General features: G+C 34.9%; 1 protein-coding gene and 1 long non-coding RNA gene across 6 annotated transcripts; one reads left to right on the top strand and one right to left on the bottom strand.

Moving 5' to 3' along the window:
• Positions 1-184: 184 nt before the first annotated feature.
• Positions 185-4,386, top strand: LOC111026373 (POU domain protein CF1A). Its single transcript, XM_022304451.1, has one exon. It carries the CDS (start codon positions 848-850, stop codon positions 2,165-2,167), a length of 1,320 nt encoding a protein of 439 aa, XP_022160143.1. The 5' UTR covers positions 185-847; the 3' UTR covers positions 2,168-4,386.
• A 10,918-nt stretch (positions 4,387-15,304) lies between these two features.
• Positions 15,305-80,618, bottom strand: LOC111026454. Of its 5 annotated transcripts, XR_002603702.1 has the most exons (8): positions 80,379-80,618; positions 64,756-64,893; positions 54,556-54,833; positions 37,737-37,805; positions 29,693-29,843; positions 23,585-23,792; positions 23,433-23,529; positions 15,305-18,206 (listed from the first exon to the last, which is right to left on the bottom strand). It is a non-coding gene; the product is annotated as an uncharacterized LOC111026454 (long non-coding RNA). The 5 variants fall into 5 exon arrangements; XR_002603699.1 differs by lacking the exons at positions 23,433-23,529; positions 23,585-23,792; XR_002603700.1 differs by lacking the exons at positions 23,433-23,529; positions 23,585-23,792 and having other exon boundaries at positions 54,556-54,830.
• Between the last annotated feature and the right edge of the window lie 54,917 nt (positions 80,619-135,535).

Raw genomic sequence — 135,535 nt, 5'->3', positions numbered from 1 at the left:
CCTGGGCGTGCACGCTCGGCCGGCGGCGGGGGAAACACCGCGGCGCGCACCCCGCGGTCCCCGCCGCACGATGGGTCTCGCTCTCGCCGGTCGTGGTCTCTCGCTCGCGCCCCCAATCCCCACCACCTGCGTGCGGCCGTACAGCCGGAACGCCACCTCGCGCGCGCCGGCAGCCGCTCTCTGCGGACCTCCGCCGCCGATCAGTCCGTATACGTACTGCGCGCCGGCCGCTATGTGAACGGTTCACGCGCGTGTGTGTGACTTGTGTGATTTTTTTTTCTCCCAGAACGCTGCGACCGCCGCAGAACATTACCGCCGTAGTACACCTATGACACTACGCGTCGTCGGTACGATTATAATATATTTTATTCGTTCGCAAAGCATGCGCCACTACACGATACGACAATAATAATAGTTATATTTTAGTCGTGTTCGTTTGTCATTTTTTTTAGTTTTTTAAATTTTTTTTTTTACGTTTTTTCGCTTTTAACGCCGCGCGCGCTTGTCATATCCGAGAGAGTCGGCGCGACGCGTCGCGATAAGGATTTTTCTCGTCCCGGTTTCGTGGTGAGAACCGAACGATAAAATATAACAATAATAACAATTATTGTATATTTTTATTGTTTTTGCGGTGAAAAAAAATCGCAAGTTTCCGAGGACGTCGTCGTCGCGTGAAAAAAGTGCGCGCGCGCCGCGCGTACCCACCGCACACGCGTGCGGTGAAACAGTGAAATTTTTTTTTTCTTCATAGACCAGTGCACGAAAAACGTTCGCAATTACGGACCTAACGATCTACCCGCGCAGTGTTCGGGGCGCGTCGGTTGAATGTGATTGGAAAGCGCGGGTGATGGCCACCACGTACCTGCCGGTGGGCAGTGGCGGCGGCGGCGGTGGCAACGGCCCCGGCTCCGGTGACCTGGACGGCATGGGCGGCATGTCGGTGGTCAACCAGCCGGGCGGCCCGTACCAGCAGCCGTCACCGTCACCGCGTGGCGGCAACGGCCAAGACCACCCGGCCGGCGAGCTGAAGTACATGCCTCCCGGTCAGCACCACCATCACCACCACCATCACCATCAAGTTCCTACGTCCCCGTCGCCGGTGTCGCTGTCGGCCGCGGCCAGTTGGGTGGACCCGTGGGCCGCGTCCATGAGCATGCACCAACACCATCCACACCACCCGCACCACCCGCACCAGGGACTGGACATCAAACCGCCGCCAGACATGCGAGCCGTGACCGGCGGCGGTGGTGGAGGCGGTGGCGGCGGAGGCGGTGGCGGTGGAGGTGCGCAGTCCTGGCACACGGGACCGCCGCCGCCTGTCGTCTCGGCCGGCCACTATAACGGCAGCGGGTCCGGGTCGCCGCAACTCGGCCACCACGGCGCGTACCACGTGATGAACGGCATGCTTGGCCACACGCACCCGGCCGTCCAGATGCACGGCCACAGCCCGTCTTACCCGCAGCAGCACGATCCGCAATCGCCCGGCGGCGAGGAGGACGCGCCCACGTCCGACGACCTCGAGGCGTTCGCCAAGCAGTTCAAACAACGCCGGATTAAGCTGGGCTTCACGCAGGCTGACGTGGGCCTGGCGCTTGGCACGCTCTACGGGAACGTGTTCTCGCAGACCACCATATGCCGGTTCGAGGCGCTGCAGCTGTCGTTTAAGAACATGTGCAAGCTCAAGCCGCTGCTGCAAAAGTGGCTGGAGGAGGCGGACTCGACGACGGGCTCGCCGACCAGCATCGACAAGATCGCGGCGCAGGGTCGCAAGCGCAAGAAACGCACTAGCATCGAGGTGTCCGTCAAGGGGGCCCTGGAGCAGCACTTCCACAAGCAGCCCAAGCCGTCCGCGCAGGAGATCACATCGCTGGCCGACTCGTTGCAGCTGGAGAAGGAAGTGGTGCGCGTGTGGTTCTGCAACCGGCGGCAGAAGGAGAAACGCATGACGCCGCCGAACACCATGGGCGGCCCGCAAGACGGCAATGGTATGATGGACGGCGGCCTGGGCGGCGGCGGTGGTGGCCCGATGGGCCACGGCGGCCTGCACCAGGCCTACCATCATCAGGACCACGTTATGCACGGCTCGCCGATGGGACCGCACTCGCACTCTCACAGCCCGCCGATGCTCTCGCCGATCGGCAACCATCAGTCGCTTGCGGCCCATTAACGTTTCGCCCAGTGGGACGTTGAGTACTCACGGCACCTGGCTAAGATGCAGCAACATCAGCAGCAACACCAGGAATGCACGTAGTACTGTTGTTTACTGTTTCGAACAACGTCTCGCTGAGGGCGATTTAAAAAAAAATAATTATACGTGTGTACGTCGCGTAGCAGCAACAGCAACAGCAACGGCAACAGCACCAGCAGCATACGCACGAAAAGCGTGTGCGTGGTTTTCCCGGTATGTCATTATATCTTGGAAATCGCGTTCGACTGCGCGCTGTATGTGTCGCTGCACCGCGATGGCACATTATATATTATTTTTACCAATTCGACTATACATAAATATATATAAATAAAATATTAATATTAATTTACAAACGCGGATCGTATATATTATATTGATGATGATTATAATATTGTATGAAATATATGATATAATAATAATAATTATTATTATTATTTTAATAATATTATAATATTGTAAAAGTAGTGCTCGCCGTAAACTGCACTGCAAAAATCGCGTACGACGGCCGGAGCGCATAACAAACAACATTGCCTATATATAATACATTATATGAAAATATATTTTCCGTAAACATTATTATTTTTTTTTTTTTCCAATCGTTATTAAATATATAATATATGTGTATATAATAATTGTTATTATATTATATACGCGTACGGTATAACGATGATAAGACGATGTCGATGACGATGATGATAATAATAATGAATAACGAATGATGATAATGAAGATGATAACGAAGACCATCGGCACCTACCCTGCACAATATTATTTGTATAAAAATACAAAACGACGGCGAGATGAAGACTTACGACCGACGAGCGCAGAATCGTCTTCGGACGACGTCGTGGCGGCGAGACCCTATATTGTGTACCAGATTAGTCACCGAGTACGAGAACAGTCACCGAGTACGAAAAGTCACCGAGTACGGGAGAATTCACCGAGTACGAGAGAAGTCACCGAGCACGAGTAGTCATCGCCGGGCAAGTACCTACAGGACGGACCAGAGCCATCGATCGACACTGTCTTCTATCGCACTGTGATATATATCGATTAATTCTTTTAAGTTTGTTTTTTTCCGTCTTAATTATCTTCCCCGGACAATTAGTAGGTACATTATTATACCTAATAGTATATAACTTCTCAGACATGTATACGCACACACCCCCTCACACCCACACATACCGCGGTCCAGGTACTGTGGTTAGCCCATTATTGTTGTAGGCATTTTTTCCCGGTTTTCCGAAAAAATTCGGCACGACATCCGAGGCACCATGCCCTCCCCCCCTAAACCACTCGAGGTACTCTATACACCTAAAGTCAGACGCCTCAAACCGCACTGAAAAACAATCGATCTCATCACACATATACCTGCACAATATTATATTATATTAATAGGTGTAATATACATAAATAAACGCGGAATGAAAATTATATAAAACAACGGTAATGGCAGCCTCAAACTTTATTCCGTTTACAAGACATTTAATAAGCTTAATAATATAATATTTGCAGGGGTGCTGTTCCGTAAATTGGGTTTTTCGTGGGTCTTCCTTTGTATTACAAGTTCCTCGCCGGTTGTGCACGGCTGCCGCAGTTTTCCAAAACACTTGTTCGTCGCTCGTTTACCTCCATATACCTCTCGAGCATGATGTAATAAAAAATACACTTATATATACATGATATAGGCTCCCCAAAATTTCGTCATACCCACATATACCTGCAGAGGTACTTTTAGGTGGTACATCGCGTAAACTTACTAAAATATTACATCCTTTCGGTCCATCTGCAGCCGGCTCATACCTGTACCACACGCATATATCATAATATAATATATATATATATATATATGCTACATACCAAATATTATAAATAAAATATTATATTATATATATAAATTATTATCATGTGTATATATATATATATATGAGCCTAGCTATGTATACTCGACGTACATAGGTACCTATGTATACGATAGTAATAGTAATAATAATAATATTCGAAAACCGGTTCGTTTCGAACGATTCATAATTTTTGTCCATATTTTTTATTTTTCTCCCGCCGCACCGTTCGGTCGCTCTCGCTCACTCCTTTTTATTCGTGATTTATGTGACGGATGAAAAAAAAAACCGAAAAAGGTAATAATAAAATTACCCCGAAAATATAATAATAATAATAGTAATAATATATATACATAACCCGGCCGGCAGCATAGTATATAATATAATATAATATAATAAATATATATATATGTATGTACACACATACGTGTACATCATACCCGCCGACATATATTTCGTGTGTAATATATAATATAATATTATTATTATTATTATGTGTGTGCAAGTGCGTTCACGACGCTTTTTTTCCTATACATAATATTGTTATGTACACTTTTTCTTCGTCTTCTTCTCCTTCTTGTTCATTTTTTTACGATCACCCTCCAAATATATTATCGGTCCGCGTATATAGGTATATATAAACGTTATATTAATATAAAATAGCATATTATCCGAATAAATCAACCCGCCGCCGCCGCCGCCGCCGTACCTGCCTTTATATAGACAATAATAATAAATTTAAACTCTGAAGATAAATTTCTATTCCGTTACATTACACGGGTTACAAGACGTGTGTGTATGCATGTGTGCAGCAAGGTATATAACAATATAATATATAATACATGAATAGGTTTAATAATGAGTCTTAAGATAATAATTATAATATATATGTGTATAAGCACCGGCACAAGTTTTGGCGAAATGTCCAAATATGTGCAAGAAGTAAATATACCTATAAAGGTACATTATACATTTAATATAAATAATTAGGTATACAGAGTGTTTCGGTCGATATGCACATATATATTATGTTTTATACTATACACAATATATTATTATTGATGACCTATATATACGGGATATTATGTGTTTCCACCGTGCGCTTTTGTATTTTGTAACGAATTTATCGAAAAATATTATTATTATTACTATTATTATAAGTGTATATACTTACCTGTATGTACGTACGCGCATAATGTAATAATGTACAATATTATTGTGTCGTAGGTGTGTGTATACGCTGTTTATCTCATTTTTTGATTATAATTTATTATTATTATTTTATTTTTTTTTTTTGTTATTTTTAACGATTTATTTTTAGTTGTAATAATCGCATATATCTACAATATAATATATATATATAATACACCCTCAAGTGTTGATCGATAAATTTCAAAATTGTTATCCAATAGCGAAAATTTTTTTTTCTTTCAAAAAACACTCAATTAGTCGTTAATGTTCGAACATAATATAATTGATGCTATATTATTATTATTATTATTTATTTTTAAAAAGAAAAGGAAAGAAAAGACGGGAAAATAATAATCGTAATATTATAAAAATATACGCATACATGTATACATTTAGCCGATAACAAAAAAAAGTAAATTAAGGTACAAGATCTTTTTTGTAAATACGAAAATAGATGTGTAAATAAAACTGTGTAGTTAGATGAATATATTATCATTCACGAAATATATAGAGAAAATAATAAAATACACTTTTGGAACGTGTAATTTTTGTTTGTTCGTATATATAATATTATGTTTTTAATAAAAAATAAATTTAAAAAAAACAATTGTGGAATTAAGTCAAAAAAACATTATCTGTTGATGTTTTTTTTTATTTATTAAATTTATATGTGTTGTATAAAAAAAAAATGGGATATAAAAACGATTTGAAATAAAAATTTGAAAACAGAAAAACCAAAGGAATTTTTTATCAAAAGTTGTGCTTCTTACACAAGTGCCTATATATCATATTATTACAATTATTTATTGTGTGTATTTCAGCCATGCCTGCAATAGGTACTACACAATAAAACATTACTATATATTGTATACATTATAATAATATGCATTGATCGAAGTCGATCTACGGTCGTTCGTTCCCTGCTTTATATGGTCTTAAAAAAATAAGATTATATTATTGTACCGCAGCTACTATATACTAGGCATGTGGTTATTTGGTAAAATACGATGTGTTTCTTAGGTAAAGGTATTATGTGTAGATCGACACGTGGAATTGTACATATAATGGCATATAATTTATAATAACCTTCTTACACAGCAAAAATATATTAATTAATATTTAATAATTAATTTAATATGAATACATAGAGATACGACTTGAACGACTTGCGAGTTGCGACCAACAACAAAAGTTACGATGCACGATCATATTGATATAGGTATGTTGATCGATTGAACATGATTTAATACTGTTTATTGTTATTATTATTATTGTTGATCTGGAACTAGGTCAAGCGAGTTTGTCCTGACCCGCAGTAGTGATGGGCCGTCCACCGACTTAGGGGTTGTCACAAACGCCACGGGGTGCTCAAACCCCCTTCGACCAAAACAAATAAATTGGCGTTTTGTATATCAGTACAATAAATTATTGTATACCAATTAATTTATACTTACCATTAAACGGTCTTGTATTACACATAATATGATATAAAGCGAATTTAGGTAATAAGAACCAAGAAAAGGGTATAAATGATTTTTCCCTCGTGACAGTTCGTGGTTTGTTCGATAACAATATGTCTATTACTATATAAAGACTCTAAACCTTAGCCTTAGAATAATAACAATAGCATCCAATTATAACATGAGCATACAGTTTATTATTATTATTGGAAGTGACATAGATTCGGCTTAAGTAAACTTATAAATAATTCGAGCTAAACAAAGCAGAATAAATAGGTAGATAAATAAAAAAAAGTAACTAAAATCAAATATAAGAACAAAAAAAAAAACCATTACAATAAAATATACGACCAGTGAAAATAAATAACTAATTAACGAACACGAACCGAGTAACTAAATTTAGATTTGCATCTAGGGTGAGGGATGCGGTTTAAGAGTGATAAAGCGGTAAAACGAGCAATTTAAAATAATTATTGCGCTTCTAGCTTTTCCAACCGCGGGAACGTTTCCGGTACCTGCACTTTGGGGAGTTTTTCGATGGTAAATTTGGGTCTAGGTCAAACGTCTACGGCATGGAAAAGTGTTTGCAACTCGCCACGTTAGCTCAATCAGACTCATTCATGGCACATTTGAAAAGGTATACCGCCCATACATTCAGAATATATAGTGTTACTTAATAATAATAAAAAGGTTGATAATATTATTAAATACTTTTAGATTTAAAAACAATACAACACTCCAATACTATGCAGGCTATATATCGCTTGCATATCATTAGAGTCTATAATGTTCGATTGGAACCCGAGTCCTCCCTCTCGCCGCCCAAAATAAACAAATTCCGAGTACGTGTCCATAACATGTGCTTGGTGATGTGTTCAATTATATTCGCAGTCATTCGCGGGACTACTCTCGCCTGACCTATATATGAGAACGTTTTGCAGGGGCGACGACGACGGTGTTTGACCTACAACTTCAGATGTGGTGTATAACGCGGAAAACTCGTTTTCGCGACCACCCAAAGAAATCTATTGCTTTACACCCATGCAAACAGCACACTTCTCAGGATAGTTAAATTAGTTATATTATATAGGTACCGCTGCAGGGTTATTCTAAATGAATCATCCGATGCTTTGCACCTGGCTTTGTAGGTCACCCGCAGATCTTCCTTAACATTGGACTATCTTTATTTTCGCTATAAAGACACTGTTATCACTATTATCACAGTTATCATCGATTCATCAACCACTGCAGAATTGAGCCAATCACGGTCGCAAATATGCGTATTGTGGTATGCACTTGAGTTCTGACTATGGAGGTGTTGTTCCGAGGGAAATCGTAATTATAATATAATAACATCATAATAGTATAATAAAATATTATTTTTTTATTCAATGAACCATAAATATTATTATATTACTCTAAACTTAAAAAATTGAAATCGGATGGACCGTATTGAATAATCCAATTTAAATGTTAGTTGTTGACGTACAAATATCATTTTTATACAACAAACTAACAACTTTAGGATATTGTATAGGTACATATTTGCTTTATTGTAATATCGTGTCACTGATGAATCATAAATATTTATAGAATAATATTAGTTACTAACATGAAAAACATTTCATAAAACATTTTGTAAAACAATTAGGTATATAGAATAGTCGTGATTGATGTTAATTGGTAAATATAATGTCTTTTTCAGACCAAAATTCAACGTAGCATCAAAACATGTTTAGTAACTTTCATTGCACAATTCCCACTGTTGAAACTTCGCAGCTTTATTATTATTTATGATTTTGACTTGGCTATCACCGCATGAAATAATAATACTATATTTGATGTTCTAGGTAGCTATAAATATATACACAAATTATACTATTATCGTGATTACGTCTACTTCGTTGATATATTTTCAGATATACTTACCGACGAATAACATATTGAGTATTCGTTCTATATATTGATGTGCATTTCGCCCATTTTGGTGACGCGTTTGCGGTTACCTATACAAAAGTTTTGTTCGTCGGCTATGTATATAATATAATATATAGATGATAGATCCCCTCCGCTCGCTGCAGCTGTCGGTCCTATCGATTTATCATTGTCCGCTCACACCAATCGATCGCGTGATACACGCATTGTGTTTAAGTAAACGATTTAACGCCGCGATTTAGTCCGTTTCGAGTATTTTTATTTTTTGATCGATAGCCGTATCGCGGCGGCGTTTATACATCATTATAGGTTAGGAACCCACATAATATTCTTATATTATTGTAATACCGCATCGCACCGCAGCACCCGCAAAACTATGTGCCCACAACCCACTCGTCGTATGCAGCGCACGATGACACGTCGCATCGTTAAGGGCGTATAGGTACGTTTTCGCCACACTGCAACATAAATAAATATAACGATTGGGGTTTTGACACGTAAGCCGAAGATTCCGATCGATCCCGTATTTATGACAATATTATCCATTACTATGCCTACATCACAAGTGTGGGAGGGACGCGTCGCACTTATATGCCGCCACAGCCGATCCGACCTACATATGAAGCAGGTACCTAAACGCGCGATGGGAACGAAAGGCCGTTGCACAAAAGCGTACCTTTCTATGTACATATGTACTTAAGTACCCATCACGTGTGTCTGTTGCTGGTCGCAAAGAAATGCTGTACACGAAAACGATTAGGGAATGGGTGGGCATAAACTGTATAGGATCTATATTTAGGTATGCAACCCTTTCACCGCCCGCGAAGTGCGTCCGAAACCCGCTCACCCACATCTGGCGGACTGCAGTCTCTGACATAATTCTCATATTATATAGGCCAAAGGGCTATAAGATATTTCACACCGCTTCTCTTGATGGGCAATTTAAACTTTGATCGAAAATCATTTTTTAAATATAATATATGTATTATAATATATAGTCTAAAATAAACACTCTCCAGGGGTAAGGGGAACACAGCCTCCTTAACCCCTCCCCCTCTCTGACTTTCTATGATAATATTGTGTACAGGAAACTTTCTGTTTGCACACGATGCACTGAGCAAGGTAATAAAACAATACGATATTTACTTAGGTATTGGCTAATTATTACTAGTAGGTTGTAGGTATACAATATAATGTATTTGTTTTAAAAATTCATTTTAGTCGATAGTTTATAGATTTCATCAACCTACAGCTTAATGATTAGAATGTTCGGATAACAACTAAGAGATTAAAGTATGAAACAGATACACGTATTGCCATTTTCCAGAATATACTGAGTTACAGAATACATTTAAGGCTATATCAAAAAAATAGTGATAATAGATATTTATTAAGTATTGCGATTTCAACAACAATAAAAAAAATTACAATTTCTTTCATATTGATGATATTACTTTTTGAGAACCCGGCAGTTTGCGAGGACATTAATATATTATCATATCATGCTTTATTTAAACATTTGGTCATCATACCGATTAAATCTATCATAAATATAGTTTTTAATTCTTGCCGTTAAAAAAATCGTAAGTTCGTAAAATTATAAGTATAATTGTGATAGCATAACAATAGGTATAATAGTCTTACAAAATGTATAATATTATAATGTTCGTATCGTGAAAACATAAAGGTTCTAAATCCGAATGAAATCAACATATTGGAACCTATATTACAACTTCCAAATCAATACTTTGATTTTGATAAGCGCGGGAGAGGGGTATATTTTTGATTTGGGGTTAATGAATACAGCCAGTATGGCTTATAATGTACTATACATATATACAACCAGCTGATTCGACAAAGTTTTTAGTGCACAACAATCAGAAACTTATTGTGTTTTTGAATAAATTAATCCGGTCACACACAACTACTAGGTAGATATATTATCCGTAGGTACTTCATAGTTTATACCACTCCATTTTGAATTATATTTTATGGTTTCAATGAGTTTTCAACCAATCGCAAAAGCAGAACCATACGTATCCAACTTTACTATAACGTAACCGTTCGAAGTTACAAGCATTCCGATGGAACCGAACGACGCGACGCTGGCCAGCACTATCCGGCCCTGCAGATCGACCGCCGTTATACCGTGGTATAGGTACACATCGATTGTGTTATCGAATGTCATCGATCGATTTATGCGCATTATAATAATACACTCGCTGCAGCTTCGGATGACGACGGACGTGTGTCGGGAGATCGACGTTTTTATTTTCTCTCCACGACTTGTTAAAATGCATACCCATATAACGCGTGCATTATTATTATTATTGTCGTGCGTCTCTCCGCCCGAGGATTTATTATTTTTCTTTCGAAAATGTGTCGGATTATATTATACACACACACACACACACACGCCATGACATGACCGAGGTCCTTCGGGCGAGGTATTATTTAATACATATAAAGTATACCTTTATATTATATATATCGTGACCAAGGGTCGTCATCGCGCCGTACCACGTGCATGTATATACGTATATATATATATATGTATGTGCACAAGCGGCGGTGGAAATTGTAGGTCTCATGACATATATATTATATATGTATATACATATTATATATACTTGACAGGTCACAATAAATACGGTCGATCGTTCTTGTAATATACAGAAACGGTCTTTTCACGGACGAGTAAAGTGTATACATATTGTAATAATGAATATTATATTCCTTTATCCGTCTTCGTATAGCGACCAGCGCCGCCGCGTACGCACACAAAAAGGATTTTCGACCACTGACGAAGTGCAGCTGACGCATCATTATTATTATTACACGGATCGCCGGCGCGACACGTCGCTGCTTTATCTGTGAACCCGTTACCGTGGAAAATTTCACACGTACACAACAATAATGCGATATTATGCGATCATAATGCATTTATAATGGGCTCGGCGTCGTCCTTCGGAGTGCCGAATTCGGACCTAAAATAACAAGTGTGCGGATACTCGCTGTCAGTGCAGGTACCAGGTCCCGGGTAACAATACGTATAATATTATTATGGTCATAAACCTACCTATGTGACGGTGTACCAGTTCGCAGTATCGCAGACTCGCCTGCAGTGAGTCGACACGGGACTGCAATTATTACGACGTCAATATTCGATTCGTGGCTTGGTATCTGACTTCAGTCACAAAACGTGATCTGGGTGACACTATTTCCCAGATCGGTGATCACCCGGGTTCCTAGTGAAAAGTCCTTGCCACACATACACGTGTTCCGAAAAAATACAGTTTACCAAAACAGTCCAATGCTGAATTCACCCTGTATGGGTATATGCAAATGCAGCGCGGGAGTCGTGGCTCGTGGGGCACATTTTCTAGGTCATCCGCAAAGCATATCATAATATATTATAATAATATGCTTCATATAATCCATAAAACCAACTCAAGCTGGATATTGATATTAATCGTAATCCAAATTGTTTTTTTAAATTAATTTTTGTATCAATTTTTATTGTGTCATCAGAATAAAAAGTTGAAACAATATTGATCTCTACTCCGTCATCATCGTCGAGCACGATTTATCATATGCATTACGCCGTATTTCCATAATAACCCGCACAAGCAGAAGTATGATTTGTTCCGACGGACTGCAGTGGAGATGAACGTGTGGGCATAATAGGTAGGTACCTATAGGTCCTCGTAATATCACTAGGTACGTCATCGCTCAATGGTGGTGAAATCCAAAGTATTTCGTCTGTATAGACAGTGAACCGGACGAGGGACCGGACTAGGAAAAACCGTTAGTAATACGTATATTATATCATTATCTGTATAGAATAGTTCAATAGTGCTTGTGCGAACGTGACACTGTCCTGTAGCGCCGGGACGAGAGAGCCGACTGAGCAGCAGCTGCAGCCAGCGACGTCCGTTCGGCGATGATATATTGTCGTCGTCGAAAAAAACGATGTTTACTCTGCCGGGCGCGTTAAACGAAAACAATAATAATAATAATAATATGATGCTAGAAAAACGCGGAGAAAAAAAACACACATGCACACGGACGTACTGAATATACCAGCTACGGTATTTTATACGGGTTTTTAATGGGCTAATAACACGGTGGTTATAACACACACACACACACACACGATCTATAATATAATAGGGAGGTATGATGGGTATATATATACAATTATACAACGAACCGGAAAGAAAATATAAATTAATTCGGTGTCTTCTCCTCGTCTCATCCGCTCTCTATACCTACGACCGCCATCGCGTGCTGGTATATCTATATTACGATATTCATCAGCGCATATATATTACTAAGTATATCATTTTGCACAAATATTTCGATTGCGTTCGGACGTGTGGTGAAGACCGGAAACGCGACAATTTATTAAGAGTGGAGACCAACTTGAAAGATGGGAAGAGGACCACTGAGAAAGCGATATAGATGAGTTGGCTGGCAATTTAAGCGACGGGAGATCACTGGCAGTGTCGGTGGTAGAGTATAAGATTCTTGAAAAGTCATTGTGATTCTGAAAGGTGAAATTATAATATTAAAAGTTCGCTAGATTGTATTTTCGGGGGCGTTACGAGTCGTCGCTATCAGATACTTCTAATTTTTCGCTACCTATATATTAACTATATGCTGCAGGTAAGGTTCAGCGGTGAGCGGTGACCTGTATATGAAATATAATACACTCAAATCTCTTCCATTTAAGTACTTATAATATGTTCGTTTACTCGTATATGTGCACTCAATTTGTATTCGTTTCACCGTGCAGTCATTATACATTTTGTTTTTAAATTGATATCTATATTATATTACACGATAAAGCTAATCTGCAGTAAATAATATAATCATACTATTTATCATAAGACGTTAACACACGAATTATACATGTATCGCATGTTACAGTTGTTGAAGAGTACACCGTAGGTAATAATAACATGGTATACCATTCGGCTTCACGCCCCTCAAAACCGCGGTCACCACACACGCCACTTAGGTTATGGTCAATTTAGGTAGGCATCTACTTATAAGCGCAACGTTCTGAGGCCACGTCGAACAAAAAAAAATTGTACTTGTGCATTTCTTTCAAACTCACACGTCATACTCGTTTACATATTATTATATTACATAGTATAAACAATAAACGTAGGTATTCAAACAGCAGGGCGATTGCTATCTGCAGTCGTCGTGGAGGTACCTGCATCTGTGCAGTGTCTCGTGTGTGTCTGCTAGTGTGGGTACTGCTGCTGCACCTGCCCCCCCGAGGACGTTTATTACGAGATAATAATAACTTCAAGACATGTGCACCGAGATCTGTGCCGCTAACGTGCACTCGGGGCAAGGGGGCGGAGGGCATGAGATTCGGTTTTTTTCCCCTCAAAATGATTATAATATAAAACACAATAATTTATTATACAGCTAGCTAGGTATATAATAGGTACATTGTGAAAAGCCAAGCATGTTATGTGAACACAATATCATAGGATACCGCGACCAAAGTACATAACCGCGATCCGCGGTAGGTATACAAAAGTATAATACATAGTCTTTATTATTATTATTGTTATTGATGAGTCGCGATGTGAGAAATGTAATAATATAACCTTGCCTATAATTACCAAGGAAGATAAAAAACTTTAAAATTTCAACTTTTAATATTCTAGAACTAATCACCCTTTTTTAGGACCATAATGTTCGACAAGTATAATAAAATATAGTTCCGAGTATCGCCTCTTAAATAATGCTTGTAATAACGTACCTAGCTTTGATTTTTCTTTTGATTCACAACTCAAACTAAAAAAATTTGATAATTAACATATTAATATTAATGAAACTTAAACCTACATGAATTTATTGTATATTATATTGTATGGACGTATGGTAGTCTTTACCCCTTTAGGCCTGTAGGGTGTTCCAACTTTAAGTAAAAAATACAAATAAATAAATGAAATAATATTATATTATAATTTATAAAATGATGTGCATAATCCGAGTGTATCGAGAACCGCGAAATCGCATTAAATATCACAATATCGTTTACGAAACGCCGTTTTGCAGGACGTACCTCAACGTAGCTATATTCTTCGATTTCCTCTGCTTCTGCACTTGACCTGACCTAACCTAATCTAACTACAGCAGTCGTGCAGTGATGGCCTTATCAGCTTTTAATAATAGACATTATATACGAAGACGACCAACAACAAGTTTGAGTACGACTGTAGGAAAAAAAACATCGTAATCGATATATCGATATATTAATTGATATAGGTGTACTCGAACATCCCAGGCGTTTGGGGCGTAAGTACACCGCAAAATAATAATAATAATAATAATAATAATAATAATAATAGGTCTATAGAAACTGGTCGTCGATATATTATCCACCGTTTCTCGAGGATCGAATTATTAATATTGTTTTTTAATGTATTCCGAAAACGTTGTTTATTTATTCAGTCGCGTTTATATACATATATTTATATATATATACTCCACAGGCGCCAGTGTGAAGGTCGTTTGAATAAATCAACGGAATTACACATACGTCCAAATATTATTATTATTATTATAATTTTCATTACCATAATATATCGTTGACCTAATTAGTCGGAAAAAAAATGGAAACAAATAATACACACTGCTATAATAATAGTAATGGTAATAATAACAATAATATAATATATGTATATTTATACGACGGGGAGAGAGCGCAAGTCACCGCGAGACTACCGCCGCCGCCACCGCCGCATATAAAATATTACAATACCGCAGCACTGCAACCCCGCGCGGAATCAATTGTTTAACACTCGCATTCACACATCGTGGTTATAACAAACACACACACACACACACACACACACACACACACACACACACACACACACACACACACACACACACACACACACACACAAGTGTGCCAGACGAAGTATTATGTTCTAACGATTCCGCCGCGGTGACGTATTTATACAAAACACAAAAAAGCGTTATTCGATGTATCACGATTTTCGGGAATGTTCCACACTTCACTATGTTTTTCATCTACTAAGGTCTAAGAGTACCTAGGAATATAGATAATAATTATATACCTATGTGCTGCAATTAGGTATATATTTTTTTGTATGCTCGACAAAAGCTTCGACTGCGTACTGCATTATGGTTTTAGTTCACTTCAACTATTAACAGCACAGAATAATACTATTACATCCTTATAAAATAGAATATAATAACAAAATGTCCGGAAAGTTTAGAATTTTCGGCTTAGACTAACTGCACGTTATGTAAAAATGAACAGATTTCTAGGGCGCAGTTCTCTTCTCATCGAGGGTTTGCATACGTATATTGAATCCGATGGGCAGTTGATCGGTACTTATATGAGTCATGATTAGTTTTTAGCTATATAGTATTATACATTGCATGAATGACATAATATACTTATAGTTTAATCCGAGTTTGGAGTTTATGGTCTATTCTTGCTCTAGTGACAATTTCAACTGTGTAATAATCAATTTTAAATTTCCAAGTTTTATCAGGGAGAGGTAAATTTAGCCAATACAACTGCTTACCTTCCATAATTTTATATTGGATAATATTAATTGTATATCGTTAATAGTTACTAATATATTGAGTGTTTTTGCAGACGATATCGTTGTGTTGATTTTCGTGGAAACTAAAGATAAGATGGCTTCTTACTGTCTGTAGAGTAAGTTTTCTCATTTCCGGGTATCCCGACAGGTGAACAGAGCCGTTCGAGAATTATCTATTTATTTTTTGTGTGATCTGTGAAACCCTACATTTTTACTAACTGTTTTAAAGTTTTCAAATATCGTGCGTCGCTTAAATAAGAGGTTGGCGTGTAAGGGATCGAACAGGATATTTCTGCAGGATGATGTGGTTCATAACATTTTTAATTTTGGTTACATATTTTAGCATTTCACTTTGGCATCAGTGGTGGAAGCCCCCTCTCGTCCTGGAAAGCTCATGTGGCCAACCTTGGTATACCTTGACTGTGAATGGGTCCTGCCGAGTATTTTATTATTTGTCATTATAATATAATATATAGAATATATTACATATGTGGTACACGAATAATATTACCTGTATCGTTATTATAAAAGTAACGCCGCCTCATGTTTACGATTATTAAAGCAATTTTTTTTCTATACCGACGGTATAGGACGACGGTGGAAACAGGTTAAACAATATATGCAAACGTCCATTGTTTAATATCATAATTAACAAGTGCGCCGAAATGGCACCGACGCTGACACCGACACTCACACACACACACGAGTATATATACCTATGTATATACATCACTTATTATACTATATAGGTATATTCGTGTTACATTTATATACGCGCAGCATATATCGCGTATTACCGTGGATACCATTGTTTTGGTAACCTATACCTACTTCTAAATACATGTACAATATATAACACTTGAGCGGACGACGTGCGTATATATTAAATAAATATATATAACCTACGGGGTTATAGACATTACACGTATTATTAAATAGCTAAATGCGGCGCGAGCGCAGACCATAATAAACTGCAAATTGGAATGAAAATTCAATTTTCAGAAGTTTTTTTGAAATTATTTGTCTCATCGTGAAAAAAAAGGTACAAAATTTTACAGAACTATAGTTATAACTCAAAAGCTAGTATACGTTTTAATTATAAACACTTCCTGTTGTTACGAAACAATAAAAACCGATCAATCACAATATTGGTTGTGTGCGGTATAATATCATCGTGAGAACACGGACGACGACTGCGATTTTCGCGGGATAGAAAAAAAAAACTAGCAAATGCTTTTTAGTTTTTATTTTCAGGAACAAGTGACTAGTATGCTATTGGGCTAATATTTATTTATTATTAAATGTATCGATGTAATCTGTCGAAGCTTTTTCACTCCTATAATAGGGCGCACCTAAAACAATATTTTCTGGAAACCAATAGGATATACCTATCATATAGTTTTTTGAGTTTTCCAAATATTTCTCTGATCACTAGAGTAAACTATAACACATACATGAGATAAAAAAATATTTTAAACAAAACGATTTCAACTATGGCTGACAATGATCCGGCTCACACCGCAAAACACTGATAAAAGCAGACGGATTTTCATCAGACGGGATTGTTACCGACTGGCGACTACTGCACTCTTTAACAGGTACGTGTCAATATGTATACACAATAGCATATCAATGATTACCATTTGTTTGTCGTAGTAACCGTAACATAATATATAATATGTGTAAAGCATTATTTAATGTTTTCTCGGTCTGATTTATTTTGGCCGGAAACTATTGTAATAATAATATTGTATGAATTATTACCAACAATACCTATAACATAAAATATAATTATCACCCCAAACCATTTGTTTTTTGCTGAATTGTGATTCGCCGAGAACAACTACAGACTTGTCATTGACTTTTTTTTCCACGCCATGTGGTTCGTCGTCTGCGTACTTGGTGCAGTTCGGTGAACGTTTTGCGTTGACGGGTGCAGGTGTCGTGCACTGCGCAGGTCATCGTCGGAAATCGTAACGCTCTAAACACATTATATAGATAACAAATCAAATTAATGTTTTGATATTATTACAATCGCACAATAAAAATAATAATCACAATAGGTTTCGGTAGGGTAGGGCCTCGGGTACTAATATTCCATCCGTTCGCGTACAGCGATGATATCGATTGAAAACACCATAATACAGTGATTGAAAATATATTATATCGGCCGCCGATCACGAATTTGGGTCACTTAATTTTTCCTACGCCGCTGCACGTCTGCAGAGCACACCCATATGGTTCAGTATATGTATAAAATATAATAACCGACATCAGTTCAAACGGCGAGACGAATTGTTTCTACAAAACGCTATTGTCGCGGTCGTCGAACCCCCGCCGCCCTGCCGACAACCGTTTCGCCCGCGGCTTTTGAGCTTACCGATTATTAGACGACTGCTTCGATATATATACGACGACAAATCGATCGTTTGTACCAGTATTATATTATAGTTGTAGGAGGTACCTACTAATTATTTCACTACAGCTGCACAATCGCGGACGATATAATGTGTTTGTTGCGGTGTACAATAGGTAGGAGGTACTTATAGTATACCTATACCATGGTTATGCTGCAGCATTGAGGTGACAACGGTGTAACAGCATAATATTTTTTAGTGACGTATCTCGGATATTTTTAAGGTAGGGTGCCATCAAAATATAACTACACATATAAATAAAATAAAATAAATTAAATTAAATTGTAACACCATCGACCAATTATGACTTACCGCATATTATGTACCTGTGGAAAAAACAACATTTATCATAATAATTATATTTTTATTTTTTATACTCGATTACAAAATAACTTGAATTTAACACGTGCTTGTGGTGGGGGTGTCATGCCCCCCCTTGTATACCTCACTGGTATTGTGTGGGTAGGCGTCTGCGTACAACAGGTACTCAGGTCCGTGCGTACACCGGAATCGCAAAAAATCGTATGATATACCTGTGACGCGTGAATTACCGCGGACGTGAAAACGATATCAAGCGAGTTGTCCGTTTAAAGAAAAAAAAATATTAAAATTTTTTTTCCCTCTCTTCCTGTCTGATCGTCATCGTCGTCGTTTTCCAAACGATCCACGCCCACGCGCCCACGGTTTTCGAGAAGACATATATTATTATAATGCATTCGATCCGGCAATGACGCGACTACGATGACGACGACGACGATGACGCCATATAACCTATACGTTTCGCGGGCATGCACGACCGCGCTCATGCTATAAAAAGCGTATAAAACGGAAATGTATTTTATATTTTAATCGTCTTTCCGCAAACCGGGCACATTTGCAGGGATTGGCGATAAACGATGGCGATAATATGCATTGTGTATATATGTATATAGTTATTACTATACTTTTACATATACAAACAATCATATGTAGCGCTCAAACTGGTTTGTGTCTCCGGCGTACGCGCGCGAGGTGTTCAAAAAAATGTTTTTGTCCTTCTCAAATCAAGTACGGTTTTGAATTTATATATAAAAAAAATAATAATTGTGCTCATTATTTCCTCACCTCTTGAAGAGTACTGCTGCATATAGCTGTTGTAGTCGTACTCGTACATAATACAATAAAAAAAAAAAATACGATTTGTTAAAAGTATCATGTGTTGCAATTTTTTACGGTTTTTTTTTACTGTTTTTGTCCAGTTACGCTTGAAATTGCCATTATACACATGTGCCGTGCACATTGATATTTGTTGGACACTATAATAACATTCTGTTATAGGAAATTGTCGGTACGTACCCATCTTTTTGATTAACTCACTTTGAAATCACTATAATTATGTCAACTTCATGGCTAGCATATTGCAATCGTGTCGAAACCTTACAACTGTCCAATTTATGTATGTGTCTCGTGTGTGTTGATTTGTTGGATTGCACGTCGTACGCAGGCAGTAAACCAAGAAGACAATTTCAGCGTTACTTGTTGTAATTTTCATAATTTTATAAACGATAACCAAAAATTTACCACCGCACTAAAATAATCCGAGACAATAATAACTATTGGGGAATGAATATTTTAGTATTTTTTTTTTCAAATCTTTTCGTTTAAGAGTATCCAATATTTCACGCCGATCTATACCTGGGTGCTGCTATATGTGTGAAGAAGAGTAGGATATTATATTCGATAGCTGTCCATAGACAGTTTTCAAGGGTGGGGGGCAACCTATAAATTAAGATGTTGATCATTATTATTTTGTAGCCAATGAGAGTGATTGTATGCCTCAAATAATGTCCCTTCGACCCCCCCCCCCCTCTTGGAAATGCACATGAGTTACTGTCGCCGTACGGTCTGCCACAATAATATATACCATCATCACGTATTCATTATCGTCAAAGCTCTGAGCGAAGAAACGCGTTGAAAAAGATAGAGCACCTATAATATATTCTGTTACCGTGTCACACCGTAAAATCTCATAGATCGCACAATATCGTCAAACAGCGTGAAAGTGCACCGACGTGCACACTTTTACAGTTTACAGTTTTTTTTTTACTGAATAGCTAAAAAATCGTCTGTACTAAAAATAAAAATAAAATAATGTACAGTTAATATTATTATTTTGCTTGCGTAATTTTTTTACGGGATCTCGACAGTTGAAGCTCTCCATGATAATATATACTGTACTTACGATCACTGACCAACATCATCATTATTGTATCGTCAATCGGAGACTATTATTATAATGCATTATTGGATATATTATTATTATTATTACTACTATTATGATGTATACGAATTGGAATCTTATATGGAAGCGCGGTGGACCACTGGCTGGGGTGGCATATAACTATATTATGTGTGCGTGCATATGCGTATAGACATATAATATATTATAGGGTTCCCCGAAAACGAAAAATGTAAAAATCAACCCCCACACCTCGACGGGGGTACACACGCTCGTGCGTTGTAGAGACGGCCGGCGGCGGGACGAACACGAAATAATATAAAACGCTTTTATCCGTATAAAATACTATTACGCCGCGGCTGGTGTATAGGATAGGTACGCGCGCGTTTCATGCGTGCGCGAGTACATATAAAATAATAAATATAATTTTTTTCTTTTCACACACACACACACACACACACACACACACACACACACACACACACACAACCCCCGTATAAACTATACTACGCACGCCGTCCGATCGCGGCCCAGGGCTCGCCGTTCCTCTCCCGGTCGGTCCACCACGACGACGACGACGGCAGCTGATTTTTTCGAATCATTGTGTCGGGTATATGATGGTGCGTGTATATAATATAATGCGTTATATACGTATACAGTAATATACACGGGCCGCTGCCAAACGCTCGCGTATATCCCATTGTTACGGTCATGTCTCGACCATAACTCGGTCCACCCGAAAAATAAACGGACAAAAAAGAAAGGAAAAAAAAAACTAAAATACCGAAATCAAACACACACGCACACACGAGCTCATTGCGTATATTATGTGTGTAAAGCCGGTAAACCCGTATACACGTGTATAATATATTTATATAGAGGAGGTTCCTACCTATATATTACTATTATGTACATTATAACCGCGACACTCGAGCGTCGTGGGCCGCAAGGATTGCCGCGGCGGCTGCCGCACACAGAATGTGGAATTCGTGGATACCTGTTGCGCGTCATCCTATCATTTATATATTATTATGTGCATATATATATATATATATATATGAACAATAGCGCTCACGCACACCGCACACACCCGCGGGTACCCGCTATATATATATAATACATATACATAATAAACGTGTCGTGAATATTTGCACGAGTCGTATACCTATGTAATATAATGACGCGGTACGTACTCGAGGTATACCTGTACATATATACCTACGTCGCGGTATACGGAACGGAACACCGGTAGCCGGGACTCGAGCACACCGCGGCGGGGAGACGACTGTAGGGGGGTCATCGTGGTCATCGTCGGTCCGGTGGCGGGTAGAAAAATAGCTCGAAACAATATCGACGGTCCAGTAGAGATGCCCGGGTTAATATTAAAGTGGCTTACACGACGTATACGATTAACAGTACAGGTATTACACTTATTATACCTAGGCAGTGGGTATACGCATAGATGATATAATATGTAATAAGCTATGACGTATATGGGAGGTCCGATCGCGTCCGTCCGAGAGCCTTGTAAAAACGCCGTTGAAAATTTACACCTTCCTCCGTTCTATATATGTGTATGTATTAAACCGGCCGTATACCTTATATACCTACCTACGTATAGATATATGTCGTCGTGCACACGCATATAAAGCGCGTGAACACAATAACGCGGGTCTGCTAGGACGGGCGGCGGTCGAGAGACTGCTCGAGTGTGTGTTAGCGTACATACATACGTATTTATACATAGGTATATATTATGTATAAAATAAACATGATGTGTACACTCACGGTCCGAAATGTGTGCTGCGTAAACGTCCCCTCGGCACGACGTTATTATACATATATATATATATATATATGTATGTATTTGTGTGTACAGAGTGTTGAGCTAGTACCTATGTGCGTGCGTGTGTGTGAGTGTGTGTGTGCGTGTGTGTGTGTGTTAAAAGCCCTCCGCGTTCGTCGTTGTCGGTACAAGCCGGTCGTATATTATAATAATGTGTGCGTGCGTGTGCTCCGTGTGTGGTTTGCGTCCGGACCTGCTGCTGCAGCAGTGTCGTGTGTGTGGGTCATTCGCGCCAAAATGATGATGATAATAAATATTACACGAGAGCCCGGAAAACTCGACAGCTCGAGTAATAATATAATGGCATACCAACGTCATACGAGGTATACTGGGTATAGTAGTCGGTCGTCAACAATTGATTCGAGGACGCGCGGGAAGATTATTTCGTGCCGAGGTTAAAAATTCAAAATTTTTTCTTAATGAAAATACTCGTCATTCGTTTTCCAAAAATATAATTTAAATCAGTCCCCCTCCGACCTATCCCTCCCCCGCATGTAGCCACAACTGACAGAACTCGTGACATTGTAATGACATTTAAACGCATCGGGTCTTCCTGCAGTGCGCTGCTATTTTAGTATTTTACCATTTAATATATTGCATCCTATTACTTCAAGTTTATAATTATAAATTGTTTCTACGTGAAACGTTATTACAACACAAAGCATGTCGACATGTAGCCATGTAGGTATGTTATATAGTGTATAATATATAAGTGTGCTGTATTACCTGTTATTAACGATTTTCAGCTGCACATTTTCACCGGTATACGCAGCGAGTAATATAAAGAGTTTTCGGTCGACTCGTCTCCACATAATATACCGACCTTAAAGTAGCAATAATAAGAAAAAAGTAAACGATGAAAGAATAAATTAATATACCTATTTTATATTATTACCGCATACCGTGTTGACCCCTGTGGTTAATGTCTTCTCAGGCGGAAAAACCGTACAATATAATGTATAACAGCTGACCAACCCCGTCACCCCTCCCCCCCCATATTCTGGACAATAACAAGCGACGTCATCGGATGTCTCTCGAATCTTGAAATTTTGTAAACATCCAGCTCCAGAGAGCGATTGTTCGCGCCTGAGGGAAAAATAATCATCGTCACTAGAATTTGTTATTGCTTAATAATCGTTATGGTGACAGAGTTTCGTCAACGACATGGCGACGAGCGTGACAACATAATAGTAATAACAATAATAATAATAATCGCAATAACATATAACATTATTACGTCCACGACGAAAAGGACCGAACTATAAAGACACTTAAGTATTTAGGACGCGCGGGCGTTCACGACGTTTTCGATATTGGATTGAATTGTCTCCCCGTCTTATTTGTATATTATTACAATAATAGTATATATAGGACGACAACGAATACGCCAACGGGTTTTTAAAGTCGTCGAATTTCCCGACGAAAAGGAAAAAGGTTTCGTTTAAAAGTTTACGGTTTCCTCTCGCGACAATACAAACTGTGCTACAGAAACGAATAATAATTTAGAATGTATGTGTGTGTGTGTGTGTGTGTGTGTGTGTGTGTGTGTGTGTGTGTGCATGTGGCGCGTGTTAGCGAGTGTCCGACGAAATTATTCAAATGCGCTCGAGTACCTATATACTGCAGATAAACATATTATTATTAAACTCGTCGCAGTAAAAAAAAAACTTAGTAAAAAACTTCCCGGGACCGTCTCGTTAGCGGCGGCAAACGACTTTATCGACGGATTCGATCGCGACTGCGTAGGCACACCGCGCGATAGAGGTTCGCGTGCGGATCGATAAACGGCGCAGATATAGATCGCCGTCACACATGATATAATAGTATATATGATTATTATAGGTGTATATACGAAAACTATGTATTTTTTATTATATACATACACGTGGTGGATGTATATCTATATAATAAAAAGGTATAATATACAGTGCTCGTGGGATTGAGGGAGAACGCGGGGCGGGGGCGGAGTTCCTCTACTTTAAAAAAAAAATATATTTATGGGTGCCCTTTTAACTATATGAACCCATTGGGATTGTTGATTACAATAAGGCATATTTTAAATATATGCAAGGAGACAATTTCTTTTCACACTTTTGCACTACCCGTCCTTTTTATTTTTTCACAATTCAAACGCTGTGTAGGACAATACGTCGATCTATATCAGCTGTTGCGTTGTACCTATAAATAGACACAGGTATCATTTTTCTCTCAGACTAACATTCATTTACATCCACATATGCACCATGAATCAATCGCTTATTATATTATATATTACGACGCGGATCGCCAACGAGATTGCCAATCCATTTTTTGATGGTAAGTGCGTATATTTTATCATTATTATGTAATCACTTTATATATAATTATTATCAATGTATTATTCTTATTCAACCTACAGGTACGTTGTTAGTAGTAAGTTATTAATATTAATATTATCTATAGGCTATATTTGAATTATCTCATAAAACATGTATCAATAGGTTACTTATATATAATACTTGTTATAAAACTTTGGACTTTGGCCCATATTTAAGAAATTAAAATATCTATCGGCATGGGTGCCAAAACGACGTGACTTCGAGAGCTCTCCAGTCAAGATGTGTACCGTGGTTTTCCGGCATTCCACGATCCACCCTACCTGCAATCCCTTCAACCACGCATAATAATAAATATACCTATATGATATTATATATTATTGTATTATACTGCGGAGGGTGTCCCGCAAGGTTCATTGAGCTCGCACTCACACACACACATAAACACACACGCAGACACTCTGTCGGTTTCTTTCTTATTTTTTCGTATATGTAAATATAAATATATATATTAGGTATGTATATATAATACGCGCGTATGTGTGTCCTGCACATAGTCTTTGGCTCGGATGTGTGTGTGTGTGTGTGTTCATTATTGAATAGCCTCGGCGGCGGCCGGCTTTTTTTTTATACTTATTTTTTAAACCCGTCGTTGTAGTAGTCGTCTTCTTCGTCTTCGTCGTCGTCTTAGCCGTCGCCGTCGCCGTCGTGTAACCCACCGCGACGGACACTATGTGCTCGTGTGTGTATATATACATGCACATATATAGGTACACCTCTATCTATATAATAGTAATAATATATATAGGTACGGCCGTCGGATGATGCTGCGGGTACGGCGGCGGCGGCATCGGTGGGGGGGGGGGGGTGAAGTACGGCCGACGACTACCGCGACGCGGCGAGAGGCAGAGAGACGCGCGCGCACGCACGCACGCAAACAAACGAGCCGTAGATTCTCCTCCGTCGCCCGTTCTCGACTGGATTCTTTTACCTTTAGTGTATATGACACGTATTTTTTTTATTATTATTATTATTATTATTATTATTATTATTTTAAACGATGAGACGGTTTGCATCCGTCCGCGCGCGCGCGCTCGCCCGAGAGCCGTTCGACAAAAATGTTTGTATGCGCTAGAAAGTAGCTATTAAAAAAAAATAAAAAACGGGGAACGGCTTTCTTGGTCCATTGTGATCTTGTGTGAGCGTCTGTGTGTATGCGTGTGTGTGTACAATAAGTATAATAATATCATATATTGTATGCGTATACCGTATATCGCTGCCGCCTTCTCACAAAACCCGCGAGCACGCGTAACGTCCGCCGCCGCCGCAGCACTGATTTTTTTTTTTTTGTCACCGAAACGATATAATACTATATTATATTATTACAAGTTATATGTATTATATTGTATATTTGTTTTCGTTTCGTTTGGTTCCGATTTTCGATTGTTTTCACCGGGGGCGCACAATGCATGTACATACGGTGATGAGCGGCGGCGAGGGGGATGAGAAGGGTCTGTCGTCCGAAGCTGCGAACAATGGGGGCTTAACACACGCGCGCACACGTGGGTAAACGACGAAAAAAAAAATAATAAAATGCAATAATAACCGACGGACGGTGGACGGACCGACGGACGTGTGTATTGATAACAATAGTATAGCGCGAAATCGGATTTTTTTCCCTCCCCGCGATTCGAGACGGACCGATCGCTGCTCTAAATTCGAGGCCCGGGGGTGACGGCAAAAAACCGCGGGTCTTCCGAAAAACAGTACCAGACAAAAAAATATATAAACGAAATACTACAGAAAAAAAATGGAAAAGGGGTCGTCGAGGGCTGCTGCTGTGGCGGCGGAGAGATCCGACAAACGAGTTATATGCGCTCGCGAGATAAATGCTCGGCGATAATTTTCGCGGCGGCACCGACGTCCGGGCGTTGTAAAATCATTACGACAATAATAATTTTACTCCTCAGCGGCGGCCCCCTTTGCACACGGAAGTCTGTAGCAGTTGGGCCTCGCCAAGCCGGTGTGTTGTACAATTCCCCAAAGTCTTTAAAATAAAAAAAAAACCCACCACCACCACCACTGCCGCCATCACCATCACCTATATAATATATATACGTATGCAAAGGGCTTTTCCACCGCCGCCGCCCGTAAGAGCACACGTTCGGTTTAATTTATTCGAGGGTATGGGGAAAAATGAAAAAAAAGAAATGGAAAATTATATATAAGGGGAGAACCAAATTGCTATACGGTTAAAAGAAAACAGTTTTGTCGGCCTTTTCGTTATTTTATATATAATATATATAATGTACCTACAGAGAGAGAGAGAGAAAGAGGAGAGAGAGATATAGAGTGAGAGAGATCTGCAGGTGGGTATAGGCACCAACGCGGCGGCAGCGGAGTGGGCTTCTTTTTCTTTTAAATTATACTCGCGGCGGCAGAGAAATATATCGTCCGCTTTATTATCGGAGCGAAAGCAAGCAGTTTTCAACCTTCGAGTTTTTCCACTCTTCCTTGCTTCAACGCGATTCGCGAACGACCCGATACGGTATTATTCGTTGTCGAGCACACAATATTGCATATTATATATAATATCCGGTCCGGTCAGTGCAATGCGACAATAATAATGACATTATTATATAGGTATATGCGGTTGAATCGCGTCGTCGCCGAGGTCGATGGCGAGGGGAAAAAGATTTGAAAAAATTTACAAACCAACATCGATCAAAAATAGTAGATATTAGTATATAATATAATAATATTAATACCCTATAGATTTAAAAACCTAAACAATATACGACCAATAATTAGCTACCCTAAACACTACTCTGCAGACTTCACTTAAAAAAACACACCCTGTAACCTTTTATAATTTCCGAGTTCCGAGCTTGAAACGTCAACGGAGACCAGAGACTAATAAAAAACATAATGTGTGACAAAATAAAAATCAGAGTTGCAGAGTTCTATCAATGGACAGGCGCGAGGCGGTTTCCCTCGTGTCTTTCCATACTAAAAATGTTATTTATTATTATTTGCACAATGCACATTATCCAATTTACATAATTATTGTGTTTAAAATACAGATCGTAAGGTGCAGCTTTTAAGTGTGTGATTTTATTCATTTAATTGTTTTTGGTCATAAATTATCGTTCATCGATACATTTTTGTTCATTTCGCGGATGGGCCGACTGCAGTCGATTAAATTGTTAAGGTCTCGGTGTCGGTGAAAAAATCGTAAATATTGATAAAATTACTATCGTACGTCTTATGATATTATATTACGGCCGCAATAACCTTGTGCTCTGCTCTTCGCTGTGGCGGCGTACGCCAACTTGCGCGACCTACTGAACTAGTTGTGCTTTCCAAAAAATCGTGGGACGTTCGTACGTGTGTGTAGCCGACCGATACAGGCGCGGATCCAGCCCGAGATTAGGGGGGGGGGGGCGAATATTTTACATACAAAATAAAATATCTAATAAAATATAATATGTGGCCAAGCGCACATATTTGTGTTCAAAAATAACTTACATGAAACAGTTATGGTTAATACAACTTTATAATCAATTGATAAATTCCAAATAACGATTACTTGTTAAAAATGAACGAAAATAAAATCCGAATCCACCGTTGAAAAGAAGACGTTTCACTGAATAACCACGTATATAAACGGAAGAATTGATCTGATAACCGAGTAAATTATAAGGCCAAAAATAAGCCTATACAAATTGACAATTGTCTACTATCCGTCGACTGCGGCACTCAACGTATTAAAATTAGTTTTAAATCTTTTTACTGGGCATTTTTCCTAAACAAAACACAGTTTACGGGGGGGGGCGGCCGCCCCCTCCGCCCCCTACTGAATCCGCGCCTGGACCGATAGCTTTAATATAATAAAATATAATATCGGAAACCAGTTCTGACGTCGTGCGCAATCGCGCATTAACACACACACACACACACACACACACACACACACACACATTCGCGTGACATTCGCCTGTGTAATGATTTATTTTTTATTTTTATGTGAAATAAACGCGAACGGGTATCGATCGCTAGTTTGGAGTTTGTTTACAAAAATATTGGGGAAAAAAAACAATATCGAACCGAGCAACTCGTTTTTTTATGTGGAATCGATTTGGGTACTAGGATTTAGGATTTACTTTATGCAAATTACGTGCCTATGTATTACATAAATTACTATAAAATATAACAGCGTAGGATTTCGGATGTAAATAATAATGAGCTGCGCGCGCACATCTGACATCGGACATGATATCGTATTATACACCTATAATGATACAGGTACCTAATTATATTATAATATGACGTGTGCCCGTACACGTGGATACAATCAACGATTCGATTCGTATTTGCATATCATATTATATTATTATTATTGTTGTTGTTGTTTTATAATAATATTATGCAGTATATACCTATATAGTTGGTATCGCGGGAAGTGTTCCAACAAGACGCGAGGTAAAGGTACCAACTGGTATATACTTTATGCGCCTTGTAAAAAACGATACATAACAATATTATCATCTCGTGTGCTTTAGAGTTTAGATGAAAAATAAAAAAACAATAATACTCAATAGTACGTTTCGAAATAGAAACGTAACCCTACGTGCGTCATATAATTTATTGTCAAACATAATTTTATTATACCTTCGTATTTAAAGTACGGCCACGGTGGTATTTTCGAGGGCGATTCGCCAAACACGATCTGTGCTCAGTCGTAGCTATGGTATAATGTATTATGAACCAACACGATTTCCTTGTGGGATGACCTGCAGCGGACCTTTCGAATCGTCTAAATCTAAAACAAATAAAAAAAATTTAGCAAATAGCCAAATAGAGGTAGCTATAAGTAGGTAGGTAGCTAAGAAGTAGGTAGGTGTTCTGGTAACTATATATATATATATTTATAGGTAGGTCTTAAAAAGACAAATCTCGATATAACAATAATTGTGAATATTGCCCATATAATTATTGCACTTCGCAGATGATTGATGAATATATTAGATTTACAGAGATATTTATTTTAATAAATTAATATATCTACACTAAATTATTATTATTTTATTGTTATTATTATAGTTTCAATAACACATCATTATAAATTGTAACTTGTTGTTTACTGATTATTCAATTTGAATTTGTGTATAATGTTTATTTAATTAATATAGGAACAACTCGTTTTATATGGAACACTCTGCCATAGACACAAGTTATTGCATTCGACGTGGTAGATATTTATTGTGCAGTCAGTTTTTTTTTTTTTAATGATATCTGTTATCAATGTGTGGTCGTGTGGATTATGTTAAAGTAATAAGATAATTTAAAAAAATAGATATACCTTTACTTATACATGTTAATGCTTATTATCTTTACTGTTTACTGGGGTTAGGGGTCCCAATACACCTGCGATAATTTTAAATTGTTAACCTTTTGTTGGAAAAAAATTCTGTCCACCAAATTAAATCGCTTTTTGGTTCCAATGACGACCTAGTTAAGGCAGCCCTTTCAGGTTTAAAAACATGAGTACGCAGTTTCAGATTTCTGACGAAGTGTAGTGGGTATATTGCCAAGCGAGCAATATCTATATGCTGCAGATTTTATGTTATTATTAATATGTATAGGCTTATAATACAAACGTAGCAAGGAGGTTAGGTACACCTCTCGCTGCAGCATATTATATACAATTATTAACACAATACAATACTTTGATATGAAAATAAAAAAAATAGCATTTCTAAAGACCACCGCGGTCGATCATTTAGACATCGAAGTTAACCCATTGATGATTTTTCACGTGCTCGGACCAGCCGGGGCACCGGATATCCGCGTCCGAGGTCACCCGATGCAGCATACAGTGCAGGGAATTCCTAGACGCGTGTCCTCGCGCAGCGGATGTAAAAACCGCGTTATGTGTGCAAGTTGCGGGGGGGGGGGAGGGGGGGCGGGAGGCAAACCCACATATTTTTATTACTATTGTTGTTTTTATTTTTTTTAATTCCCCATAACGCTCGCTCGTGCGTTTATTGTTATAGGTTTAGAGTAACATAATATTATAATAATAATATGATACAATAAAATAATAACATTTCAAATTTATTTAACTTTAGGTACCTCTATACGTGGCTTCCCCGTCGGGCACACTAATCACATCTATATAGTGGGAAATCAAATCGAAGTAAATGCACATAATGCGTTGTAATTGACTCCTCTAATTGTGGCACCTCTTCTATAAATAAAAGGTGATTGATGCCAATGGCGGGGTGCAGGCGCTCACACTTTAGCATCTTCGACATCTCCAAAAGAAGTTTGGTCACGTGAGTAAGATCAGCTGATGATCTAGGTATGATGCAAGCATCGGATGCCATTGCCTATACCTAAACTGCACTCGTTAACAACTGTGTCAACAACATTATGAACTCTAAGTGTGCGGCTTGCCCGGACGGGGAGGGATCGAGCCGAGGTCTCGCGGCTTGCACTCGATGCCATCGCGGTTCGTCGTGATGACGTTGTCCAACAAAAAAGGACGACGAGAACCCATTACTTACCGAATCGTATTTTATATTTTTTTTTATTATTATTATTTTTTTTTTTTTGGCGGATGTGCCAGTCGCGGTTACGTGGCTCCGTTGTCGTTGTCGTCGTCGTCGCATAGTCGCAGAACAGTCACCGGTCGACGGAAAACAATGGGCGCACACACACACACACACACACACACACACACACACACACACACACACACACAGGTGGACACACAGACACGTCGTATACTTATGCTGAACGAGGGGGGGGGGGACCCGTTTAGAATGCACCGCATCGCGCGACGGTCGTTCCGCCCACGAGCGCCTCCAAAACGGACGTGGTGTAAGCTCGCGAACACAATCGAATCTCCGTTTTGTATTTAACGGCGCTCGCGCGCACACACGTATAATTTATTATTACGCGGGAATTTATAAATTTTTTTCCTCTCCATTCACTGCGTGCACAGTCTTTCGACGACGGCTTTTAATTATACCATTTATATGCATGCACGTTGATGTTATTATTATTATGTTTCGATCGACTCGGGCGTATATAATAAAACGCAGCAGTTTATTTCTATTCGTCTCCACACACGGCGGTCTACCCCCACACGCGTCCGCCATAACTTATCGTAACAATCGTTACTAATACAATAATATCGTAGTATTATTCAGGTAGGTAAACTGTACGTAGTATGGGGGGGGGGACACCGTGTCGGCGGGGTCATAATAAATATAACATTATACTAAACTACGATAGGTACTTTTTATTCGGCGTAAGCCCGTGCTATTTATATGAATATAGATGTAGGAGCAGCAGCAGCAGCAGCAGCAGGTGGATATTGTAGGACGGCACGAGAAATGACTGTATAACGTATATAAGTGCGATCGTAATGCGGTCCATCAGTTTTTAATTCAATATAGTGTATCAAACAATTTATTTTACGCAGACTAGATTAATTATACCACTCACATAACATTAGTATACTGCAGCAGTTGCAAAAAGAACGTCAGAGTGATGTCTGTTTTCTCACCGAAACCATGTTTATGCAAGCTTTATAATGTATAAATACGCTCTGAGCAAATCGATCTCAGCGGCATTTGTAAACTGAACGAGTAAGAGTGTAAGTGGTTATTTTTCTTTGAAACTGGCCAACTGATGAACATTAAAATTAAAAGAGATTTGTTGTGCATGAATGTATATTTTGTGCATTATTAATGTTATTTTATTAAAGTTTTATTAAAAATAGGAGACTTGACAGCGATGTAAAAATCTCTATATACTTTGATAGGCGGGCAGACTTTTTTGAGAGGAGGTCTGGCGGACCTTCGATTTTGGTTGGCTGTTTTATCCGAAATGCACTGAGAAGTTGTTATAATGTTTAGGTAGTGTTATTGTATGATGTATGTATATTTCATTAGTGCCCTAAACTTTTTCCATTTTAAATTGTTAAAGAAACTAACTATTACCTATAATCTTTATCATTTGGTTATAATTTATAACTATTTGTGTGGGACACTCGTCTTGTCACGTTCATAAGTAAATTTCGTAACAGGTCATGCTTGCCTACATTGAACAGCTTAGCTATAAACTGAGAAATTCGGAGAGTGATAAACTGATAATTAATAATAGCTATATTTATGCAGGATAATTATATCTACAATACGCAGATGAGCATTATAATGATGTGGATAATAATTAGAATACGGCAAAGACATCAATTGTTAATGTTATAGGCTATCGTCGTCTTGGGATATTTTTTTTTATATAAATAAAAAGTGATACCATGTAGCCCTTAAGTCCTAACCATATACAGGCAAAAGTATAATATACCGCTGATCGAAGTCGTATATTAATAGTCTATAACTACTATGTTATGCCTATGGTGTTAATAATACATTATATAAAATACCTATGTTGTAGCAGCATCAAGTTTATGGCCGTTAAAGAATGTGAGTATATTAAATAACACATTAAATTAACACGTCAGCGTATTGAAATCGTGGGGAGGGCGAGAGGGGAAATCATTTTAAAATTCACTTTTAATACGCGTCACTCTATGAAGAAAAGAAAAATATAATTTTACGTCTAGACGAATAGTAAATTATACATATATTATGTAAGGCATCGAGTGTTATTAACCATAAAACTATATACTATACACAGGTAGGTACACTCGTAAACCTATTAATTGTTTTACACGAAAACAATTAAAACACGATTAAATTATAATGACTGTTTTTTTTTTATTTTGCATACCATTTTATATATATTATACTGCAATATAGTGATGTCCGTCGATTAAACACAATATTTCAACACCTTCGCGTCTATAAATTATAATATTTAATATATTACAGCTATGGCTAATGGTGCGGTGAATATTAATGTTTTCGAATCGTAAACGAGATTTACATTTTACTTTCGAACTATGCCGATGCGTGTATAGTATTATGCTATTCAAATGTTTACCCCCATATCATTAATATTAGTGATATTTGATGAACCCTGATTTTTGAGAAGACGAACTCGACCCCGTGCGCCCCGCCATTCGCATTTATACATAGTCACCCATATCCATCATTAAAAAATTCTTGAACTTTAAAAAATGTATTATGTTAATAATTGATAAAGTGGCCTATAAAAACAATTTCATTTTATTTATTTTTGATCCATCATCATTACGTCTGTTACGAATTTGTACTAATTATTTCGATTTTTGAACCGAACCTAGTTACTAGGCATTTTCATAGAATATTTTGCAATGATCGGTCGATTTACACTCCAAGTTTGGTTAGGTTTTTCTAAATATCTTACAATTCTCAAAATCGTCAATAATTATTATACAGATATTATAGGTAGTCACATTGTATTTTCGTTTCGAGTGCGCACTGTATATTACAAGAAGAATTTTTTTAATCAATTTTTGCAGTTTAAATAATCAATATATATATATATCAAATCCAAATACCACTTAGTCACTGATCGCTGTAACTCAAAAACAACGCAACGTACGAACTTGAAATTTGGAATAGAGGTTCTTCTCATATTTTCACGGAGCCTTAAGAAATTATTTTCAAAGATGTTGCTTGTTAGTGGAGTAATTAACAATTATATTTGTACTGTGCGGCACGGCGGCCCGCGGTTATCTAGCTCCCTGCAACCTATCATTTTTGTCCTTCATGTAGATGAGAATTGTTCCGAGAAGTTATAGGGATATATATTGTAAGTATGAAAACAAAACAAAAACATACACGGGCGAAGCCGGGTAATTCTGCTATATTATATATAGTCAAAACATCGCGTAAATACCTATAGTATCGCAGGGTACATCAGACCTCTACCATGCCCATCGTGTGTTGACATTATTACGCAATCATTACAAAAAGAAGAATTTAATAACACGATTGTAACAATGTTTTTTTTTCCTCGTCACGCGTATGCGCAAGTCTTGGCAATGTACTGCAGCGCGTGTGTAATAATATTTAAAGATCTAGGTAATAATTACATTATTATTGTGTACACGGTTTGTGTATAGAGTGGTTTGCAAGAAAAAATAAATAATGATGGAATCTTCGTGGTTAGATATTTACCTACCTACCTATGTATATATAAAGATATGATAGTAATAAAAATGTATGAAAACGTTTCTTCATAAAAAAAAAACCCAGTCTACTGATGTTATTAAACTATTATTTTATATTATTATTTAGAAATAGTTTTATACTCATAACTCGATCTTGCGTACTTATCTGTCTGTAATAAATTGAGCATAGACCATAATATATTATTCGATTGAAATTGATATTTTTTTTCTCCGCCCGATTCCGACGCATTATAAACTTGACGCTTCGAAACATGACTTTTAATGCATCGCTCGTTTATCATTCATCGTGTATCTAAATAAGCTATATTACTGTATAATATTATGATGCCGATAACACGATATTGTCCTATAACAAGGTGGTCGTTTGTAATCTCCTATGTACAGAGTGTTTTATAAAGCGAAAGAGATGTTATTCGCAAGTTATAATTTTGCGTATAGTTTGATATTTGAATAATATTATAATAATTATTATAAGAGGTACAAGTATATTGTAGAAAAAATATTTGAATTCAACCAAAAAAAAAATCGAACGGGCTCGACGGTTGAGAGACAAAAAAATACACAATATGCAAGTGCTAGTGTAAATTTTAAGTATACCTGGCCAATTATAGGGCAACCTTAATTTTTTTGAATTGGGTCCTATCAAAAAATGAATTTCCATTGAACACAATTTTTTAATTTGTGACTACTTATCACCTTTATAGCTGGTCGATATAAAATAAAATGTGTGTATTATTTCAATCGTCTAGATATTATATAATATGATATAACACGTCACCACACTTAAAAAAGGCATTCTGGTAAAGAGTTGAAACAAACGTGAAAAAAAGAGTATATAATATACAGGTTTAGGTAGAATTATCGGGTCTATATAGCATTGCTGTAAAAATATTTCAAAACACAAAAAAAACGGTGCTCGACTGTAGATATATATTATATATAGGTACGCTAATCACGCGTATATATAGTTTTTGACATTACATAGATATATATAATAGCGGTATTATACTCGTACATATGGCGTACAATAATAATTCAAACATTGTATTCTTATATGATATTATATATAATATATATAATTGACATAAATTGCCGACGAACAGTTTACACTTTGTAGTTTTACAAATTTACTATAAACGAGAACGCATATAACGAGTTTTTCTACAATTTATATTTTATACATGACTTTAGTAGGATATAATATAATATTATGTTGGCTCGATAAATTTAATAGTTTCAAGGTACCCGACTTAACCTACGTCTAAACCTACCGAACTATATCGTGAATTCATCGTACAGATGGTTTATATTTTCCTGCAATTACATATATATTATTTTAATTATGTATGAATCGTATGAAAACGTGGCATATTATTTTACGACACTGTTGCTAACGAGATGTTTGCCAAATTGATTCTATAAGACATACATTATGAATTTACAATTTTTAAGCAATAAATTGTGGCCAAAGTATTCATTGAACGAAACTACTTTTAATAACTTTACTATGGTTCACGAACTATATTTACTATAATATTATAATATAAGGTAACTAGATAAATGAATGCTGTAAAGCTTATGGTAAGTGTGGGAGTGTTTGACTTTGTGCAGAATGATATACGTCGTTATGAGCCTGCCTTTTAATCATAGTTTTCCGTTATATTGATGCGGGCACTTGGGTTGGCAGGCTGGAAAATAATAAGACTCGAGAGGAATGAAGATCCGTGAGTATATAGGCGACACGTGATATAGATAGTGATTGTCCGGTGAAGTTTTTATAGCTCAGTGTACGAAATAAACATTGGGTCGACTGTGACTTCCGGTTCTGGGCATGCTTCGACGGATATCTCGCGATTACGCGGACGTCAGCGAAAGATTTGAATAGGTATACAAGAAGTGAGCGATAAGATTATATTATCATTTATCGCACTAGACTACTGGGTCAACCAATGAGATAACGTCGTTACCGGAAGTACCTATATGTAGGTGCATCGTTCTAATAGGTTGGCTACACTATTATAGTCGACGGAAAACCAATGTATACTATACATTGTATAGTACTAACAAAGGTACAAAAATAGTAATTTGTATACAATAGTATTATAATATAGGTAAGTACATCATAATTCATAATAATTAATAATCTGACATCGGCGTATACAATTTTGATTGACACTAGTTCTTAAATAAAATATTATAAAATTATTGTCTAAATGTCATACATGGAAGTATTGTAAAAATGAAACCACACTACTATATGTCTTAACAATCAAAATACAAACCGGAGTTAGAAATTGGCTATTTTAAATTTTTCAAAAAAAATTATCTCAGTTTTAAAATGTTTTAATTTCAGTATTGAGAGGACGCTTAATGCCTTTAGCGGCATAGGCCAGTAATAAATTAGCTATACATACGATTTTGTTTGGTTTAGTTTTTTTTCTTTTAAACTACAAAAGGTTTATAAATTGGAGTTTCTTTTGAGAATAATAAAATGTTTTTATTTTTTCAGGCTTGCATCGAAAATGTTGGGTATTTTGCATTCTTTAGGCTCCTCTTTGTACTCACACATTCCTTTAGTAGGTGTTTGACCGTTAGCCGTGTTACTCCACAGGTTTCAAACGTCGGTGGACCTTCCTATTTGACATTAAAAAAACCATTTGTTATTCTGGTGAGTCCGATTTTTAGTCAATATTGTTATTATTTAACATTGATTATTGTGTCGTATAGGTAGTTATTAATAGTTTGAATCCCGCAATAGAAAATACGTACACAAATGCAAATTACGATAGTATAATAACTGTCACAGTGAGTCTGTTTCGATAATGCGACGTAGAATATAGTAATATAATATATGTTTATTCAATAATATTCAATAATATTCAAATAATTGCAAATACACGGGGCACAAATACATAACATCTAACGGGGCGAATTTGAACGGTATAATATCAGGTACTTTAAGTATTTATATAAATATATATGAAGGAAGGTAATCGCGTTGTATCGACAGGTGTAGATTAAATAATTAAAAGGAGAAGAAATAAAATTCGTTAATATATTATACATACACGAGTCTCGAGACTTTCAACCAACACGTTTTTTTTATCGATTTCAGTTTATTTGAATAATATTGTATTTCATATTAATGTTGATAATAATAATAATATAGATACACATTTTTATACGGTATAGTAATCATCGCATCATACGCTGAAGTAATTTATAATACGGACTAATTACATATTATTATAAGCACCAAAGATATGCGATTTAATTAATACAATATGCTCCACTATTAATAATTTATTATATAAATTTAAAATTTAAAATTCATAATACTATTTTCCAACATCTAATTTTTAATAATTTATTACCAAGTATATATAGGTATACCATAAAATGATATCAATATTGAGTCAAATTAGAAATTATATGTATAATGTATACATTAGTACATTAACTATATATGAACTCATGATACATAATTTGTTGATTAAGATTGGCACATTTTAACGATACAGTTGAATATCTGGAATAGAACACTCTGTAAGTAGGTACCTGTGATCATACAATGTGAGTATAATTATACTTTTACTTATTTTCTTGTTTTGCCAAAATTGTCAAGGCGTATATTTTTGTTAATGACACACCGAAAAATGATCTATATACCGGAAAGCAAAAAATTATAACAACAAATTAGCCTATCCATGATGATAATATTATTCTAGTTTTGCTATTCGAAAATTCCCCAAAAACTCAGTTGCCCCCGCAGGCTACATCACAATTATTTCAGTCCCAGAGTGCCTGATTTATTATTCTTTTACCAAAACTAATCGGATACCAAAATGTTCAAAATAATTTAATCAAAACAACTGTTAATTCAATGTTCAATAAAATTTACAAATCTGTAAATAACTACCGTAAGTCAAACATGCATAATCATTTATCAAAACAAATCGCTATAGACAATCGGGTTTTTATGCATTATCATTCAATACCGCAGCAGTAAACATTGAGATCACTCAACGAAAACAACAGCTGCGATTATCGATTAAACAATTGAATTTTGTTGTTTGAAATCAGCTGAGAAGACAAGCACGTGGTTTATTCAAAAACATATTATAGGTACCAAAATTCGGTGAAATTCGGTAAGTCAGTCAACGTTTTGTGGGTGTTATTTTTTTTTCTTAAAATGTTCAATTAAATATTACAATACCAAAAGTAATCTACATGTTTATCCATTTTTGCCTATTCAAAACAAATGTTTACACAAATTGTATGAAAATTATGAATACCATGTTTACTATACCGCGGTCCATTACTAAAAAATCGTTCACAAGAAACATTTAACATAAAGGGAAAACATCCAAACAATATAATACGTATGTACATACAGCTAGGTATTGTCGTCGTGTAGACCTATATTAACACATTAGTACCTAAATAAAAGTTGTTACGCCAGGGTCACTCGATTTTAAAAACCGTGAAAAAAATAATTACCTGGCAAAATAAACACCGGTAAAATGTGCGTATAAATTTACTTTTACCCATAAAATTTACCGAGTAAATAAGCCGAGCGGTCACTGCATCTCCAATAAATATAATTTATTTATAATAATATACCTACTTAAGTATAATAATACCCACCGCGTGTGCATATATAATTAATGAGATTTAATCATCGTGAGTTCGCGACTGCCGAAGTACGAAACTATACACATCTATACTATATGTACCCAGTAACCTACCTAAAGGATATTATATGTAAGTAATATACACGAAAACCATTCAAATTTTAAATCCTTGCCCCAATTTATGGCTAGCGCATATTATAATATGCATAAAATTCATAATGAATATATTAGTATAAGTAAAATATAAATACGAAAAATGGTTTTAATTATACTATTTATATCTACAATATATATCTAAATAATTTGTGTGCATATACGCGCTTGTTTACTCGAAACAGTGTGTGTGTGTGTGTGTGTGCGCGCGCGCAATTAACATGTCTTGGGAAACATTCGGTCAACTGTCTCACGAACTTTTTTCTTTCTATAACTCTTCTACCTATTAAATTCGACCCTGCGCCGTGGCAATGAACATTGAACATATTATATTATAATATGATATTATAACTGGAGGAAAAAAACTATTTGAACAATGTTAGTGTTTTTGTGAGAGAATGTGTGCATTTTACCTATGTATAACTATATACATAATACTCATAGGTACGCGTACATAAAAACCGGATAAACACATCATATAGATAACATAATGTTATAATATAGGTACGTGCTAATTATAAGTTTATATTATAGTATATGTATATAATATGTGTGTGCTGTAGTATTTCATAATATTAATATTGTTTTTTTTCTGCTGAAAATTACTAAAACTTGTGTATAGGTGTTTATAATTGTTGCACACGGATACCTATTACTATTAGTTAAATATTTAAAAAGGTAAATAAATACAATAACAACGCATAACACAATCTGCTCACCACACACATATTATACGTATTTACCCAACCATAAACTATGATATACTTTTGCATTATTTCAATATCGCAAAAAGTCAAACATTTTTTTAAAATACAGAGTCTGAAGACCGACTGAGAAATAGTAAGCGATGGAGCCGTGAATTTTATTTAATTCTCGTGAATGTAACGTCTACCATTATAATTAACTATAACACAATTATATGAATAAGAATAACAGAAAACATTGCCTACACAGTGAACTGTATACCTTTTAATATTTTCCGTTGAAAGAATACAAATAAAAATCGTAAGTACCTACTTATTACGCCTAATATTGTTTGAGCTACTCAAGTATAAAATACTAATTATTATCATGATGGGGTGACAATGGGACCAGCTCCTCAGCTTTAGATGCCATATTACCTTACACAAATACCCCACCCCTGAGAATTATCTCGGTCTTGCATATCAAATGCGCATTCTCATGTTTAACAATTTTTTTTCCTCAAGTCCACAGCCCCGTCGATATCTAGAAATTTCTCCCCGTAAATTGTATCTATTACGGTGAAGAACCATGTGTAACGAATACGTTGTCTTTATAATAATAAAAAAAAGTACAAGGTACGCGTCTTGTTATAGTTGTTGTAGTCGTATGCAACAACGTATGTTTTATGACACTAAAATTCATTATTAATTTCAAGCTTTTATCATAATATCCGACCTACGTTTTACCTATATACCTGCCCAGTATTAATGTGTACGGATAATAATTAATAACCAATTATTTATTTATATGACTTGTTGACTTACAAAACAATTATATACAAATAAAATGTATTATTAATCCACGTCAAATGATATTATATATACTTAGGTAAAACATATTAGGTATATGAAATTATTTTTTTCTATCCTTCCGACCGCAGATGGACTACTTAAAATGTAATATTTTTTCGTTAGCGATGCACGCTCGTGTTAACATCGATGATCGATGGTCGTCGTCGTATTCGTATACGCAGCAAATCGATCTACTTGGTATAATTATACAATAATATATTATCATATTATTGTAACGACATCGTAACCGGTCGAAGTAATTCAAACGACGTCATATTATTTTAACGTTTGATGAGAGTGTTGTTTTTTTGACCGTGAAAGGTCAGAAGGCCTATTAGTATAGGTGCAGCAATTTCTGATTTATCCTAACCATAATGATTGTGGAATGCCAAATAACTTCACACGACTTCTTCCTGTCGCAATGGACTGCTGCGGAGCAGCGAATTACCCTTTGGTTTTTGAGCTTAACTTTTTTTTTCAGATCCCTGTTTTTTGAACACGATATTTTGGACCGTAAATATTTAGCCAAACAACAATAATGCGTTGCTTGAAAAAAAATCCGACGACAATAACGACTACACGACAACGGCAACAATAACAAACAAATAAAATCATGAGGGTATTGCCAAACGACTAAATAAACCTCGGCGGGAAAGAATAAAAAGGGAATTTTTTCTTTCAAACAATATAAAATGTATATAATGTATAATGATATTGTATATAATAGTCCGGGTGTCAAAATCATCGATCGGGTACGATCGGCAAAAAAAAAAATAGCGAACTCTGCACATGCACGCGCGTCCCTGCGGTTACTATATATACCTAAAGTATACCTACCTGGCTACCTACAAACATATACCTATAAACGTATACCCATAATAATATACAAAACGCGGGCATACACCATCGTATAGCTGTGGCGGGGTGAATTTTTAATAACGAGGCGCGCGATAGATTTCAATTTGAATTACAAATCGGAAGAGACCCTCCCCGGGGTCGCGTCGTCTCACCTGATGATTGTCGACTGGTACACCAGTGTTTATTTTATATTATAGGTATACGAGCGTTTAGTGCACAGGTGCAGCGACGCGGTTTTCAGCGGTGTATAATACTTATACAGGACATAGGTATTTGCCTATAGGTCCCTGTGAAAACTGTACCTGTGTAATAATAGTAGGTACATATAATTATTAGTTCACGTATTATACGTGTATGTTATAAAATTACGATACATACAGGTAAGGGTAGAAATTGTTTATTTTGCACATATTATATACGTGTTGGCGGCGATTAGTGCGGCGAGATCCGTAATTCTACCTACCGCCCCTAATCGTTCGTTTTGCTAAAATTGTTACACTTCAATCCTCAGTTCCAACTATTTATACCATATATTGTGATCCGATTTTTAAATGTTAAAAAAATTTAATTTTACGTACATAAGTTTAGATGACGATTGTCAGGAAAACTTTAAAATAAAAAAAAAAAAAACCTACCACCCCTGTATAAGCGTACTATCTGTACAAACCGACTTCACCTGAGAAAAAATGAACATTTAATAAAATAAAATACGGCGTTATGTCCGCAGTGTATCTCGGGTATAGTGTGATGTAGGTACCTAAGTTGAGATATTATTATTATAGCTTTTCTAAGTATTCTACAACTAAGTCTGGTCGTATAATATTATAATAATGTCCAGTAAATCCCAACGTCACATCTATTACCACTATAACGTAACGATACCTGCAACCATATTCTATAGCTGCTCACCCTTAGCGTCTCGACTTTCAGGAAAAATCGAAATAAGAATAAGACTTGGGTATGAGGAGTGTATGTATGTATATATATTATACATAATGATAATGTAAAAATACCAAACGATTATTACGCGTCAGCTTGAAAGTTATCATTTTTCGCTCTATAGTACAATAAACATGCATAGATACCACATATAGCCATGTAGGTGGGTGCATATATTATATAGATCGTAAATATAATAAGTCAGAAGTTTATATTGAAGAGACGAGCGAGCGCGTTCATTAGTGAAAGAATTAAAAAAAGGAAAAAAAAATAAAGATATTATTGCGAGCCGCGAAGATTTACGTTGTTGCGGTACACCTGTAATAATAATAATAATAAGAAGAATAATACGCGGACCTACTGGTTTGTGTAGAGGTATACATTAATACATATATAAATATATGAATTTGGATCCGCGCGAACTGCGTTGACCGTGAAACCAAGGCGTTTTTCGTGTATACTCGATTTTGTTGTTTTCTGTTTTTTTTTGTTTTTAACGAGCCAGATATCCCTGAAGATACGCTTGCACGGTTTTCTTTTGAGTCGCTCATTAGACGAATATTGCGCAAATCGCGATACGGCGGGCGGCGTATGTACACCTAGGAAATGTTATTATATAACACAACAGCAGTGTACACCAATCTGGTATATACCTACTATATATAAGTACTTGCATATCGTAAGACAATAATGAGAAAACCAAAAACTAGCTGTCATGTCAGGTACCTACTATAGTAAAGTTATTACTTATTAGTTATTACCTACACAGGACTATAATAATACATTGTCTGTTCGTACACTACACGACTACACATAATGCGCATATTGTGTTAAAATGTGTGCTTACAGTAAAATTATTGGCAGGCAACCTATTCTATGCTACATTATACATCGTGTGGGCATCATACTCTTAATCGGCGACAAAAATCTATTCGTCAATTTTTAACACCTAATCCTTGGAAGGACTGCTTTTAGTATATTATGTGATTCTTGTAAAAAAAAAATCAAACCAAACATATGTATATCGTTTATTTATTCCACGATACCTATAGAATAAAAAAAATATTTTTTCACAGTTGTTGCTGTTGGGGATGGTACATCATACGAGTATCTTCCAAACATAGTGTCCATAAAATATGATATGTCCTGCAATAATGTACTCCTATATTTATAATAAATAATGATGATAATATGAAATACGCCTACCGCGGATGCCACGACCGTGTACCTACCAGATTTTAGGTGAGTATATGATAATAATACAAAATTGTTACACACCACCGGGCGGGGATTTATTTCCGCATATAATATGTATATATGTTATTATACTACCGCTCCGTGATTAATGGATCACTTGGATATAACATTATAGTAATATAATGAAGTATTACACACAACGCACCGAAGTTACACGTATCAAAATAAATATACATCGTTATTATTGCAGTGTGTGCGTGTGTGCGCGTACCCACATGGTTTTATGTCAAAATAATGTGTTGTATTGTTTTATTAAAACGTACCGAGGAATTATGACCACACCGAGAAGAGTCGTCGGCGTTCATATTATATTATATATATATACTTCATGTATATACCTACTGCACGACGTATAACCACAACCTACATCATAAACATTTCCGCGCTCTCGTCTGTGTGTGTGTAAAATGTGTTGAACATTTTTAACTGTGAGAACATCCTCGTAATTGGATTTAAGGGTTTGGAGAGGAAAAAAACCCGACAAAACGCATACGCCACGTGATTTTTTGTTTTAAGCATCGCGTTTAAAAACGTGTTTTCGTCCTTTTATTACTATAGGTACGTTTTTTTTTCGGACCCATTGACCGAGTGGGGTAAATCATTATCACCATATACTGTACCAGCCACACCGCCGCCGCCCGCGCGTTATATGGCCCGGCAATACGAGTTTATTATGGTTGTAGTTATATACATGTTATATTATAGCTGTACCCATGTGTGTGCTCGCGATGGCGATTAGATAATGATATTAAAAAATCGTAAACCGTAATCGACCTCACGTCGGAGAGTGTTGGTGTTTTTGTTTTGGGAAAATCGAAATCTTAGACAAAAATCGTGCGTAGAAAAGTGAATAGAAACAAAAAATGGAGTCCCCTCCCTGAAGACTTAAACGTCGTCCGGAGGTAGCGACCAGTAGACTGCAGATAAGTCGTATCCTGTGAACCTCTAACACCTACGTCATGAAACGCACTCCGTCTCCTACACTGCACTTTATATTGTTAACGTCACAAACACGAGCACTGAGTCGATATATTATAAATCGCTTTATCTCCCGTTACCACAATTTATCAATGTTTCGATCTTGATATAATGTACGCGAACCGGAACATCGACGCGATATCGTTGTGGTTATTATTATCATTAGTGATGTAGTGCTGTATATAGTTTAGATTAATACGTCTGCAGCAAGAATAGTATTTCGGAGAGTGCTTAATAGAACACTTTTATTATTATTATTACTAATATTATTACCTATCGTTATTACCTAAAAAACTCGAGGTGAGCCGCGGGGGGAAGCTCGGGGGAAGTTGTAAGATAAATTTAATAGAGGCTGCGGACTGATCGTGAAAACGATTCGATCTTAAGATATTATATCACATATATATAGGTTGTATATATACTATGTATAAAATATACATACATAAATATATATTAACTAGCGAAAAATATCTTATTTCAATAAAAATGTGTAAAACAACGGCCCGGCACTCAAATGAGTTTAGACAAATGGTATACACCAGTATATAGGAATGTATGAGTTTTAATGGTGAAAAGGCTGTCTGCGCAGTAAAGGGAAAGATTTGGGGATTAGCACGTTATGAAATTATAATACCTATATTGCTGCAATTTTAGATGGAGTAAACATTTTAAAGAGACATCGGCTCTATATGCGTGTCATAAATGAATGTATTTTTTTTATTATAAATATAAAATACTCTAACAAACGTTAAAAAGGTAAAATATTAGTTAAAAGTCTAAAGCAATAGAAAAAATACAATTTATATTATGCATATAGGTACCACTTAAAATAGCAAAACAATTCTAAAAGTGTATCGGAATGTAAAATTGAAGTTTCAGATACATTTCGCAACGATTAATGTTTAACCTTTTCTTGCAGTACATAATATAGACGAATTAGAATTAAATGTTCAACAAATGAATGCTTTTCGCATATTTTGAAGTCAAAAACATTATAGTCATAATATAATATGTACAAGCCACCGTCGTCTCCTGCTTACAACGGTCGGTCAACGTATGATATAAATGTATAATAACTGCGCATATAAAGATACACACATATTTATATATATATGTACATTTATATAGCGTAAAAGAGGACTTCGCAACCGGTTGTGATAAACAGCAATATATGACAACGCACAACCCTTGCGCCCTTGTGTGTATATATATTGTATACCGACGCAATAACCACTGCAGCTGCAGGTCTGGTCGTGGTATACCCATACCAAAATCGCGGTACGAAAAAATTGCCACTCCATTGTGTAGTTGTCTACGGCGGATGGTTGTTCGCGTATGTGTATATGTGTCTTAAGTCTTGGAACAAAGTAAAAAAAGCAAACTTCGCGTCGCGCGTAATAATAGTTATTCGCCTGGAATGACACGTGTTCGGCTATAAACGTAGCCTTTAACACACACAATATAATATTATATATTTAAAAAAAAAGTGGGGGTGACTCTGTAACATCTTCCGGAGAACGTGATGACGTTATCGGGTTTAATTTCGATTACAAAGTTTTTTGGCGAGCTCATCCGTTCGTTTTTTCGCTGTGCTCGATGCATTTATGGGTATAATATATAAAACATCTATATACATCAATATAAACAATACTTTATATTTTGCCTTGAAAATGCATTAATGACGTACTTCCGCAAGAAAGGGGTTTGTGAAATATCATAAATTATAAAGTCCTCATATTTCGATTAAAACATCGAATAAAGGCGAACACTTACCACTAGATTATGTTCTTGCCTAAAAGTTTGACAATAGGTGAATTCGCTCAAAAATTCACGAAAATGTCACCCCACCCCCACACCCCCACCGCAGACATTTCAAAAATCACGCCATTGCAGCATCGTTCAATCGATACGACGCATATAATTAATATATATATATATGCAGTTATAATTTGACTGAAGCAGATATAACCAGGGCACTAACGAATTGGTTACTAACTAATGATAGTTAGTTGTAATTTACTGTGGAAAATTGTGACATAGGGGTGCCAGGGTAACGTACCTACCAAAATATGTATAATAAACCACCGGTGCGTTTTCGGACCGGATATACAAATACCGAAAACGAGTACAACATATAATATAAAATACATTCGGGCACTCGACGCACCGGATCCGCATCCCCTAGGAGACCGGAAGTTCGGTGGCGAGGTGGCGGAGTTATATATTATTATGTGTTATGAGCGATTCGATATATAATCACACGCCGCGGACTCTGCGCTGAACCGTTTACATATGTATATACCCGACGGCCCACAATACAACATCACATTATTATTATATTATTAAACACATATTAAGTAGGAGGCGCTAAATGTTAAACACCATTATGAGGCTCGCGCGATTGTCGGTCGGTCAGGGGTGGTTTCCGCGTCTCCGGTGTATGTTTGAGGCATAAAGGTAGGTTATACATTTTGGTACAAGGTGGTATTCACGCACACTACAACAGTGTAACAATAATAATAGTAATACGTCGTAATTCGGTAGGGCCGCAGGTAACCGCAGAGAAGTAAGTATAATAATAATGATAACAATATATATAAATATATACGCTTTTAATATTATAACCTATAGCGCACATGTGTGTGGGAAAGAGGAAGGAAAAAACGTTCCCGGCAGTGTATTATTAATGATTGTTATTACGATGACGATAATATTATATTATAATATTAAATCGCGTTTAAAATGTGACCGCACCACACGCGCGACATTTTTTTTCGACAGTCGCCGTCTAAACGAATTAACGACTTAACAATAAAATTTAAAAATTATTATTATAATACGTACACTAGTTCCGACGCCCATAACGTCGTGTGTGTGTTTTCTCCGGGGTCCCGAAACATTTGCATAATATGTGTGTATTGTCGTTATACCCACATACCCATACGCATATTATAATAATACCTAATATTATTGTTACAATATCGCAATACGATTATAATGCGTGTGTGCACCTGGAGTGTGTACGCACCACCGATTTCCGCGAAAATGCATAGTTCGTTAGATATTTGGGCACCTATTTATATTATTAGAAAGCCACCGATCCCAGCTATAGTGGAGAGCACTAGAACTTCTAGCGCCCGTGGCAAAATAATCCAGAGGTCCTTTAGTCATACTCCACATGAGGAACATACAGCCGCCCACAAAATCAATCCGCCCCCTTTAATAGGTTACATAAGTAATTTATGTCTTCTACTGCCTATGTATTCCCAATTACACGATAACATGAAATGAAAATTTCTCGAAAACCACGATGTGCGATTTTTAACTAAACAGCACGACCTACAATACACTTTTTGAAGTGTTATCAAATAACACAGGCATCGTGAACGTTCGATTAACAAGTCAGATTTGGACCCTGTAAAATAATATTTTTTTTGAAAGGGATCTACTGTTTAAATTTTTTTACAAAATGTTCTTCAGCTTTACTACCATAGGTTCAATATGTTTATTTTCAATAATTACGAACCATTTAGTTAATCTAAAATGATAACCTAGGTTTACGGTTCCACAATCATTACATTATCGCCGACATCAACGATCCAACACTGCTAACAGATAAAACAATCTATAAAATATAACAGTGTGTCAGTCATCGTTATTCTAAATAGCAAACTTATCATTATTTATTTCTAAACCTGTGGAAAAAAAGATGATATAGAAAATCTACATTTGTTCATTAGTATGATTATAAATGTACTCTGTTCTAAAAATAGTTATGCTAAGGCGGAAATCTCGAATCTATATGCGTATAGGTGTACAACGTTTGAGTCCTCGTTTCGATCATGCACTATGGAGTACCGTGATGGTATATAGTCACGGAGTATACAATCTCCGTCGACCTTTGCACATCGCTCTGTCCTTGCGGCGTACAAGTATACTTATATAATATAAAACAATATAGTAATAAGTTTTTGTATGTATATAATATATGGATAAACCGTGTTACACATTCCGAAACGTTTCTCATGTATGTCTATGGAGCGCTCCAATGGGTATAAATCTCCTCGGTAATTATCGCCCCGCGCCGATGCCGCAGACGGATTCGACTCGAGATTCTTTCCGGACACAAATATTATAAGTGCCTGCCATGGTACGTATAATAATATATTATATTGTAACGAAACCGCTGCAATTATACAAGCACACACGGGATGCCGCGGCGGTCGCGATTTTAGTTACCTACGTACATATATTATTATTATATAATGCAACCACCGCCGCGTTCTCACGACCTGATTACCGTGAATGCCGCGTTTGCGGGACTGGATGTAGGTGCCGGTAATCTATACCGGTATAGTGTACCATCTATATAATGCCTGTAATGCCCCCCCCCCCCGCAAAACGCCGCAATAATATTCCTCGGGACGACGGGCAAACCGTGATCACCTTACCTGAGCGTAAATTAAAAGGAATTCAAATCATATAGTATAAAATGTTCGAAATCTCTACATGTACTTACTGCCCAAGACTGTCTAGTCTTAGATAATTCAATCCATGGATCCCTTTACTTTATACAGGGTTTAACGTGGTCTACTAGTCAACATAATGGTTATAATATGTGGTTATAGACACTGTAGTTTATGACGTAAAGACAATATTTTTGATATGTAAAAAAATGTTCTCGTTGCTTCCGATAACAAATTTTCTATTCGCACATAGGTGATCTTCAAAAATCAATTACAATAATACACTACCGAGCTGTCACGTGATATCGGTACACTCAACCCTCCCCCCTTAAGGGCGCATGCTGTTGCATCACTAGACAACCCGTCAGGGCTTCACTGCAACCACGGTCTCGCATTGACTTTCGGTTTTGTATCAGTGCAGAACAGAGAAAAATCGTAGTCTGCATGTCAATCTTTTTCACGTAACTTCGATCGAAACGTTGCCACGGCGGCGGTAATAAGTGTGACAAAAAAGTGTGGGGAGGATTACCCGGAGCTACCGTGATCACCATCATTCATCAATTAGGACTAGAAGAGGCGTACTTCGTTGAACTACGGGAAGCCTCAACCGCGCGCCACCGGAAATGTATTATGAAAAGAGTGCTCTTAAATAAATAATGAAAAATCCGCAAGCGTTGAACGCAATGACATTCGTGATTACCGGAGTGAAGGCGACTTTTGAAATTCAATTTTCGCGTCTCTTCGAACGATAATTTTCGCCGTCGAATCATCGCCGTTGGCACGATTAGCCGTAATCATACTGCTGCACCTCTCCAAGCCATCACATGGGTATCATGCTCACCGCACGACGGTTGAGGTAATTTGTAACGCGACGATGGCGAGTCTCCGGGCACGCGTCATCGTCTATCTGTGCAGCGATATAATGATAATATTATAATAACAATAATACACAAAATAATAATATTATTATAACGTCGTGTCGTGTGCGTATAATATAGGCGCCGCCGTCGACACGCGGTCGAGCCGTGAGTTTCGATTTCATTTGATATTACACATGTCGTAGTATATACCTACGCCCGCTGCAAACGCGACGGACACGCTATTATAATATATTATTATTATCATTACTATTATATACGTTATTATTATCATCGTCATCTTCGGTTTTTTCATAAGCATAATATTATATACTATACGTTATTCTTCCTCGTCTTCGACATCATTATTATTAGCGTTGCACGCGCCGGCTCGTCTCCACGCCCCGGCCATTCTTCTCTTGCACCGACGTACCTTTATATATATATATATTATATATATATGCGCTCGAGCATTATACTCATAATATATAGGTAACATTATTGTAACACATACGGACACGTATTTATGTGTGTGTGTATAGAGCCACTCACTCCGCCCCGCTAATGACAGAGTTTATACCTCTGTACGCGGCACTACAAATAATATATATATATATATGTAGGTACCATATACGATGAGCCGGCGAAAAAAAGATTTATGACGATGTACAGATCATCTACATGTATTACTCTAGAAAAAAAACGGTTCCTTGCGAGATTCGACTTCGGTGTGTCCGTGAGGGATTCGATGCCGATCGTCTGTTTATTATTCGTTGTTTGGACCGTCTGCAAGTCTCACACCACATTCTGCGATCGTGATGACAAAAGTTCGGTGGGTTGCAGCTATATTAGAGTCCAGTCATACTGTGGTATTCATTCCAACCCCTGCAGTTGCAAAATCGTACTGAATAATAAAATATTATGTAATTGGTCACGAATGTCTAAAAAATCACCGTTGTAACCTCTGCACACCCTTCACGCCATCATAATACGAAGTCGACGACGTCCTAGAGCTTATTTGGGCGATATGGAAAATCCTCAGGACGATGATGGGTGCTCCAACAACATCCTGGCGTCCCGCTCGCATATATTATCATCATACGAGATATAATAACACAATAAGGACGGGTTTAAGTTACCTGTGCGTGTCTGACGCGTATAATATGATAATATTATTATTATTATCATTATGTGTGTACGACCGGCACGTGGGCAGAAAACGACCGTTCATTGTTCCAATTCCGCCGCACAGGTGTATAATATTATTATTATAATAATAACCTCCGATTTTGGACCCGGCCCGGCTCTCGCGCACGCACACTCGCATTACTCGCATATTGTTATTTGTTATTTGTAACGAGCGAGATAAATTCGAAATAATTCTATACCCAGGACCTATATTATAGGAGTTATCGCTTGGCGGTGTTATTATTACAGAAACCCATAATGTCGCTCAGTGTACAGTGATTGTCGTCGTGAGCGGACATGCGTGGTCGGATTGTTTTTTGGTCGGTGGTAGTGGTGGAAGTTAGTGACGAGGTCTATCCAAATTATATATTAATATAATATGTGGGGACCCGAACGTTCGTAATGTAGTTTTCAATCTGAATTGGAGTTTAAGGCTTAAATATAGTTGGAAAGACATCATGTCATATAATATAAATACGGGATATTGAACAATTCATAATATTTTATTTTGAATATTAATCATTTAAAGTTTTGACGGACATATTGTTTGTACATCCAACGTTTTACTAACAGTACTCTGCTCTCGATGGTAAAATTAAAAATAGTAAAATGTCGTTTAGAAAATAAAACCGCTAGGATAAAAACATACTAAACACACATTCGAGATCAAAATTGATTTAAATTTATTTAACACTCAATCCTGGAGAATTCGGGAGTCCTATTTTGGGACAGATTAATAAGACTAACCACCAAGTACCTCCCCAAAATTGGGCCATCATACGACAAGAGAGTAAGCATCCAGAGTGACTTTCGGACCAGGATATATGAGGTTGGTGCTTTAGGATATATACGAAGCGAAGACAATCACAAAATGAGTGACAGGTACATGTTTGTGCATCTATTTAATTATACTATATTTTCTATGGCGCATTATACCACGGTATTGATATGTTGAATTATATTATTATATACGAGTATCAAAATTCAAAAAAAAAAAAAAATACGAATCTATAAATTTGTATTGAAAAAAAATATATTTAAATTATTTAATTGCTTTACATTGTCTATAATTTCCATTCTATATTATACAAAAATCGTGTCCCCATACAGTAGACTGTAGTTAAATATTACTCATATACAACTCGTGTAAAAAGTTTTAACAGACGAATATGATATTAAAGGAAAAACTGATCCAAATGCAAAATATAAGTTTCGAAATTGAATTCGTTATAAGGTATTGCAGTCGTTACCTAATTAAAACTCACATGAAGAAATATTACAGCAAGCCAAAAAGAATAAATTTTTTACAAATGCTCATAGCACTATTAATAATATATCAACATATTAGTATGTTTCACACCTACTATAATATACAAAACAAGGTAATTGCTGTTTTGAATAATTGTAGATGCACGTGCGGTAGGGGTGCGGTATTCGGGGCACCGAGATAAAAGTGGTTTGAAAACGATGAGAATAATAAAAAAAAAAATTCTAACTCCCGTCTAGCCTCTAGGTGCAAGCAAATAGATAGGTTTGTATGGGGTACCTTTCTAGGCTAAAGCTTATAAATTGTTATATAATAACGAATAATTAGCAAAGGTTGGGTTATAATCAAATGGTTTCACATACATAATTTCCATTTATCATGATATATCATGCGAAATATCGCTGAAATGTGTTTAGAAGTATTATATCATAGTCAATAGTTCGATAAATAATACCCACAGTAAAATCTCGTTACGTCGAAACTCAAGGGAAACAAAAAAATGTTAGAGATATCGAGTCTTATTGCAGTGTTAATATTATTACTTCGACTTTTCAGCGGACTTCAATTGAGTTTGAGATAAAGAAAAATTCAAGATATCGACTTTTACTTAATACAATAATATGACATTCAATCGTGAATCAAATACTTCATTGGATATACTTATTATGAATTATGATTTTATTTAATAAAAAAGCAAAAATGACTTTTGTATAAAGCGTCGCTATTTGACTATCGTCGCCCACAATCTGTCTAATTAGACTTTATAAGTCCACCTACGCTTCCGCGAGCATCACATTTTAATATTACGTTATTGGTAGTACTTTATTATATGAGCCATAATGAAAAGCCTTATACATAGACTATTATAATACCGACTCGATCGAATGATTTCGGACATCGTTTCAATATTTTATCACGATGTAAAAAATATATAATATGCTACTCATCGCTGAAACTTTTATGGAAATATTATATTACAGCCAATAATACGATAACAATAATAACAATATACCATTATAATATGACTTTCGACCGCGGAATCACGCTCATTTCGTTGGATATACGTATTATAATGTTATTTTAAAAAAAAAACCTAAAACTAAAAACGACTTTTGTAAAACGCGTCACAGTGTGTTGATTATCGTCGCACACAATCAGCTATTAAGACCGTAAAGCTCACCTACGCCGCCCCGCGTATCACAATATTATATTATATTATATTATGTTATTAATAATATTAATACATACGTACACGCGTATTATACCTGTGCACATACATGCGTGGCTCGTCTTTTTTATCTCGTATCGTAATTTATACTCCACGCGCAAAATGTGTCGTGCGTTCAGCAATAACCGTTAAGTCCCGCGTTTCGAATCGGCATGCGACGTATCACGTATAATAATAATATTATAATACATTTGGTCGAAACGGCAACTACGGCAAATGTACGCTTCTTTTTTTCACTGACCCGCTACATCGTGCTCGTGTATAATTCTCGATGGTCGTTTGCACAATAATAATAGCTGCTGCTGAAACATTCGGAAAACGAATCATATAATAGGTAACGATATGCGATATGTTGGAAACGTTGGTATTGTTATGAAACAGATCACTATATTATAACATATGACACCTGTAGTTACTCTACCACCGGCATCCGAGTTTTGTAGAATTAATTTTTTTTTCAAAGATATTAATTGCCTATAGGTAGCCGCGTGCATGGTTGAGAGTAACCATCATACATACCCTATAGCCTATGATGTGGGATGTTCACATGCATCTATATAATGTATTTTTTGATTATGCAGCCGAGGGGGAGTGTTTTAACTGTTTTAAGTTTTAACACCCATAACAGCCACCTGCCTACGCTCCTGTAGATACCTATATTCTCATTTCTCATAACAACTACTGTACTTGAATTTAGATGTCTCATCACGGCTCTCAACAAACGTCGAAAAACGATGCTTTATAGCAAGGTGAGTAAAATTTATTATTTGATAAATCTCTTTTTAAGAACATAATTATATAATAGTCATAATAGTGTTGACTCGATAATTTATTTTACAACATTCACTGCCTAGACATTCATAGTTAAGATTTGGACCTTCGTTCAATAATTACTGTTACGTAGACCAACATAGATACATATAGAATGGATAGTTGCGTTATATAATAGGTATTAGAATATTTGACAATTTAGATTTATTATATAAGACTATCTATGTTACACCATATTGTGTTTTATTGTATACATTATAAATTAATCTATAATTACCATAACTACTAAATTATAAAGGTGATATAATTAAATACCTAATATGCTAAGGAATAGATTGTTGTTATCCTTATTGGCACATCTAAAATCTATTATTTCCATTTTTTTTTAAACTAAACATCTTTTCTAACTGATGTAAAATTTGCATAAGTTATGTTACCAAATTTATACTAACTCGCATATATTTAAAAACGGATTATCGTCATAAAAAATCAATATTTCAGTATTTTACTGCTGCAGCTTATTAGCTATGTCGATGTGACGATGTACCTAGGTATAGGTATATTAGGCATATAGGTCCCTATTTGAAAGTAATTATTGTACACGATTCGTATTAAAAATGGTATTGATTAATAATTTTATGACACTCGTTTACACATTATAGTAGACGCTTATTTCAACGAGACGTAGGAACAGAATTATTTGTGTTTGGATTTCGCGTTTTCGTGAGGTGTTTGTGAAGCATTTTTAATCGAGACCGTTTATCATAGGACATAGGACATAGATCAGATGTATAATAATGTATGTAGTTTAAAGGTCGGCCGAGTTATCATCATAAGCCATTCGTGAAAAAAAAAACCCAACGTAATAGGTTTGTTAAGCACAGCATAATATTGTCATGATAATAATAACTATCTTTATGTACAAAATTCAATTCCAATTATTATTATATAAAGAAGACATTCAGGCAGTGTAATGACTCATTAAAAGCTTAAAAATTTATTGTGCATATGTTTGCATATTTTGGAATTTTTTCTACAAATGCATATTTTTAAGATTTATTGATTTTGATTGCATATTTTAATATAATTTTTGATTATTTACTCTTAAATCAATTTTTTAGTAAATTAATTTTATCTACATGATTTTGTCGGCAATAGCCAATAATACCGATAAGGCGATAATCAATAGCGTTAAGGGGAACCAATTTTATTTTTAGCTTTTAGGACAATATTTTTATTTAATCTGTCTTTTATGGTATTATTTTGTTCGCCAGTAGGTACATAGTGATCGACGGACTACGATCGTTGTCGTGTTCGTATTTGTATTCGTTATGTTTTGTACTTATTAGCGCTCGTATTTGTGGTTTAGTATGCCAAAAGAAAAAAAAACACACATTAGTCGGTTGAGAAGTTTCATTTTGGAATTTGGGGATAATGTATTTTCTGCAGACGGAAGAATTTTATTTTGCAAAATATGTGAAATTAAAGTAGTATATGAACGGCGATCTATAGTGTAATACAACATATGCAAACAGTAAGACATATGAAAATGATTAAACACAGGGAAATTTTCAATACAAGAACCCAGCAAATGATTAAACAAACTAATATAACTAAAATATAATTATAAAATGATTATTTTGTATTACATAAAAATTTTAATTACTAGGTAAAGAAGATGCTGAGTGTTAAAAATCCAAATTTTTTTTATTATATAGTATGTATAAAATATTTATTTACTTATATTTTAGTAATATGTACAAGATATGTTTTTTAACGTCTTTTTTAATTAAAAATAAATGCATATTTAAGTGCATATTTTGATATTTTTTTAGTGCATATGTATGTGCATATTTTTAAGATTTGAAGCACATAATGTCCCGAGCCCTGGTAATGAGTACTATACACTATACAGTGTGATGTTAATAGTTTATGAATAAAAATAATAATAATATTATAGACGTATACTAAACACTGCTGGCGCAGGCGGTACACGTAATACAATATTATATTATAGAAATGTAAAAAAAAAAAAATTGGTAAGTATTTAAAGAGAATATTGATAAACGTTTAGAAGCTGTATGCTACCTAGCCAACGATACTTCCCGTTCAGTCTTAACTTAGTGTCAAAAAGTAGTGCATACAATTAAATAAATTCAGAAAAATGGATTTGTTGAACTTACCAGATTTATAATTAATATATACAATATACATTGTATTTGAAAATAATATTTTGTATTCTGTTTATTATTGATTATTAAACAGAAAATGTTTCAATGTATAAATTTCTTTCTGGACGCTTTTACTGTAAGTGTTATATTTTTTTGAGAAAAAATTATGGAAAACTGCAGATAAGACTATTCCATTTTTCCATAACGTTTCAACCATCACGCGGTACGCGTAAAAGGGTTGGCTCATCAGGTACAAATTTGTACGCAAGAATCGTAGACCGTCGCAACACTACTGATAATGAATATAATAATATGCCTATAAGAATGTCGACATTCTGCAGACAATGACATTTTCGAGTACTTACACATTTTCGGACCACTGCACCGGTTCGTTGTGTATATTATCAAAATCTCAGCAATAGGTATAGGTATATGTATATCATAATACAACAATTTGAACACGTCGAGAGCTCTTCGCTCCGACGCATGCTATGCAGTCTATGGATGGGTGGTGGTCGGGATACAGGTAAGGTGCAAAAAGCCGAGAGGGGGTGAAATGTATAGTTGTATTTTTCTGCCCTCAAGTTTCACCACCATATTATATACTTTTAGGTAAGTACAATACACATTATATTATTTGTATTATATAATCGTTATATGTACCCACGTTAACTGTACACAATATATAGAGAATATGGTATAATAATATCGTTCGCGCATACGATTTTATTGTTATAATATATTATAAGGTTTACAAGACGGTTGAACGTTCGCATACACATTAATCAATCATAATATTATAAATTGTGTTTTAGCGTTATTATTTTGCGTGCGCAACCACGGCAGCCGCCGCATTGTTCCGGGGCACATTTTTTTCCGTATGTTCATTACTCAAAATATTGCTATACGACGTTATTTCTGCAAAAGGTCACGTGACTCTTGTGGAGGGGTTGGGGAGAAATAAAAATACGCACCACGACAACGCGTTGCCACGAATCAGTAAACTAATAATACATACGTCCTGTTATACTTATACAATAAACCCGTCGGCGTATATTGTATTATTGTTATAACGAACGATTTATACTCAAAAAATCGAATCTGGCACGCGTATAGGTCGGTAGCAGTGTATATCGTACCTATGTATTATTTACACTCTTTTATGCGCCTATTATCATTGAGTATATTATATTGTATATTTTATATTATATACCTGCTCAATGCTATTATGTTCGAGAGAGCGCCGAGCTATTTTTGGACGACAGTTTTATTATACTTTTTGTAGATAATAATCCGTTCGGTTTCTGATGATGACGTGTGCCTGTACCACAATATAGAGGAGTAATATTGCTCTGTGACCCGCGGTACACAAAAGCGCATTGTGACGTGTTAAAGGAAATCGCGAGTGTTGAAAACGAGTTCTGGTGATATTGTGATAAAGAATAATAAAGTGGTCTGCGAGGTCAAGTCACGACAAACTATTTTCAACGCGTTTAAAATATATAATATTATTTGCGACATCTCCACCTCTAATACTTATGCTGAGTGGATGAAGGCTGGCGATGAGTACTGGACGAGAGTGCACTAGAAATCAGTCCGCGTAAAAGACATAAGAAAAGCGCATGATATAATTATCGTCACACCTTTACATATTTTTTTGGGTGGTATATAGTTCAAAAATATATTCCATAAGGTAACTGGCCACCTCAATAATAAATAGATAGCCTAACACCAAGAGACATAACACCTAACATACGAGGCCTCTAGTTAGATTAATAATAATTAACGTTTCAAGCACCCAAGTGTAATGGTGTTATAGAAAAGGAGACGAGAATAGCACAGGGGTGTCATTTGATTGCGTCCCGTTTCAACTTTTTATACCTTTTCAGTGTTTCGATTGCGTCCGAAATTCAAATAGGAAACGGTTTTTTCCTAGATTTTCTGTATTCCAATTGCGTCCTATTGGGTAGTAAGTAGTAGAATTAAATACAACTATAGTATATTTGGCCCAGATGATGGTATGCAGATCTATTTAAACGATATTTGGTTTTTACTTGATGAGCTTACGAAGACTGTATCTCATGACGAGTATGTACTTTTTTCAATTAATAAATTTTATTAATTTTGACTGATTTTTTTTGGTTTTTTATTATTTTCGTACATCACTGAGAAAATATTAATTACTTATTTTGACAATTCATGCCCTAATCGGTAATACGCAATCGGGACACAGAAAATGTGTGAAAAAAATAATTTAACTGTGTCTAGAACGCAATCCACGGTCTGAAAGTTTCAGTTAGGAAAAGGCGACTCGCATTACGTGGACGTAGGCGACGTTGTTAATTATTATTATAATAATTGTATTTTATTTCGATACATTGTACCTGTATCGCATGTACAATTTTAGTGCAGTCACCAGGCAGGTAATATTATTAATGTGCAACGAAGATTAAGGTTAAAAATTTTGAATTTCTTCTTACGTGTAACTGTTAAATATTTCCTAGTGCGTTTGGATTCTAGAACTTAGGAACCGGGACGATAGACTAACGGATCTCTCGCGTGCAGTATACACATAATATGCTTAATATATACCGGAAAAATAAATCATCTCTCGAACATCCTCATTAAATCATACATATTTGCTATTTGTTTCGGTTTAAGTGATACGTTATTTTGAAGGGATGTGTGTTCCGTGATGCACAATATACTACTTTAGAAAATTTGTTCAAATGTCTAAAAAGCCAAAAATATCAAAAGATTAAAAAAATATCAACTGTTATTGAAAAGAAAGGACTATGTGTTCATGTCCATAAGGAAAAATAAACTAAATTTATTAAGGTAGGTGTTTACAAATTAAAAAAAACACGGGCTGCGTGTAATGCAAACAATATTTTATAAAATAAATTTAAATAAATTATTATTTTTTGTAAATTCATGTAACTGACAGAAACTGTACAAGTGACCTAAAAATGGTGTAAAATAAATACAATCAAAAATGCCAAGATAAAAGTTCTAAACCGGATAATAAATGTTTCATAATTCAAACCGTGTGCTAACAAAACGTCTTACAATAAATTCAAGATTTTGCGGCCTATGCCTATGTAGAGGTACCAAAATGCAGATTCATTGCTCGAATAGAAAAAAAAAACGATATGAGTAGCAAAAGGGTTAAAACAAATCTTTTAATCTTTTATTATATACAGAAGCATGGTGAAGACGGGTACATGCGCCGAAATGATTTCGAAAAACAAAAAGAATGTCATATAGGTACTTGCAGCATATAATCGGAAACTAAACTTGGTATAGACCTCACATGACCACACGCTACCAGCTATGAACACTAGCACTCACACACACACAAACACGATTTATATACTTTCCGAGCGGTCGAATCGATAACTTGACCATATATATGCAGGTATATAGTTGGGCTACGTGCAGCGGTGGCGGGCGTGCTTTCCGCGCGGTCAAAAGTCGACCCGAAATATTATTATTATTATTTTTATAGCTCGCGATTGCGAAACGAACGGAAAAAAAATTCAAAAAACACACACACGCACACATAATATTATAATATATATTATATACGTATATAAAATCCAAGTGGTCCTTGCACACACACATATATATATATATATATATATGTATATTTATCCATAACACATATAATAATAATATTATAATGTCCGCCGTTGGCAACGTCACCCGGTCACCTGTGCCAACGATTAGGCAAACCGTCATTATCACACCTTTTTATTTTAAAAACATTTTTTTTTCACCGTAAAAATACGGACGGGCGCGCGCGCGCGCGCGCGCGTGTGTGTGTGTGTGTGTGTGTGTGTGTCGAAGTCGTAGTTGGTGAGTGTAGGTATACAGACCGTGTGTTACATACGTGTGCGCGCACTCCGCGGCGGAGAGCCTTGGGATCAGCGCTCGTGGCTACAAATCACCGGGTCGTTTTGACATCCGAGAAACTCATATCTCCCCGCGGAATAATTATATATTTATACCGCGGCGATTATCCGAGCAAGCGGCGCGCTCACTTACATATTATACAGTTACATATACAGACATATATTATACACTCACACGCGTATATATATATATATATAGCTGTAAATGTATATACAATGTATTATATATATAGGTATAGGTATATATCTCGTATATAATGTATAAGTTATAAGTTATAAGTTTCTAGCGTTTACGCTGCGACTATAACATATATATTAGGTATATACGACTGCCGCCGCCGCTCACGGATATATATACGGCGCGTGCTGCAAGTAGGTTGGTATACTACTACAGGTAGGTAGTTGTATATTAATATTTTATACATATTTTAGGTATATAGGTACATTTTATTATATGTGTACACAAATATGGTATAGGTGTACCTAATAATAGTAATAATATTATTATTATATCCGACATCGGATTTTACTCCACGACTTCACAATATTTATGTGTGTGTATGTGTGTGTGTGTGTGTGTGTGTGTGTGTGTGTGTGTGTGTGTGTGTGTGTATAACCGTATACAGCCGAGTCTCGATAACACTAATCTCAAAAACTCAAAAACGTCGATAACTCAAATTTTTTTCTTATCACCTGAAGTGTTTTTGATCTGAGTTTAAGGTATACCGCAACTCGAAAAATACCTAAATCGAATTTCTTTATATTCCTCTTGCGATTCGAGTTGTCAAAAATCAGCTGTATAGTTTATATTACATCATACTATAATAATAATATATAAGCCAATTAGTTATTTCAGATGTATGAAAAAAAAGAAAATATATGCGTTACCTTATTTTTCTGCAAAACTTGTTGCTGCAGCTAGTTTAATGTAGGCCAAAGTGGAAGAAAAAAAATTATATTTAGTTTAATCCTAACAAAACCCTATAAAATCTATATACATATAAATTAATGTCTGTCTGTCTGTCCTTTATATATTCCTAAACCATTCAATCGATTGCGATTAAATTTGATACAGAGATAGAGATTTGACCTCTGGGAAGGAGATAGGCTAATTTAAAAAGGGAGAGGTCCAACCTCGGGAGGTGCTCAAACAGGGATTTTGAGATTTACGATGTAAACTTTTGTTTATAAATAGTTGCTATTAGTTTATAATAAATAATAATAATAATAATAATATATTAAATATAATAATAATTATTGTGAAAGAAATTATTATTATTATTTATTATCACTGAAAGAACAGAATAGCGTCTTTGATATTTGTTTATTTTTATTTAATTGTTGCCATTGTACATGCGAAAAAACGAATACAAATACCTAATAATCGAAAATAATTTGAATATTGTTGTAACGATATTACTTGTATACTTTAACCGTTATATTATAAAATTAAACGTATTATTCATATTATATAGTTAGCTTTATTAACTATTAACTTTTTAGTGGCCAACGAAGTGCACGGGATCAGCTAGTATACAATAAGTGTGAACAGTTTATGGAAAAAAAAAAAAGTAAAAGCAGCAAAGCTTAGCACCCCGAAGTTGGAGTGCTGCTGTGATATATCTTAGATTACCATATTATTATTATATGCATAAATGATATCGTTAACAATAATTATTCTATAATAGTTTCAAATATAAAATAGATAACCTTTCACGATAATAAGCCGCAAAAGATATATTCAACACTTTAAAATCACAGTACACGTATAATAGTGCTATTAAAGCTGCAGGGGTGGCCAGCGATAAGCAAGTTGCGAGCCGCACAGTATAATGAAAAATATGTAAGAGCAGAAACTAAAAGGTTCTCAATATTATTATCTTAAATAAGATAATATCAAATGTAATACAATGTGTAGAATGTGAAATAGTATAATAATGAGTACAATAATGTCGGATTAAATTTTGTATGGGATAATTTTGTCTTCATGTATTATACCTATATTAGTAAAAATGTTTTAAGCCTTACGATAGGACGTGAGCAGCATGATTGCATCAGTCTATGACGTGAACCGTGGTTTGGCCACCCTTGTACTATAGTATATAATAATATTATGTAGGTTAAGTACCTGTTGTAGGTTCACATTCAATTTGAATGCGATAGAAAATTATAATACATTTTTTCTAATTAACTTTTCAACTAAATTCGAATATATTATGAAAAAGTTGATTATTTACAAAAATACTTATAAATTGTTGTAAATTTAGTTTTATATGATATTGACGTCTCACGATGTTTTTTGAAGAATTTATTATTTTCAGTTACGGTTTATTATAATACAAAATTAACGATTTCGAACAATTTTCCATTTATAAATCTTCAGAGCTTTTATGGCATGTGTTTGATGAAGTCGATTCGACTCTGTTCCTTATAGTAATCAAACCTCCTGTATGTGGTAGGCGGAGACAACATTTTAAATATGTTAATTTTTCTTCTATTTATATTATATTCCAGATGTGACCATTTTGATTTTAGAGTTGTTTTTTGTTTACTACCTATCCTTAAAAATCAATCAAAGTATAACATTTCTCAAAAACAACACTGATCACGGTTTCAGAGTTTCTAGAAAAATCTAACATTTCATATGCAGTTTATCTAAAATCTGCCACAGAAGCGATACATCGAAACCAAAAAGTGACATCTGCACCGCCGGCGTTGGAAGTGATGGTAGCAGGACATAAGGCAGACACGATTATTTTAGGGACTATCGCGATTTGCCGCAGGTCACACGATAATATTATATTGCGTCGTTTAGATATTTGAAAATTCGGGGCACATAAATCCAAATCATACACGACGCCGGTCAGCAGGGCATGTCCCATATACACTATATACGATATTGTACCAGATACTTATACATACCAATATACAGCTATAATACCTATAATGTGCGTACGAGTTACATTCTATATATGAACGCACGACTCCGAGATTTTTGGAGAAAAACGCAGGTGCAGTCGGCGGTGCGCGGGCACAATAGATGGCGGGATGACGCGCCGCAGATGTCACCGGGCCGGCGATCGACGACTGTGCTCAACCCGAGGGTTGGGGGAGGGTTATCGGTTTCGATAGGAAATTACACACGGTCTTATGATATTATAGTGGTTCGTCGGTTATAAATATATATATATAAAGATTATAATACCACCGGCGGGGCGTATTTGAGGTTTTTTTTTCAAAAGAAGGGGAAATCGTGAGTTTAAACGTCGTAGTCGGAGAAACCCACGCGGGGGGTATTCTCGACACTCGCACCCTATACCCGGCCAGCACTCCGCATTTATATACTTGTAGAATAAGATAGTACTTACGTGCAATGTGCAGGGTTCGATGTTGATAATAAAATTGTAAAAACTATCTATGTATATTATTATAACTATACATAAAATGATATCATATTGTAACCATGTGTGTGGCAGTCCGCAGAGAAAAGATAACAAAAATGACATCTGCAAAAGATATAAAACAGATAAATGTATTGATACATATTTACTTAAATATAAGATAAACATGCAATCTCACTTTTATCTAGACAATATTATTATGAGAGCTAAAATCAGTTTTTTTTCATTAGAATTAAGAGGATGTTACACCGACACTTGTTGTCTCCGTCTGATAAGTGCGTAACATAGAAAGTTTTACTCTCTGCAGATCACATTTAGCTCGGTTAGCTTAAAAATTAGACTGAATTGATATCTTATAACTTATAAGATTCAAAGGTAAGATTATTATCTAGGCAATATCATAGAATCTGTATTATATTTTAATTCTGTGATATTGCTTAGATAATAATATTTCCTTTAAATTTTATAATAGGTCAGTTAACTCTAATTTTTAAACTAACGGAGTAAACATGATCTGCTGAGATATCTACTTGGTATGTTACCTACTTGTATACGAAGCGCGGAGTCAACAAAATATGTCGGTGTAACGTCCTCTTAATTATTAAATTTCAAGATGTGATTAAAATTAATACAAACAATTTGGACCAAACATAAGTTGAAAGTTTTGACCTTGCACAATTCACTGTGCTTTTAAGATTATTTGAATTAAATAAGACTAATAAGAGTGACGTTCTTTTAGCCTTTAGGAATTAGGTATTTTCAGGTCTTAAAATCCAACATTATAATCATTTTAGAATTTTGAAAAGCTCAAAATTTAAAGTGCATTTAAATCGCGTAAAATTTGAAAAATCTATAACCTATAATTATTAATTTTGAAATAGCAAAGAAATTTCACAACTAAAAATAAACAAAATCTTGATTTTATCGTTTCGAATTCATTATTCAGTATTTTATCTTTTTGCTGGAAGGAAATGGATATACACGTACCAATTGATTAGGTATAGTCCTCTGATAAAAAAGTTTTAAAAAAATATAATAATTTTATAATTCATAAGAAAATAATATTTTACTGAAAACTGTTATAATTAAGTTAATCGATATTAGGACATTTTTTATCTAATTAGCTAGATTACTAGCACACAATAGTTGTTTAGACAAGATAATAATAGGTATATTATAATCTGACGAGTTATTTTTTTCTTGATTAGTCTCAACACCGATGAGCATATAACCAACGGAAAAATCAACGATCCGTTGCGGGGAGAGCTGTCGAACTTCTGCCGAAAAACTTCAAATTTTTGCGAATACCTAACCTATATAGGTACTAATAATGTGCAGGCACAATGGAAGAAGTGCCGGGATTAGAAGTATGGAGTGTGAGCAGGCCAAACATCGTCTTAGCTACACGTCCTTGCATATTGATATCGTCTCACTGATACGTTTAAGTACCTGTATAATAATATCGTATGCTTAAAACTGGACGTAACAGCGATTTAAATATTATAACTGGACGAATCTGGTTCCGGGAGTTATTCTACCAGATAACTTTGAGATTCAGATGGACACATATTGTGATCCATTTAATTTACCACCAAAAATAATGTTTTTCCAGGTGCTTAAACCTCGAATTTTGTTGTCCATCTAACTGTTTTTCCATTAAGGGTGCTTGAATAATATACGTCATAATGTTAAGAATTTAATTGATCTCTATAAGTTTATATAACAATATGATACAAAAAATTATACGCACCCATAAATATACAGAAAAAGGGAGATTGGAGTTTTTGGCACAATTAAAATATCTTCGATTAGGTCTTATGTATTATTTATTGGTTCCTTTAATTATATACATGCGTTTATGTATGTATATAGATTGTTCTCATCTCAACTATATATTATTTAAGGGTAGTCTGTTATACAGTTTCAAGTATATAGAAAAATAAACGAAATAACCATATTTCCTCGTCTTCATATTTTATACAAAGTTATAGGCAGGGACATTTTATGTTAAACTTTTTTAAAAGGCGTACATATTAGTATGCAATTTTTACGTCCAACACTTGGCTTCACATTTTTTCAAACATATTTCAATTACATATTTATTTAAAAATCCAGAACTCAAAATTAGATAATGACAACCAATGCCTACATAATATTATAACTTTGTTTTAATTCGTGATTGCTCAGATTTGAATAATATTTGAAATCGTTCCACATCATAATACAATAACAATGATACAAATAATAATTATAAGTTATAAAAATCGGGCAAGATATTGGCGACAACGATAGGTGGTGGGATACAGCTGAAGTCTCCTTTTTAACAACCCCAAGCATTACTTTAATCTGCAGTTGTAAACTGATGTTCTTTAAAATCATAAATTGTATGGGTAAATCTCGTAATTTGTAATATCATCGATTATCGTCTATAATTATCTATATTATTGTCACGCAGTTTGTTATTGGTACCTATCATAGCAGTTACATTATGGCTCCGACGAAAAAAAGTAATGTGAGAAATAACATTATGCAGTAGGTAATTATAATAAACTGTTCGAGTTTTGAATATTATAAAAAAAATGTCTTCCAGCAATCTTTCTTATTTAGATAGTAAAAATTCAAGTGCGTGAATCCACGTCGGATGGCCATAAGGACTCCCCCCTCCCCCAACAAACACACTCAGTTACATCTCGTAAAGTACATCATATACCTAAATATAAACGCGATAGCCTGTAGGCATATAAGGTAAGCGCTGTCGTTATAATAATATATACCTATAAGCTAATAATATGTAAATATTTAATATCTTCGGACGCTATTAAATTCGTATGTATAATAATATGTACCTAACTGTAAGTAATATATAGAGTTTAATTGACAATATTAAATATTAAACATAATAATATTTATGCCACGTTTCGAATAGTATTACGATATTAATATATAATATAATCTTTCGGAGACTACGATGCCTGCAGTCGTAATATTATATTTTATAGATACATATATATACAATGTTTATATCTATTCGGGTGTAATTACGTTTTAATTAAGTTCGATGTATTTATAATAATGTGTACCTACGCGAGTTTATTTAGATCGTGTCGAAGGCAAAACAAAAAAAAACCATTTGGAATTTGGGACTGCAAAGTTTAAATAAATATTTTTATTTACAATGCGTAATAACTAATAACACTGTAGTACCCATATCATATTATACCTATAGCTGTAAATCACGACGACGGTCTGCGATTTTCGCGTTACTCGAGTGTGTGCGTGCGTGTGTGTGTGTGAGTGTGTGTGTGTGTGTGTGTGTGTCCGTACGCTTTCGGTTTCACGGTTCGATTTCCCAACGATCTTGGCCCCCTTATTATTTGCTTGGATCGGGTTAAAAATTGGATATAACAACATTTCCACGCGTCTAGTCGGCCTTGGGTGATCGCAACTGCAGTGAACGTTTATACACACTCACACACACGCTGAACGGATTTTATTGATATTGGTAATGTTTATAATGTATATACGAACGTGACGTATAGGTATAATATTATAGGTAATAGGTTTACTCGCGGTTTTAAACGCTGCTGCTGCTGCTGTTGCTTCGGCAGCGCGAACTTAACCTCCTTAGGATATCGTGTCATTATATATTATATTTTATACCTGTGTATAAGTAAACGTCAAATAACGCGGTTTAAAGGTCGCGTACGACATAATTTAATATAATATATTATCTTGTGGTTTGTTGGATACAACAATAATTATGTTACTATCAATACAAATATAATATAATAATTAATAATATATTAATATTATAATACTTCCTCGATTGCCGCACGGAGCACCGCAGCACCATTAATCCATTTTTAATAAAACCTGCAGTAGACTCGATTACCTAGGACCTAGGTATAGGTAAGTAACCTGTACTGCATATTATTATTATTATTATTATTATTGTAGATAGGTAACTATATTTTTATGGTAAAAAAACACGATTATTTGTACTGTATTTTAGACTGGTAATGGAATCTTATATTATGTATTATAAAACATAAACGTAACTGCTATTTATAAATCGAATTAATAAGTATGTACGCGAGAATATTTATATAGGTACCATATTATGCATAATGTTGTCACGTCAATTTAATATTATAAATACATCTTGTTTTTATTATTACACTTATACTAATAATATAATACACTGCTTGTACCCGCTATATAATTTCCAAATAAAAATTATAAAATCGCATTTGTATTCGACACGTCTGGCGTTAAAAGTCAAGTTCAAAGTTACATTTTCAGTGATTATCTGTTTTTCAGTAAATGAACATTTTCCCTGAAATCATGGTTACTAAAATCATAACAGGCGCGATGTGCATAGAAATTATTACTTCGAGATTTAATTTTATTAAAACTGAAGAAATATTATGCAGTGGGACCACGATAATTTTGTCTCCGACCGATTCGAGTTATCGAGATTCCATATTATACACATAGTAAGAACGAGTATAAGAACATATTTCAAATTAATTTGATATACTGTTACCAGTAGACAGTAGTACTAGTGTACCAGCGATATATATTATAATATTTTGAAAAGGTTTTAGTCTATATCATATTATTTAAATATCAATTGAAAAATATTAAGAAAAAAATGTAATTGGCAAAAGCGTTCAATGCCATTTTTTAAAATTAAATTTGATCTCTTGACTTATTTTTTAATGCAATTAAATTGAAAATATTAAATGTATAAAACGAGAGTGCAAATATATTTGAAAGTGAGTATTTTATTTTGAGAAAATACATTTTTCGAAGAAAATTTAAATCATATATTGCGATACTTATGGAGCGTATTATTGGGAGTACTACTTAATAAAAGGTTTATGTATCTACGTATTTTACTCAAGTATCACATACTTAAAAATACTGATTACAATCAATACAAATTTACAAGCTCCTGTTAAATAGTCCCATACATATTTGCATGGCCTCTGTATATATCTATATATATAGCTAATATGTATTACACGATTCGGATCGCCAGACGCGCTAAAATGATTGACGACAATAATCGCGGTGCAGCCATTACCTCTATAATAATGAAAGACTGCGTATACGTTGTAATAACACGAGTAATATAAATTATCGTGAGCACGATTAATGGGCTCCATTTATAATAATATTATATCTGCACGAGGATACGCGCGATTGATAAAACACATCGGTCCGGTGTTCTGCCGCCGCCGCTGCGTACGATAATAGTAATAATAATAGTAATAATATAATGGCATCTTTGTACGAGCGGCGATCGCCCGCGGAAGGATTAGACAAATCTTCGTTTAATGCAAAACCGTCTACATCAGAGGAGAGAGAGTGAGTAATACGGTGGCAGTCGATTTGCCGCCCTCGTCCGCCCAAACTCTGCAGCAGCAGTTTATAAATGATAATAGCATCGCAGTAGGTATATACTAGGTATACCTATAGGTAGGTAGGTAGGTAGATATAATGTATTATTATTATTATTATTATTATTATTATTATAATACGTTCCGCGCGTTTTAAGAAAGAGAATCGGTCGCCGCTCGATCGTCTGTCGTGAATGAATCTCTTCTCATCTCTTATATACCATAATAAACACTCACGATACCTGGCTATGCATACCAACCGATACCAATATACTATTAAATGATGGTGCTCGCCGGGTGTAATTATTATTATTTGTTGTTCGACCGTCGTTGGGAGGATCGATAATCGATCGTGACTGCTACGGAAGTCATCGAGTAGTTCCCAGTCCGAGCGCGCGCTCGTTAGGATATCGCATAGCGTCGTCGGCTATAATGATAATATTACCTTCGTATTTATAGGTACACCTAAGCATAATATTTATCAATTTGCATCCATTCGGCTTAGGTAAAGCGACCAGTTGCTTACGTATTCACCTAGATATACGCTTAAATCGAAAATGGCAATATCTCTACCAATATTCGAGTATAAATACTAATCAATAACAATCGAAAATAAGCACTTGAAAATTTTCGTATTCTGCCGACTTGCGGTGTCTAATTATGTGACCATAATATAATACTATAACAAGACGTACCTTCCTGTAAATTATAACGCACCACAACTCGTGGAAGTTGAATTAAATCGGAATTTGAAATGAATTTTTCTACTTTACGTAACATCCTCCAGAATTTTACCATCGCAAATGTAGCTAATTAGATCATAATTATATTATTATCTTTCACCGTCACGCGTGTAGTTGCTAATCACTCATTTCCTTTACGCACAAAAGCGTTTGAAAATTATTAAAAATTTCTACAATCTGGAGTTTGTTTTTTTTTCAGATTTTTTAAGGTTATTATAATATTATAGTTGTTTCATATGAAAAGAAATCTCGTTGTAATTTAGTGTAATAAATATTTTTTTGATATGCATATTGATACACGTTTTGAATAACGACACATCGTCTTACGATTTAGTAATAAATTATTTATTAGAATAAACGCCGTACTGCTTTAGAGAACAATATTAGTAATACAAAAACAAACAAATCATATGGTAAAAAAACATACAAAACTAACATTAAAATTAGTTGAACACGTCTCTGCATAAAACTAAATGCCTATATTTAACATTATTTTAATAACTACCTAAACATTGTTATTGGCTATCATTATAAATTAGAGGAGAATTTTCGTAAAATGAAGTATTCAATTTACCTAGAATTTCTTGTTATTTACTAATCACTCACTAATAATATTTTAAACTACGCTTTTTGTTATGTACATATTAAACTGTAGTCGCATACCAATAAAGTCGTAAACTAGGTATATTAATCTAGGTATATTAATTTGCAATTATGTGTTGAGTGGATTAGCGGTAGTTAGGCGGTGGTAGATGATCAAAACTTAACTCTTGCAGGTATTTCTACGAAAGTCAAACGTTTATAATATTCAGGCATAGTGTCCGAACCTCAGGATATATTTCGGGTGCGAGTGGTAAAGATAATAGCACGACGCTTGGACATGGAGTATATACGATGGCAATTCTAAAATCGGCTATATTATGTCAGACGTCTGAGCTTACACGTGTTTACTTCTTATATATACGTAGGTATTCATGATATAAACGCCTCTAGCACTTCGGGTCTGTGAAGCGGCTATTATGTTACATACGTGAGCACAAAGCAATTATATAAACGTTGCGAATTTTTATTATAATAATTAATACCTATAATGGTTGATCAATAACGGTGAATGCCCATTAATTCATCGAGCCATCTTAGTGCAGCTGCAGGTATGGTTGTAGTAGTGTGGTAGTGTATTAGTATGATCATAACATGTATACTACTTGGAACATGTATAGTAGTAAGAAAAATAGTAGGTACCCACATATTATATTATTATAACTTGTGGCGTAGGTACAGGTGCATCAACGGGCGGTATTAATTATAAAATATTTATGAAATCCGGTTATGTGAGTTTTGGTACCTATATGGTTTTCGGCGGAGGAACTGCAGCAGCAGCAGCAGCATCTGCAGCAGTCTTCAGCGGGATCCGGGGTGAGCGCGTTCGATTTGGTGATGTGGGGTGGTGTTGTGGGGAGGAGGTAGGGCGGAGAGCGCTAAAAACGCTGCCGCCAAAGCCGTCGTAGGTATTTGTATACATATATTTCAAGACTTGGCCAATCGCAGGTGTGTCGAAAAGGCTGCGAGGGGATCGGTACGTCAGAAAAGCGACGAAATAAAAAGTGGAAAGAAAGAAATAGTAGAATACATAATATGATACGCGAGAAGGAAAAAACACTGCAACACGCGCGTGCCGACCGCGGAGATGGCTCCGAGCCAAAGTACATGTACGCGTAGACCTCGTGCTCGCCCGCGAGTCGAACGGGGCTGTACACCTACCTATGTAACGCATATAATATGTACGAAATATATGATATGTGAACGTGGTACGTGTGGTATATACCTACAGAGAGTTTGCCGCGTCCGGGCAACGTGTCTTGGCAACGTCGCGGCCCCGGGACCCCCGGTTGCAGCAAGCCGAGTGACGACGACCTCGAACGGTTTGGCGTGTGTGATGATTTTTAAAAAAAATAATAATATTTTTTCGTGTTTTCACCGAGAGCCGGCCGCGGCGGCGGGCCGCTTGCGAAACGCGCGCGCGTCGCGTCCGGTCCTAGCGACACAGACTGCACGCGCGCGTCGCAGCAAAGATTCCGTTGGCGGCCGACACTCGCGCGACGCATACCCAACTAGTTGTATATATACAGCTGTATGGGTATATCTACGTAACCGAGTTACCTATAGGTTAATATACCTACGCTTTATATAAGTACTTACCGCCGCGTAATCGTTCGAAGCGGAAACGATTTCTGCAATTGAAACAGAAAAAAATATTTATATTTTACGTATATACTCTGACCGTGTAGTATAGTGTCTTCTGAAGTGGGTGGAACCTTCTTTTTTTCGTGTCGCATTGTATTATTGTACAAAATATGTAGATATATAATATATTGTTTGATTTCTAATAAGAGTTAAAACAATTTAAATTTTTAAATTTTTTAAATGTCTAACGCACGATTATATAAAATAATATATCATACAATTTACCAATACGGCTTGTACTCGCGTCATGCGATTATATTATTATGGCGATATGGGGAGCGAGTATAACTTTTTCGATACACACAGGGTCGTTAGAATGTTGAGTTACGAAATGTAGACGACCCTGTGCAGCGGCATTTACGTGAATCTATTAAAATATATATAAATATATATAGAGAGTGTTGAGAGAGGAAATTATTATAAGAGAATACACAAAATAGATAGTAATTGCATACTATAATCTACGAGGCAAATCGTTTCTTGACATGCAACCTGAATCACCGATAATAATATTGTATTTATTAACTTTCAAGATGCAAGGACCGGACATCAGGTGCGGATGCATACATCCAATGCCTATCCAATAATAGCTGTGATAAGACTGTACTCTCGAGTAAACGATTGCACAAGACGACTAAATGTATGAGAAGGATGTTCAACAAACATTTTACTACTATATTATGCTTGCCTTATTGTACCTTCTTTATGAACCAACTTTTTCGAAAAATCCAATAAACATATTTTATAGTAATAATCTTATAAAATCGATAAATAATTTATGATTTAAATTAAAACCGTATTTGAGATTGACAAAAAAAATGTTTTAAACAAAGTAAACCAGCAATTTTTCATAGTTATCCACCATATAGTATAAGTGTTTAACGTGCAGTTATAGGCAAAGCGGTAGCAGTTATATTGTCCCATTCTAACCTAAACCCTAACCTTATTTTTTTCTTTCAGTTTTGAACCGACGGCGCCGCGGAAACGTAAACCCTAACCTAACCAGCGCAGTTATAACTATAGTCTATAGTTATTCTAAAAAACATATTTTTACAATAGTTTTAGGTAGATACTATTGCGAGTAGGGCAAGAATTTTCAATGTACAAAAATAATACAAAATATAATATGCTTCATTAAAAATTAAGGAAATATGTACCAATATTTATGTGATAATATGCAAAATAAACTTAATCAAATAAATATACATTATAATGGTTATGGCTTGAAATGTATTAATATAAAAAAAAATTAATTTTAACAAAACACGATATATCTATTATTATTGAGCAAAAGATATAAAACATAAGTATACAGGTAAAAATATTTAAAATTGGTAACAATTTTACTTTAAAATATTATAGGTATATATTAGATATAGTATAAAACTTTTAATCCGAAATGTTTTTTTCTAAATATAGGTATGCAATAAAAACAGTTATACTCATCGTTTATAACATGCTGACAAATTATGCAAAGATATATGAGAAGTAAAATTGTATACCTATAGGTACTTAAAATGAGCTGGTAATACATTGTATGTATCATATGTGTATCCCACATATTTCGAACTCTGCTGAATAACGCATTCATCGATATGCAATAAAACATTGAATTCTCAGAGAAGCCCCGAAGAATATGTAGTTATTATAATAATCATTTGTATAAAATATAAATTATATTACACGGGCAGGGAAGGTACCCCCATATCCATATGCATCGTATTATAATCGACTGCAGTTTATAAAGGCTGTCTATGTATATATATATATATACGTACATATTATATCGAACGTCGTATTTGCGGGACGACCGTTTCCGTTGTTGTTATTTCGTAGGGTAAACCGTGTAGGCATCTCGCTAACGAGTGATAGATTTTATACCACGAGAAAGGGTTCTTATATTATGTAGAATGACGTGCGGAGCATCTACCTATAGGTATATAAATATGTATACCTTATATAGTATAGCTATGTGGTATGATATTGTATAAAGGTGCATACTGTAGGTACGTATATTATGATGGTCGCGATGATCTATGAAACCCGCGGGACCCGATCGATACGCAAGGCGGCTTGCCGCATGACAAATACAAATATTTTAATTACTTTAGCATTCGAACGTCCACCCGCAGAAAATTTAATGGCCATAAATTACCGGATAATAAAAAAATAAACATACATTTTATGACCTTGTACAGTTTAAAAAGAAAACGTACACACATAATAATATAAAGATATAGGTACGCTAGCAATGTATACGTATAATACACGCGCATTATTATAATAATGTGCAGTAGGTACATGTGTTAATAATACGCGTTACATATTTTAACGTATGTGTAAGTATATTATATAGTATCAAGTTTTTTTTCTATCGGAACGAATTATATACGATTAATTAAATATTTTGTCTGCGTAATAAAAAAATGTTTTATACATATATATACATATACATCCAATTATTATATACACTACATATCTATTGCTGGTATAGTTATTGTGGTGCTCTCGCCAAATCCTTTAAGAGGACGCCACACCTACATAATATGTGTTGTCGGTCCGTTTTACAAACGTACGTAATATGCAATGGCAAATTTGTTTCCAGTAGTTCCAATTTTGTGTAGTTATTATCTACTTCTAACAACAGCTGAGTTGACCTATGCATTGAGGTGAATTTACCGCTATTGTCAAACTTAAAGGTATAAGAAAATATATTATTATGATATTATGTTTTTTCACATGATGCGATTTGTACAATATTTTGATTTTCTGTAAACGAGTTATGAGAATTGTTAAACTGTATAATATTATTTACATACTCGTAATTAGCTTAAAAATTGAAATATCATACAAAACCCAAGCGAAAACACTGCGATAATGTTCTTACCTAAAAGTTGATACTAGGTCAATTCATGTACTCTATTATTAATTAATAGGTTACTACACAAAATTGGAACTGCTGAATATAAATTTTAGTACAAGGCGGAAACAGCATTGTGTGGTGTCCTCTTAAACGACTATTGAACGTTGCAGATATATTAAATATTACAGCCGAGTTTCGACAATAATTTGAACGAATATTTTCATCGTCTTGTCCCTCGAAGTTATATCTATTCGTGTTGTTTACTCGACGTCCTATAGCTCGAAATAACGCGCGTGCGTGATAAACAAATTTTATTTCACCTCCTCGAGGTAGTCGGGACTAGACTGCAGGCTATTATAATATTATGTGTCCGGCGGTAGCAATAGTCAGTTTATAATATGTTGTGTCAAAATCGTAGCTTTATCATGTATAATAATTTATTATCCGACAATATAATAATATCGTATTTCGTTCGCGTTACAATATGTTCGCGAGCACCCGAAAATCACTTCTGATCGCTGTACTAGCTATAATTATTATGTCGTTTCTGCAGTCATACACGTGGACGCACGACTATTGCTATGCTGCACTATTTAGGTATGCGGCAATTTAATGACTACCTATGTTATTATTAAAAATATTATTATTTGACAGTTGAAAAAAAAACGTAAGAAATGAATTCGTCGCGATCTGCAGCGAGAGCGTCGTCCGCGGCTGCAGGGCGGGCGGCGACAAGACGATATCCTTGAAATGCTACCGCATATACCCATAATAATATTGGTATATCGTATATGATAATGATGTTATGCTCGTATATAGGACGCTATAAACGCGTAAACGGGGCAGGCAGCGATTAAGCGCAGAAACGGTCGTAGCGTGATTATATTATTATTTTGATAACCTACATTTAAATCGTTTGGCCGACTATATTATAATATAGGTAGAGTGTAGGCTATATTATAACGCGAGGCGACGAGAGTCGTTTTTAATTAAAAAAAAAAAAATCGACGAAAAAAATAACAGACGCAAACAAAATATAGTACTGATATAATATATATTATAATAAAAATAATAATAATATTAGATAAGGAGTTATACCTGCATATGTACCTGTTGTACACTTCGCGCGTCGAATCACAAATTTCGCGCACGCCTATTATGCACACGAGCGCGCTCCCGTTCTTATTTTTTACGACACGTGGTAGGTAATTAAAAACAAAAATAATAATATTGTGTTTAATTATTACAATTTTATAGGTACGCTGTAATGTATATATATAACTCGCGGGTAGAACGCGATGCGGTTTGAAAACAGGAAAATATCAGCTCTCAGTCAGAACTGGTTTCGATAAGCGAGTACTATTATTATTATTATTATTATTATTATTACTATTACTACGGGTCAATAAATATTATTATATTATGTATAATATTATCGTCCGTGTGTTAGTGCGAGCAGATAAGCTCAAAACCGCGCCCGGTCCAGATTTGATATGCGGTGTGTGTGTGTGTGTGTGTGTGTGTGTGTGTGTGTACTCTGCAATATAATAGTATTACTTATATTATTTTGTTATTTTCATTATTATAATATATGTCTGTGCATGTCGTGATGTGTTTGTGCCAGTTGATGATTTCTCGATCCGCTGCACAAGGGCAACTAAATATTTTTTTCCTCCAAACTAACCTTTTCAACTTGTCCCGCGATATCTCAGTAAGCTGTACACTCGCGCAGACCGAGAAATACTGATTTACAATATACATATAGCCATATCCATATAGGTAAATATTTGATAAAATGTTTTCGTTCGATGCTAGTGTTCATTCTATATATTATAGTTGTTTAATTTTCGATAGAATTTTGAATTTACATACAATATCAGTTGCGTACCTACCTAAGATTTCTGAAAAGGGCGATAGGCAATAAATAACCTTATAAAAATCAAATTTGTATTGTTAGTACTGTATATACCCTTATATTTATCATGAGGCCAAATAAATAATATTAAGATATTGAATTTATCCCACTGAAATGATAATAACAATTTTAACAACTTTTTATTTATGTTTAGGTATTGTTGTCTCGAGCGTCCGATCTAATACTTTCTTTCTTCTGGGAGATTTTTTTATAAAAGACTGGTTAATATTTCTTTTTCTATTTGGCAAAAATACGGAAGATCTTGGGTATGACCACTTTGCTCAACCCCCACCACCGGCTACGCCACTGAAAACAATATATTACACACCCTACAGGTAAAACGAGCCTTGCTCTATATTTCTTGCAAAATCGAAAACTGTCTTCTAAAGTGTTCGTATCATCAGTATAATATAACGTGAGAATGTCCAAAACCCGATTGCAATGACCACCTTGCCTCTGATGTCGATCCCACAAAAATCAAAAACTCCATTGCAGTTTTATTCACAGTCTGGACCGCAACTTATGTTTTGGGGCCTTGGGAAGTGTCTATAATATAACGAAATTATAATAACACGTATACACATTGCGATTTTGTGTATGGTCTTAAAAACACCAAGAATATAATATATTGACCGTCGAAACGCGTGATTGCAGTTACACTGTAAGTATTATTTTTCTTTTGATATAAATTTATCGATTTCAGCAAACTATACCTATACAGTCCTAATTTGCATTTCGGTTTCACAATTTGAAAATGTCATAACAATTTCGATAATTGAATACGCGCGCGTGCAGTGTCGTATATTATAGCGAGGTAAACATAATATGTACGACATGTTCTAGACGACGAAAAAGTAAAAGTTACAATCGCTTATTTTACTTTTGGTGGTGCCCATACGGCTATGTACCTAAATGTGATACGCGTAAAAAATAAAAAATATAGTGGTTACTCGAGCGTGGAAAACGGATTCATATAAATAATAATATTATACATCCGATTAAAAGCGGTACCTAAATTTGCGACAAAACAAAAAAAAAACTCAGCTGTGGCCGATTGTGGTAATAATAAGATAATTCATTATTTTATTATAAAATCACGTGTATAATAGTATACTGCAGATACAATTTAGATACAAGCCACAGCCGATAAAATCGTCGTTTTGAGTACATATTTGTATACGGCTGACAGAAATTAGATCAAAGAGTTAGGACTTATAAACGGCTTAGAAGCGGATGGATCGTCAATAGTCAATACCCGGAAATAACCGATACCTACATCGATTATATTTTAAATGATTAATACGAACACATGATAGTGTTGATAAAAAACTCAATAAATATTAATAATAAGACATTCTGAGGGAGATGGTTGAAAATTATATATCTTAAAAGATAATAAAAAATAATTCAACGTTTCAATTTATTTAAACAAACTCTCATAAATTCTCAAAGCTTAAATACGCTCTAACTTTTTTAAAAGTTTAATCCTATTTGAATAGGTTATGTCACTTTAGTTATAAAAGTCGGCTAGATATTCAAATGCCTAACATCGATACATTTTAAACACTTATAATTATAACAAAAACTCCATTAATCGATTTAATGACAACGAGTGCACCGTAAATAATTGAGTAGCAGTTTGTCATTTTTATATTTAGTGTAAGTACGCATCAATTTTATCGATAAAAATCTCAAGAAATACAGACAAAAACGCATACAAGTTTTAAAAATAATTATACATCACAATAAAACAAATATTCTTAGAATTGCTCAGAATCAATATAGTAAATTTTAAGTGGTTGTAAATTTTTTTTTTTAACCGTTATTTTCGCCAATTTTCTCGGTTGCGGATTATACTTAGATCATGTATTATGTAGTTTTATCGAGGGCTCCGTGATAAAATTAATAGCTGTGGATATATTATTAATTATTATTGTATATCTACTGCGCTACGCGCTCTCCACATTAGCCCCAACGACAAAAAACGATTTATCTGCCGCGGTGGCGCCAATCGAATCGATAATAATATTATTATAATATATACGTTATGAGTATGTATAGTGTATACGGACACTTGCCGGCGGCGGCGGCTGCTGCTATATATATGTGTGTGCAATGTGCATGTTTATGTATACAAATATGTGTTATAAGGGTTCATTAATAATCATGCACATATTAAATAGATTATAATAAATCGGTGGCCCTCGGGTCAAGTCGCTGAGCGTCGTCTTTCGTTCAATATATTATTAAATAAATGTGTATTATAAAGTATATATATCATATTACTATGTATATCAGGGCGCAGGGGTGGCCAAAAGATCAATCTCTGACGTTTTCAAAGTCGATCCCCCACAGTTAGAACTTATTAGTATTATTACCATAAATTTAGTAGATACAATTATAAACTGAGTTGTACTTACATATTCGGCTTAATCTGTTTGTGTGACATAACATTTTCTTACATGAAAGTCTTAAAAGCTGAATACCGAGCTGACGAACAACACTTTCTGATGATCATTTAGCGCAGAGTCTTCATTTAGTAGTTAACAACTTTTCCCAGAAGGCCAGATTATAATTTAACTGGTAAACGATGTATGCAAAGACATTCTTCTACACCAACTGCAGTACCTACAATGTTAATTTATTTTGAAATTATTTAGACGTTTTATGTTAAACACTGATTTTTAGATAACTTAATATTTTATTTTTTCATAAACATAAGAACCTATATATTTTGTTCTAAATATCGTAGTGACAAAGACTATAAAAAATATGAAAATATTGTTTGTGCGTCAATCTATTCTTACACAACAAAAATATTCTTAGTAGATCTCTTTCAAAAAAAGTTTCGGCACTCATGATGTATATATTGTTATATATGATTATAAGCTACATTGTATGATAATTATTATTCTGTTAAGAGAATATCGAAAAAAAATTTCTTCTCTCTTCATCGGTAAAATAATTAAGTATCTATAATATTACATATATATATATATCGGTACCAGCAACTGCAGATGACAGCTGCAGTCCACGGATGATTGCAACCAGTTAGGTCGGCCATTAAACAGTATACACATATTATTATGTGTATAATATTATCATACATCCATACAGGTACATAATGCGAGTAACATATAATCTGCGCGGTGCAACGAACGTATAATATAAGTTTTCGTCCGCTAATTGGATATACCTTTTATATTTTCACACATAAACATGCGTATCCGCGAGTATATAGATAAATTTTAAAAAAAATATGTCAACCGTAATGATAAAAATATAAATAACGCCAGTTCGTATCATATATATATGTATATACAAAGAGCATTTATTTTTTTAGAGCAGAAGCGTACTATGTGCACAGAATATACTTGGTTTGTTGACAATTTTTTGCCGTCGAACTGATTGGTACGATATAAGTACCACAGTCAGTGATATAGGTCACTATATAGTGACATATTGATGAAATCCAATGTTTTTAAATTCTTGAATTTTACCCAAGGAGTGTCTAGTTGTGATATACACTTCTGTTCTAATGTGAACACCACAGAATGTTTTTACTTTACATTATTTAATGGACGATTTTATTGAAAATTTCAATGTGCCTAATATTTAAAAGTTCCAACAACCAGATTTTGAATAATTGCCGCAGCATTGAAGAAAGAAGGGGATGAGCATGATTGGTTAGTCACCCTGTATGATAAACACAATGATTAATTATAAGTACTACTATATTGAATGCGGTGGGTATACGTCTTCTTCGACTGTGCGTCTACAGATTTCTAATGTACCTACTCATACAGGATAAGTAGTGATAGGTACCTGTAACCACACTTAAATGAGCGAAAAGTAAGAAAAAAATGTAAATTTACTCGCCGACCGTGTTAACGTACACTATTATACACTTAATGCATGCAACGCACACTCCGTAGATCTCGGCTCAAGAGCAGCGTATAATAATAATAATATATAAAATATATTTTATGTGATAATATATGGCATCGTTTGGCCGCCGTCGAAAACACGTGAGTTTCACGGTTGTCGGACGGACGCATGCCGATAACCGTTTTTCACCTATTAGGCCCGCTGAACATAATATATCCTACAACAACACCCGTTAAAGCCGTTTTTACGGTTTTCATTAGTCACAAACGATATAATAATAATAATAATGTGTAGGTACAAACACAATATAATAGTGATTCTTGTATCGAAAAACACTCATTATTTCAAAAAAGACTATAAACGTTTTTGAAAATAGTTTTTTTTTTTAAACATAATTTCAAATCATCGCTAAAACACATTTCAAAATAAACTTTTTTTATTATTTTTTAACATCCCGTTATGATTTTTTTACTTACATTAAATCACATTGAACTACATTAATTTTTATTTTATATTCTGAAGTTACTGAAGCAGACAAGTTTTGGAGAAGGTAAACATCGCGGTATGTACCTATAAAAATCGAATTTTAAATTAAGGTAATTAATTAGTTATAATTTATAACCAGATAATAAATTTAACGTTTTAATGATCCAAGTGGATTGGAGAGGATACCACAAAGATTATCGGTCCACTTATCCACGCGCTCATTTTACTTGAATAGTTATCACTATACATGGTTAGGATGTTGTTGCATTTTGAATATTCTTTTGGAAAGTCCAAATTTTGCTTAATGAGATAGAAATCCGTTTCACTTACTGCAGATTAAATGTATGCTATGTTTATTTTGCATATTTTTGCATATTTTGAAGATTTTGAAGAACTGTATACTTTAATATTTCGAAATTTTGTAGGTCATATTATTGAGTTTATCTGTACAATTTCCAAATACTTTAATTTTTTTTTGATTTTCGTTCTTATTTTTTTTTTTTTTTTTTGTCAACAAAAATGTTCGATTTTGTTAAATGCTTAAACATGTCTATGTCTGTGGTTTCTTTTTTTTTTTATAAATGTAAATTTTTTTTTTTTTATTGCAACATTTTTGAATATAGCTTTTATTTTCTCGTATTACAAAAAAATATAAATATGCATTTATAAAAAAATACTCAGGCCACAGATACGCATTAAATAAAATTTAAAATTTTCATTGACAAAAAAAGAACACTAGCTAATGCGTAACACAGTATTTTCTAGTGATTATATATTTTGTCAATTTTGCATAATAACAACTTATTTTTAAGGCTATATTTCGTTTTTTTTATCACTCGTTTTTTGAATGTTTTTTTTAATGCTTTTGAAATTAAAAGTGTTTTTATATAAAAACGAAAAAATTACACTGTTTATTAAGTAGTAGGTATTACTCGCACACGATTTAAATTCCGGAACAGTATAATTGTGATACATTTACATATCTAGAGCTTATAGATTTGCTTGAATGCTCGATGTTTAAAAATTCACAATGATTTCTTATTCGTTACAATACATAGTTATCTAATATTTATGGGTTTTCGATCATCGCCGTGTTATTGTCAATGATGTATGTCATCATCGCCGTTGTTCTTCTTTATTTAAACGACATGAATAGATGGATACCTAAGGTAATTTTTTACTGCTTCAGATTCAGGACACATCGTGGACCTCTTTTTAAGAGTAGAATATTCTACGGCGAGTTATACGCACACTGCTGCAATAACCAACCCTCGATGTTATTCCACCGTTAAGGGTGTCTCGGCCGACTAACCCACGATATGCCAGAGATGCGAATTCAATTAATATTTTCAACCGACGTTGAAATAAAAAACGAATAGTTGTGAGTAAGGAATTATTACTTGTTTACTATTCTTATTAGTGACTTCAAATAATGGAGTAAGGAGGTGAGACGGGAGAATTTTTCAACGCTAGCATAAATAAAGAAATTGATCCCTCGTATCACTACGTGGACTGAAGTCAGAAAGGGACAGTGATTGTATACGTCAAAAAATAGCTTACATATTATTTTTGTGTACAACTGCCATAATATTCTAGTAAATTTTATTGAAAAATACTCGAACTTAGCCTATATAATATAACTCTTACTTTCAGGATATGCACCCAGAAATAATAGCGTTCTCGTTTGTTTATTTTTATAAATAACGTAACCTAACCTAGCCATTACAATAATTATACAAAATCTCGTATTACCAATAAACATACGTACCTATCTATAATATATATACCTATTATTGATCGGGCGGATATCTATTTGACTTAAATTATCGAGGACACTGCCCGCGAACACAACCTGCAATATTATGTTGATGATGATGTGCGAACACGTGTTCGAAGCGTAGAGAATTATATTTGGGTACCCATATACTTATATACACATAATATTATAATAATTATCGTTGAAATATATACGACTTTAAGGAACCTATATATTATATATATATATATATATCATATTTCATTATATAAGCGCAATAATTCGCGATGTGCGCTGGTTAATTACGCGTATATTTGTATACCTATATGTGTGTGTGTGAGTGTGTACAGATGAAGGCGCTCGACTCACAGAGTTTTATATATTATTATCATATGTGTTTAACGCTCGTCGAGTCGGATCAGAATACAATTACAAGGTTTTATGTAAATTTGGTGGGTACATTATAATATTATTATATATTATATACATACAAGATACACCCATTAAGCGTGTGTGTGTGTAAACACGGTTTAAAATATACGAAATCAAATTATTTTTATTGCATTTTAAGTAGGACGTCGTACAAAGTGTACAGATATATACGCACACGCATACACATGTAATAGGTGTATATATATACAAGTAAACTGTATACATAAATAAACTGTACGCGCTTTATGTGAAAGTTTCGGGTGAGCAAAAAATGCACGCATGTAATGACGACGACGAAGACGTGCTGCAGAATGTATTTCGCGCGTGGCAAATGACATATTTTGTGATTTATTGAACAAATAATATTGTTATTTTAGGCGTCGACGTAAACAAAAATAATCTTCTTCCGATTGGTGGTCGAACGAGGACACCCCATAACATAATGTACGCTATCTATCACAGCTGATCACTACACATGCATTGTGATTAGCTTAGAAATATTTTTTAATTATTGTGACGGAAACACTTTATATTATATTTTAAATATTACAATAGTTTGTGATGATATAATATATTATATAATTATTGCACAGGTACCTAACTAAAATAGACACTGTGTTATTCTAAAAACTGTACTTGGAGGCACGAATCGGTCTGGTTTTTGTTCAGATATTCAGATGGGATCATATCCATTGTACATAGAAAATATTAATCATCACCAAAAACGAGAATCAGAGAAATCAGATGTAGATTCGCAGAGCTCCACCAGAAATCTCACGATTTTCGGTATAGACGAATGACAATGTCAATAATTATTTTTTATTATACAATGTAATCGCCCGTCCCCCAGAATGTTATCGTCGTGATTTTATTTATTTTTATTTTATTTTATTTTACAATACGGGACGAACCCTTTAATACATGAATATAATAGTATAATAATAATAGTTTTAATAGTTTATTGAAACGTGGCTCAATATCAGAGAGAGAATGAAGGGTCAGCGTTGGCAATGCTCATAAGACGGATGATCGGTGAGTTAAGATAGTGATGTACTTATAGTATGTTTATATTACACATTATTGAGGCATATGTATATAATGGAGATTTAAACGAAATGTCGCGATCCGACATCGCATCATCGCGCATCTAACCTATATAATAATAATAATAATTGTGCCCATATGGCGTATACCTATATACCATATTATATATGTACCCTCAAGCTACCATGATCTATACCGGTGTTTTAATACTTACAGCTGGGTGCTTACATGGAGGTACGTGTCTCGCCGAGTCACGCCCACCGTTACAATAATGTAATAACAATGTATACGTACAAATCGCCACGGCATGACGACTACGACGACAACAGCCGCGTCTAACTATTACTGTCGCGAGTATAATATAACATAATAATAATATCTGCCAATGGTGTGCACGTCATATTAGACTTGTGTACCCACGCTCCGTAATACAATATGTAGGCTATTATATTATACGAGTATATACGGTGTGTACGACTCGTTATTATAAAAACGATGTCCCGTCGTCCGCTGTCGGACGTTGTCCGGCTCTCGTCGTGCCAATCTCGCTGCATTTACCGTGGTTGACATTTTCACCCTATAATAATATAAGTCCGGTATAATATATATTTTTCTCTCCCGTTTGGCGCTTCGGTTTCTCGTCTCCAAAGTGTGTCGCAGCCGCCTGCTGCAGTGGTGTTCGCCGACCGAATCGGGTCCATTAGCGGGGCGGATCTACAGAAGTGTTCCTGCTGCATCACGATGGTGGCGGCGGTGGAGGCCGCGCGCCGTAGGACCCTGTCGAATAATATATATATATATAAAGCAGAGGCTGTGACGACGAGGTTATCGAGACACGGTTGATCCGTCGCCCGCAGTAATAAGGGGAGGGTGAATGAGGGGTAGCATAGATAAAGGAGAGGGGGTGAGACGGCAAAAAGGGATTCGTGATTGCGGACGTGGCAGAAGCGCGGGGTACGCCTTACCCCCCGTCGATACATATATATATATATATATAAATGTGTATATGGGATTAAGAAGGAGAAAGTGCAAAGTACGAGCAGCGAGAACCGGAGGGCTGACGGGGCACGTGACGAGGATACAAAAATATACCTTCGGTGCGTGGTCGGTGGGTGGCTGAGTGGATAGAGCGGGGCCGGGGGAGGGGGGACGAGGATACCTACTCTCCGACCGTAGACACACACACACACACACCCACACACAGCTATATATATATAAGTCCTGGCGGGAAAGCCGAAATCGTGCTCGGCGCGCCCGTAAAAACTGCGCCGGCAGACGTGACGTGAGCTCGTCGACCGTACAAAAATATATATACACGTATAATACACGCACACGTTTATGTATAGAAACACTCACACTCGCGAAAAACGGCGGGCAATAATATAAAAACGGAAGCGGCTTTGGAAAAGTACCCTCCGACGACGACGGAGGAGATGCGATGTCGGAGAGGCTGCAGCTGCAGCGGAGGGCTGTGCTGCTATATGTATTGAACCAAGCGATACCATCAGCCAGCTCGCGGTATTATTATATAATATTATTATGTTGTGGATACCAAATATTATATTATACAGGGAGCCGTATACCGCGACCGCGGTACAGTGGTCGTGTTGCCGCAAATTAAAACCTTCCGCATATATTATATATGCTTATTGGGTAATATATGTTTAGGATCGGACCGGTTTGGTATAATGACGGACAAAATTATGTCGTCGTCGTTGTCGTCGCAGCCTAAATTAAACGACTCTCTATCACGAAGATTTGACTATAATATACGACTTGCGACGAAAACCGAGCTATTACATCTATCGATAGTTATATATTGTATGTTATATTATATTAGGAATAAATTATTATTTACTTCGATAATAATACGCATAGGTCACTCTAAAACGATGCTGCGTACGTGTGCGATAATAAATAATAATATTATAATAAATCGCATAATCCACTATGAGAAGCGAGCTCGGGATTAGGCGGCGGGCGTAGGTTCTAGGTATACATAACGACGGCGTGTACACGCGCAGATCCGAATAAATTATCGGAGAATAAGAGAAAAGTCGACCGAAACGGTGGCGCTAATCTTGATAATTAATTAGTCGACGAGACGCGGCGTGCTCGACAATAATAATTTGGTGGCGGTGACGGTGGCGAGGTATACACTCCATTGGTATTACGATCATATATCCTCGCGGGCGAGTACTGCCAGGCACACAATAATTGTATCCTATTATTATATATTGTTGTCAATGTTAGAACGTGTATTTAGTCTATAATATTATAAACACAGTCGGAGATTTAGTCGATTTTTTAGGGGGAATGCTTTCGATTTTAGATTTTAAACGGAGAGATTGATGAATGTATATTATATTTATTTTACTACAATTTTTTTTTACTTGTACATCTGAATAAGAGACCTTTTTTAGAAAAACAATGCTACAAGATAATCAACTTCGAAGGAAGTATCTGTACTATTCTGTAGGTAGGAAATTGGATCAACTTTTATGTTTCAAAACTCAAAAGTAGACATTTCTCATTTCTTTTTTTTTTCAATAACACAAACATTTAAAATTATTATTTAAATAATTTTTTGGTAATTGCTTACCAAAATCAATAATTAATTTTTCAAATACAGCTCAGTTCCCTCTTATCATAATATAAAAATTATTACCCATTCCAGTAAATGAATAAAATAGCTAAGAATCGACCAAGCATTTATCTTTTAAAATTAATTTTGAATATACGTAGGTATACCTTTAATAAAATAAAAGGCCACCAAGTATAAAATCTGAAATATAAGACAAGATATTCAAAATGTAATCAACTTTTCAAATAATTCCAAAACACTAAACATTTCAAATCGTTCCAAATGCTATACCTATTATATGAAATATTAATGTGCTAGCCAACTAGAAAAAACTAGAAAATGTAAGATTTATTCTTCGATTTTTTGCACAATAATTGTTTTTGGCCACTAATCTCCCGTTAGTAAATTATTATTACCCCCCCCCCCTCTCACAACATCGATCACCGGCCTAGTTAGGTTAGGTAACTATCACGGATATGGACAATTCCGAGATCCGCTCTATAGTGTAGGCGTTCGTGCAGAAAAACCCGAGAGGCCATAGAATATAATAATAATAATAATAGTAATATTATAGATAGATACAAACCTATATAATTATACAGGTTGACATTCGAACGGCGGACGAGTGTATTGTTTGGGGAGGATGAACAAATATAATAACTTTATAATGACGATATTATACTGAACCTATAAAATATCTCTGTAGCGGTGTGGAGTACGACGAGTCGATTGTTTTTATTTTTCTCCCGGGCCGGTTGGGTAAAAAACGCCGAAAAAAATTCGAAAAACAATGCGTCGCGACCAACAACAATATAAATATTATTACCTATATATATATTATATAATATACGCGCGATAGAGGTATAATATACGACGTATGAAAAATACGTCCCGAGATTCGAGTTCGAGATACGGCGGCGGCGGATAAGCCACCGGCGCGCCTTTTCCTCGGTGTAGACGCGGTGGGGGGTCCATCCGTCCGTCGGTCCGCGGAGCATTGTTGTTGTTTTCAAAAAAAAATGTTAAGGGCGAGGGGATCCCACACGACCTCTGCAGCGGAGTCTTTCTCCGCCGTTGTCGTGCTCACCGGTAAGAAAAACAAAAACGGAAACCGATCAAATATTGTTATTGTTACCATTAAGACGTATAATTTGTATTAATAAAAAATAATGTCTGTGGGCGTGTGTGTGTTACAGCTAAATCTTTCAAAATTAATTGTGGTACATATGGAAACTGATACTATAGCCTATAGAAGGCATTTTTTAAAAAAATTGTGCACTTTAAAGAGAGGCTCACGCAAGGATTTGCCAGCACACGAAAAACAAATATTTATTAGTTAGTATGCATAGGGTTGCCATTGGTTTCAGCAGAAAATATAATAGTTATTATAGTTATTATTAGGGCCAACACTTGTATGCATTTGCATATTTCTATAGGTTGGTCAAAAAATAGCTAGTTTATACCAAAATTTGTTTTGTTACCTAACGATGCTGTATACGAAATTTTATTTTGCATATTTTTACATATTATGGTGTTTTTGCATTTTTAGGGCACATTTTAGCATTTAGTATATTTTTGAAGCTTATTTAAGATCTTAAAAACTCAGGAATTACAAAATATTAATTTGTTTCACTCATATAGGTACCTTATTATTGGCATTTCAGCTCATTTATGAAAAGAGGTAATCTAATCTTAATCGCTAATCATTAGAGTCAACAATTATATGTCCGTAGATCGGTAACAGTATCGCATAGAGATAAATATTATATTATATTCTATCGCACCTATTACAGCCGTCAGTCGCTTTTTATATTCGTGCGGTGCGTTATTAAATCGACAATTTTAAAGGAAGTTAGTGGTACAAATAGCACTAATATTAACAAAAAATGTGAAGATGTTTTAAAAAAAAAATGGTTTTGATATTCTTACGAAAATTTCTAAAGTATTATCCGGTGATGTATCTATGTTAGAAGGCATCCCAGAAGATTTGACCAGCAACGATTTGTTGCATTATAAATACGCACCTTTTATTGATGTAGATTGTTCCTTTTCACCCCACAAAAATTTGTTAACGGACAATCGACGCTCAATGCTGTTTGAAAACTTATACAAATCATTAATTGTTCAATGTAATAACATCGGGTAAAAATTAAAATGTTTATAATCTGATTAATGTTTTTGTTTAACTTATTAATTATTACTTTAATTTAAATTTTTAAATTTTTAATATTTTTTAGTATGATACATTTTTGTAAATCATTATTCATTGGCAATAATATTGTATTATAGTATAAATAGTACAATACATAAAAAAAATTAATCATTTAATCATTTTTTTACAGTAAAATTTTTTTTAGAGCATATTTTAAGGGCATATTTTGGTAATTTTTAGGGCATAACTGCATACATATTTTATAGATTTTTGGGGCATAGAATTTTTGACCCTAGTTATTATAATAACAATAACTGTATATAATTGTATAACTGTTGTGTTATATATTTAGTCAAAACTAACTAAATGCAGGACGAATGTGTTGAAAGTATATACAGTTTACATGGAGTTTAAGACAGCTATTTGGATAAATCCAATATAGCATTATTTAATTTGTCATTGGCAATCCTCCGCAGGATCAGCTATAATAGACTAAAAAATATGCATCTACTATATGAAATCAGAGGCCCAAAAACGGATGACATTTATCTGTACCTATAATGTTTTAGACCGATTTCCATCACATTTTCGTCAATATACGAGTATTCAACAAGATCCGTAGTGTCGTACAGGCAGCTACTTTATTCTTTTCGAAGCAATAGAATTCATGTCAAATTTAATAATTGACTCATGACCTCCGTTTAAGACTATGTATGTCCACGGGCATAATATTTTAACTATGTGTCATATGCAGGGGCCATAATGTAATCATAGAATATTACTCTGTATGGCTTGAGCAATGCTTTACAGGATCAAGGATCAGCTACTAAATAATGTGCATGGGACATCAGAGATCTACATACAATAACAATACTATATGTTAGGGTGATTGGCTGTACATAATATTACGCGGAAGATGACTAATTTTAAGACTATATTTTTCTTTTTCGACACTTCCCTTTAATACTGACTCGGGCTCTTGAACAGGATTTTTTCATGGTGGAGGGTCAGTGACTGACCTACACCGGAACTCCGCTCATCAGAACGAGGAAGCCCATAAACGAAAAACAAACGGATTTTGCGAATGTCCCGCGTGCGAGGAATGAAATGATCAGCGGATGCGACGGTTTTGAAACGGTAAAAAATAAAAAACCGTTTGCGAATTCTTTTTACCCGTTTTTTACCGGTTTTGCCAATCGGCCCGGAAACGTGCGTTGTCGCCGCCGTTCGATCATTATAATAATAAAAATAAATATATTACACGCATTATACTATTATATAACTCATATTATTATGCAGGCAGGCAGGTATATTATATGGTTACGCGCGCATCCGTTGCGACTTATACTCGAGCGCTTGCGCACACTGATGTTTATATATATATAGGACATATAAGTACATATTGGGTATTATTGTATATATAGGTATATAGTATAGGTACATAGGCGCCTGCAAAATCTTCGACGCTCCGCGGTCGTGGGAACCGATCGATCTGCATATTACAATAATATAATATTATAATGTATAATATGCATATAGGCGCGCACGAAGAGGTTCCTCTCCGTATCTGTAATATTCAATACCGTATCAATGGAAAGGGTTCTCTGGCAGCGCTTCGTAACAATATAATATACGATGTGATATATAATATTATACCCGCGATCTCTCGGGCGCGTATGCAAAAAAGGGTACGTCCCGCGTACGCATATGCAGATGATATATCATTCAGCGTGTGATATACGTATATATTATATTATATAGTACGGCCGAGCGGTGGGTTATACCCCGCCGCCGCCGCCGCCGTCGTCGTCGCCGAAGACACCTATTTTAAATAACACACAATCGCGCCCCCTTCGTTTTTACGAAATCCAAAGCCCTCCGGTCTCATCCTCCGGAAAGTAAAATTCAAATGAACCCTTTTTTTCTCATGGTCTCGCGGCGGCGTCGACCGAGGGACGGAGGGGTGTAGCGGCAGCAGCAATAACAGGTAGATCTGCCGCGCCCCCCTCGCGGCGCGCCCGTACATATGCAAACTAACGCTTTAAAAAAAGAATAAAAAATCATAATAATAAAACTACACTAAGTTACCATTCAAATTTTATGCAAAGGGGCCTTCCTTCCTATACGTATATGCGTATTTATACACACATAACCCTTTTACCGACGATTTTTTTTCCCAGGTAACAATAATAATAATAATAATAATAACAGCAGCCGAGACGATAATAAATAATAATAATAGTCTAGTGCGTATTTGTATATAGGTATATGCATATTATATAAATACAATAAAAATAATGTGTAATAACATTATATAATGCGGTGTGCGGGGTGCGGGGTAGTGCCACGGGAGAGGAAACGCGGGGCGGGATCGTCCGGATATAGACGCGATGATGAGATGAAAAACGAGATGACTACAATATTATAGGTGCAATTCGATGACGACGAAGATGGGTTCTTGGGGGGGGGGAGGTTTACAGTGTCGCAGTGTCCCGGACTCGGCCGTTAATTTTCGTATGGTATAATCTTCATAATATATGTTTCGTTATACCTAGGTATTCCTCTATTGATCTGCGGGTGATATCTGTTGTGCGGATGCTGCACGAGCAGAGGAGGAGCGGGTGCAGAGAGGCTGCTGCTTAACGCCGCGCGGTTACGACAGAACAAAACCGGCAAAGTTGGGAGTGGAACGGAAAAAAAAACCGTTTCTTTTTCATCCCTCTCAACCCGTCCGCATCCGAAATATTATGCAAATTATAACGTTTTTTTTATTTGTTCATTCCGCGTTCATTCTTCTTCGTCATCTTATTTTTTCGCGACCGTTGCGTTCATAATATAATATAATAATTTATTATACAGTAATATATTGCGGTAGGTATGTATAGGTATGCTGTTGCACCCGGTAGTCCGTTATATTCGCGATCGCAGAATCCGACGTCGCCGACGCTCGTATACATGGTTTACGCGCCAAAATGTGGTAGATAATATTATTATATTATACAAAGGTCCTCGTCGGCCGGTTCGAGTATAAAATATAATGTGATAATAATTATATTATTATAATACGGCGACAACAATTAACAAATGTCTCGAGGAGCGCGTGCCGCTCAAGTATAGTTAATAAACCCCTGCTGTATGTATGGTATATATATTAAAATATACACGAGTCGCCCCGCGTGTCGCCTCGTTAATATTCATCCGCGATAATTTATTTAGAATATTATTATTATATTAATTAAGATTCGTATGTATATATATACATATATGCACGGATGTACCTGCGCTGAGGTGTCTACGCCAGTTGCTGCTGCTGCAGCAGGTATACCCTCCCGACAAGATAAAAATCGAGAGAGTGCACATAACTCGAACACACACACACACACACACACACACACTCATAACAATCACAATATTATTATTATTTTCTTCCATCTAGTGCAATCATATTATTATTATAATTCATATATTATTATTATTGTCATAATAATATCTATACAGTATACCGTATCGCGTGGTATGATATAGTCAGCGGCGGGTACCAATCTATCTATCTACTAAATTAAAGCAGACACGCGATATTATATTATGTAAATCGTGTCAGCGCGCGCGCGCGCTTTAAATAATATATACTTTCAGTTATATGATGTTATATTATTATAATGATCGCTTCATCGTCGTCGCTCCGTCATATCGACAATTAGTGTAGTTCGAGGTGAGTTAATCATTGATTACTACACGGTGTATAATTTACATGTATATATACCCACTCGGTTTTTCATAAATAAATATTATGTCATAACGTTTTTGACGCTGTCCATATCATACTAATTTTCTTCGGTCGACTGAGTCTATTCGGCCTAGGTTGCATATTTCCATATCATAATATCATAATATATATCAGTTCCTAACTATCGACTGGTGACCACTGACCAATCACTTGTTGTCGTTATTGTTTATACCCATACTTTCGATTTGAGAGGGTGAATCAAAACAAAAAATTAAAAAATTAAATGCAATTTGTTACCACTTCTTCAAGCAAACATTTAAAATATAATCAAACTTTTATCTATACCAGACAGAAATAGTGTATTAAATGGTTCTATAACCGTTTTGTAATCGTTTTTTAAACAAACCTATAACCTAACGAGATGTCTGCCATTGGACAGTTATATTTCAACAGTCATCCTTACACGAAGATAAAATAATATAGAGGGTTTAAGAATTTAATATATTATAGTTATATCGCAGTGACTGCATTCTGTATTTAAAGCACTCGTGATTTAAACAATCATAATACACACTCCCGTGTTATAGCTGAGAGGTTTATGCTCTTTTGCTCATTGCCAGATTGAAGATGAGTTTCAAATCTCTAAGTTTAAATGACCTGTTAACTGATAGAATATAGAACTATCTACTTATTATTTCAGTCATTAATTCTAAAAGTTCTCCCTGTGTAATATAGTATCGTTCCCAAGTCTTCGTCTACACTGCGAGCCTTTAAAAGCACCTCAAAGTATTTTTGAAAAACGAATACTTCACACAACACATAATACGTGTGTATTGATTGTTCATTTGTTAATTTTTAGTACAAAAATAAAGTGTTTATTTTCAAAAGGTCGTTTATATTATTATATATAAAATTTATAAAAATATATACACTATACAGCCCCGATAGTATCTACTGATTGGGTCACGTGGTTTCCCATTGTCCCCACGTTAAAGCGCATTCACAGCTCACCAGTCACCACGGTGGATCGTGATAATCCATGATGAACACATTGCCCGAGTAAGATTGAACTTTAAACTACATACAGTATAAACGGAATAGATAGGGTATTAGATCAAAATATATGGCTGAACACGCATGGTTCAACCAATCACAGTTCAATAATATTTTTCAAGTAATCACGTACTTCCCGTTTCACGGTGAGCTGCGAAGGCGCTGTTACCGTCAACGGAACTATATAAAAGTGACCATCTAAAAAAACCTAATATCGACAGCGACGGCTGCGTAATAGGATTGACGCCAACGAACTAGCGGGGATACGCTGACGATTCACGATCACAATATTATACCGGTTATGCGGGATACCTATAGGTACCATACGACATACGACGACTATAATAATATGACCATAATATATTATTGTATAACCAGTCGAAATTATATTAATATTATGATAATCGTATATTATTATCATGATTATCGAAACGAAATGGGCTTGCGAAAACCACCGATCGTTCTGAGACGACATTATATTTTTATATTAAACTCGTGAAAAACTCAACACGAATCTACCGGAATTCCAGTATAGAATAATATTAAAATCTTATTCATACGATTACCTATAACATTATTTTAATGTCATCGACTTCGAACGAAAATATATTATTATACTCTCGTAGTTATAATGTACGTACACTAATAATATAATTACATAGGTTAGCGTTAGATATGCGCAATAATAATATATACGTGAGTGAGCATTTCGCGTCTACAGTAAGCGCTATATTATATTAAATGTTATTTATAATATATACATATATGTAGTAGGTATTCGAATTTAATCTAAATGACGACGATTAGTCATTTTGGTGTAGTTGAGGCGAAAATATTTATATTTTATACTCGTTAATGGTCGTTGCTACTTATGTTAGTTATATTATAGCGGTCAATGGTAAGTTAATAACATTTAAAAAAATGTAGTAATATTATTATGTTTTTGCAAGCGTTTTCTCCTATACATTATATTATAGTGGCAAGACGCGTCAATAACCGTCAACACGAATATCGACAAAGCTTAAAATAATTAAATTGATTTCGTAAGCGATAAGTTTATAATATAGGTACCAGGTACCTACTTATTCAAGCGAGAATAAAAAAAATTGTTTTATTTAAACGCATAAAAGTTGCCCATAAAACGTAATTACCTATTGCGGAATTATTTTTTTCTACGATACGAACACCAGTGTCATCATTCGTATATTCTAATACAGTTGTCACAATATGTATTGATAAGAAATCAAAATTATAACTATCGTCGAGTTAAAAAGTCGAAACCGACTATATATATAATATGATTATTTATTATTCTTGCCGACCTAGCAGGTATCATTAATAATACAAATTATACATAATAAAAAAATACTATATCGCAATATATTATGTGAGACTCGCTAGCACCAGAAAATCATAAACAATCTAATTAATGTAGGGAACACATTTTTTTTTTGTTCTCATCCGGTATAGGTAACGTGATTAATATTATTTAAATGCCAGTGACAAAAAAGAGTGGACATCTTTTTTTAGATGATTTGGTAAATTTGGTTTTAAAATGTTGTGTAGTGTTTTTCTTTTTTTTTACCCTTGTGTTTAAGCAACATAAAATATATACTCAAATCGTTATTATTGAACGGGTTCAGTATCGTATTATAATGTATATTATTATTTATTATAATTTAAAATAAACTCGGCCACTTGTTTGAGTAAATTGTTAATATTATTAGTTTATTGAACGTAAAAATATTGGCTACAACTATTTTACACTCGGCTTACATTTAGTTTAGGCTTAAATTAGATTGTATAAATTGAGTTTATTTATAATTGTGTTGTTGTAAGATAATATGTGATTTGAGATTTTGACAACAATATATTATAATACGAAGACAATATTTTGAGCAATAGTAGCGTAACCGCTTAGATCCTGTTCATACTTATTACATATTACAATGTAATCATAAAACATTTAATGCAGTATTATAAACTCAATCGATATTCGGTCAATTATATGTATTTGCAAACACGTTATTTAATCATACTGTACTGCTGTAATGTGTTATTATTATATTATTATCATTTATGTTCCCGTACGTGGTTCATATATATACATATTATATAGGTACGCATACGGTATTCACATACCTTTATATGTATATGTATAGGTAAGTTATACGCTGGAGTGAAAAAACTAAACGACGTATAAATCTATTAACAATAAATGCGCGGTGTTTAAAATGAGAAATTACCTCTGCTATAGGTACCGTGCGAGTACGTGGGAACGAAAAAAGTACATTTATAAAGTAATAAATAAACAATAATAAAAAGTACCAGAAGCAAAAAAACCTGATCGTAAAATTTTGATTTAGCTTAATCGAAAAAAAAACCATTTAAGTGCGCTTTATAATAATACGATAATGTATATGATAGGTGCACTCCAGTGATGATGATGTGCTTACCTACACTTCACATGTGACGTTGATCCATCTACTATAGGTTCAATTGTGGCGATTTGCTTTTTTGTTTCAGATATACAGTCATATAGATCAAATACATTTTCTCGCAAACTATATTTTAGATATTTTTTACGTGTGTGTACTGTGTAATGATTGTAAATAAGAGAGAGAGAGAGAGAGAGAGAAGCTGTTTTTTTAATTTCTTTAGTACCTAGGTAGGTAGTAAATACCACGCACGACTATCGGCTAACCATTTTTTTTTTCGAATGATTTTTTTTATGTACTCAAACGGCATTGTAAAAACCTAATATTAATAATATATCATATTGATATTGAAATATTATACAAGTGGTGATAATTAATAATATGATGATATCTACCCAATGGTTCACGTCATATTAAGACTGGGCATTATAGTTTAAAAGTTAAAAGTTTAGTTAATTTGAACTTATTAACTTAACTTACTAATTGGATTTTCAATTAACTTTACTTAATCTTAATTAATTTACTTCTACGCCTTAACTTAAAATCAACTTATAATGTTTAATTTTTTAATTATTTTATAGAAGATATATCTTTATACTTGGTTATTTGTGAATTGTGGCTGTTTTGATGTATATATTTTAATAATAATATATTATTCAACATTATAGATTTGCTATATAAACATTCACTGATCATTAATAGCGATCAACATTTCTAACCCAACCGGAATAAGCCCGGGTTTTTTCCTGAAAAATTTGAAAAATTTGGTTGCATTCAAAATTTCTGGAAAAATGATTTTGACAAAAAACTGAGATGTTCTGGAAAAATTCTAAAATTTCATGAAAAAATGGTTTTTCCTAATGAGTTGAAAATGTAATATAAAGTGGAAACAATTCAATGATAGTAATCATAAAACATTAAAGGTTTTTGGGAAATACACTATTCAATATAAATATTTTATAGGTACCTACCATTATTTTTAGAACAAATATTAAAATATTTTTATTAGTAGTAAATACTAAATACCATTATATATACGCATTACAGTGACAGGTTTTTTAATCTACTTTTTTTTTTAAAGATTTTTATTTAGATTATTTGAAACGTAACAACAAATTTTAATTTTCTATAAATTTTATTTTTTTTCCAACTTCCCGAACAATTTGGATTATATTCTTCAGTTTTTCCGAATTTTTCGAAACTCGTGGAAATTATCGCTTTTTTTTCCGACATTTCTACGGAATATGTCTGTCATTTTGATCCCCAATCATTAAATTAAGCTATTGCAAATAATGCAGTATGATTTCGTAATATTATTTCACTACCTTTTATAGTAAATATTGATAGCCAGTCACTGCGATATTTAATATAGTCAATCAGTTACTTATAAACTTTTATTTTGTGATCATTATTAATTTATACTCAAATATTCGTCCTTCGTGCTTAGGTACATCGTATTGCACAAGTACACGGATGGCAATATACAGACATCTTGAAAGTTTATCAAGCATTTTTTTCTTTTTAATTAACTTAACATAGTGATCGAAGTTAATTTAAGTTGAAGATATTTGTTAATTTAATTTATACATTCGAATTGTCTATTAATTCAATTTTTAACTTAATTGAAAATAAAAAATAATTAATTCAAATGAACTGAGCTAAAAAAACAATCGCATTTACATGCAGTACCTCGCGTGTCAATAAATATAATATACTGTATACACCTCTTATAAATTATAATGTACGGTTGTAATTTTGTAAAGACGTCTTATAACGAGCTCGGAGTATGATTCAATAATATATACCAAATATAATACAAGCGAAACCCTTAAATACTAGTCACTAACATTTTGTCCACTATTCGGAGATGTCCGCTACTTAGAGGTGTCAGTTAGGAGAGGAATCACTATGTAATATGCTCAAACCTCGAAAATGACGATGACATGTCAATAATACGCAATGACGAATTATACGCGTGCCTCTGCAGCTATTGCTCATGTTATATTATAATTTATTATTTCGCGTAACCAAATCAAACACTGTGTTGTATAATACTATTTCCATAAGGTTTAAAAAATAGGTAGTTATAGGTTTATAATATATATACGACGACAAAATGTATGAATTTTAATCAAAACATTTCGCAGTGCACAATAATATGTACTTGTACGCAAACTACTTATGTATATATTATATGTGTATATTGTAGCTAGGTATATATAAACACAAGCGCATATATTATTATGTATAGGGGTTACGCGCGTGGTATATGCAAATGTGCAGAGTGATTTATAACCGACTATTGCAGCGGTACCGCGAACGGATATTGTTGTGCGCGAAATTTATCGAGTTTGTTTTTTACTCAACCTCCTCCCCCTCCCCCACCGTAATTGGTCGAACGAATCGAAGTTTTACGTAGGATTTATTTTTAAGCCACACCTCACCTGTGTCGCGGGTCCAAATTTTTCCAACTTTATAGTATATAGCAAATAGTAATAGTCAGGTACATATTTTATGTACTAACGTTATAAACATAATTTTTTTTTGTACATTTTTTACTATTATTATTTATAGATCTATTATTTTATGTGTAGTTGTAACACTTATATTCTGATGGACATTGGCTGCGATACTGATGGTCAGTTATTGGTTTTACAAAAACAAAAAAACGTTTCATCGCTAAGTTTATAGTAGATACCTATATACTCATTCATACCAGAAATTTTGTCGACACCGAATTTATAACCAATTCCACGAAATGTCGATATTTTAGTTTTCAGATTTTGAAATTAAAAATTACAAAATACGAATAATACAGTATTAGATTTTGATTACAAATATAAAGCATTGTACAAGGCTTTAATTTATTTTTAAATTTTAAAAACTAATTTTTCTACGAGCCCAAAAAGTTAACTGAAATATCTACAGTTCTAAGGCATGAGTAAAAGAGTATATCTAACTAATTTAATATTATACACCTTTAGGTATAATGCGACGATCGTACGTATCAAAGATCTCGAATTAAATATTATTTTAACTAAGCAGTAAATTGGCTGATCCTATTCCGATATATATTTTCAACGAGTAAACATTAGAGGTCAGCCTTTTTAATTTGTGTGTATAATATTATTATATTGGCAGAAATACACATTTTTTTTAGGACTGCTATCGACTATCAATATTATTTAGGCGCCAACGAAATATTATAATATTGTTATGTTCACCAAGAATATCAGATTTATGCAAACATCTTAAATAGTGACGCATCCGATAAAATAAATCAGAAACGATTTGAATACGTTTTTTTTTATATTTAATAGAATAATATTATTTCACACCTAGGTTGCGATGATAAAAACCAGTAATGTACGACGATAATTATTGTTTTCGCGTTGTTCGATTTGAATTCGTTTACCTACGTATATACAATAATGCGTGGGAAATAAAAAACAAATGTAAGCATGAAAAAAACATCGTATTTGCGAAATATATCGGCGCTATAATGCGAGCACGAGCATAATATAACGTAACCTAGCCTGTACGAATAAAGACACAAATACACGTTTTTCATCGTATCGTGTGATTCTCAAAAGTTTAACCGGTTTCTTTTTTCTTTATATTTATATATATAACGTGGCGCCTGTGTCGTTCGCGATAACGCGCCGGCTGCGAATAATAATATTTTATACGTGGTAGGTCGTATAGGTAGGTAGGTAGGTACCTACCACGATATCTCGATTTGGAAAAAATTTACGATTATTTTCGACGAGAACCGTTAAAAAAAACCATGCTGTTAATGTCGTCGCCATGCTTGCGCCGGGATAGATCAGGCCAAGACATGTTTTCGAAATAAATCGATCGTATAATAATCATCGTTCAAATATACATATCGATTTCACACTTGAGGTCAACCTAGATGCCATAAATTAGTATTTTTCATAAAAAAAAACCCCACTATATCGATACGACGCACGTGTATTGGTACTCGAATATTATAAAAAAATTAAAAATCGGTTGGCGATTGGAAATCGACGACCTTATTAGCGAGGTATAATATTACATCGTGAATATCAACGAGAAGAGTTAGTTTTCATAAATATAATTATTCAGGGCCGTGAATTTAATACACTGCAGCGAAGATCCGTGAAAAATGCATACAACAAATTATGTACTCGAAAATAGGAAAATAATGTGCAATGACAATTTCAAAGTACCTATATAAGCGTAATTTCGCAAAGTTAATTCACATTTATTATATTTATGGCTTTGAAGATACCAAAAATGTAATAAAAATATAATAAAAAACAGTTAGATGCGTTTACGTAGATGCACTAACGTTCAAAGTATGCAAAAATATTCAAAACAAAATTTCGCATTTTAAATGCTATTATATAATGTCTTGAATCAAATTTGAATTCAATATATTTTGAATTTTGAACGAAATTCATTGATATGCAAAATCATTAAATTGACAGTCCAACTGGTAATAATTATGTGAGTAACGGTCATTAATCGTTTGAAAATGAATACATAATATATTATATACATAGGTAGTTTTATATTGTAAGTTTAAATGAAACGAAAATTGAATATTTTTATATTATAATATTATAGTATTTTTATTTGTATATGGCTGCCATTGATTACAAGATAAATAAATAGTTGTTGTGGTTGCAACTTGCGTAATACAATTCTATATATTATATTATATTTTGTCAATTATGTGAATTGCTAAAGGCTTTATCTATATCAAACGTGTCCTGACATACTTAAGATCAATGTAATTCTTAAACTATGATAACTATAATATAGGCCTTTATATTATTATAGAGACCTGACCTTTATTATTTTCTTTATTATTAGAGACTAGACATTCGTGCTACTATCTAAGAGTACACTTAAAGAGGTCCTCACACATGGCTTTTGAGTTTCTTGGTGAAAATTGAAAATTGAATTTTTTGTTAATAAATAGTTGCAATTTGTTACAGACTACTTTTTTGTGTATAAATTGTGGCCATTAGTTACTCACTCAGTCTGATTTTTTGAACATACTCAAAGGCCATATTTTCAAATTTATTCTCGAATTACGTTATTGTACTACTTGAGGAAGTATCGTAGGGCGATACAAACTGTAGTTTTTCAGATGAAAAACTCTCATTTTTACTCTGAATTATTGAATAATTAGTGAATAGTTTCATCAAACATTTTGATGTATCTAAAACATGGTCTTCAAGTATATTTAAAAATTCCAAGAACCAGTTTTTGATTAACAGCATTATTGTAAAAATAAAATAGGGTGAGCATGATGCTAGGTGAATCACCCTGTACTTAAAGGGCAAAGTATTAGGCTTATAGAATCAAAAGATATTTGATGGGTTTTGACGATTTAAGAAAGGTTTAGATCATAGATTGAACAAGTTATTTTAGGGTGGCTTACCCCCGCTATTAATAATATTATTAATACCATCCCATCTCAGATTCATTTATCCCCGGGCAACATCGGGTATTACGGCTAGTATTTAATAATATTTAGGTATAAGAAGTTAGTATAATAGTGGAAATTAGATTCAAGCAGAATAAGTAATTAATATAGGTCAGACCGATGAAGCAAATGTTCTGAGACCACACAATTGTTATTGTTGTATGAAGCGCCTTTGTCATCGTCACGACAAGAATGGTTACGTTGTGTCCCTCTTCAGCTGTAATCGTGGTGTCGGTTACAATATAAATTACTTCATTACAATGATTTTGAAATTTTTGTAGCCCCATATCATCCAACCCTATTATCGTTAACCTATTATCCTGAGTAGTATTTGTACACAAAGTAAAACTCTCAAAGACTACCTAATCGTACAAATTTTTTTTTTTTGAAAAAAAAAAATTCAACTTACAGTAAAAAAGAGTGGTTTTCGTTTGAAAAACAAAAGATGTATTTAAAAAATATACTATATGGCTTAATGTTCTTACATTTATATAAATAGCTAAAAAAAAGAGCAAGCCTATAATCCCCAGGAAATGTTTATTTAATTAATATTTAGCAAAACATTCAAGTTTATCATCATTATTCGATTTGAATTACCAGGGGAATTACTTATAACCAAAAACGAATTCATACTTATAAATAATTAACTATAGTATTGCTCAAACGTGTTCAATATAATGTTAACCTTTTCAAAATGTATTAAAAGATTATATTGTAAGTATAATATAAATTGTACGTGGTCTCGAAGATTATTCAAATTGTAAATATTACTCTTATAAAAACATTTAAAATGAAATTGGTCACTGGATTTTAACAACGATAAAAAACCTATGTACAATTCCTTGTAAGTTTACCGGATAAAAATCACTCGTGAGTCATTGTACATCTCTACATTTGTTCTGTTCGTACGCGATATATCGTTATTTACGGTTGTGTAATTATACATATAATATGTTTCGATCGACCACGAGCGGAACGGCCGAGACGATTGAGCGAAGAGAAAACGGCCGCGTCGGTTGCCGCCGGCGGAATTTGTCGGGGAGCGACAGAGAAAATAAAACAGAATAAAAAGGTCGGCGAGGAAACGGAAACATCGTGTTTCCGGTGGAAAGATTCAATGATCGGCCGAGGTTGATATATAGATATATATATATATCCAAGCGTATATACGTATAGAAAACTTGTTGGCCCTTCCGGGATGACCGCCGCCGCCGTCCCATTTGTCTTTCGCGCCAAAAGCCGCAAGGCTTTATTGCCTTTTCGTTCGCGTATTAGCCGCGCATACTGCGGCGGTGACCCTTTTTCCTACCCCACTAAACCCTCCCCTCAGCCCCGTCAAATCCTCTGCGGTGATTACACACAGTGATAAACTGGTTCGGGGTATGGAGCGGGCGGGCGTGCCGTTTGAGAGGGTGTGAAGTGCGGGGTAAAACGCATTTGGCTGAAACGCGGTTGGCGCAGAATATTCGTTAATGAAATCTTTGATATATTTTTCTATTTCAAAAGCGGCGCGTATATGATAACGCCTTTTTTTATTAGATGTAATATTTTTTTGCTTGGCTCGTTTCATAATTTTCTTTATGTTTTTCCTACGTCATTTATTTCGAATGATAAATAATGTTATATCGCGTATCAATCGTGAGTTGTTCGAAACGATTATTTGTGTTTTGATTTTTCCACTACTTCGATTTCAATTTATTTTTAAAATTGAAAGAAATAAAAAAACGATTTCGGCTTTACCGTCTCTAGAAGTTTTTACCTACAATTTATGTTTGCAAAATTATTAAGTTATTTTTTTTTTATTGCAGCTAAAATGAGTTTGATGAAAAGTTGCAGAATGCATTTATTGAATGTTTATGTCTACAGAAATATTGTGATCTATCACATGTCAGAAATAAAAAAAAAAGTTTGAAGATTCTAAATAGTTCATGTGATGAGTATGAAACTAATATTTTCAGTTTTATTAAATCGCTTTAAATTTGTCTACAATTTTCGAGACGATTTTTTTCGCAAGAATTCGTTTAGTGTTTGAATATTTTATTCAGATGGAATGCCAATAGTAATTTGAACAAAAAAGTTGTATAGTAAAGCAGAATAAAATTTCAATTTTGAATATTGTATATCGTAAAACGATTTACAAGTTTGAACAACCGACAGCCGATAAAATGGCAGCATCTGAACTGGATCCTGAATTTAAAATTGCTTTATTATAGTTGGGTCCGGGTTTCTTTTAGGTACAACACTAGTTGAGTCCCTGTATTTTTCAAGTACATCATTGGATAAATGTAAATTGAACTTGCGATTATCTTTTTTGTCTAAGCTCAGCCCGGAAATAATCAGTCCATTAAAAAATATAAATAATTATAATCCTACAAATTATAATATAATACAAATATCATACAGACACGCAGATTAATGCTGTACTTATACATTTTTACCAACACAAATATGTTTTTTATAAACAATATTTTATTTTTAATTATGTAATACAAAATGTATTTTTTTATATATATTGACATTTTGTATTAGATTATAATTTGTACAATTCTAAATATGTTCATATAGTAACATGACGTGTGGCGTGTGCCCGAAATATATTCATCGATGGCAGATCAACATATCATATATATTATGATATAGGTTATATTATTATATTCTATAGGTACATTGTTTTGTTTTTTATTAGACCGACTTAAGTAGCAAACTATTTCGGTAAAAAAAACATTTAATTTTTTGAAAATATTTTAAGAAAAATGAGTTTTACGATAAGCTTTTATAGGTATGGCATTGATTCTCTTTTCCAAAAAATCAAAATCTGTAACAGGGAAATTATCATATCTTAGGTTTAGGTACCTACATTATAAAATAAATACCTAAGTAAAAAAACCACCCTGTATATATATCACGAATACCGTTAACCCTTCTTGGCAATATTTGTGAGGTTGTTTCACCCATCACCGCAGCAGTGTACCTCGATTGGTATGTTTTCTCAATGCGTATATTTACCCTAACTCGAACACTCTTAGTTTGCACGGGGAGCGAAATATGTCAACACGTATGTTTAGGGAATGATGTATTAGTTTGGCCCTACTACAATAGTTTTTTTTCAAATCAATTTTCGTATGATCTTGGAAAAAATTCATGTTTTTAAGACGCGCACGAGTAGTTCAAACAATTTTTACTTTTTAACACTGGATAAATACTATATTATAAGTTTGGACAGCCCCCTATTCAAGCGTGCTAAATTCATGGTTTCCAAATGTATTGTATAATGTAATATGAGGCAATAAAACATAATACCAAATAAAATTTAAAAATTATTTGGTAACATTAGTATTTTGGTAATATTTTTTAGATACCATATTGTAATATAAAACAATTGTACATTATACATTTATACAATAAGTAATAATTATCTTAATATCAAAACCTATAACCTAGCGTAACATAATCTTGGAGACGATACGACGAAGTCGGGGTGCCAACTTTACGCACTTATTAAAATATATCTTAATACAAACAATTGTAACTAGGTAAATAATATTTGGAACTAACGGATGGTTGGGTGAACTGCATAACGGGGATATAAGGTGTTATAATAGCTTATGCATAGATCTTGAATTACATTTTTAATCTATTTGACTGAGCCCAAACATACTTATCAAGACTTCAAAAAAATGTAAGCAAGTTGAGTGAACTTGACTGAATCACAATAATAAATAATAATGAAAAATAAATGTTACAAAGTTCGGTATACTATATGACAACCCGGCCCTGATTTGTGATGTACAAGTAGTGCACAACTACTGGGTTTCCAAATTCTTAGTGCCTTCTTCCTATTTTATACATTATTCTGTAGGGAAAATTATTTTTAGTAGGAGGAGAAATAATATTGTGGAATAGAAAAATATTTAATTATGGTCTTTATTATATGTATATTGTTTATACATACTATACATAATGTTAATCATAGTGTGTTACCATTTACAAAAGAACAATTAACATTTGATGACGTAATTGCAGAATTTATGAAGACCCTAGAAAAAATGGGTATTGTAATTTTTAATTTAATTTAATTAATTTTTAATTTTTATCAAAATATTTAGTTAAGTCGAAGGCCCCCAAAGTTATTAGTGTACAGGGGCCTTATTTCTCTACATCGGGGACTGATGACAATTGAAATAACATATTAGGTGTGTCTCTAATACCTATGTCTCGAATCTCAAATGAAATGTATCAATAAGTTCGAATTATATATTTGTTTGAGTTATACAGAGGTACTTCAAACACAACTTACAAAGATTTTAAGGGTTGAGAAAAAAATTAGAGTTATCGCGGATACTCGACTATAGGCTACGTTAATGTTTTATTGTTGGTCGTGGTTCTTGACAGTAAGTTGGATTGTTTATCTGATCCAATCACATTTGCATTCCTCATAACAATCTAACGCAAAATATTATATAACTCACACGAATATTTTAATATTCGGCTATCCTTTTGGGTACCCCTCCCCTCGTAACCATTGTGACCCGCAGACTCTATATAATACACGTACGTGTCGTCCACAAACACGACGACATATCGTCTCCCCCCAACCATGACCGGACCACGCTGGATATCTCTTACGAATCGCGGAGTATTGGAGGCGGCGGCGGATATCTACTACAGCACAATGGTCCGATTTGTTACCACCGCGTGTCATTATATTATATTATTATAATAATATAATAAAACTGCGAGCGTCGCGTTGAATGCGAGCAGTGCGCTGCGAGTGACCTCGGCATATTTCGTTGGCGTTGAAATACGACGAGTCGGTCTCGAAACAATCGACGCAAAACCTTAAAACGAAATTTTGCGCGAGCCGCGAGCGATAAATTCGCCCAGCGTGCCGGTAGTCACGTTATTATTATTATTATTATTATTATTATTATTACTATCGGTGTATTATTATAGTTGTATGGTTCAGTGGCTGTTATAGATGTCCGTTCCAACAGCAATGCTGAAACTTATGTTGGATATTTTATTTTATAATGTCCACGTGTAGTATTATATTATTATTATCATTATTTATTGTATGCTGAGTTAGTATTACTTCTTTGAAAAATACGCACAAGAATCGCGATATCTTGCGGCGTTGGTTGTTCGTGATACGTCATAATAATATACCAATAGTATGATCAACGCGCTGGTGGGTAGATGAAGACCGGAAGACAAGCATGACGACCGGATGACGACATTTTTCCGTGCACATTGTGCCGCTCTGCAGCTGCCAAACCGAACGTTATTTTGAGTTTTCTGGGTATTTCGCAAAGAAACGATTTATGCACCTTTTTTAAAATTCATTTATGTATAAATTTCAGACTCAAAATCGTATAGCTTGAAGCTAGTAAAAAACAATATACATCCGTAATTTGGCCGTGATAAGATTGTTGTCACTTTTATTTCTTTCAAAATGACCAATCATAAGTCATCGGTGTTGTCTATAATAACAATAATTATGATATCTGCAACGTGCGGTTGACTGAACGCAATAATATACAGCATTATATAATAATATTATATCAAAGAGATCACGTGAGAGACTGTTTCGAAATGCAGTTGGCTCAACATTACGCAGCTCATCCATCGATTCAACCGCGGCCGTGGTGACGATGCGGGTTACCGCTAAAATATAGTATTATATTAGTATACAAATCGGTACCTATTTAATATTTTCTACCCAGTTCCAAAACCGGCGCCAACAACGTATTGCCAAGTTCGACATTTACATATATATTGTATACATAATATCGTTATCTGATCGGCGTATATAAGTCTTGAATCGTAAAAATAAAAAAAATAAAATAAAAAAATAAACACCGCCGAAAACGTTGGCAATTCGATCAATTAAATGAGTGCGAGTATAGCGTTATATAGCGTTATCGATATTAATACATATTATCATAATAATATGTAATATTATAATATTACATAACACATGCGATCGTTAAAAAAACACAAATCGGATCGACCCTGCGCGCGTAAACCGCGGAATAAATCTTTTTACGATCCACAAACAGAGAGTGAGCCGGTTTCGTAAACTATCACGGGCACAAGCCGGCTGTCTCCTGCATTGGTATAGTATTATAGTATAGCCACCAATAATAATAATAATAATAATAATAATAATTTAATAACACGAGTATACCCGTGAAGGCAGCGCAGCGAGGCGTCCCGCGGATGTCGTGTCGATAGAACGTTATAATTTAATATAATATTGTAAGACTGCGCTGTTCCTGCAGATCGGCTGATAAATAAAAATAAAAATCGAAAGAAATCCCCAAATATAATAATACCTATAATTTAAGGACGATGAAGAGGACATGTAAAATAATATTATAATAATATAATATACATTAAGATATGCGCATAGTTTGGTCGTTACTAAATCCGTTCGAGATGCAGAGACATGTCATGATGGCCGTTCTGCGAAGTATCAAATCCGCCCAACTGACCAACCGACCATCGACAGACTGAAAAATAAAATAATTTAAAGCCCATAAAACCGATTTGGTGATTTACTTGCTAGTTTCACGTATTTTCCTTGCATAGTAATCATTTTATCTATCTATAGAGGAAGTCTTATAAGTCTTTCAATTTTTCCGACGAGATTCGTTTCGTATAATATTTTTATTTCAAGCTTATTTTAATATACTTTAATTGATTTATGTAAAACGTTATAGGCAGAGCCTAATTACATATTATATATAGTGCATTATAGTAAATAGACGGCGGTAAGCAAAGTGGTTGTGATAGAAAATATTAGGTTGTTCACTCATGTTAGTGGAAAAATTTGACTCTGAGAAAGAAGTATGAAAATGCTGTAGCAGTTTAAAGTTGATACTGAACAGGAGGGTAGAGGATGGAATCATCCAAGATTTGGGTAGCCTAATCGATTTGCAGCTGCTTTCATATTAGCCAGTAAAGTAAGTTTTAATTTGCTGAACACAGGGTAATAGTCATGTGGGGCATAGGCAATTTTTAGGACATAGGAAACGAATAATAAAAAATGTCTTTGGACGTGCTCTTACCTATAACCAAAGAGCTAGAAAACTCAAGCTTAAATTCAGATGCTATTCGCTTGACAAATCCCAGTACTTCAAGAGCCCTGAAAGATGATGGTTCAATGTGGGGGTGAAAATCAAGTGTTGAAGTGCAAAGAATACCTAGGTCTTTCACGCCCTTCTTCGAAACAAGGTTATAATTAAATAGATCTCGTATTAAAAAAAGGGATAATAAACCACCATTTGTATGAACGACATAGTTTGGTACTCATCAACATTAAGGCTTAGTCCTAGTTAAACTAAGTAGAAAACCACATTGTTCATATTATATTGGTGTAAGTAACAATCATTTATGAATGTTATACCCTGGAACAATTTAAGGTCGTCGGCGAAAACAAGGAAGTGTCGGTTGTGGAGCATTTGTTTTAAACTATTTAAGAATAAAAAAGATATTATAGTTTATTATATTATTATAATATAATAATAATGTTATAATCGGACACAAACCAACCAACCAACCCATCGAATAATAACATAACTCGAAACCCATAAAACCGAGTAGCGCGTTCCGCTTAAATATATCGTGTGTACCTATACTTACCACGGCGACGACCTTAGAGGTTTTTCGATTTTTCGGACGATTAATATTATTACTTCAATTTTACCTATAATATACATAATAATCTGCCGTCGAGCTAGTTCTATACACCGCGGTTCCTATGATCGACTCGGGTGCCGCACGATCGTCACGCGATCCGCGATATCGGCGGCGCCGGGTCCTACATAATAGATACACGCGTGTGCACATAATATAGGCGTATTAATAATAAACACAGGTAAATACCCAAGTCGGATTTGGACAATAATTTAAAATATTTGCGAAAAAAATCACACCCGACGCCGTTTAAACGTATAAAATAATTATCATCGTCGTCGTCGTCACGCGTGTGTAACATATATTTATGAAATATAATAACACGATACGGGACTACGAAACTAACTCTCTCGCCACGACGATAATCCGAGAGCGCGTGTTCGTCTATAATAATATAATATTGTATATTATGAGTACGATAATATTATGTATATATATATATAGATGGACATGTGTACAAAATAAGTGTCCCGGTTTCGCGTCTCGCCAGACCACATTCTTAGATCATATTATTATTATATATATATGTAGCGGCGGCGACGGCGACCGAGAGCTCGTTTATGAGTGCCGAGAAGACTGAGCCGTTTGACTTTCGATCCTAATTGGTGGCGCGTGTGGGGTACAAATACGCGATGTTATTATATATTGATATATTAATAGCCAATGTGTTGTTGACGTGGACCAATATTTAAGAGCGAAAAAACGTCGAGATTGAAGGAGTGCTGTACACAAAAATTACGAACCTCGTCTACCCGAATTGCATCCCGATTTTTCCCGAATCTGCTACCTAATTTGTTTCGATTGAAATCTGTCACTGCCTGTTTTAAAAAATTGTCTTCGTTTAATCGCATGAGTGTTTTTTTAATATAATTTTAAGTTTGTATACAAATGGTCTGGACCCTATTCAAACGCTCTCAAGAAAAACCTAGAATTAAGAACCACAATTAGTGTTAAGCATTTTCATAACTTTTTATTTGGGATGCAACTAGTATACAACGGATTGAGGACGTTCACAAAAGCTCGATGGATGATGCGATGATGATGTGTCGTCTATTATAGGAGCCTGTCATTTATATAATTGCGTATAAGTGACGAGCGAGAATACCACAATTGAACTGGTTTCAAGGATATTGTAATAACGGTGTAGCAGAAGCAGGAAAGGAGACAATAATTTTCTCGGGCGCACCCAACATTTCTATAAAATATAGGTAGGTATAACGACGACTCGTGTCAGCAAAATTGTTCAGGTAACAGTTCTGCGGCGATGGGCGATGATACATATTTTACGGTGATTTTCATTATCACCGTGTACACAGCGTGGTAATATATAACTACGACGGTTCAAATATAGGAATATAAACTTGTCCTATTTCCGACATACCGATTTAACGAAGTGATAAAGATAATATACGATCGGAATCAGATTTGAGCAGAATTTGTCGTTAAGTCTATACTCGAGATTGACTTTCTCGCATTTTTTTTTCATGTACCTACCCACCTAGAAATTATAATAATATGGACATTTTTTGTAAAAGTCTTATTTTTCCAATTAACTTTACTTGGGAAGATACAATATAGATAACAATATGTGACCTGTAAGATAGTCGCGATTATCAAGCGGTGGCTGCTGTAGACTTTAAGACAGATTCAAATCTGTCTTTGCGAACATCTATGTCACGTATGCAGAAATTGCAGTAAGAGATTGCCGCTTTCGATCGTCTTAACTTAATAATATTATACTCGTCTGTAGCCCACGAATGGCCTATTATGGAGAGGGAGAATATGGTTGAATGCCCTATAGGGACTCTACTGTGATGGATCGACATAAACACTCTGCTCAGGGTTATGTGACATTAAACTATTTCTTCGTTTTTTACACCAAAAAATCAAACCTTATACTATAGTTAGCTGCATTACCATAATGAAGTAAAAATTTCATATTACGAAATCTCGAGGGCAAAAAAAGTTATTCGTATTCGATATAGATAAAGTCACTAAGTACAATTAAACTAGTTTGGTTTGGTTCCCAAAAAGGTATCGTTAAATAGAGAATATTTTAGTTAAATGGAAGTTCGTCATATAAAAGTTACAATGTATATTGTAGATCGAAACTTTTCAACACTCCTTTTGTAGATCTTACACAATGTATTAGTAAGCGGTAGTATTTCGGATTTGCCAAATTCTGAAAGAGTTTCAAACTTTTAAGAGCAGCTACACTGCCCATTAGTGACTTTTGTTATAAAATATACATAATGTGATACATATATCCGTGAACCGGACTTACTGGCGCGTGTGTGTGGTTCGAATATCTCGAAAACGCGTCTTATACATAATAACAAAGTCTTTTATACGAAAACCTGCAAACGATCCTATTATAATCTAATATATGTAATATGTATATTTTATATACATAATTATATATTTAAATACGTGTGTTTAATAGAAAAAAACCTTAAAAACCTACGACTATATATCTCCGCCGCTACGTATATATGTAGGAGACCGCGGGGCCGGGGGAGGACAGATTTATTTTATTCGGTTTTTCGTGTTATGCAAATAGTAGGTATAGGTACATGTTTATATTTGACACCTAGCCACACTTCTCGCCAACATAATCGCCCATCCCCGATTTTCCCTTACCGCGGTATACCTAAAATACCGAATACCTTAACCGTGTTTAGTCAGGTACTGTGGTACGCATTATGGATGGTTACCCGCAACAGCTACAAGACAAAAGCACGTGGTATATTATTATTATTGTACCGTCGTCGTTTAAATGTACGCGACTACACGTTTCTAGCCTCAGCTGTCGATGATTGAGTTATGTTTATTGGTCGTTTCCGAGACGAAATAAACGACCCGGAATCGACGTCGTCCGAGCTAGCTGCAGCAGCAGCGTACCAAACCACGGTCGCCGCATCGTTGCTATTATATTATACGAATAAAGTATCATGAAGAAAAAAAAAGATATCGTTAAAATTCTTGACCTGGACGCGTCCCCTTCCCACTGTACCACCGCTGTCGTGTATATTTTATAGGCATAGAATATTATAACCGATCGCCCATTCGGTTTGACGACGATCGACGTGTGCACTGCACTGTTGCTGCTCCAAGTATAAATGGAGACGAGCACCTGGTCGTCACCAATCATCCAGTTTAATCGATGTAGCATAGTATAGTTAGAGACGACGACACTTTCGATCGTACTGGTTTCGGCGACGTTAATAAACCAAATATTATAATATTATTATTATATTACAGACTAGGAACGAAAAAAACTACACATAAACAACGTCTGCACATGCACTGTACGCCTTCGTGTGTTTATATATTATTATTTATATTATTTTATACATAATAACTGATGATGGTACTGCGGTATACCCTGCACTACCCGCGGTGTACAAACGAAACGCATCGGTATCATAATAAAACCTGTTTCCGCCGTTACGCAATAATTCCGTCTTCGACGCTGGTTTTAGTAAATTCCGTAATTATCCGGTCTTCACTATTCCCGTCGTATGGTATATAGGTAGGTAAAACGCACAAAATTATTACGCCGCCGCAGTGTATATTATGTATAATATCATAAGAAATAATGCATACGCAGTGCACCGGGCCAAACGATCTCGAGGCGGCTCGCCGTGTAGCGTGTAGGTATACACGGGTGTAATTATTACATTATTACGACCCGAGTTCGTTAAACTTGCTGATGCGCCGATAAAATGATTTTATTATAATATTATATACCTACATTTCCGCATGTGACACGCTAAGCACCTGTACCATAACGTTACACTATATTAAAACCATATATACCGGAGATTACGTGTGTGTGATGGTCACAGTTCGTCGTGCGTCTGTGTCGACTGTATATATCGCTAAAAGCCGTCGCGAACGCCGATCATAACTTACGGTGCAAACTATATACTATAGTTCGATGCTGAGTTCGACGGATGACTCAGTAAATATTTAATATTATAAATTATATAGTAAATGTAAACGGGTGCAGATAAGACTGATATTAAACATTTATACGACCCGGACTAGCTTGATAATAATATGATATACCTACTGGGATAGCTGTCTGGTGACCATTAATCATCATTATTATAAACCCAACTAATTAGGTACCTACTATATATTTTGAACAAGTCACGTTCATATAGGTACTCTAGACAGATCTCATTTAATATGATTTTATTCTATATTATGTATTGTTTATGCTCTATATTGCTTTAAAGTTATATTATTAAATAATTGACACACCACACAATATATGGCATTTAATTTGTTTTTTTGTGTATTGTATTAATATAAAAAATATAAGCAGTTTGACAGATGAAATTAAAACATTTAAATATATATTTCTCAATAAATCTACGACTACTTAAAAAAAAATGAAAGGTTCCTATCTAAAAGAAAATAATATGTAATAGTTATACATACGCCACATTAAGAATATCAGACATATAATATATTTATTTACGTAAATCGCGAAACGACATCGTGGCGTCAATTACCCTATATGCGCGATCCGAACGACTTTTTAATCACTTCATAAGCAATTCTCATGTAATATTGTATAAATAGTTTTATAATTGCAAATGTGCTATATGTACATAATATAATATATTATAAAATAAACGTCATAAACAGCTGTCCACGACGTCCCGCTGTACAGGTATTGGGAGCGAGCTGTAAAAATGATAGGTTTTTGCACGCCCATTAATGTAATTGCACCTATTCTGTAAAGCGAGCTTACTCGTATGGAAAGAGTGTGAAATATTACATTGTGCTATTAAATACGTGTGTACGATGCACAGGGGATTAAATATTTTAAATATATTTCAATTTTTTTCATGATTTGTTCGTGTCGAGTCATATGATATAATTAATCGAATTATTTACTACTGCAGTTTATATTAATGCCGACTTCATATTAAAATAATATATTTGAACTTCACGTGACAAAAATTACAGTGGTATCGTCCGAACGCTATAAACCATTAACCAAAATATACAAAAGTGAGTATACGGGATATCCAACTATACCGGAAGTTTGCAGCCTAGTGATATTCTCGTAACCAACTCTCTCATACCGAAGTCTAGCGATAAGAAAGTTTATCTTGAGAGCCATAAAGCGTTAACTTTTGATTTTAGGTTAGGTTAGGTTACTAGATTTTTCTGACTTGACCACGATATATCGACATCATACCTATTGAAATATGGTGGTTATATATTATGTAGTGCAGTTGGTGTATTTTGATCTACGATCACTATTTAGAAGTACTTTACATTTATACCTACGTTAGGTTAGGCTGCAGACCAAAAAAAATACATTCATGCGTCTATTGCGTCTGCTGTAATATATCCTAATAATATGTTTTAACGTAGAGCGTATGAAAACCAAGCAAAGCATTGCTCGAATCTTTGAACTCGAGAGGTCCACGTGTTTTTCAAACAGGGCGTAAATCATTTATGATAAAATGTATGAATGACTCAATGATGATTGTCGACGACACCACAATCTCGGTACCTCACACGTATGAGAATGGAGCGCGGCGGCCGTCCTACCAAAAGAAACACAACAATTTATTATTATAGGTCTTTACTGCAGATGCATTCGGTCGGTTTTTTCCACACTTGTTTAACGTTTGTGTATGTATCATATAATTATTATAGATATACATAATATGATATTATTGTCGTAGTTTATAAGTATAATTTTTAAAATTAGATATTCAATATTTTTTTATCTGTGCCACATTACCTACTACCTATAGAATAATATTGGAACGATTTAAATTAACATAATATTATTATGCTATATTATTTAACTTGTATTTATATATAATATATAATATAATATTGGTAGTAACCTGTCGCGTCAATCTAGAGGTCAACGCTGCGCCTATATTGTACCAATATGTATTTCTATATATATATATATATGTATGTCATGTGTGCCTACGCGCAGATCCGTCGCTTGCCACATCTCCGGAACAGTTTTTACAAAACCTAATATTATTAAGAATTAAAAATGTAATATTATAACGCTCGAGGCCAAAATGAAAACGTTTTCGTCTCGTTTTTAAATCAAATTATCATTCGAAATTACTAAATTTCAGCGAAAACCGCAAAGTTTAAATTTAAAACATGATCACATATTATGTAGTATTATATATCATTACGATATCTCAAAATATAAATCTAAGAGCTGCCAAGCACGAAAAATGACCCCAAGGTGTACTACGTGTGCGTGCACACTCTATTATATCGTTATATTATTATAACATATTTACACGCGTATATGTTTATGTACTACCGTTAAAGTCTCTGCTCGATCTAAACACCGCACGTCAAGACGACGGCAGCGGTGACGGACGCTGCTCATATATAGGTACTTAATATTTTTACACGCATAGAATACCATAACGATAATATTATTATTATTATAATGGAAGCACATGATATTGTTATAAATTATAATATAATGTATCTATATGTATACTAATAATATATAAGTAATTGCATTCGATATATATAGCGTCGTCTGCAGGCTGGCAGCGACTCGGCTACCGTAATCTTGTCCCGACACGAGTGGTGGACGCGGATGATACGGAGTGTACAAGAGGTATTTATATTATATTATATTCTTCTCTTTTTCGTTCCCCGCAAACCCCACCAATCCATCCCTTCGCTCAAGAACTGTTTCACACACTCACACATACACGAGCGCACATACCGGTATCCCCATAAGGTATGATATAGTGTACAACAACTGTTAACCTATGACAGTCCATTACTTTTTTTTCTTCTTATTCTTCTTCCCGACCCGAGAGCTGATATATACGAGTTGTCTCGCTGCTGCTGCAGTCGTCGTCGTCGTACTCGTTGTTGTTGTTAGCTCTTTTTAAAAAAATTTTTTCTTATACGTTCTATCCTTTTGATTTGTTTCTCTCGTTTGTACACGTCTCGCCTCCCACTCCCTCACCCCCGTCTCATACTTCACCTCGAGCACACCGCACAATTGCAGCGGCCACACCGTGTGGCAATATATACCGCGGTAACCCCGTCTCGCTGTATTTACCGCCTATACCACAGGTCCACAGCTAGCGGGCGACCACCTCGCGAGCGGCCGGATGAAACCAAAAATGTATAATGCACGGTAATAAAAAATAAAATTAACAATAATAATAATAATAATAACAGCAACAATGATAGTAGCAGTACCTAATAATAATTTATATCTGTACGTCAAAAATAATATGGTAGCTTACAATACGACATATATAATAACATATAATACATATAGATAGTCAGTTTGGGAACTGTCACTATACGATATCGTAGCAATTCGTATATACCTCCAATACCATCTGCAGTCATATTATATTTAGGTACGCGAGCGTGATACAATAAACCCGTGTCACTGCATCACTTTTATTTACCTACATCGATTTCAATGCATTATTATTATTTATTGCGTTCAATTTTTTTTCGCATCCGATCGTAAAACCCGACACTGCAGAGCATGACCATCATCAATGCTGTCCGCTCCAGCTTATCCTCTCTCCAACCCATTTTATCGTATTATTATTACGGGTACCTACATAAATGGGTACCTCCTATACTATATATTAACAACTTAAACAAAAAAAAAACCGACACGCCATCATCGGCAACGGATCGTATACTTTGTAACGGTGCGAACATCATCAAATACGCATTTTATTGCCGGTAATTGTCGACACGTCATGCGCGTATCCTGCAATAGCAGCAGCACTTTTATATGTGTATATACTTAGAGGAACACAATAACTGTATACGAAGCAGCTCAGAATAGATCCAAAGTTGTTAATTATTTTTGTTTTAATGTCACATACACTGCACTAATAATGCCTATGACTAGAGAAGACTACGATGAATTATATAGTATAGTAAATTAAATAAAAATAAATGTCAAAAAAAATCACACCAGAAAATGTTTGAATTTAATAAATATGTTTCTTATTTGGTTTGGTTCTCAAACATATTTCGTTAAACAGGAAATTGTGTTACCCGAATACGAATCGTTGTATGGAAGTTTTACTGTATTAAACATATAGATCATAGTGGGGTCGATTCTGATCTGTAATGGGTCTATATTAACGAAAATTAAAATTGGGAATGCATCGTGTGTAAATAGGGGTCCACGAGAGTTATAAGTCGAAAATGCATGTCGTAACTTATCCTGCTTTATGGAGTATCGCAAAAAAGTTTTTGTTAGCTTTTACGTCATCATAAACTGCGTGGAAAGGGGTTTCAGCACAGTTGTCAATCTTCTTACAAAAAAAGAAATAGATTGGAAATCACTGATAGAATAGATTTGAGGTTAAACCTGACTAATTTTAAGCTAAATGTTGAAAATCTTCTATCAAAGCATCAGGCTTATCCTTCCCATTAAAAATATATATTTAAAAAATAACCTTGATTTTTTTTATGTTATTAAATTTTTATTTGCATTTATTATTGTTTTAATTACTAAAAAAATTATTTGAATATTGTCATTATTAAAGAAATAAAGGTATTATTATTATTAGTTATTACAAACAATACGTTTTTAATTTTAAAAAAATGTACTCCATATTAAAGCCTACTCAGGTAGGCAGTTCCGTGTAAGCTATGAAAAACACCTGGATAGATTTGTAAAAATTTAATTTTAGGGATCTACAAAATGGAAAAAGTTGGCAAGTGGTCTACGGAGCAAAAAAGTTTGGGAACCTCTAGATACTGACATACTGCAGCTGCAGAAGGGTGTTCCAAGTTTTACGCCGTTGCGTTGTGAGACTGAACATGGATCACTCTGTATATATGTATAGGTACCTAACTACGTATGATTTGCAACTCTCGCCAATATAAACAAATACGAATACAAATATTTGACCATAGTCTAGAACCACATATATGTACCAAACTTGCTAAACATCGATAATATTTACTCCATAAATCAAAATATATTATAGTATTAAACACTGACATGTCATAGGTATAATAATTGTACTTATAAAAATAAAAAAATAATTAAATAAAATAACAGCGGCGGCTATACGAAGGATACACGTTCAATTGTTTCGTTTTTCAAACAGTTAAAGAATCGGACGAAGAAAGAGATTAATTATAAAATAATATTAAACTTATAAACTAAATCAAATTCTCAAATTCTTGAACCTATAAATAAAATACCGGTTAAAATATGTCTAATCTAATCGAAATATATTTCACAAAACCCGAAAGCTAAGGACTTGCAAGGCACCATTGATCATTATATGATTATATTATTGTCTCTGATTGTAAAGGGACTCATCTGTAGCTTTTTGAGAATTACATAAATAGAGCTGTAGGTATATGAATCAGTATCAAGCTGTTTAATATATATTGTATCATAATATAGATTCCCCAAGGCGACGTTATTAGATTGTAATTAAGAGTGCTAGCCAAGAGTATTATATTCTTAATATATATAAATATCCTGTAACTACCTATTTTTTTCTTAAGATTAAGTTTTTGCTAGCGATATGTGTATATAGTACCTTTAATAACCTATAATTACCTATACAGATAAGCATTTCAGATATCTGTGAAAAAAATATTATGTTTTATTAAATGTAATCAATCGACAATTATTTTTGTTTATCACAATATATTAATGTACCTAATATATAATATATTGACTTAGTTATCTTATGTGTAAGTATTAAGCCGTCCGATTGAAAAAAAAATATTATTTAACATGTAGAATCACGAGTTTCGATTTTTTGTTTAGATAGTATACAGCATTATTGTTCAAAATTCACTCAAAAATAAGCTAAGATTAACGTCTTTATAGTTACGTGTCTCAGTGTACAAGAAATGTTTAGTAAAAAATAGAGCGGTAACCGCAAATTTCCGACCACCCTATACCTACATAATATGTATTTCATATATAAATTCCATCGCATTCGTGTTACTAGATATCATAATATAATATTATATGAGTTATGAAGTATGTAATAATATTTGTGTACCATTTTTTTCTCTCGACATGTGTCGTTATGACTTTACGAGCAGCGTTGGTATATACATATATACCTAGGTATAAAATATAATCAACTCGATTTAATTCCAACTTATTTGATATTTAATAATTTTATGGCACGAACAATTTTTTTTCCAATCAGTCTCGGATAATTTTTCTATTTTAACGTCGTACGTTGAGTTGGTATAAAAGTGCACTTGCACGTAGATATAATATATCTATAATATAAAAAACAGTCGTAGAAATATGTGACGACGATGTTTATGTGCTCTTTACAATGAAGTGTTTAAGTATAACCGGTCCGGTCCGCGTATGTGCATAGCGTTCATTGAAGTGTCTCATTATTATATTACATATATAATAGCTGCAGAACCTACCTACCTACGATTATGCGATGTACAGGGTGATCGCTTTAACTAGCGGTTATATTACAATACGGGTACACGTTCAAGCAATTTAACTTGCCCTCTTCCCCTTCTCTCCAAAATTTAGGAAGTTGAGAAGTTTTTCCTCTCAGTCGTTTACAGCGTAAAGAATTGATAGAACATTTACAGAATGATTTTCAAGTACCATAACGTTATACGCATTTATTATAATTTTGATTTTTAAACTTTTATAAGTATCTATAATCTATTATTCGATCCCATTGGCTAGTTTAAATTACCGCTCTATCTCTATCCACCGGGCGGTGACCGCCACTGGGCTCCCGCGTTGTTGGTAGCTCTGTCACGCCCGGTGCTCTGCCTGGGTAACGGAAATTAGCTTCATCGATAATTGATAAATTAATATCCGCTCCCGACGCTAATTCTGAGATCTATGCTGCTCTGCAAACCTTTCGTTCAGTCTTTGACGAGAATATTTCTATATTAGAATTGCTTCAGATACCTGATTTGTCCTCGTTCTTGTTGTTTCAATTGGCTGCTAGGTGCTACCTGTATTTTCGAGGCGTTTGTTTGAAGGGAAGAATAATGAAGAAGCTCATCATACGGGGTTCGCCCGCCTATCTCCGTTTATGAACTTTTTTGGGGTAGTTCGTGTGGGCGGTCGTCTCCAGAACTCAAGCTTGTCGGAGCGTCGAAAGCATTCTATATTGATACCTAAAGAATCCCACTTTGCAGTTCTCATCATTCGTCATTGGCACCTGTATGCTTATCATGTCAGTCCTCGGTTGCTCACCACGCTGGTTCAAAGAAAGTTCTGGATAGTTGGAATGAGGCTCGTTGTTCATCGAGTGATCCGCAGGTAAAAGAATTGAGTCTGCTCAAAACTCGGATCTGTAATGTTTATATTGCTGTTTTAGTCTGTATGACAACGAAAGCCGTTCATTTGGAACCCGTGTCGGCCTTGTCATCGGATGTGTTTCTGGTAACGCTGGATAGGTTCGTTGTTCGGCGTGGCCTACCTTCATCGATTCATTCCATTCAGATTGTGGCTCCAACTTTGTCCGTGCAACCAAACAATTGCGACATTTGATCAACCATCCAGACCAGCGAGATAAGTCACTGGGCACTTACCATGTGAAATACCAGAACCAGTTGTTCCCGAGATACCAAGGTCCTTGAAGACTAGTTGGAAACTCCTCCAGCAGTAGTTTCGTTTCTTTTGGCGACGCTGGTCGCAGGAATATTTAAAAACTTCAAGCTCGTGGAAAGCAGATTAAGCCAGGAAATAACATTGAGGTTGGTAACACGGTAATAGTAAAGACCAATGACGCCCCCCTCTTTCGTGGTCTTTGGAAAGGGTTATAGAGGTGTACCCGGACACAGACCAAGAAGTGCGTGTGGCACCAGCCAGGGAGTGTTTACTAGACCTGCAGTAGCCTTTACCTACTAATCCATAGATATTGAGTTACTCCTAGATCCAGTTAAAAATGTGAATGTGTTAAAAAAAAAAAACTAAAATAATAATGACTTAAGGTGTAGTAGGGTTAATCTATACATAGTCCATATTGGAATCTACCTATGTGGAGGTGGACATCTCCATAAGATATGGCTTAAAAATATATCTGCAATCAGACTGCAGAAATTATTATTATTGATATATGTAAAGATCAAATCCACGATCGTTTCAAGATGCTTATCATCGTCATCATCATCTTCACTCCACGTATCTGCGTATGCTCATGTAGGTACACGTAGCTGCCCGAAAGTATCATAATATATATAGTATTATGATATTGAATCGTATGATGCCTACTTAGAGATACTTAAGCGTATATAATTTAATGATCTAATAGGTACCTGTTTGCTATATTAAAACGATTTCCGATCAAATACGCGCCAAACGACGTTATGTATCTACGTTTAGTGTATACATTACCTATATGCGATATGGGTAATATTATTAAGTGCGCATGCATATTATATATATATGTAAGTACCTCTACCTATATAATACGATGACGACCTACCCGTCGAAACCCGAGGTATTTTTTATTTTTTTAATTTCGCAATAAAACCGCGTTATACGATTGTAAACGGATAAAAACGGGCCAGGAATTTAATGTTCACGTCGTAGGTACTTATATATACATATATATATATATATATGTATACGCTCGAGTATGTATAGCGACGTGGCAGAACGACCGCCGTCACTGCGGCTTGAGTCTAGAAAGCCATTCTGGAATCGAGCCATCGCGATGATAGAAAATATTAATAAAAAAAAAAAACCAGCAGGAGACTGATTGGAAAGCAAAGAACGGACGTATGTGTTATATTATTATTATACGCTTTGAACTGAAAAAAAAATGAAAAATAAATAATGCACTCGTTACGCGTCGGACGGGTAAAACACATCGTCGTTATTATATTATATATTTATAAATAGGTATATATTATATACCTATATAGATAATATATAGTGTACTTGAATGGAGTCCGAAAAATTCACATCAAGAGGTTCTAAAGAGTAAAGAGTGAAAGCTCAAAACAGAATCGTCCATGTCCATACACACACATGATCATATCGCTCGTCGGCGTGATGGTGACAATCATAAGTTTCTGATAAGAAATGAATTAATATAATTACTGCATAATTCTCGTGGTGATAAATTATCAAACAATAAAATAAATCATAAGTCGAATATAAAAAAACAGAATTAATTTCGTTTTCGATATTCGAATAGGTATATCAGATGTGTACATGAGTACATAAGGTACGAGTGAGTCCATGAGTAGATTCTACGTTCAATAAATGCGTTAGTCTTAAGTATCTCAAGTTTAAACATATTATAAGTTATAAAACCTAAATATAGCAATCGTTACGTGACAGATACTGGCTGAACACATCGTCGTTATTATATTTATTTATTTATCGTATATATAGGTTTAATAGGTACCTGGTACACAGAGTATAGTTGTAAAGTATCTGAAAATTTACATCAAGTCTTATACGGATAGGTTCTACATAGTGAAATCTTTGTTGCTTTTTGCCTACCTACCATTATCCTGCAATCGTCCGTACACACGATAAAATCGACGTGACGATCGTACCTATAGGCCACCAGGCTATAAGTATATCCGACAAAAATTTAAATACTGCTGGATATTTATCGTAGTGATATATTCGTTAAACAATAAAATAAATAGTATAAACTGAATATAAAATAATAGAATTAATTTTGTCCACGACATTCGAGTAAAGGTACATCAAACGTGTGCGTGACGTACGAGTGAGTCTATATTAGTATACCTAGGTTACTATAAATGCGTTAGTTTCAAGTACCTGAACTTATAATAAGTTATTACTCCTTATTGTATGGTTGTACACGTTTATATATATATATACATTCGGTGGCGTGTTTGTGTCAGAGATCGTCGCAGGATAACGATTTGTTTGCATACGAGCTGTGTATACTCGCATCGATAATGTGTTTCTTGGCGCACACTTATTCTGCAGTGGCATCTACAATAAGTTGAGTTTCATTGTTTTTACTGTGTATTAACACTAAAACGTTGAAAAAAATATTTTCGAGTATAAACGCAAACGCTAATATCACAGAAAAAAACATAATTTATTCTCTGCAATAGAAAACTGCATATTTTTAATATACTATTATTTTTACATAAACGTGTGCTCTAATTATTGTACAGACATCGATACAGCATATTATGAAGATAGCCCGTGGATTCTGCACAGTTGCTGTTTTATATATTAGATATTATTCTCGGAATAAGATCGGACGGAAGCGACGATCGCGTGAATGGTGCACAGGCTCGTGCGTATAATATATAGGTATAATAATAACAATAATACGATATGTGTGGTCTTTGGACGGAGAAGCAAGAGGGGACAAAAGTGACTCAATCCGTCGAAAAAAAGGGGGTTTATAAAAAAAAGACAAATTTTCGAGAAAAAAAATATATACTGAGTTTTCTTAGACTCCACGTACAAAATGTATATGTATATATGGTGCTTATAATATGTGTGTTCAATGTGCATACGTATATATCGATAAATCAACATTGTACATACACACACACAAACATATATTTATTTACGAAACGTCCTGCGTGCCATATATTATAACAATATATAAGTATATGTATATATAAGTTATATATATAAATAGGAGCTAATATAGGTATACCTACGCGCTTATGTATAAACTATATCCTTTTCCGTGCGATGGGGGTGTGTGGGAAGTGGGGGAGCGAACGCAACAGCGCGGCGCGACAACCGGTCCAAAATCTCCACCGGGGAGGAGAAGACGATATTGAAAACGTCTTCGGCGCGCATTCCTCTTGCACACACGTACCAACACTTATATATTATACGCTGCACATGCGGGAGCGGCTACAACGACTATGTAGCATAATATATATATCGTCATCAATCTTTCGCAGACTCTCAGCCCCCGCACTCCCACCCCACACCGTTGCTGTCAGTCCTAAACTCTCAATCTCCCTCTCTCTCTCTAACGCTCGTTTTCGTTCCACTCGGTGTGGTGAGTATATATGTATATTATACACATATTGTTATTATCATCATTATTATTCCTTCGTATATTATTATTGTTATGATATGCGACGACGACGACGAACACCAGTAGCCGACACGCGCACACCCATCCGCCCCCACCGGTACATTATAATAGGTGTGTAGGTATATTATACTATATTATCGCGTATACGAGTCGTCGGCTGGCTGAGTGTCGTTCTGCCCACGCGGAGAAGACAGACTTCATAGTATAGTTGCGTCACGGATGACAACATTTAATAAAACACTTTTCGGGGGAAGCATACATTCTTAATGTTTGATGCACAATTTCAAATGGATATCACAGAGCTCAAGGTGCCTGATATAATATGAATGACACATTAAAATATAATAAATATTATATTTAAGTTACAAATAGCATGTAGTGTGCACTGTGCACGCGTACGGGTATTATAGGTAAAGTAGATCATATCACTACTATTATTACTACTATTATTATTGATTCTCAAATTTTTCGTGATCTCCAGCCCAATGAATAATATTGAGATTCCCTCGTCATAATAATTGTCAGATAATCCCAGTATAAAACTTTAGTTCCCCTCAAGTTTCAACTACTGCGACTACAGAAGTATACTATGAGTGTCTATGACTCAACTGAACGAACGTAATTATCGTTTTTCAAGAATTTTCTAGCTTCAGGGTCCCATACCCACATATGTATTATTCGTATTATTATATTAAGTATATAGTTCCTGCGTTTATTGAAACGGGTGATCAACGCTGAGGCTGAGACGGATATAAAACTGCACTGCAGCCAGATTCACGTGTACGACGAACTTTAGGTCGTATATACTGCAGATTGACTATGATAATTTATTCACACTGAAGAGGATCGTAGAGGGAGGAGAGGATCTATAAAATATTTTATTTAACGTGGAGAAATCATTACATGGACTTATATTGTTCCTCTCGCGTCGTTACGAAACGCTTTTGCAGGTTCTGTTGTCCTTCGCTATAGCTCGGAATGTAAATTATACTAAATTCGTACATCGGCTCGTCGCCGTCGGCAGCGTGATATGAATAATAAGGTGTCAGATTCGACGACAGTTTTTGTGCGCCTATATAGATATTATACTATTATACAGCACATGGTGAGCTATAGCGTTTCGATTTCGTAGCGAACAAATAATATTATTATAAATCGACAGTAATATAATATAATATAGTGTCGTACTGCAATAGGCCGAGGCGTTTTTGCATTATTATTATCATCATTATTAATGTGTAAGTACGTTATTTAGATATTATTAGTTTATTACGTCACATAACAGTGTGTACGAGTCATGCGCGCTTCGCGATTCTTCAGCCAAAGGGTCTTTGGTTAGAAAAAATTATGTAAAGTTGTTACGGATGTGCGATATCATAATAATATATATGTAGATACGATATTTATGTTAGTGTGCATGTATACTGTATAGTTATTATTATGCAGGCTCGCGCTACGGTTGAACCGGTTATAAAAAATAAAAATCATATTTCGGGCTACCGGACTGCTGCTGCAGTTTATAGTATTATTATTACAATCTATGTACGGCGAAGACCATTTTTATACATAATTGGTGTATGAGACATACATGATATTACTATATTATTCGCATCGTACCTATATATATATATTGTGTACATGTTTTCACGTCATGCACAATAAACGCACATATCATTATACAAAATACCCATGGTGATATGTGCAATATGCAATGTGCAATGTACCATAAGCACATAGTGCTCTGTGTTTGTAATATATATTGTACCTATACTTTTTACAAATTATAAAATATAGGTAATATTATTATCATTACGTATATATTATGTTTAGTTTTTTGTCACGTTTGCATAATACGACTATTGTTATATTTATGTAATTATTGTGCATTCGAAAAACGGGCATGATGGATCGCTTCGATATTAATACATGGTTATATAATATATATGCATACTGCATAGCATATATCTACAAAGCCAGAGGTTATATATACCTAGATAGGAGCTGAACCAATAATCTTCAAACAAATAATCGAACTTTTACTCGTTTTTGTCCGTCAATACATAAAAATATAATACCTAATATCACATTCATACGTATACCTACTGAAGGACAGTGAATATATCGACGTATAAGTATAGTTATATTGTACAACAGACGATTTCGTTATTTATCGCACCAGAATGCCGTGAGAGATTCTCTAGGGTTTTAAGTCTTAAAATAATAATAATATACAAACGATCGTATGTTAACTGGTAAAAACTATATAATATAATGTATATGTGTAACGCATATACTATATATAATATGTCATATAGGTTTTGCGGTTCGCACATACGAGTTTTTCTAATTGATTTGTCGAACGTCGAGGAGAATTTAATATGTAAATCAATATTCATTAATCATTATAATACATATCCAGCATTATACTCAACTGCCTAGTAGGTACTACCATTACTACTACTACTACTACTACCAGCAATACTACCAGTAATACATGTTATATGTTATATTATATATTGTAAGAGGTCGACGTCTAATATAGTAGCTCGTATCGGTAGCGACAGCAGAAATATTGCTGCAATTTCATTATACGGAGGTGAGAAATCGAGAAACATCCGAGAGTATTATATTATACAGGTAGGTAGCTAACCTATACCAATATTATTTTAGATTTTGTTGGACACTACAGATGATGATGATGATGATGTGCATTTTTCAAACACGACTTCTGCGTTCAAATTTAAATATTATTTTCCGTAAGGTCAGTATTATATAGCAGGATACACTCGATACAGCCGTTTAGCTATAGCTTCTCTAGTATTTAAGTAGTTTTTTGTGTTATCCGACTTAATGTTTTTACAATATTTCAACACAATATAATTTAGTGGTTTTTCTAGTTTTTTAATGACAACAATATTACCTCCCATAAATATTATTATAATACACATATAGGTACCTAGCAGTATATTTCTGGTCAATTAATTGATTTTATAATCAGGGAGCAGCTGTGGAATTCTTTTCTAAAAATCTTAATGAGGAAACATCAAAAAAACACATTTTCCAAAAAATACAGATTTAAATTTTTTTCAAATGATAGTCAGCTGTGTCTTGCAGAGTAAACGAATCCTCCGCGATAAGCATCGGACGATGGAGTGTTGGTGATGGTGGTGGTTGCGAAAGAGCGGTAGGGCAGTGCAGGGTAAGACCGTGCGGAGATGTGAATATCAAAGTAATAATATACGCGATCACACCACTCCGGTCGTGGTTCGCTGCAGCTTCGTGGCGTGCTTTTTCCGCATCAGCGCAGCATCTCCACGACGCCCGAACACGTGAAACATATTATACGACAGCGTATGGGTACAAAGTCGGGGTGAAAAATATAAAGAAAGAAGATGTGAATATATACAGCAAGAGGAAAAGAGAGATAGAGAGTTTGGCATAAAAATGTACCGTTTCTCGAGGGTTATACACACGCTCGCGTATATATACCTATTATACATATATACGCGCATATATTATAATATAACCGAGGAAATCCCGCGGAATCCCCGGGCCGGAGCCGGAGGGACGACGTGATATTGCCGTTTAAAAAAAATTACTTTAATTTTAAAACTGCGACCGCGAAACTCGACTTTGTCGGCGGTAGAGGTGGAGGGTCGCGCGCGGCAACAGAGGACTGTGCGAAAGTCACTTATCTTATATACAAGAGGGCCTGTGTTATTTATTGACGGGCACAACCCCTATTGTGTGGGTGCGTGTGTGCGTGTGTCGCTGCGGGCTGGGGTGAAGGTTATACGCTATACGAGTATGTATATATATTATTTATACGCATACACGATGATGATGATGATACTCTTATACACGCTGCTGCGAGAGACGGACATTATATATATATATATATATATAAACGGCTGGAGCAGCAGCAGTAGCAGCAGCGGAGAGATCGTATATGTAAACGTCGTCGGTAAAAGTCCCCACTGCTATATACCGTGGTATCGGTTGAAATGGGGATTAAATTAAACGAGCAATATCGCCGAAGCGGTGGTGGTGGTGGTTTTGTCAGACGACAAAAACGATGACCGTAAATCGACCGCCGCGGCGCCGTATTGCGCAAATTATGAAATTGATAGTTAATGGTTTTTACGACGACTTTAAAACCGCCACCGCACACACGTATATATACTGCAATATCGTGTCTCTCCCTCCCGGTCTTCCGCGAAATTAAAAATATAAAAAATAAAACTGTAATATAATATATATTTCGAATATCCACGAGGGCAGCCATGCCGTCGTCCGATTTTACGACCGTAAAAACGGTTTTGCACATCGGTGCCAAATTTCGTTCAGAGTTTATTGTTATTATTGTTTTTTTTTTTTTTAAATAAAGCCTATAATGTATATACATCGAATTTTATACATATCACGAGGGTAGAGATAATAGGTACAACGCACGTCGCACACATATTGTTTTAATATCATGGGGTTGGGGTGATTGTAATAATATTATTATGTTTATATAAAGAGGAGAGAGAAGACGGCAACAATAATTATACAATTCGTACGCCGAATAGTGCCGGAGATGTAGGCTGAGACGGCTGGGTTAAAATGTCTACCAATCTATTTATAATATTATAATATACTTATATATATCTATACTTGACGGCTATATTATTATTATAACCTACACATCTTTGTCGTCGTGATCCTAATGACCCACCCCACAGACTGCAAACAGTGGCTGCTGTGGCGCGTCGCTCGCGATAATATCAATCGCAAGACTGATCGCGGTGTACACCTTTCTACCACAGTCGTCGTCTCGCTAGCAGACGAACGCCATTATAACGATATTATACACATACATCCTTGTCGAGTAGTATGTAATAGTAATAATAATAATGTATAAAATAAGAGGCTGGGTAATAGCGGTAATCGATATTATCTATAAACCATCACGTGACTATACGTGAACCGCGGTTATCTAATGAGTAACGGGCTGCTGCTTATTATTATTCAGATACAATGACAATACGATAAATGTGGCCATTTGACTGTTATAGACGATGCTATTAGTTTGGATGGCCGATGAATGTTTAAAATCATCTCAGGAGATTTCGAAAGATTTCGGATTTTTATCGTGGCCCGATTATCACTATAATTTATACCTAATAAGATATTACGTGTCGTTTATTATTAACTATAACGACGAACAGAACGATAGTAGCCACCGAACTTTCTTCAACGACTCACGATGATGAACTCACGATGATGAAGTTGCTATCCAAAATCCACACGGATGGCCCGTTTATCAATAAAAAAATAATTTAATTTAATCCTCACTAAAATATATTATTGGTAGGTAGTCACTAGTCAATATCATAATAATAACGTGAATATAAAAGCACCGGTGGTAATTGTTTTCTTTCTTGATACACTGCAATGAAATATCATTTCACGAACGTCAACAGCCGTTGACTAACAATTTACGGAATGATCAATAACGTTACACTAATATGCGAAATGACATTTTTTATTTGTACCCTTTATAAAAAAATACGATTTCTCCTGATTCATTTTACCGTACCTATACATAAGATAATAGCAAGGTTTTCTTTAAGACAATCTTTTTTGTTCATTATTGGAATTACAATAATGCATTATATTTCTAATAAACATTGATGGATTCATAATATAAAATGTTGAACCAATAATTGATTAGAATAATGTAATAGTGGACTACGCACTTAGAGGACCGCTGTTTCTTATGAACGCGGTGTTCGTGTTTAATATTTAATAATTGTTAAAATATGTTGATAAACGCGATAATAGTTTTAAAACAATCTTTAATATACATATATATATATACTTCAATATTTGTACATATACAATAATAATATGTAGCATCATTGTATTAGAATCACATATTAGTCTTGGAGTAAAACAAATCCATGACGATATATTATAGGTAATATGAATTATTATTATGACACAATAATCATAATATCAATGATAATCATTTTTATAGTAAAAATTAAAAGTTGGGAGGTACTACGTAGGTGGTACTTATATAATTCTACTTAATACAGGTGTAGTGATCTCACGTAGCCTTAATAATAATTATATTATATTTCAGTGAAAATCTCTTACCTTGGTGGCCGACAGCTAACACACCAACGTGACTAGTTGAGATTTCGAATGAGGAGACAGACATCTGGAACTCAACGCTTACAACGATCATGGAATGACTGCATCAATTAGCTCTTTATTAGGTGGTGACTACGTCGCGTTCCCTGTGACCGCAATCAAGGATGACGCCGAAAGTTTTCTTTTCACCATAAAAACTATAAACCATATTTACGATACAATGCAGAGGGTTTTTGTATTTTTAATAAATTATTAAAGTCACTTGATCACTTTATTTTTTTGATGAATTCAAAAATACGTCACGCGCTTGCTATATAGACACTTATATACGTATTTCCGATACAGACGATGACGGATCGTCGAATGGGCCAATCGGTAATCTTAATTCGTCAAAAACGGCAACTTTATTATTCTCTCCACTCGATCGACAAAACAGCAGTACGTAGCGGAAATATTAAATAATATCAGTCGTTTGCGATTTATGTTTTTTTTCTGACATTATTATTGAAGTGAAACACTAATAGCACTAAAACTTCTTTATGGAGGCAAAACCTTTGTGAAACGCTGAGAGCGTCACGTTACGTTAAATTTCCATGAAAACGATTTCATGGAAGAAATACCTTTATATTTGTAGGTACAACCATGAACATATATACTGTTACTGGGTACAACAACCATAGTATATATAATTCCGATTATTTTCTTCTGAGTAATTATACATTTTGTGGCGGCCCGCTAATTATTTTCTGGGATGAGAATGTGAGATAAACAGGATAACAAATTTTGAAATGGTCACACTGAACAATGTCAATAAATTCAGGCTTGCATGGTTATAAGTAAAACACGTTGGTTTGTTTATGATATACCTATTGTCGAACCAAGTTAAATCGATGTTGCGTACAGCCGGCGTCGTCAAAGGAAAAATAGTGTGTTGCCATGTTTGTCAATCGTTGTATTATCGGTACACCTGCATTTGTGAACAATTATTAGAACAGAATTTATTATGATCTCATTTATATTTATTTGAAGTTATAACTTATAGATCGAAAGATACATAACCGTACCGCCATAGCCGTTCACACAACAAGTCTGAAAATAAAATCTGGTAATGTTAATTTAATTTTGTTGTATCTATGCATATTGCAAAATAATAATAATTGGCAGTGAATTAATTTAAACTGATAATGTCATTTTTTAAATTTTATTCCAATACAAACCTTATATTGGTAACCTTATATTACTTTATATTGGTTGAATGATTCTGAAAAAAGTTTCGCTTCATCCGCGCGTACTAGCAACACTTTTTGTATTACCTGCTACAACTGCATATGCAGTCGTTGAAAAATAGTTATTTTTTCTTTTTAAATATAACAGTTTTTTTTAATAGAAAAAAATATATCAGAATTTTCAATAGAATAAGATTGAATTTTTATGGCATGATAATAATAAACCAACCTATAAAATACGTAATATTACGATGCCTGAGCAGTGTATAGGTATTTTATGCAAAAACTGTCGTTCTGTTCAATTGCTTGTATACCTACAGCTGTTATAGGATAACAATTATTTAACATATTTTTTTATAATCATAACCTGTTTTTAATAAAAAAAATTATATAACCACAACTCTGTGAATCGTGATCATTTGCAGGAACTTAGAAAAGTGGTTAGATAAGTACTATTTTTTAGCTTATTTGAAAAGAACAAATTAATTTGTTCATCGTTTAAATATTTTTTTTTCGTTTTTTGAACATAACTCTAAGTTGGAGTAGACTTTTGTAACAGTGATAGTGTTTAAAAAGAAATTAAAATGTTACAGCCATTTAAACATATTATATTCCACCGAAGAAGGGTTAATGAAAAATCGTATTTGTCTCCCCCCCCCCCCTCCTACTCTGATCCACCATCAATTTAATATCATTATACATTTATATATGTACCTATGACAAAACCATTGGGGCTTACGGTTTTTTTTTGTTTTCAAATAATGTTATTACATTAAAATATAAACATTGCCGTTTACTGTTTAGGCATATGGCGATTTTGAATTCAAAGATAAACCAAAGTCGGCTATCTAGTTGTTTATATATATCTATGGTGATCACTACTATCGCCTGCGTATAGACCGATTTAAAATAAATGCGGAAATAGTTCAACCAGATTCAACCCCTTGGTAAGATGCGCGAGTATACCGTCCTCGGTAAGCTAGAAGAATACCACGCTAACCATCCAATCATAAGACAGTAATATAAGTGCACGTAAGCTTCAATAATGGTCCTGCAGCAGTGGAAATGAACCTAAAGGCGGAAAATCCTGTCTCTGTAGTCTGTAGGTCATTATATACATATTATACCTCGGTATATAGTACCGCGGACGACGGACCGCCCGCACTATTTACCGCGGGCGAGATATTTTAATTAGCCCATGTCTCGTGTGCGCCGTGTGCAATTTAGTAAGTACCTACCCGATATAACACACTGTCCGGCTCGACGGAGGTACCCATATACCTATATAATACGCATAGGTATATTACATTATTATCTTCCACGGACGATCCCGAGAACCACGCAGCAGCATCGCCGCCGGTCCTGCTCGCGTCGGTGGTCGCGCGGACCCAATCAGTCGGCCGACCAACGTCACGACGTCACATCATTATCGCTTCACACACCCGCTGGACCCGCCGACACGCGCTCCCGTATCTGCGCCCGACGATCAGCAGCAGCCCGCGCACCGGGACCGGAGCACGCGCGCCCGGCCCACACAGGCTCGAGTTTTTCCAATGTATATATAACAATATAAGTAATGTATGTACTTCATGTAATAATATCGTGTGTATACCTGGTACCTACCCAACTATTCCAGCTGCACATGTATAATATGACCAGCTCAGTTGTGAGTATCGCGTACCCATTTCTATTTCTATTATTATTATCATTATTGTTGTTGTTGTTATCACAGTTCTTGTGTGCGAGTGGGAGGACTTGACGGACTCTCTCTGTCTGCACCATCAAATAGTCTCCTTTACCAGTCGTGGTGAGGGTCCCCCGCATAAAATGTTGGGCCCATGTCATAAAGGTTTTTGAGGGTCATATAAAATAAGTATTCCTATCGAAATTTCGAAATTTCAAAAATTACAAATTTATTTCAACAGGTCCCTAAAACAGCCGGGCCTCTGTACTCCATGTCCAACAGCCCCTCCTCTTGAGGGGGCCCTGGTCTTAGTATTATATTATATACAGATATAGGTATTTACGTATGTGAAATAATGATAATACTTACACTTTATCGCTGCAGAACTATTATATTTATTATATATCGTACAATACAAAGTATAACATGACAATTATTAATCAACATTACGAAACTATTATATTCTAGCAGATATTAGGTACCTATGTATTGTAACTCCCTCCCCCCCCCACCCAATGAAGTCAAACTATTACTTATGGATTTTTCAGAGACCACGATCAGTCTTAATGCTAGGTACTCTAAATGACTAAATGTATGATGCATTTCACGATACAATAGTATAATATATGTCACATATATTGATCTTGTTGAGTTGAATTTATTTGTCGTAGTAGTTTATTGTAAATTGAGAGTAGGTAGACGAGTAATCTTAATTCATTGTACACTTAAGCGCATGTTT

This window comes from Myzus persicae, unplaced genomic scaffold (genome assembly GCF_001856785.1).
Source record: "Myzus persicae strain clone G006 unplaced genomic scaffold, MPER_G0061.0, whole genome shotgun sequence".
Taxonomy (NCBI): Eukaryota; Metazoa; Arthropoda; class Insecta; order Hemiptera; family Aphididae; genus Myzus; species Myzus persicae.
The sequence above is the reverse complement of the archived record's forward strand: the minus strand, read 5'-3'. Positions and strand labels throughout refer to the sequence as shown.

Coding starts and splice junctions, on each gene's coding strand:
- LOC111026373 (XM_022304451.1), top strand. CDS start 848: ATGGCCACCACGTACCTGCCGGTGGGCAGTGGCGGCGGCGGCGGTGGC.